General features: G+C 44.7%; 1 protein-coding gene across 1 annotated transcript; it reads right to left on the bottom strand.

Annotated features, from left to right (window-relative positions):
- Positions 1–32198: 32198 nt before the first annotated feature.
- On the bottom strand, positions 32199–113632 carry LOC115205717 (protocadherin Fat 2). The gene is made up of 28 exons (XM_029771983.1): positions 113389–113632; positions 101872–105192; positions 101117–101428; positions 94848–94906; positions 93500–93610; positions 92987–93196; positions 92472–92679; positions 85209–85348; positions 84847–85122; positions 84411–84621; positions 83843–84029; positions 80205–83688; positions 79641–80025; positions 79044–79240; positions 78690–78843; positions 75639–75872; positions 66047–66436; positions 59188–59399; positions 58612–58749; positions 58272–58415; positions 51608–51805; positions 50394–51222; positions 49557–49714; positions 45616–46129; positions 42734–42887; positions 37571–37670; positions 36737–37184; positions 32199–36128 (listed from the first exon to the last, which is right to left on the bottom strand). The coding sequence occupies exons 2-28, from the start codon at positions 105173–105175 to the stop codon at positions 35608–35610; spliced, it is 13278 nt and encodes a 4425-aa protein (XP_029627843.1). The 5' UTR covers positions 105176–105192; positions 113389–113632; the 3' UTR covers positions 32199–35607.
- Between the last annotated feature and the right edge of the window lie 30547 nt (positions 113633–144179).

Below are 144179 nucleotides of genomic sequence, written 5' to 3'. Positions count from 1 at the left end.
AAATACAAAAGTTACATACATTTTAATATTCCACTTTTCGTCATAACCACCATTGTGGCTGACGGAAACCATTGTTCCAAAGTCCCTTTATTGCATGTTTAATGTTCTGAGGCCAGTTCTCCATTGTTAGGACAAAGGAATTTCTCTGTATTATGGGCATGAGGTGTCATAAAACCCCCACATCTTCAGACCCCTAGATCTCTCCTCCTCTGTTGGGGGTTTGGGAGATAATCTGTAGGGTGGTGGTCTCCTGTACCCTGACCTGATCAGGACAGTCATGACAGTCCCCCTCTGGTAGGTTCAACTTGGAATGATTCTGCATGTTGCAACCCACCATAAGAATGACCATCGGATGTCCTGGTCTGTGGATCATCAGAGCAGCCCCCCCCCCTTTAGTGGTTCCCCCTGGTAGGCTTTCCGCAAGCTGTGGATCACCACCAGAATGGATCAAGGAGGTCTGGCAGTGGCTCTGTGTTCCGGCCCGTCGTCCGGTTATCCCGGTTAGTGGACCTAGGCAGTAACTTGGCAGACGTTAATAACGCACAACACTCAGGCAATACATCATTACCTTTCCTCCCCAAAGGAGCGGTGTCTTGGCTCTAAGGCTTCCTAAGTGTCAAAGGTAATGAAACGAAAAATTGGAATAAAAACATAAAAGTATACAAAATATGTCTACCACACCTTAATCATCTAATATGGACTATGTTCTATATATGTCCAAGGCCTTGGCTAAATAGCTCTATCATGGCATTGTCTCTAATGTCATGTCTAGGTTGATCCTACTTGCAGGTGGGTAGTTAAGGCACTTGGAAAAACTTGGCCCCTGAAGGCCAAGCTTACATTAGGGACATTACTGGGCTGACCTAGCGAGTTCGGGAGAGGAGGCCGGGACTGGGCCCTGTAAGAGGGTTTCCGGATCCATTGCCACCTTTCCAAAAATCGGGATCGCTTCCGTCCCACGGGTGATCCTAGTATAAGACCTCATTAGGTCTTCCATTGCACGTGTACGCCTGTGTACGTAGTAGGTGCACACGCCAAGGGAAATGAGACCAAGGATCATGGTAACAGTCAGGATACTGTCCGGCACCGTCCAAGAGCGGGCGACAGACCAATCTTTTGGTCTGTAGTCAGTCGGGTCGACTAACAGTGCCTCATCCAGTACGCTAAGATCGACAGTCATGGGTCCCTCGTACTGGATTTGGTATTGAATGGCTTGTGGTAACTCAAGGGAACGTTTAGCAAAAGCGTCCGGCATTTCAATCTCTGTGTCTATCCGGTCGTCGGGAAGGTGGTATAGAGCGAGGTCGTCTACGTGAATAATCGCCCCCTCTGGTACCGTAACAAAAACAGTCTGGTTGGGGAGGTTTAATTGGGTGATGGAGTCATGGCGTTCGTAAGTCATAGTGGCGGACGCGAACGGTGTGTTGAACAACCATCGGTTCCCTACCACCTCCACTTGTGTGGTGGTGGCCCCATCCCTGGCTGTTAGTTTGGCTCTACAGCGTTCTTCGCTGGTGATAGCTTTAATACCACAAAGACGCTCAGTGTTATCCCTGACAAATGGTTTGCTAGGACAAAGGTAGTGGACATCTTTGGTTAGAGTACACATTAGCAGGTTAGGGGTGAGATAGAAATCTGGGTTGTTTTCCTGGTAAGCTACAACTGGGGGCGTGGCAATCTTTACGTGGGTACTGTCGCGCCAAAATCCTACATTGAGAACCGTTTTCAATCTATAGATATTCTCCAGTTCAACAACCGGCAGCGTCAGTAGAAAACCCACTTCATTACGATCAACATCAACGTGTATTGGGATGGCCGACCCCAGACTATAGGCCAAATGTGATTGTAACGGCCTTAGTGTGGTTGAAGTAGCTGAGGTCAATATGTCGTGCACCATTGAGAGGGGCACTAGATATGAGGGGATTCTATTCATGGCCAAGTGGTCCATAGAAGAGCTAACTTCACGGAGAAAATCCTCCAGTAACAATCGAACCAATTGGACATGGGCATAGTCATGGTTCATGACCTCTGCTAGCTTTCCTACAGACAGGATAGTTTTGTTCAGGAGAGTAGCGTGTGTGTTAACCACCAGAATAGTGTCCTGGAGAGACTTTCCCACATGTTGCAACCTAAGGGCCTGTGCCTTCATCTGCTGCTGGATAAGTGGCATCTCTTCAGTAATCTCCCTAACATTCCTCTTGACTGTGGCTAGACTGACTGCGTTGACGGCAGTGGTACCTAGGGCAAATAGTGACCCTACGGCTGCCCCTATCGATAGTAGCGCCCCGACGAATCGTTTTTCTCGCCTGGGCTCAGCTAGTTCTGACTGGGTTACTGTGAACTTTTGGAGTTGGGCCAACATATGGGCAGTGTCTAGCTGGGCGTGCTTAATTGCCTGGCTGGTCCAGTCAGCCCCGGCCCAACTCAAATGCGCCGCAGGTGGAATGTGTTGGCGGTACACATTCTCTGCATCTAGGCGGACATATACCCTCTGCGTGTGTACTCTGCAGTTAGTTATGAGGAGTCCTGGATCGTCGCGGAGAACGATTCCCGTAGGGGGTCCGTTCGTGATTACGTCTGCTGGGTTGGTTTTGACCAGGGCGCAGAGTGTCAGGATCATCCAAAGGAACTCCATCCTACAGAAACGCATAATCAGAGATTGTTGGATTATTTCAGTTATTTGTATTCGTAAACAAAAATTGTTTTGACAACTATTTTTCTGTTTTTCTTATTTTTAATCAGTACAGCGCAGGACGATATCACTAGTGACAACAGATGTATATCTGGTAGCTGGGAAGAGAATAAAAGATATTAGGTGCAACGTACTGGTCTCCTGGAAGGGATCAGCTGAGGGTACTTAAGAATTTTCTTAGTACCTCTGGTTTTTTTGCTAGGGTTTTTATCTATTCGGTGCTGGCTAGCACCCCTTCTATTCCCATGGGGGGAGTGTACAACTTGATTTGGTTCCGGTGGACCCACTTTAATGTGGCGGTTTGTCGACCTTTGCTGATTTTGATCTGGTAAGCTACAGGTGATAGCTTCACCACAATCTCGTGTGGCCCCGTCCAGTGGGGCAGGAACTTTGTTGCGACGCCCGCGGGTTTGGTGTATATGTAGTACCACACCTTATCTCCGACCTCGAACATCTGGTGTGAGGCTTTTTTGTCGTAATAGGTCTTGTCACCTTCTGCACTTCTTTCCAATTGTCCTTGAGCGTACGCAAAGGTAGTCTGGAGATGGTTCCGCAAGTCGGTCACGTATTGGTGAGCCGTGTAGGCGGTGGCTGCGGCGACATCTCCCGGTTGGTACAGGAGATGCAGTGGAAGGGTCATTTGCCAGCCCGTCATCATCTCAAAGGGTGTCATTCCCGTAGACCTGTTGCGTGTGGCTCTGATTGCCATCAGTACCAATGGGAGTTTGAGGTCCCAATCTTTGTGGTTGGCTGCCACATATTTCCTCAAGATTCTGACAATTGATTGGTTGCTCCTTTCTACCCCCCCCCCCGAGCTCCTAGGGTGGTACGCGATGTGGAGTTTAGCTTTGACTCCCAGGAGCTTCCACAGTTCGGTCATTACAGCTGCCGAAAAGTGGGTTCCTCTGTCGCTGTCCACGGTTTCTCCTGGCAGGCCGAAACGACTGAAAACGTGGTTTAGCAAAAGAACGGCAGTGGTTTCCGCTGTGTCATTGGTCGCCGGCAGGCACTCCACCCACTTTGTGAATGCGCAAGTCACTGTGAGGAGGTACTTGTTGCCTCTGGCAGACCTGGCAACTGGGCCGACCCAGTCGATCTGGATCGAGCTCCAGGGGTAAGACACACCCTTGCGTTGCAGGGGTGCTCTGTGAAGTGGCTTGGTGGGTTGAAACTGGCAGCAAACTAGACACCCCCTCACGTATCGTGCCACGTCTTGTTCCATGTGAGGCCAGTGGGCCACCTGTCGCAATGTTTCACATGTAGCCTTGACCCCCCTATGGCCTCCACATGGCTCGTCGTGGGCATGAGCTATCATTATCCCCCTCTGTGTTTTAGGAACCACCCACCTTCGAGCGGTGTCGGTTTCTGAAACATACACCAATAGGTCATCTACAAGTGTGAGGTGCTGTTTAGTTGCGTACAGCGAACGCAAGTCGTGTGAACCTGCCAAAGCCAGTTCGGACACTGGATGGTTGACAGGATCCGACAGGAATGCCATCAAAGTGGCGAGGGACTCATCTTGGTGTTGCATTGCTACCAGGTCGCCATTCATGAATGAATGCGTTAGCAACACATTATGTTTGTGCGACGACGTTTTCCGTGGTGCTACATGGCTACGCGTTATCGCAGACACCATAGCTTCCTCAGTGTGTTTTTCGTCTCGAGCAGCAAACACCCAAGGGGTGCCGTGAATTGCACCAGATTTCGCCATGCTGTCAGCATGGTCGTTGCCAAGTTTGTCACGACCAGGTGATTTGGAGTGTCCCTTGACTTTCTTCCAATACACCTGTATGTCGTGTTTGGTGATGAGGTCATCACAAGCTAGAATGAGCTCTTTGTTTTTCACCTCTTTACCACTTGAAGTAGTCATGTGCTTTTGTTTCCAAAACGGCAAGTGGCATAAGAAGGTGAGTCTTGCGTAGTTTGAGTCGGTGCAGATCGCCAGTTCTGCCAATTCGTGTTTCACCGCTGTTTGCAGGGTGATCAGCACGCCAGCCACTTCTGCAAACTGGCTGGTCTTGTTGCCAAGCTGAAATTGAAGTGGTTTGCACGGAATGTCGTTGTGCCATACCAATCCCACCCCAGCTTGCAAGTGGTCTAGATGGCGGTAAGAACAGCCATCTACAAATGCCATCGGCATGTCGAGACACACGTTCTCTTCGAAATAGTGATGGTTCGAAGGCAATGGCGGAGCGATGTCACGCGGGGGTGGTCCGGAGTCGGTTTCATCGTCACCACAGTGTTGACACACCGCCAAAGCACTGCCCAAAGGCAGGTTCTTTGCTTTTGCGTAGTTGATTACTACATCATGGCTCTGCAGCGTCATGAGCCAAGCCGCTATCCTGCTGTTGTGTACAGCACCCTCACGGATTCGTTGGCTTTTCAGAAAAGTCACAGGCTGGTGACATGTTTCTATGATCACCTTTTGTCCGCCGACATAACTGGTGAAGTGTTTGATCACCCAGACTGTCGACAGCAGCGCTTTTTCGCAGTCTGAGTATTTGTGTTCGGCGGGGTTGAGTGTTTTGCTCGCGTAAGCAACCACACGTTTGTCTTGGTCGTATTTTTGGTACAACCCAGCGCTAAGGCAGTGCTCTGAGAAACCGACTTCCAAAAAGAATGTCTTGTCTTTGTTGGGGTATACCAGGCAGGGTGCCTCGCAAAGCATGTTTTTCAAGGAAGCCACCGCTTCGTTGTGAGTGACATCCCAAACGAATGGGGTGTCTTTCTGAAGAAGGTGAGTCAACGGTTTTGACAAGTCGGCGTAGTTTTCGATGAATTGACGGGAGTAATTACATACTCCCAAGAAGCTGCGCACCTCGTGAAGGTTTGTAGGTGTTTTGATGTTGCGGACTGCTTGGATTCGGTTAGACTGTGGCAGGATGCCCTCGGCACCCACCAGAAGCCCAACGTAGTTTACCTTGGTCCTGCACCATTGCCCTTTCATGATGGCCAACTTAGCCCCTGCAGTCCCGAGTTGGGTGAGAACGTGGTCCATTTCATTGAGGTGATGTGACCAAGTCTCACTTCTCATGAGAACGTCGTCCACGTAAATTATCGTCCCCCTAGAGGCTGCGTCTGGCATCGCCTTGTGCAGGAAGATGTTGAACTCTGAGGGGGAGTTCGCATACCCGAATGGGCAACGATTGAACGTGAAGAGCTTGTTCGAGAAAGAGAAAGCCAACTTGTGTTGGTCACGCGGGTCGACTGTCATGGTCCAGAAACCATTTGCCACGTCGACTGTGGAGAAGTACTTGGCGTTTGCCACCTTTGGCAACTCTTGGTCGAGCTGTGTCATTGGCCAACGAGACAACGGAACCAGTTTGTTGAGTTGTCTGTAGTCAATGGTAAGACGCCATTTACCCGTTGGTTTCAGAACGGGCCACACGGGAGCGCTGTACGTACTGTTACATTCCCTGATTATCCGTTTAGCTAATAAGGAATCGATAATCTCTTGTACTGCTGCGTATGCTGCGAGCGGGATTTTGTATTGTCTAACGAACGTAGGAGTTGCTCCGGGTGGCGTAGGAATATGCACCACATGGATACCCGTAACCCCGCAATCCAGCGAGTCTGTCGACCAGATCTCACTGTGTTTGTTAAACAATTCTCTCAACTGATGGCGTTCAGTGTCATTGACAAGTGCATCAGCCTCCGACAGTAGTTGTATTACCTGTGCATGGAAACCAGGATATGGTTCGGCGACATTGTACAGGTCTTCATCGGGTGGTGACGGCATGTCACCTTTGGAAGAGTCATCGGTTGTTTTCTCACAAGAGTGTACTTCGCATGCAGGAGGAGACGCAATATCATCCTCCGTGACGATGGAGTATATTAACAGGTTGCTGTCAGGATCGGCATCCAGCCGGAATGCCGATGTGTCGTCCAGTGGCAATACGGGAGTTAGTGCTATTGCTTTTGACTGACAAGTAAACAGCGTACCTCCCTCGCCATCTAGGTCTAGGGAGGACGGAAGAGGCCCAATCACAGGAACAACTAGTTCAAAATCATGGAAGGCGTAATCGATCAATGTTCCTAGCTGAGTGTGCCGAGGAATGGAAATATCCGCTTGAGTCAGATTTTGTACCAGGAGGTAAGTGGATCTAGCGGTTAGTTCCAACAGTGGGTTACCATTGATAGTTAGCCCCAAGTCGAATAGTTTTGGAGAGGGTTGGAAGAACGCAGTGGTGCCTTCCATCCGGTATCCGGGCGCCAGGTTCAGTCTTACAGAAACCTCTGTGGTTCTTGCCGGTATCAACATGGCGGACTCAGTTATCGTCTTGCAAGCTTCAGGAATAGTCTGCCCGGAAGCCATTCGCACCGGGTCGAAAGACAAGGCATGTTGGTTTGGCTGCGCCAAAGACCAAAGAACTTGGTGTATGGTATCAAGTTTAACACCCAATCTTACCAAAATGTCCGCTCCCACATAGACTGTATGTGGGAGGTCCGCGACAACCAGTAGGTAGTGGGATAATTCCTTGGTTCCAATGCGGATCGATAGCGCACACACCCCTATTGCGGTGAGTGTTGTCTGGGGAGTCGTTCCCAGTGGAAATCTAAACGTTTTCGGCACAAGGGGATGGCAGTTAGCCGTTTTCGAAATTTCGTTGAACATTTCCAAACTGATTGCGGATTTTTCTGACCAGGTGGCCAGCCTGGTATCCTCAGCCCTAGTGCCGTTTAGGCACACGCCCCCTATCAGAGGAGGGCGGTAAGTGTCGGCTGGTGAATCACCCAAGCCGCACAAGAAAACCACATGTTCGGTTAAGTTCCGAGTCGAACTCACATTGTCCTTTGCCACAAATGGCGGGCTCATGGCCAAGTTCACCGGGTTTGCGTCAGATGCTGACGTCGGACCCACGTCATTGCACAATGTATGGCAGGTAGCCTTGGAAGAATGCGGCGAAGTCAACGGAGTTGGCATAGGTATCTGTGACCAGATTTGATTGGTTTTCCAATCCATTAGTGGTACCAAACGGTCAATTAAATCACTCCCAATCAGCATTCGTTCGATTTCGATGCTAGTCACATACACGGGGTGTATCAGTGACACGCTTTCGAAGTTGAGTTTAAGTAGGAGACGTTTGGTTAGGGGCGAGGTAGCTTGAGTGAAACCTCGAAGATTCGTATCGCAAATTGCCGTTTTCAACCAACGTTTTGTTGGGTCCACTGCCCTTTTTAGTTCATCCAGCAAGGTTTCGGATATGAGGGAAATTGTTGAACCCGAATCTATCAGAGCGTGACAGGTCACACAGTCCTCCAGGACTGTTCTAAGGTATGGCCTGTTCGAGTTGGTTTTTCTCGTCATATCCCCAACAAAATCGAGTGGGTTGGGAGAACGGAGCGGTTTGTAATCTGCGTCGATTTCCAAGACAGATAAGTCACCTACGTGACCCAGTGGGTCCTCTATCGGAATGGTAGAGGAATCATCTGTTGCAAAGCTGCTTATCTCGTGCATCTCCACCTCCGTGTCCAAGTCTGTAGACAAAACCTGCGGGCTTGTGTCTAGAACGGGCGGTACCTGGACAGGGATTCGAGTGGGGGCGGGGGTAATGGAAATGTTTGCGTCCTCTTGAATTGCATGAATTTCGGCGGACTCGGTTTCCAACGATTTTACGCCTAGTCATGAGGATTTATCCTTGTCCTCTTTCTCAAATTTCTTACGATGCAGTACATTTTTTATCAGAGCTTCTATATCATTTCGGTTAGTGTTTAAATCATTGTTGAACACTTTGTTGCCCTTGTTACGCTTGTTACCCTTGTGTCCTGACCCTTTGTGAGAGTTAGGCGGAGGGGCATGTCGGCTAGGTTGATCTCTACGGGACCTGTTAGATTGGGGACGTTCATCGTAGCTATTGTTACGGCGGTGGTTGTCGGGGTGGTGGTTACTTGGTAGCCACCCCCTTTGATCGTCCTCTTTTACAGCATATGTCCCTGATGCAGCCCCTTCTAATTCGAGTGATGGTTCCCGCCTAAGCTCGAAAGTCGAGGTGTCCGGGCTCTTAGCCCGGCTTGCTTTTGATGCTTCAAAAGCGGTGCTTGCCAGCTCTCGGAGCGTCGAGATTGGCAACCCGACGTGGGCAGTAGGGCCCAAGTAGTTAATGAAGTTGGGAGACATGTTTGACAGAAAAAGTTGTTTGAACGGTAATAGGTCTTCCATTCCTGTTTCAGTGAGCATGCCAAAGTAAGCTGAACGAAGCCGGTGATAGTAGGCTTGTGGGTGTTCATTTCGAGCTTGTCTGATATTGTTAGCCAACGAACTATCGTGTTTGTGAGTCGCAGAACCACTGAATTCTATTTTCAAAACCGTGGCAAGTTTAGCATAGTCGTTTTACACGTGTTGCTCTTGTAGACGGATGAACCTTGTCACGTGTCTGTTGGACGTTCGCTTCAAAAGATAGAGCCTGTCTGCATTCGTAGCGTTTGGGTAGCCATCCAAGGCGTCCTCTATGTCTGCTAAGAATGTCTCAGTGTCGTTTGGCTTTCCCGGAACGGGGTCGAAGAGGCGGAAGTTTTTGACGATTTTGTCAAGGCGATCCCCGCCAAGTGCGCGGGGAGCATCTGCACTCTCCCGTGGAGAATTGTCGGCCGAGAGGCCAAGAGGAAAAGTCAAGCTGTGGTTGTGTTGGCGAGGAGGCCCCAATTCACTGTGGGCCGAATGGCCAAGAGAAAGAGGCTGAAATCTCCTGTCGTCTACATTCCCTCGTTCTCTTAGCTCCGGATGTGAGCTAGGTTGCTTGGTTTGGTTGTCCCGCGATAGCGCGTGACTGTTCTGGAGTTCCTCCAGATGATACCTAAGGGTGGTGTTATGCTGCATCGCAGAGTCCACCTGGGAGTTGAGGGTGTTTATTTTCGACACGTAGGTGTCGCCCTTTTTTCGCTCGGCCTCATACTTATCTGTCATGGTTTGCAGGGAGAGGTCGCGAGTGTGGAGTGAGAGATCCAGTGATGCGATGTCCTCCTTTTGTTTAGAGGTCACATTTTCCAACTTTCTCACCTGGTCTTTCTCATCCTTCATTAAATCAGCGACTTCAATGAGTTCTGCTGTTTTGTCCTCCAACTTGGTCATTGTGTTCATTAACTGATCGTCTTTGGTCTGCAGCTTTTGGAATAGAGCATTATTGCTTTGAGTGGTTTCATTCACAACCGTTTGTAGGGCATCAATTTGCTCGCCCCGTTTTCTAACTAGCTCTTCCGATTCATCTAGTTTCGCGTGGACTTCATCGTATTTAGTTTTGGCTAAACCGAGTTGTTCTTTTAGAATACGGACTTGGTCAAGAGATTGTTCGCGTTCTTTGTTATAAGTGTTAGACAGATCTTCCAATTTATCTGTTCTCACACACAGTTCCTCAGCTAGCAGTAGCTTATCTTTTTCGGCTTTCGATGCCAGCTCCCTGGTTCTCTCCACCTGTACCTTGAACTCCCCAGCTTCCTGCTCGTGCCTCTGCTGGGCACTGAGGTACTGGTGCACTGTCCATCTCTGCTGGTGGGCATAGTTGAGGGCTAAACTGGAGAGAACCTTCACAAGGCCTCCGCCTGATGGTCTATTTTGAAGAGCGTCTGTCGCAATGTCTGCATTTTTCTCGCTTATGGCATTGAAATCTAACATTTTCAGCCCCTCGGCATAGTTAGGATTTGCATCGTTGCTGAGGTCCGCGATCAATCTTTCCGTGGGTGAAGGTCCACTGATTAGAGGGGAAATGGGTGGAAACCCATCTGATGGATTGCTCATTATTATGATTGTCAGTTATTTCAATTTACGTAATGTTTGGGGTTTTTAGTTGGAGGCTGCAAACACGATTTAACTCAGTTTGTAAACGTCAATGAATCATCAAGACTGGGTCAGTAATGTGAGTTGGTTATTACTGAACTTGCCAAAACAGGTTTAATTGATTAAATCGATTTTAATGATAAATCTAACCTGTATCGGCTATTTGGGAATTTTAATTTTAATTCACATGAAAGAGTTGCTATCTCTAAGTTAACGTTGAAAAGTTTAACTATGTCTCATTGGTTAGTACACATTAGTTTGCGTATTATTCCAATAACCAACCTGGACGGTAGTGTAGCAATTTAATGTGTATTAAATTGAACGAGACAATGATATCCAATCAGTTGAGACTGGTTAGATATCGTACAGCATAACCTGAATTATTTAAAAATAATTACTGGTGATTCTTCACCACCGGAGGTCACTGTTAACACAAGCTAAAATCGACAGGGTACCAGTGAAAATAGAATTTTACAATACTGTTAAAAAGTCTACCTAAACACCATTAAGCTGGTAAAACAGCTTTAATCTATTAATCAATTTGAATGATTATTCAACCCCGTATAGCTAAAGGAATTAGCTTTAATTAACCTGAAGTAATTGCTATATCTAAGTTAACATTGAAAAGTTTAACTATGTCTCATTGGTTAGAACACATTAGTTTGCGTATTATTCCAATAACCAACCTGGACGGTAGTGTAGCAATTTAATGTATATTAAATTGAACGAGACAATGATATCCAATCAGTTGAGACCGGTTAGATATCGTACAGCATAACCTGAATTATTTAAAAATAATTACTGGTGATTCTTCACCACCGGAGGTCACTGTTAACACAAGCTAAAATCGACAGGGTACCAGTGAAAATAGAATTTTACAATACTGTTAAAAAGTCTACCTAAACACCATTAAGCTGGTAAAACAGCTTTAATCTATTAATCAATTTGAATGATTAGTCAACCCCGTATAGCTAAAGGAATTAGCTTTAATTAACCTGAAGTAATTGCTATATCTAAGTTAACATTGAAAAGTTTAACTATGTCTCATTGGTTAGAACACATTAGTTTGCGTATTATTCCAATAACCAACCTGGACGGTAGTGTAGCAATTTAATGTATATTAAATTGAACGAGACAATGATATCCAATCAGTTGAGACCGGTTAGATATCGTACAGCATAACCTGAATTATTTAAAAAATAATTACTGGTGATTCTTCACCACCGGAGGTCACTGTTAACACAAGCTAAAATCGACAGGTTATCAGTGAAAATAGAATTTTACAAAACTGTTAAAAAGTCTACCTAAACACCATTAAGCTGGTAAAACAGCTTTAATCTATTAATCAATTTGAATGATTAGTCAACCCCGTATAGGCTAAAGGAATTAGCTTTAATTAACCTGAAATAGTTGCTATATCTAAGTTAACGTGGAACAGTTTAACCATGTCTCATTGGTTATGGCACATTCGTGTGTGTATTATTCCCATAACCAACCTGGAGAGGTAGTGTATCAATTTAATGTATGTATAAAATTGAACAAGACAATGATATCTAATCAGTTAAGACTGGTTTGATATCCTACAGCGTAACCTGACTTATTTCACGAAAAATGACTGGCGATTCTTCGCCAGAGGTTACGGATAGCCCAAGCTGAGAACACACAGGATTCCCGTCTAACGCGGGAATTCACTATGAACAAAGAGGAAAACAAAAATGGCTGCTCCCCTTTGTTAGCTTAGCATCTGGCGCAATGCTTAGCTTTCCTTGCGCGGGGTTTCCCCCTCGCCGCACAAGGGATGTTCCCTCCAACAAGGGAACGGGTTTACTTGGTGACGTCTCACGTTCAACCCTTAACCTCTCCCCGTTACCCAATGCGAGAGGTAGAGAGATAATAACTTCGCTTCGGTCAAACGAATATATCTACTCTAATTTCCGTAATGGCTGGCTCATATGTCCTCTGCTCTAGGAATTACTTATGACCGAGTCAGATCACTCCTGAAAGCGATCGACAGAAATAACACTACGTTAGGCCCAACTAGTATTATTTCTCAGAATGCCTGCATCGGCTGGTACATATGCCCTAGCTCGTAGCATTCAGTAGACCCCCTTCACACTGGCTTTGGTCAGATATACAACAGGGGTCGTTCTCTCCCGACCAGTATCTGGGTCAAATGGAACGACACACACACACTTCTCTCCCGCACTAGTCCTGCCTATAGCTATTAATGGAATGTATATATATTGCTACACAATTGATATGGAATAACACAACAGTGCGGCCTAGTCCTATCTTAGATTCCTCACAGGGGGCGCCATATGTCGTGACGTTGTATTAGTTAATGTGACGACTGTTGCTCATCGAATGATTAACGGTTTATAATTACGTGATTAAATGAATTAAGCAATGAATCAAGCAATTATCAACTCATTAACCTGGGGCACCATGGGAACATTGTTTTGATTGAGTTTCTATTTCCCAAATTAACTCAAAGGATATCAGAATATCGATTACAACAGTCGCTAAATTAATCAATTTCCTCTACAGTCTCATAATCTGAAAGTCGTATAATCCGGGAATCTGCACGGACCCGGGCTTTACCACTGAATTTACCACACCAATCTTAGTTGATTATTTATTTACTAGCAAGCTAAAATGATGATAAAAATGCACATACACAAAACACAGTCTAGCTATCGATTAGGACTTAGTATAACGGGCCAACACACTATGGCGCTTGTTACCCAAAATGGGGATTTTAAAGAGAGAGAAATAAAGGAAGTACACGAGAGAAATATACATTTGGGTTCATTTGTCAGCCATGCTTATTTAAAATTAGCCTTGCCCCGAACTGCCGCTCTTATGGGTCAGAATATAATGATGTAATTACGTGTTGTAGTTCTCAGGTGGGAAGCTCCGCGTGGGTCGTTTAGGCTTCTAAATGACGCACTTCTTCTCCGGCGCAACTCTCTGGTTGTCCTCACGATGTCAGTGTCCTTCTTGGCTAAGTGGTCTGATCCTCACCCTTGATCGGAAAGGGGTCTTCTGAGGACAGACAGCTCTGTAGCTCAGAGCTCACAGCTTCGGCTCGAATGGTGTCGATACCACGATTCAATGGAGAGTGGAGGCTGGGTGGTTCGGCTTGAATTCACCCGCTTAGACACAGCTACTCGTCCGTAGCTCGTGTAGAAAAATATTTCTTTGTCTTCAACCTTGTGTTTCGTTTTGGGGTTCGTCGACTTTGTTAGACCTTGGCTGCAGCTTGGGGTCAATAGTCTACTATGTTAATTCTTCACTCTCCTGTCTTATACCCTCGGGTCAGAAGTGGGTGTAACAGCCTTTAGGGCGATTCTCTGGGCGGACCAAGTACAGGGGGCAAGGCTTAGATTTGGCTAAAAATCCGATTTTAGACACTAACTTCACATTTCATCTTTATCAAAACATTCTGTTTGATTTGGATATTTTCCAAACAGCGTACAATGTATAAACATCAGGCATATACTGGGAAAACTCTTAAAGGTACAATGTTTTCATAATAACGTCATCTCTTAACCTTTAAAAACAAATACAAAAGTTACATACATTTTAATATTTCACTTTTCGTCATAACCACCATTGTGGCTGACGGAAACCATTGTTCCAAAGTCCCTTTATTGCATGTTTAATGTTCTGAGGCCAGTTCTCCATTGTTAGGACAAAGGAATTTCTCTGTATTATGGGCATGAGGTGTCATAAAACCCCCACATCTTCAGACCCCTAGATCTCTCCTCCTCTGTTGGGGGTTTGGGAGATAATCTGTAGGGTGGTGGTCTCCTGTACCCTGACCTGATCAGGACAGTCATGACAGTGGTGATTGACTCCGCTGTCCTGGCGTTGTGAGGGAGCTTGTTCCACCATTGGGTTGCCAGAGCAGCGAACAGTTGTGTTCTGGATGAGTTGTAGGGGTTTAGTGCCTGGATTAGGACCTGCGCCGCTTCCTGTGTGAGGCAGGGTCGTACTCTGCGAATGTTGTAGAGCATGAACCTACAGGATCGGGTCACCGCATTGATGTTAGTGGAGAACGACAGGGTGTTGTCCAGGGTCACGCCAAGGTTCTTAGCACTCTGGGAGGAGGACACAATGGAGTTGTCAACCGTGATGGCTTGATCATGGAACGGGCAGTCCTTGCCCGGGAGGAAGAGCAGCTCCGTCTTGCCGAGGTTCAGCTTGAGGTGGTGATCCGTCATCCACACTGATATGTCTGCCAGACATGCAGAGATGCGATTCGCCACCTGGTTATCAGAAGGGGGAAAGGAGAAGATTAATTGTGTGTCATCTGCATAGCAATGATAGGAGAGACCATGTGAGGATATGACAGAGCCAAGTGACTTGGTGTATAGCGAGAATAGGAGAGGGCCTAGAACAGAGCCCTGGGGGACACCAGTGGTGAGAGCATGTGGTGCGGAGACAGATTCTCACCATTTCACCTGGTAGGAGCGACCTGTCAGGTAGGACGCAATCCAAGTGTGGGCCGCGCCGGAGATGCCCAACTCGGAGAGAGTGGAGAGGAGGATCTGATGGTTCACAGTATCAAAGGCAGCAGATAGGTCTAGAAGGATGAGAGCAGAGGAGAGCGAGTTAGCTTTAGCAGTGCGGAGAGCCTCCGTGACACAGAGAAGAGCAGAATCAGTTGAATGACCAGTCTTGAAACCTGACTGATTTGGATCAAGAAGGTCATTCTGAGAGAGATAGCAGGAGAGCTGGCCAAGGACAGCACGTTCAAGAGTTTGAGAGAAAAGAAAGAAGGGATACTGGTCTGTAGTTGTTGACATCGGAGGGATCGAGTGTAGGTTTTTTCAGAAGGGGTGCAACTCTCGCTCTCTTGAAGACGGAAGGGACGTAGCCAGCGGTCAAGGATGAGTTGATGAGCGAGGTGAGGTAAGGGAGAAGGTCTCCGGAAATGGTCTGGAGAAGAGAGGAGGGGATAGGGTCAAGCGGGCAGGTTGTTGGGCGGCCGGCCGTCACAAGACGCGAGATTTCATCTGGAGAGAGAGGGGAGAAAGAGGTCAAAGCACAGGGTAGGGCAGTGTGAGCAGGACCAGCGGTGCCGTTTGACTTAGCAAACGGGGATCAGATGTCGTCGACCTTCTTTTCAAAATGGTTGACGAAGTCATCGCAGAGAGGGAGGAGGGGGGGAGGGGGAGGAGGATTCAGGAGGGAGGAGAAGGTGGCAAAGAGCTTCCTAGGGTTAGAGGCAGATGCTTGGAATTTAGAGTGGTAGAAAGTGGCTTTAGCAGCAGAGACAGAAGAGGAAAATGTAGAGAGGAGGGAGTGAAAGGATGCCAGGTCCGCAGGGAGGCGAGTTTTCCTCCATTTCCGCTCAGCTGCCCAGAGCCCTGTTCTGTGAGCTCGCAATGAGTCGTCGAGCCACGGAGCAGGAGGGGAGGACCGAGCCGGCCTGGAGGATAGGGGACAGAGAGTCAAAGGATGCAGAAAGGGAGGAGAGGAGGGTTGAGGAGGCAGAATCAGGAGATAGGTTGGAGAAGGTTTGAGCAGAGGGAAGAGATGATAGGATGAAAGAGGAGAGAGTAGCGGGAGAGAGAGAGCGAAGGTTGGGACGGCGCAATACCATCCGAGTACACACAGACTTGGAGGGGAGTTGCAATGAGATTAGTGGAAGAACAGCATCTAGTAAAGATGAGGTCAAGCGTATTGCCTGCCTTGTGAGTAGGGGGGGAAGGTGAGAGGGTGAGGTCAAAAGAGGAGAGGAGTGGAAAGAAGGAGGCAGAGAGGAATGAGTCAAAGGTAGACGTGGGGAGGTTAAAGTCACCCAGAACTGTGAGAGGTGAGCCATCCTCAGGAAAGGAACTTATCAAGGCGTCAAGCTCATTGATGAACTCTCCAAGGGAACCTGGAGGGCGATAAATGATAATGATGTTAAGCTTGAAAGGGCTGGTAAGTGTGACAGCATGGAATTCAAAGGAGGCGATAGACAGATGGGTCAGGGGAGAAAGAGAGAATGTCCACTTGGGAGAGATGAGGATCCCAGTGCCACCACCCCGCTGACCAGAAGCTCTCGGGGTGTGCGAGAACACGTGGGCAGACGAGGAGAGAGCAGTAGGAGTAGCAGTGTTATCTGTGGTAATCCATGTTTCCGTCAGCGCCAAGAAGTCGAGGGACTGGAGGGTAGCATAGGCTGAGATGAACTCTGCCTTGTTGGCCGCAGACCGGCAGTTCCAGAGACTGCCGGAGACCTGGAACTCTACGTGGGTCGTGCGCGCTGGGACCACCAGGTTAGAGTGGCAGCGGCCACGCGGTGTGAAGCGTTTGTATGGCCTGTGCAGAGTGGAGAGAACAGGGATAGACAGACACATAGTTGACAGGCTACAGAAGAGGCTACGCTAATGCAAAGGAGATTGGAATGACAAGTGGACTACACGTCTCGAATGTTCAGAAAGTTAAGCTTACGTTGCAAAAATCTTATTGACTAAAATGATTAAAATGATACAGTACTGCTGGCTGGTGAAGTAGGCTAGCTAGCAGTGGTTGCGTTGTTGACTTTGTTTGAAAGTGTAGCTGGCTAGGTAACCTCGATAGTTTCAGTACTACACCTTATCATGATACAAAGGCAACTATGTAGCTAGCTAACATAACACTAATCAAGACGTTCCTTTGTAATGTATTTAGTTTCTACAATGTTGCTCGTCGGTAATAGTTGGCTAGGTTTGGAAATGGCGTCGCGGGGGACGAAAATAGCTGGCCAGCTAACCTCGATAATTACTCTAAACTACACAATTATCAAACTATGACAAACTATGACAAAGACAACTTATTGACTAAAATGACTAAAATGATACAGTACTGCTGGCTGGTAAAGTAGGCTAGCTAGCAGTGGCTGCGTTGTTGACTTTGTTTGAAAGTGTAGCTGGCTAGGTAACCTCGATAGTTTCAGTGCTACACCTTATCATGATACAAAGGCAACTATGTAGCTAGCTAACACTAGCTTACCTGGCTAGCTAACCTCGATAATTACTCTAAACTACACAATTATCTTAGATACAAAGACAGCAAAGACAACTATGTAGCTAGCTAACACTAATCAAATCGTTCCGTTGTAATGTATTAGTTTCTACAGTGCTGCTCGTCGGTAGAAGTTGGCTAGCTAGCAGTGTTGACTAAGTAGGAGAACGGTGGTGCGGCGCGGCGGATGAAAATAGCTGGCTAGCTAACATCGATAATTACTCTAAACTACACAATTATCTTAGATACAAAGACAGCAAAGACAACTATGTAGCTAGCTAACACTACACTAATCAAATCGTTCCGTTGTAATGTATTAGTTTCTATAGTGCTGCTAGTCGGTAGAAGTTGGCTAGCTAGCTAGCAGTTGTTGACTAAGTAGGAGAACGGTGGCGCGGCGCGGCGGACGAAAATAGCTGGCTAGCTAACCTCGATAATTACTCTAAACTACACAATTATCTTTGATACAAAGACAGCTAAGTAGCTAGCTAAAAAATTGCTCAGATCAAACAAATCAAACCGTTGTAATGTAATGAGATGTAATATTACCTGCGGAGCGGAGTGCAGCACGACTACTCGCTCCAAACCCGGAAGCAGCAAAGCCCCTGAAGGAGAACGAACAACATTACTCTAATTGTCATCATACTGAGACATTCATTCCATCATTAGTATTATCAGGAGTCAACATATCAACAATCATGGCGACAGTAACATTCCATCATTAATATTATCAGGAGTCAACATATCAACAATCATGGTGACAGTAACATTCCATCATTAGTATTATCAGGAGTCAACATATCAACAATCATGGTGACAGTAACATTCCATCATTAATATTATCAGGAGTCAACATATCAACAATCATGGTGACAGTAACATTCCATCATTAGTATTATCAGGAGTCAACATATCAACAATCATGGTGACAGTAACATTCCATCATTAGTATTATCAGGAGTCAACATATCAACAATCATGGTGACAGTAACATTCCATCATTAGTATTATCAGGAGTCAACATATCAACAATCATGGTGACAGTAACATTCCATCATTAATATTATCAGGAGTCAACATGTAAACAATCATGGTGACAGTAACATTCCATCATTAGTATTATCAGGAGTCAACATGTCAACAATCATGGCGACAGTAACATCTGTTACTCCTTAAAACTCTGTTTCTGCTTCCACAATGATCTTCAACTTGCCAGTTGTTCTTTCCACAAACACAGTCCGGTTGATAACCTTTCCAATGAAGGCTATAATGTAAATCTGATTAACTATTAAAGTGTCCATTGAAACGACACATTTGTGAGAGCAACATTTCTGAACAGGGCTTGTATTCTGTGTCTGGACCAGCATAAGCAACATTTCCTAAAATAGGTCCACTTATTCCAGGACTGACCCTGTTATCTCCATTGTTCTGCCTAATAGTTCCACCAATCTGCCTCGCAGCCGCTCAATAAGAGACATTATGAGTGATGTTATATCTTTCTATCTATCCTCTCTAGCCTCTTTCTGCACCTGGCATCCACCTAGTGCTGCCCCCCCCCCCCCCCACAATTAAAACATTTAACTTGACATTGTTCCCACGTTTGTACAGATGAACGTGGTACCTTCAGGCATTTGGAAATTGCTCCCAAGGATGAACCAGACGTATGGAGGTCTACAATTCTTTTTCTGAGGTCTTGGCTGATTTCTTTTGATTTTCCCATGATGTCAAGCAAAGAGGCACTGAGTTTGAAGGTAGGCCTTGAAATACATCTACAGGTACACCTCCAATTGACTCAGATGATGTCAATTAGCCTAACAGAAGCTTCTAAAGCCATGCCATCATTTTCTGGAATTTTCTAAGCTGTTTAAAGGCACAGTCAACTTAGTGTATGTAAACTTCTGACCCACTGGAATTGTGATACAGTGAATTATAAGTGAAATATTCTGTCTGTAAACAATTGTTGGACAAATTACATGTGTCATGCACAAATTTCTTGCTAACAAACTATAGTTTTGGCAAGTCTAACCGACTTGCCAAAACTATAGTTTGTTAGCAAGAAATTTGTGGAGTGGTTGAAAAACAAGTTTTAATGACTCCAACATAAGTGTATGTAAACTTCCGACTTCAACTGTAGAACGATGGATTCTGTTTCGCTATCTTGTCTGAAGTCGAATCTCGCACGTCCCGAACGACTCGCTATTTCCCAGTACACACCTCCACCGCTATATCTCCATGTGTGTGTCAGGAAGACTCTTCCACACCCCATGAAGTCAGTCTCGTCCAAAACTGAGTTTTGTGAGACTCGTGGTCATGACTGCATCACAACTTAAGTTAATGTTGGGTTTGTTTCAATCCTGTCCACATACCCACAGCTGACAGCACACAAGTAATCATCAGTTCAGAGTGCAGCAGCACGTGACCCGATTGGAATCCCTTTGGTAAATTTGTGTTGACTTTGGATACCCCTATGGGGCTAGTTAGGGACCATCTGTAAATTGCACTATGTACATGGGACAATATGTTAAAATTCCAATATCTACAAATTTCAGTGACTTAATCACCTCAAACCAACTATAAATTGTTGAAATTGATATACAAATATTGAACACATTTAATAAGAAAACTAAAAGGCATAAAACATGAAAATATTACATAGTGTCATTTATTGACGGCCCTAACTAGCTCCGGAGATTATCCAAAGTCAAACCAGTTTTGCCAAGGTCACACACCAGCGGTGAAATCATTTTGCTAACTTCCCACCCGTGAACACATACACAAGACACCCTTATCAAAACACACCCAGAAACCAACTCACCTTTGAATTCAGTAATGGTCGCTAGCATTTCTTCATGAACAAAAATCTAAAATGAGGCCAAATCAGGAAGTGCAGTTGACCTTTAATAATTAATGATCTGCTTAACATGGACAAATTTTGGGCGGAGTAAACCCTCTCACTTCGCCTCTTCTTCTATGGCTCTACTCTAAGCATGTGAAAGGTTAAATACTTAGCTTGAGGAACCACCACCTGCCTGGAAATGAAGATACTTTATACAGGTCATCCAAAATAAAATGATCATTCAACAGTCTTTAGATGTTATTATTGTCTTTCTGAGATGTTCTTATTGTAGTCATATGGTCTCTGGACATTATCATTGTCTTTCTGCGATGTTGTTATTGTAGTCATATGGTCTCTGGACATTATCATTGTCTTTCTGGGATGTTCTTATTGTAGTCATATGGTCTCTGGACATTATCATTGTCTTTCTGCGATGTTGTTATTGTAGTCATATGGTCTCTGGACATTATCATTGTCTTTCTGGGATGTTGTTATTGTATTCATATGTATGGTTGTGTGTCTATGTACTGTTCTCATAATAAAATAAAACAGTATCAATGGGGGAAACATTTTAATAAAGACAATTTAAAACAACTCATGAACATAATTCCTGTAGCCATAGCATCATCATATGCCATGTTTATGTAGCCTAATGCTTGGAGAGAAAATCAGACTCAACCACTAGGTATCCTAGGAGAAGATAAGTAGAACCTTGTCTCAACCACTAGGTATCCTAGGAGAAGATAAGTAGAACCGTGTCTCAACCACTAGGTATCCTAGGAGAAGATAAGTAGAACCTTGTCTCAACCACTAGGTATCCTAGGAGAAGATAAGTAGAACCGTGTCTCAACAACTAGGTATCCTAGGAGAAGATAAGTAGAACCTTGTCTCAACCACTAGGTATCCTAGGAGAAGATAAGTAGAACCGTGTCTCAACCACTAGGTATCCTAGGAGAAGATAAGTAAGACCTTGTCTCAACCACTAGGTATCCTAGGAGAAGATAAGTAGAACCTTGTCTCAATCACTAGGTATCCTAGGAGAAGATAAGTAGCACCTTGTCTCAACCACTAGGTATCCTAGGAGAAGATAAGTAAGACCTTGTCTCAACCACTAGGTATCTTAGGAGAAGATAAGTTCCACCTTTTCTCAACCACAAGGTATATTAGGAGAAGATAAGTAAGACCTTGTCTCAACCACAAGGTATGTTAGGAGAAGATAAGTAAGACCTTGTCTCAACCACTAGGTATCCTAGGAGAAGATAAGTAGAACCGTGTCTCAACCACTAGGTATCCTAGGAGAAGATAAGTAAGACCTTGTCTCAACCACTAGGTATCCTAGGAGAAGATAAGTAGAACCTTGTCTCAACCACTAGGTATCCTAGGAGAAGATAAGTAGCACCTTGTCTCAACAACTAGGTATCTTAGGAGAGAAGATAAGTAGAACCTTGTCTCAACCACTAGGTATCTTAGGAGAAGATAAGTTCCACCTTGTCTCAACCGCTAGGTATCCTAGGAGAAGATAAGTAGAACCTTGTCTCAACAACTAGGTATCTTAGGAGAGAAGATAAGTAGAACCTTGTCTCAACCACTAGGTATCTTAGGAGAAGATAAGTAAGAACTTGTCTCAACCACTAGGTATCTTAGGAGAAGATAAGTTCCACCTTGTCTCAACCACAAGGTATATTAGGAGAAGATAAGTAAGACCTTGTCTCAACAACTAGGTATCCTAGGAGAAGATAAGTAAGAACTTGTCTCAACCACTAGGTATCTTAGGAGAAGATAAGTTCCACCTTGTCTCAACCACAAGGTATATTAGGAGAAGATAAGTAAGACCTTGTCTCAACCACTAGGTATCTTAGGAGAAGATAAGTTCCACCTTGTCTCACCCACAAGGTATCTTAGAAGAAGATAAGTAGAACCTTGTCTCAACCGCTAGGTATCTTAGGAGAAGATAAGTTCCACCTTGTCTCAACCACAAGGTATATTAGGAGAAGATCAGGTAAGTAGCACCTTGTCCATACACTGAGTTTCACTCCAAATGTCAGAGGTAAGAAGCATATCATAGGAGTCTGGTACAGGGCAGAAACAGGTCATCTAGTTCTGTCTGAGAATATCCACCTGAGAATTATGTCCTCTTTTCTAACTCTCACTGTAATCACTATGGAAAGACTGGACAGTAGGATACCTCTCACTGTAATCACTATGGACAGACTGGACAGTAGGATACCTCTCACTGTAATCACTATGGACAGACTGGACAGTAGGATACCTCTCACTGTAATCACTATGGACAGACTGGACAGTAGGATACCTCTCACTGTAATCACTATTTACAGACTGGACAGTAGGATACCTCTCACTGTAATCACTATTTACAGACTGGACAGTAGGATACCTCTCACTGTAATCACTATGGACAGACTAGACAGTAGAGATACCTCTCACTGTAATCACTATGGACAGACTGGACAGTAGGATACCTCTCACTGTAATCACTATGGACTATGGACAGACTGGACAGTAGGATACCTCTCACTGTAATCACTATGGACAGACTGGACAGTAGGATACCTCTCACTGTAATCACTATGGACAGACTGGACAGTAGGATACCTCTCACTGTAATCACTATGGACAGACTAGACAGCAGAGATACCACTGTAATCACTATGGACAGACTGGACAGTAGGACACCTCTCACTGTAATCACTATGGACAGACTGGACAGTAGGATACCTCTCACTGTAATCACTATGGACAGACTAGACAGCAGAGATACCTCTCACTGTAATCACTATGGACAGACTGGACAGTAGGATACCTCTCACTGTAATCACTATGGACAGACTGGACAGTAGGATACCTCTCACTGTAATCACTATGGACAGACTGGACAGTAGGATACCTCTCACTGTAATCACTATGGACAGACTGGACAGTAGGATATCTCTCACTGTAATCACTATGGACAGACTGGACAGTAGGATACCTCTCACTGTAATCACTATGGACAGACTGGACAGTAGGATATCTCTCACTGTAATCACTATTTACAGACTGGACAGTAGGATACCTCTCACTGTAATCACTATGGACAGACTGGACAGTAGGATACCTCTCACTGTAATCACTATGGACAGACTGGACAGTAGGATACCTCTCACTGTAATCACTATGGACAGACTGGACAGTAGAGATACCTCTCACTGTAATCACTATGGACAGACTGGACAGTAGGATACCTCTCACTGTAATCACTATGGACTATGGAAAGACTAGACAGTAGGATACCTCTCACTGTAATCACTATGGACAGACTAGACAGTAGAATACCTCTCACTGTAACGCCCTGGCCATAGAGAGGGGTTTTTTGTTCTTTATTTTGGTTAGGCCAGGGTGTTACATTGGGTGGGCGTTCTATGTTCCTTTTTCTATGTTTTGTATTTCTTTGTTTTGGGCCGTGTGTGTGGCTCCCAATCAGGCACAGCTGAAGCTCGTTGCTGCTGATTGGGAGTCACACATAAGGAGCATGTTTTTCCTTTGGGTTTGTGGGTAATTGTTTCTGTCAGTGTTTTGTACCAGACAGGACTGTTTGCTGTCGGTTTGCGCTTTTCTTGTTTTGTATAGTGTTCACGTTGTTTATATTAAAGTCTAATAATGAACACTAACTCCGCTGCACCTTGGTCCACTTCTTCAGACGACAGCCGTTACAGAATTACCCACCACCAAGGGACCAAGCAGCGGAAGAGGGAGGTCCGGTCAATGGAGGAGACGCCGGCCAGCAGACGGGGTCGCTGGCGTCGGTCGAGGAAGCCCGGAAGACACCCCCAAGAAAATTTTGGGGGGGGGCTAATGGGGTGGTCCGGAAGGGCAGAGGAGGAGCCCAGACCACTGCTCTCGTGGGGGATGACGGCAGAGGAGGAGATACAGATGATGAGGCAGTTGATTGAGGACCTGCAGAGGGATGATCTGGAGGAGCCTTGGTATGCGGAGTTGCGCGCTGTGTCGCCAGTGCGCCCGCACAGCCCGGTGCGTCCGGTGGACATGCCCAGCACATGCCGTGCTAGGATGGGCATCCAGCCAGGACGAGTGGCTAAACCGGCTCCACGCTTCAGGTCACCAGTGCGTGTCCACAGTCCTGCCCGGCCCGTCCCTGCTCTCCGCACCAAGCCATGGTATGCGGAGTTGCGCGCTGTGTCGCCAGTGCGCCCGCACAGCTCGGTGCGTCCGGTGGACATGCCCAGCACATGCCGTGCTAGGATGGGCATCCAGCCAGGACGAGTGGCTAAACCGGCTCCACGCTTCAGGTCACCAGTACGTGTTCACAGTCCTGTCTGGCCCGTCCCTGCTCCCCGCACCAGGTTAGTGGTGCGTGTCCCCAGTCCGGCCCGGCCCGTCCCTGCTCCCCGCACCAGGTTAGTGGTGCGTGTCCCCAGTCCGGCCCGGCCCGTCCCTGCTCCCCGCACCAGGTTAGTGGTGCGTGTCCCCAGTCCTGTCCGGCCCATTCCTGCTCCCCGCACCAGGTTAGTGGTGCGTGTCCCCAGTCAACAGTCGTCGGAGCTGCCCGTCAGTCAACAGTCGTCGGAGCCGCCCGTCAGTCAACAGTCGTCGGAGCCGCCCGTCAGTCAACAGTCGTCGGAGCCGCCCGTCAGTCAACAGTCGTCGGAGCCGCCCGTCAGTCAACAGTCGTCGGAGCCGCCCGCCAGTCAACAGTCGTCGGAGCCGCCCGCCAGTCAACAGTCGTCAGAGCTGCCCGCCAGTCAACCATCACCAGAGCTGCCCGCCAGTCAACAGTCGTCAGAGCTGCCCGCCAGTCAACAGTCGTCAGAGCTGCCCGCCAGTCAACAGTCGTCAGAGCTGCCCGCCAGTCAACAGTCGTCAGAGCTGCCCGCCAGTCAACAGTCGCCAGAGAGGTCAGACTGCGCTGAACTGCCGGAGTGGCCAGACTGCGCTGAACTGCCGGAGTGGCCAGACTGCGCTGAACTGCCGGAGTGGCCAGACTGCGCTGAACTGCCGGAGTGGCCAGACTGCGCTGAACTGCCGGAGTGGCCAGACTGCGCTGAACTGCCGGAGTGGTCAGACTGCGCTGAACTGCCGGAGTGGCCAGACTGCGCTGAACTGCCGGAGTGGCCAGACTGCGCTGAACTGCCGGAGTGGCCAGACTGCGCTGAACTGCCGGAGTGGCCAGACTGCGCTGAACTGCCGGAGTGGCCAGACTGCGCTGAACTGCCGGAGTGGCCAGACTGCGCTGAACTGCCGGAGTGGCCAGACTGCGCTGAACTGCCGGAGTGGCCAGACTGCGCTGAACTGCCTGAGTGGCCAGACTGCGCTGAACTGCCTGAGTGGCCAGACTGCGCTGACCTGCCGGAGTGGCCAGACTGCGCTGACCTGCCGGAGTGGCCAGACTGCGCTGACCTGCCGGAGTGGCCAGACTGCCCTGACCTGCCGGAGTGGCCAGACTGCCCTGACCTGCCGGAGTGGCCAGACTGCCCTGACCTGCCGGAGTGGCCAGACTGCCCTGACCTGCCGGAGTGGCCAGACTGCCCTGACCTGCCGGAGTGGCCAGACTGCCCTGACCTGCCGGAGTGGCCAGACTGCCCCGAACTGCCAGAGTGGCCAGGGACGCCCGCCAGCCCGGTGAGTCCTGTGCCTACGCCTAGGGCCAGGCCTCTGTCATGTCTCCCCAGCCTGGTGAATCCTGGGTCAGTGCCGTCAGAGCAGCCAGGGTCGCCCGCCAGCCAGGCGCAACCATCGCCGCCCGCCAGCCGGGCGCAGCCAGGGTCGCCCGCCAGCCGGGCGCAACAAGGGTCACCCGCCAGCCGGGCGCAACCATCGCCGCCCGCCAGCCGGGCGCAGTCAGCGTCGCCCACCAGACCTTCGGCACGGCCAGGTGCGCCACCTAAGAGGGCGACGTCAAGGGTGGAGCAGAGGCCACGTCCCGCACCTGAGCCGCCGCCGTAAGAAGGCCCACCCGGACCCTCCCCTTCAGAGTCAGGTTTTGCGGCCGGAGTCCGCACCTTTGGGGGGGGGTACTGTAACGCCCTGGCCATAGAGAGGGGTTTTTTGTTCTTTATTTTGGTTAGGCCAGGGTGTTACATTGGGTGGGCGTTCTATGTTCCTTTTTCTATGTTTTGTATTTCTTTGTTTTGGGCCGTGTGTGTGGCTCCCAATCAGGCACAGCTGAAGCTCGTTGCTGCTGATTGGGAGTCACACATAAGGAGCATGTTTTTCCTTTGGGTTTGTGGGTAATTGTTTCTGTCAGTGTTTTGTACCAGACAGGACTGTTTGCTGTCGGTTTGCGCTTTTCTTGTTTTGTATAGTGTTCACGTTGTTTATATTAAAGTCTAATAATGAACACTAACTCCGCTGCACCTTGGTCCACTTCTTCAGACGACAGCCGTTACACTCACTGTAATCACTGTGGACTATGGACAGACTAGACAGTAGAATACCTCTCACTGTAATCACTGTGGACTATGGAAAGACTGGACAGTAGGATACCTCTCACTGTAATCACTGTGGACTATGGACAGACTAGACAGTAGAATACCTCTCACTGTAATCACTGTGGACTATGGACAGACTAGACAGTAGGATACCTCTCACTGTAATCACTATGGACAGACTAGACAGTAGGATACCTCTCACTGTAATCACTATGGACAGACTGGACAGTAGAGATACCTCTCACTGTAATCACTGTGGACTATGGAAAGACTGGACAGTAGGATACCTCTCACTGTAATCACTGTGGACTATGGACAGACTAGACAGTAGAATACCTCTCACTGTAATCACTGTGGACTATGGACAGACTGGACAGTAGGATACCTCTCACTGTAATCACTATGGACAGACTGGACAGTAGGATACCTCTCACTGTAATCACTATGGACAGACTAGACAGTAGGATACCTCTCACTGTAATCACTATGGACAGACTAGACAGTAGGATACCTCTCACTGTAATCACTATGGACAGACTGGACAGTAGGATACCTCTCACTGTAATCACTATGGACTATGGAAAGACTGGACAGTAGAATACCTCTCACTGTAATCACTATTTACAGACTAGACAGTAGGATACCTCTCACTGTAATCACTATGGACAGACTAGACAGTAGGATACCTCTCACTGTAATCACTATGGACAGACTGGACAGTAGAGATACCTCTCACTGTAATCACTGTGGACTATGGAAAGACTGGACAGTAGGATACCTCTCACTGTAATCACTATGGACTATGGAAAGACTAGACAGTAGAATACCTCTCACTGTAATGGCTAAAAAGGCAAAAATGCTCAAGTTGTCCGTGATAAGATTCAAACACAAATGTAATTTTTTTGGTTTAAATGTAACCTTTATTTAACTAGGCAAGTCAGTTAAGAACAAATTCTTTGGCTTGCTAGACGTTTGCATTATATACGCCCACCTGGTCCAAACACCCTTCTTTCATTTTTGCATACTAATTTGAGTGTCCCGGATATATATATATACTGCTCAAAAAAATAAAGGGAACACTTAAACAACACAATGTAACTCCAAGTCAATCACACTTCTGTGAAATCAAACTGTCCACTTAGGAAGCAACACTGATTGACAATACATTTCACATGCTGTTGCGCAAATGGAATAGACAACAGGTGGAAATTATAGGCAATTAGCAAGACAACCCCAATAAAGGAGTGGTTCTGCAGGTGGTAACCACAGACCACTTCTCAGTTCCTATGCTTCCTGGCTAATGTTTTGGTCACTTTTGAATGCTGGCGGTGCTTTCACTCTAGTGGTAGCATGAGACGGAGTCTACAACCCACACAAGTGGCTCAGGTAGTGCAGCTCATCCAGGATGGCACTCAATGCGAGCTGTGGCAAGAAGGTTTGCTGTGTCTGTCAGCGTAGTGTCCAGAGCATGGAGGCGCTACCAGGAGACAGGCCCGTACATCAGGAGACGTGGAGGAGGCCGTAGGAGGGCAACAACCCAGCAGCAGGACCGCTACCTCTGCCTTTGTGCAAGGAGGAGCAGGAGGAGCACTGCCAGAGCCCTGCAAAATGACCTCCAGCAGGCCACAAATGTGCATGTGTCTGCTCAAACGGTCAGAAACAGACTCCATGAGGGTGGTATGAGGGCCCGATGTCCACAGGTGGGGGTTGTGCTTACAGCCCAACACCGTGCAGGACGTTTGGCATTTGCCAGAGAACACCAAAATTGGCAAATTCGCCACTGGCGCCCTGTGCTCTTCACAGATGAAAGCAGGTTCACACAGAGCACATGTGACAGACGTGACAGTCTGGAGACGCCGTGGAGAATGTTCTGCTGCCTGCAACATCCTCCAGCATGACCGGTTTGGCGGTGGGTCAGTCATGGTGTGGGGTGGCATTTCTTTGGGGGGCCGCACAGCCCTCCATGTGCTCGCCAGAGGTAGCCTGACTGCCATTAGGTACCGAGATGAGATCCTCAGACCCCTTGTGAGACCATATGCTGGTGCGGTTGGCCCTGGGTTCCTCCTAATGCAAGACAATGCTAGACCTCATGTGGCTGGAGTGTGTCAGCAGTTCCTGCAAGAGGAAGGCATTGATGCTATGGACTGGCGCGCCCGTTCCCCAGACCTGAATCCAATTGAGCACATCTGGGACATCATGTCTCGCTCCATCCACCAACGCCACGTTGCACCACAGACTGTCCAGGAGTTGGCGGATGCTTTAGTCCAGGTCTGGGAGGAGATCCCTCAGGAGACCATCCGCCACCTCATCAGGAGCATGCCCAGGCATTGTAGGGAGGTCATACAGGCACGTGGAGGCCACACACACTACTGAGCCTCGTTTTGACTTGTTTTAAGGACATTACATCAAAGTTGGATCAGCCTGTAGTGTGGTTTTCCACTTTAGTTTTGAGTGTGAAATCCAGACCTCCATGGGTTGATAAATTGGATTTCGATTGATTATTTTTGTGTGATTTTGTTGTCAGCACATTCAACTATGTAAAGAAAAAAGTATTTAATAAGATTATTTCATTCATTCAGATCTAGGATGTGTTATTTTAGTGTTCCCTTTATTTTTTTGAGCAGTGTATATACTATGTTACGTCTAGTTCTTGAGACCAGGCTGGTATGCTTTGTTTGATTCTGTAATGCATAATGAGCATGCCAACTGGGTAACAGCTTCAATAGTTAACCACAATGTCCTGATGTCGCTCTCTACAATTACCTACTACTCTCATTTTAACACGCAAACACCTCTTCCTGTCTGAATGGTGTCATGTTTTTAGAGAGTGTAGTGGCTGAATAGTGTCATGTTTTTAGAGCGAGGCTAGTATTTGAATGGTTTCATGTTTTTAGAGCGAGGCTAGTATTTGAATGGTTTCATGTTTTTAGAGGCTAGTATTTCAATGGTGTCATGTTATTAGAGAGGCTAGTATTTCAATGGTTTCATGTTTTTAGAGAGGCTAGTATTTCAATGGTTTAATGTTTTTAGAGCGAGGCTAGTATTTCAATGGTTCATGTTTTTAGAGAGGCTAGTATTTCAATGGTGTCATGTTTTTAGAGAGGATAGTATTTCAATGGTTTAATGTTTTTAGAGGCTAGTATTTCAATGGTTTCATGTTTTTAGAGAGGCTAGTATTTCAATGGTTTCATGTTTTTAGAGAGGCTAGTATTTCAATGGTTTCATGTTTTTAGAGAGGCTAGTATTTCAATGGTGTCATGTTTTTAGAGCGAGGCTAGTATTTCAATGATTTCATGTTTTTAGACAGGCTAGTATTTCAATGGTTTCATGTTTTTAGAGCGAGGCTAGTATTTCAATGGTTTCATGTTTTTAGAGCGAGGCTAGTATTTCAATGGTTTCATGTTTTTAGAGCGAGGCTAGTATTTCAATGGTTTCATGTTTTTAGAGAGGCTAGTATTTAAATGGTTTCATGTTTTTAGAGAGGCTAGTATTTCAATGGTTTCATGTTTTTAGAGAGGCTAGTATTTCAATGGTTTCATGTTTTTAGAGAGGCTAGTATTTCAATGGTGTCATGTTTTTAGAGCGAGGCTAGTATTTTAATGGTTTCATGTTTTTAGAGAGGCTAGTATTTCAATGGTGTCATGTTTTTAGAGAGAGGGTAGTGTCTGAGAGCCTGATGGAGACTGACAGGCCTGGGGAGTGATTGACAGCTGGGTGGATGTGATGACTTACTACACAGCAGGTCTAAAGACAGGGTTGTCAGTGAGGGGATGTTGCTGACTAACAACACCCTCCACCCCAACCAGGGGGGTGTGTGTGTGTGTGTGTGTGTGTGTGTGTGTGTGTGTGTGTGTGTGTGTGTGTGTGTGTGTGTGTGTGTGTGTGTGTGTGTGTGTGTGTGTGTGTGTGTGTGTGTGTGTGTGTGTGTGTGTGCGTGCGTGCGTGCATGTTGGGAGTGATATAATTATGATTACTATAATTGCATTGCTGTGAATGTAGCAATATCATTTTGGTAATTAGGGGAAAGTTCAGGCCCATGTCAAAGTCATTTTTATGTAGTTCAATTACCCACCAAAATGAGTGTGATGTGTTCCAAAACATACCCTATTCCCTTTATAGACCACTACTGTTGACCAGGGCCCATAGGGTAGTGCACTACTGTAGACCAGGGTACAGAACATTGAGCCTCTGAGATTTCTCAACCCTCAGTCACCCATCTAAATCCGTGGTCACCAACCTAGTTGATCACCAAACATTTCTGTAGAAAAGCCAACTATAAAGGCTTGCGCTCCTTTTTTGAAATTCAGAAGCCCTGTGTACCGGGTAGTCAAAGTGTTCCCGTGTCGAACCATTTCATTTGTCTTTAAAGACAAACTCGGCCTACCAGTCCACCTACCAGACGGAGAGAAGACAAACTCGGCCTACCAGTCAGATGGAGAGATCTGTGACTAAATCGAGTGTGCCTACTGTGTTGGCCAATGGGATAGCTCAAATCACCGTGACTACAGTTTCCACAACCCCGACCACAGCAACATTTCATACTAGCCTACAGTATGTGAGATTCATAACTTTTAAAACCTTAACCAGAGAGATAGAGAGAGACTGTCAAAGAATACAGCGAAGAGCTGCTGTTTTGATGAGTGAGTTCATGTCTAAGTTTTTATTAAGCACTGTCAACAAGGTTTTTATTCAACACTATTACAAAACATAAAACCTGCTTTTCCCTACTTCCCCTGGTGCTGCAATGAATGTGTAGCCAAGTGTATCGATAGCTCTGCTTTTTTGTTGTTATTAGCAGCTCGTCGTGTCTATCAATATAGGGGAATATTTAACTTTCTCTGGTCATAAGATCAGCATGATTGTGTGCATGAGGCAGATGCGGTGCGACTCGAGTTTCACCATCAGATGGAATACGATGTCCCCTCTTTCCACTCAGTCTCACCGGAGGAAAGGAAGGAGAGAGCAGTCAGGGACTGTGAGAGGCGGACCCTCTGCTGTTCTCTCCCTCCCTTTGCTGAGACTAATGCTGTGTTCAAACAACTGGGAACTCGGGAAATAGGAAATCTCCGACTTCAGTGCATTCAAGACTACTGGGAACTCAGAAAAAAAATGACATTGAAATTAGAGAGACAAATGACCGTGACACAGTGTGTCCGAGTAGGCGTAATGTGGGAAAAAACATCTGGTCTTCACAAAGGGAAATTGTTTTGTAAAATTATACATGTTTTGAAGGAGAAGGGAGTTTTATTCTACCAATATGATAATGCATTGTTGAACATTATGTTGGTGGTAAGGGAAGTTATTTTGACATCATAAAATTGTGTCTCCTTGTGGTCACCGCTGGCGTTGCATGTATATGTGGGGGGTTAGAACCTTGTGACAATGTTATAGACGTCAATTCAAAAGCATCAGTGCATTACACATACAAGTATTACAATAATTACTGACAAAGTATCATTGTTACTATAAGATCATATTTTATTCATGGTGTCTTTACAGTGTTGAAAACAAAATGGGAATACAACATGACTTAAAATCTCTCACAGAGAAACAACTTAAATAACATGGGGTTCATAATACCTCACATTGATACCAAAATAATACACATAAAAATACATTCATATGAAGTCATTGGACTAGCACATACATACACAGCACATATAAACACATTGGGATATCATGATAACCCCTCGGTTTGCACAATTCTGGTAATTTTGTCAAAAAATTCTCTGGTTTTCCGGAAATCCTGGTTGAATGATTCTCAGATTTCCTGCTTATTCCCTCCTGGTTGCAGGAAACTTCCAACCTGGTTCTGGAACCCTCACAACAGACTGGCAAGGAACTGTGACCAACCACAGTCTCCATACCAATGAGCTGCCATTCTGTACATACAAACTGAAAATGCTAGATTTTTTTTTCAAAACCCATGCGCACTAACCACTACAACAAAGCGATGGATATCCTTTCCACACAAAAATACTTAATTGGTCACCAATTACACAACACAAGCACACAAATCAGGCCTAATGCATGCTTCCAATGTTGCACTCAGGCTTTTGAGGACACACATTACTGAGTGATAATGCTATCCCAGGTTTTTTCTGTTTTCTTATAGAAATGTGTTAACAAATTGTTACAGCAATGTTGGTTTTGTACCTGGGTGTAGAAGCACAGTATTTGTTGTTTTATGGGTAACCAACAGTCATGTTGCGTTACAGTATCAACCTTTTTCACCGCCAACTTGTTAATTCTGTTGGTCTAAAATGATTGAGCAGTAGAATATGTTAAACCTTTAAATGTACTATGACTGAGCAGTAGAATATGTTAAACCTTTAGATGTACTATATGTAAAAACAATTAATGTGGAATAATGCATTCTGTACTGCACACAGGCCCAAACAACAGACTTGTATCATAACAGGCCTGCATATTCTGTACATATATAATAGCTGCATAGACATTCTGTACTGTTGGGCTATATACAGTCAGATTAGATACAGTACCACATTTATGTGTTAGGCTATATACAGTCAGATTAGATACAGTACCACATTTATGTGTTGGGCTATATACAGTCAGATTAGATACAGTTCCACATTTATGTGTTAGGCTATATACAGTCAGATTAGATACAGTACCACATTTATGTGTTGGGCTATATACAGTCAGATTAGATACCACATTTATGTGTTGGGCTATATACAGTCAGATTAGATACCACATTTATGTGTTAGGCTATATACAGTCAGATTAGATACAGTTCCACATTTATGTGTTAGGCTATATACAGTCAGATTAGATACAGTTCCACATTTATGTGTTGGGCTATATACAGTCAGATTAGATACAGTACCACATTTATGTGTTGGGTTATAGACAGTCAGATTAGATACCACATTCTGTACTGTTGGGCTATAGACAGTCAGATTAGATACAACATTCTGTACTGTTGGGCTATAGACAGTCAGATTAGATACCACATTTATGTGTTGGGCTATATACAGTCAGACTAGATACCATATTTATGTGTTAGGCTATATACAGTCAGATTAGATACCACATTTATGTGTTGGGCTATATACAGTCAGATTAGATACCACATTTATGTGTTGGGTTATAGACAGTCAGATTAGATACCACATTTATGTGTTGGGCTATATACAGTCAGATTAGATACCATATTTATGTGTTAGGCTATATACAGTCAGATTAGATACCACATTTATGTGTTGGGCTATATACAGTCAGATTAGATACCACATTTATGTGTTGGGTTATAGACAGTCAGATTAGATACCACATTCTGTACTGTTGGGCTATAGACAGTCAGATTAGATACCACATTTATGTGTTGGGCTATAGACAGTCAGATTAGATACCACATTTATGTGTTGGGCTATATACAGTCAGATTAGATACCACATTTATGTGTTTGGCTATATACAGTCAGATTAGATACAACATTCTGTACTGTTGGGCTATAGACAGTCAGATTAGATACCACATTTATGTGTTGAGCTATATACAGTCAGATTAGATACAACATTCTGTACTGTTGGGCTATAGACAGTCAGATTAGATACCACATTTATGTGTTGGGCTATAGACAGTCAGATTAGATACAACATTCTGTACTGTTGGGATATAGACAGTCAGATTAGATACAACATTCTGTACTGTTGGGCTATAGACAGTCAGATTAGATTCCACATTTATGTGTTGGGCTATAGACAGTCAGATTAGATACAACATTCTGTACTGTTGGGCTATAGACAGTCAGATTAGATACAACATTCTGTACTGTTGGGCTATAGACAGTCAGATTAGATACCACATTTATGTGTTGGGCTATAGACAGTCAGATTAGATACAACATGTATGTGTTCGTACTCAAAATACTGTTTACAACCAAATACCACCAACCGTTACAATTCTGAGAAATGTTTTTTGAGATCAGTCAGAATACTTCCACACTATGCACTATTTACACAATTGGCAATATCAGCGATTAAAGTTATATTGAATAGACAACCTGTTTTACAACAAACACGTGTAATATTTGTGAATATTTATTATCTACTTATTCATAAAATGTTTGGATTTCTTCTTACTGTTAGGATCCAGTCCCCTTCCTTATTTTTTCACATATGACCTCCGTCCCAAACGTCACCCTATTCCCTTCGTAGTGCACTACTTTGGTCCAGGGTCCATAGGTATAGGGGGCTATTTGAGACGCACACCATATCACTGAATGGTGAGGTCACAAATAGGAACTGTATTACTCTATGTGACATCTTTATGGTTATTATGGTTGTTATTATTGTATTAAATGGAGCAATTTTCTGCATGAAATGTAGGCACATTCATTCTTATAGGATTTGTTTTATTTTTATGTAAACCCACTCTTTTTATACGGTCAGTGTTGATTGACCTTGTTGTCTAGGCATATTCATTCTTATTGGAATTGGTTTCACCCAAAGCCAGTCTCTCTCCCCCTCGGATGGAGAGTGGTCTAGATGAGTGAGTTCGACATTGCTGCAGCATTTAGTACAGCATATCTTTGTGTTGCGTGGCCTTGTTGCCATAGTTTCAGATAAACATGCTGTAATACTGTTCAACCTTGCGAAACAAAAGGTGAGTGACTCTTTCATTTACTCTACTGAATGTCAAGCCCACTTAGATGCCGATCAATCACATTTTATGGAGACATTCTAAGAATTGACTGTATAGAATATAATAAATTCACCTCGTAGAATGTTCAAGAATCAACTATTTCGTAGAAATGTTGCAGTCTCTCCTTGAAAGAGAACTCTGATAGGGAACACTGTATCTTTAACTCGAGAATAGAACACTCTAAAACATTCTAGAACATGACCTCCTCACAGCTTCCATAGTCGCTCTCCACCATGTCAGACCCGTTGTAGCAGCGAGAGTTCCGTCCTGCATGCCTAGCCTGCTGGGGTGGAGGGGGAGGAGGAGGAGAGTTACACTCAGCGTAGGACGGCATGGCAACACTGAGGCGCATGCTGAGGCGCCGGTAGCCTGGCGACACATTGTCCATGCTGTGTGCATGTTGCGTTGGATAGTAACTGATGGCAGTGTACTCGTTGGGGCACTGAGAGCTGGGTAAGGGAAGACCGTCAGGCCCCAGGAAGTCATCCAGGTTCTGGTTACTGTAACAGGGGGGTAAGGGAGCACGGCGGTCAGAGCGCTCCAGGGGAAACGGGAATCCGCCGAAGCGAGAGTTTCTACGTGAGTCTATTGATGCGGTCACAGAGCCGTAGGTGTCCTCCACAATGTCGAACTGGGGAAACTCTTGGACCTGGGGATACTCTTGGACCGAGGGGGTTGGTCGACCGTAGTAGTCAGGATCGGCAGGGTAGACTGAACGGCAGGGAAAAGAGAGAGATACACTCATTATCATTCACCATAGTCCTTCAGTATAATCGCCTTTCAGAAGATCTTCATACCAATTTTCAAAGTGTCCTTGTCGGTTATAAAACTCCTTAAACTCATTATAGGTAAGGTATTATAACCTCTGAGTGATGAAAAACCTATTAAAATTCAACACCTTGACACTTATCCTCTGCAGGAATTGCCTGCCTGATCAAACTATTGCTCAACGCCACATGTTCTGTATGTATCACAACTGATAATGGATTACATTCATGTATGGATGAGTAACCTCCATTGTTTTGATCTAAAGGACAAAGTGAGAAGGAGTATAATATGAATAATGCTTTGTTATATTCTCCACATCTCCAGATCATTCACCTTCAGACACTTGTCCTTTTGGGTGTCTCATTGACCATCTCAATGAAATGCTGTCACTTATTGTTGGATAAAGTGAAGACTGGCCCGGCAGGTTGAGTAAGCTACTACTACAGTTATTACCACAGTTATCAATAAAGTAAAAACTCAGACAGTTAGCTTAAAGTATTCCCTCCAATTTCCCCTCAGGGAGATTATTAAAGTTTATTCAATTAACTCACCTTCATAGTCCTTATCCCAGTGACGTTTCCTGATGGACTCATTGTCAGAGATGGATGAAGGTGTAGGAGGGAGGTTGGGGGCCACACTACACACCACAGGCCCCTGTGGCTTCTGCTTCCCGGCCCTTAGGCTTACCTGGGACCCCAGCCCCAGGTCCATCTGGCTGCAAGGCCTCAGAGATCTGAAGGGACTGTGTATGTTATCTAGGTCGTTACCAGAGCCCATCAGCATGTTCATCTCTATTGGGCTGACTTTTGGAGTGTCGGCCATCATGGATTTGGCCAGACTGGGTTGGAAGTAACCGTTGGAGTCCTGAACACAGACAGGCTTCTTCTTCTGTTGGACATAACGTTTGCGGACGCAGACGAAGACACCGACCAGGAAGAAAACCCCCATCAAGCTGGCACAGATCTCCACTATCTCGATGTAGCCCAGCCCGGCGTACACCTGTATTGAGGATGAGACAGGACACCTTTTGGTTAGCTTTATTCAGGGCCGTCTAAGGCTGAGATTTGGTTGGGACCCCCCACCCTAACTCTCAACAGAAAGTTTGAGACCCTGACTGAGTTCACAAAAACTAAAATAAAACTATGGGTTATGGGCCCCATAGCGGAGCCAGTCCTGGCTTTACTAAAATTCTCCAGGGGTGAAGTTTCCTGTATGTACAGGTCTAGGATCAGCTTCCCCTCCCCCAGTCATAACCTTTACCATTAGTGGGGAAAAGGCTAAACTGACCCAATATCAGCATCTAGGGCAATTTTACCCTATTCCTACTAAAACCAGATATGTTACACAGAGTATTATGTGTACTTTAGTTTAGCATGTTACAATACCTGGGGCAGAGGGTCGCAGTGGATGGAGCCCCCGGAGAAGGTACAATTGTACCCGCCTAGACAAGGGTTGGGGGAGCATCCGTCGATTAGGCTCTGACACCTAAAGAAGTGGAAGCAGAAGAATACTTTGTTGTCCATAAACTTGCAGAGAACGGAAATTAGGGGTTTTGCTTTCAGTACAATCCACTCAAGGAAGGAAGGAGGACAAACAACAGAATTAGGCTTAATCAGTTTGGGGAGATTTAAATGTACAAAATGCCATATGCTGTTCTCCAGCCCCTGAGCCAATCAATCTAGGAGCATGGCATGTGTAATATTTTCTGTGACTAACCAAAAATATTCAGAATAACTGTACCATATGGCAGGTGAGGAGGTCTTAAAGAATCAGAACAACTGTACCATCTGGATCATTGCTACTCTAACTTCCGCGACGCATACAAAGACATCCCTCGCCCTCCTTTCTGCAAATCTGACCAAGACTCCATTTTGTTGCTCTCAGCCTATAGACAGAAACTAAAGCAGGAAACGCCCATGCTCAGGTCTGTTCAACGCTGGTCCGACCAATCTGATTCAACGCTTCAAGATTGCTTTGATCAGGTGGACTGGGATATGTTCCGGATAGCCTCAGACAACAACATTGATGTATACGCTGATTCGGTGAGCGAGTTTATTAGCAAGCACATTGGTGATGTTGTACCCACAGTGACTATTAAAACCTTCCCCAACCAGAAACCGCGGAATGATGGCAGCATTCGCGCAAAACTGAAAGCGCGAACCACTGCTTTTAATCACAGCAAGGCGACCGGAAACATGACTGAATACAAACAGTGTAGCTATTCCCTCCACAAGGCAATCAAACAAGCTGAGCGTCAGTATAGAGACAAACAAAGTAGAGTCGCAATTCAACGGCCCAGACACGAGAGGTATGTGGACACCGACGTCTTGCACTCAGACACACTAAACAACTTATTTGCTCGCTTTGAGGACAATACAGTGCCACTGACACGGCCCGCTACCATAATCTGCGGGCTCTCCTTCACCGCAGCCAACGTGAGTAAAACATTTAAACGTGTTAACCCTCGCAAGGCTGACGGCCCAGACGGCCTCTTTAGCCGCATCCTCAGAGCATGCGCAGACCAGCTGGCTGGTGTGTTTACGGACATATTTAATCAATCCCTATCCCAGTCTGCTGTTCCCACATGCTTTAAGAGGGCCACCATTGTTCCTGTTCCCAAGAAAGGTAACTGAGCTAAACGACTATCGCCCGTAGCACTCACTTCCGTCATCATGAAGTGCTTTGAGAGATTAGTCAATGATCATATCAATTCCACCCTACCTGACACCCTAGACCCACTGCAATTTGCTTACTGCCCCAATTTGTCGACAGATGACGCAATCGCAATCACACTGCACACTGCCCTAACCCATCTGGACCCATCTGGACCCTGGGTCTCGACCCCGCCCTGTGCAACTGGGTCCTGGTCCAGGTGGTGAGGGTAGGGAACAACATCTCCACCCCGCTGATCGTCAACACTGGGGCCCCACAAGGGTGCGTTCTCAGCCCTCTCCTGTACTCCCTGTTCACCCATGACTGAGTGGCCATGCACGCCTCCAACTCAATCATCAAGTTTGCAGCTGACACTACAGTGGTAGGCTTGATTACCAACAACAACAAGACGTCCTACAGGGAGGAGGTGAGGGCCGTCAGAGTGTGTTGTCAGTAAAATAACCTCACTCTCAATGTCAACAAATCAAAGGACATGATCTGGACAGATGCTGGCACTAAGACCGCACTCAGTCAGCTGTATAAGGAAAAAAGCAAACAGGAAACCACTCACCCAGAGGCGGCGATCCTAGTGGCCGAAGACATTAATGCAGGGAAACTTAAATCTGTTCTACCTAATTTCTATCAACATGTTAAATGTGCAACCAGAGGGGGAAAAATTCTAGATCACCTGTACTCCACACACAGAGACGCGCACAAAGATCTCCCATCGCCCTCCATTTGGTAAATCCGACCACAACTCTATCCTCCTGACTCCTGCTTACAAGCAAAAATTGAAGCAGGAAGCACCAGTGACTCAGTCTATAAAAAAGTGGTCAGATGAAGCAGATGCTAAACTGCAGGACTGTTTTGCTATCATAGACTGGAACAGGTTCCGGGATTCTTCCGATGGCATTGAGGAGTGCACCACATCAGTCACTGTACGTACATACCCCAACCAGAAGCCATGGATTACAGGCAACATTCGCACAGAGCTAAAGGGTAGAGCTGCCGCTTTCAAGGTGCAGGACTCTAACCCGGAAGCTTATAAGAAATCCTGCTATACCCTGCGATGAACCATCAAACAGGCAAAGCATCAATACAGGACTAAGACTGAAACATACTACACCGGCTCCGACGCTCGTCTTATGTGGCAGGGCTTGCAAACTATTACAGACTACAACGGGAAGCACAGCTGCGAGCTGCCCAGTGACACGAGCCTACCAGACGAGCTAAATCACTTCTATGCTCGCTTCGAGGCAAGCAACACTGAGGCATGCATGAGAGCATAAGCTATTCCAGATGACTGTGTGATCACAGCCGACATGAGTAAGACCTTTAAACAGGTCAACATACACAAGGCTGCGGGGCCAGACGGATTACCAGGACATGTGCTCCGGGCATGTGCTGACCAATGGGCAGGTGTCTTCACTGACATTTTCAACATGTCCCTGATTGAGTCTGTAATACCAACATGTTTCAAGCAGACCACCATAGTCCCTGTGCCCAAGAACACGAAGGCAACCTGCCTAAATGACTACAGACCCGTAGCCATGAAGTGCTTTGAAAGGCTGGTAATGGCTCACAACAACACCATTATCCCAGAAACCCTAGACCCACTCCAATTTGCATACCGCCCAAACAGATCCACAGATGATGCAATCTCTATTGTACTCCACACTGCCCTTTCCCACCTGGACAAAAGGAACACCTATGTGAGAATGCTATTCATTGACCACAGCTCAGCATTCAACACCATAGTACCCTCAAAGTAACTGAAAGGTTGCAAGATCGAATCCCGAGCTGACAAGGTAAAAATCTGTCGTTCTTCCCCTGAACAAGGCAGTTAACCCACTGTTCCTAGAACGTCATTGAAAATAAGAATTTGTTCTTAACTGACTTGCCTAGTTAAATAAAGGTAAAAAAAAAAAAAAAAACCTCATCATTAAGCTAAGGATCCTGGGACTAAACACCTCCCTCTGCAACTGGATCCTGTACTTCCTGATGTGTCGCCCCCAGGTGGTGAGAGTAGGTAGCAACACATCTGCTACGCTGATACTCAACACTGGAGCCCCCCAGGGGTGCGTGCTCAGTCCCCTCCTGTACTCCCTGTTTACCCACGACTGCGTGGCCAGGCACGACTCCAACACCATCACTACGTTTTCAGACGACACAATAGTGGTAGGCCTGATCACCGACAACAACGAGACAGCCTATAGGGAGGAGGTCAGAGACCTGGCCGGGTGGTGCCTGAATAACAACCTATCCCTCAACGTAACCAAGACTCAGGAGATGATTGTGGACTACAGGAAAAGGAGGTCCGAGCACGCCCCCATTCTTATCGACGGGGCTGTAGATGAGCAGGTTGAGAGCTTCAAGTTCCTTGGTGTCCACATCACCAACAACCTAGAATGGTCCAAATACACCAAGACAGTCGTGAAGAGGGCACGACAAAGCCTATTCCCCTCAAAAAACTAAAAAGATTGGCATGGGTCCTGACATCCTCAAAAGGTTCTACAGCTGCAACATTGAGAGTATCCTGACTGGTTCTGACTGGTTGCATCACTGCCTGGTACGGCAATTGCTAGGCAATACAGAGGGTAGTGCGTACGGCCCAGTACATCACTGGGGCTAAGCTGCCTGCCATCCAGGACCTCTTCACCAGGCGGTATCAGAGGAAGGCCCTAAAAATTGTCAAAGACCCCAGCCACCCCAGTCATAGACTGTTCTCTCTACTACCGCATGGCAAGCGGTATCAGAATGCCAAGTCTAGTACATAAAAAAGGCTTCTCAACAGTTTTTACCCCCAAGCCATAAGATTCCTGAACAGGTAATCAAATGGCTACCCGGACTTCAGGAAACAGCAGAGGGAGCATCCCCCTACCCACATCGACGAGACAGTAGTGGAGAAGGTGGAATGTTTTAAGTTCCTCGGCGTACACATCACGGACAAACTGAAATGGTCCACCCACACAGACAGTGTGGTGAAGAAGGCACAACAGCGCCTCTTCAACCTCAGGAGGCTGAAGAATTTTCCTTGTCACCGAAAACACTCACAAACTTTTACAGATGCACAATCGAGAGCGTCCTGTCGGGCTGTATCAAAGCCTGGTATGGCAACTGCTCCGCCCACAACCGTAAGGCTCTCCAGAGGGTGGTGAGGTCTGCACAATGCATCACCGGGGGAAAACTACCTGCCCTCCAGGACACCTTCACCACCCGATGTCACAGGAAGGCCAAGAAGATCATCAAGGACACAACCACTCGAGCCACTGCCTGTTCACCCTGCTATCATCCAGAAGGCAAGGTCAGTACAGGTGCATCAAAGCTGGGACTGAGAGACTGAAAAACAGCTTCTATCTCAAGGCCATCAGACTGTAAAACAGCCATCACTAACATTGAGTGGCTGCTGCCAACATACTGACTCATATCTCTAGCCACTTTAATAATAAAAAATTGGATGTAATAAATGTACCACTAGTCACTTTAAACAATGCCACTTTATATAATGTTTACATAATCTACATTACTCATCTCATATGTATATACTGTATTTTATACCATCTACTGCATCTTGCCTATGCCGTTCGGCCATCGCTCATCCATATATTTATATGTACATATTCTTATTCATTCCTTTTCACTTGTGTGTATAAGTAAGTTGTTGTGAAATTGCTAGATTACTTGTTAGATATTACTGCACGGTCGGAACAAGAAGCACAAGCATTTCGCTACACTCGCATTAACATCTGCTAACCATGTGTATGTGACCAATAAAATTTGATTTGATTTGGCAGGTGAGGAGGTTTTAAAAATGAGAGAAACGTGGGGGGGGGGGACTGACAGCATTACAGAGGCCGCAGGGATGAGAGGGATAGCTATGTGGGAGATAGACATACCTGATTCCAGCCATATTCAGTTGACAGTTACAGATGTAACCTTGACTCTTTGGCACGCACACCCCACCGTGGGCGCAGGGCTGGGAGATACAGGGGTTGTTGTCCAGCTCACAGCGGGGGCCATAGAAGTGAACTGGACAGCTGCAGCGGAACCCTGGAGGGTAAACAAACATATAAACAGGAAGAGAGATCAGCCTTCCGAAGATGGTCAAAGTTCTAGAACACCTTTAAAGTTCTCTTACTCTCTTAGTAACAGCAGAGAGATTCTAATAAAGGACAGGGTAGGAACTATTTTAAAAAGTGGAATATAGGTTAGACAGTTCGGTTACATCTAGTTGTCGTGAGGTCTGGTTATTCAGTTTGCACCCCACTACTCTAGTTTCAACTTCCCTGTAGAACAATTCGAATAATACTTTATAGACAATAGGACAGTGTTAAAACACGGTCGTTTGTTCAACATTGTATTTTCATATTGGTGACTGAATTTACATCTGTTGTTGTTGAAGGGATGATAGATAATGTACCTTAAGTATACTGTAGGTACATCTCAGAACAAATATCAATTAACTACGTCTCAAAATCTGTAGGCTTTGTTGCTACATGTTAGTCCCAATACACAGCATTTTATTCACATGTTACGTGTTGTTCCCAATACACAGCATATTATTCACATGGACTGTACAGTCGTGGCCAAAAGTTTTGAGAATGACACAAATATTAATTTTCACAAAGTCTGCTGCCTCAGTTTGTATGATGGCAATTTGATATACTCCAAAATGTTATGAAGAGTGATCAGATGAATTGCAAATAATTGCAAAGTCCTTCTTTGCCATGCAAATGAACTGAATCCCCCCAAAAAATGTCCACTGCATTTCAGCCCTGCCACAAAAGGACCAGCTGACATCATGTCAGTGATTCTCGTTAACACAGGTGTGAGTGTTGACGAGGACAAGGCTGGAGATCACTCTGTCATGCTGATTGAGTTCGAATAACAGACTGGAAGCTTCAAAAGGAGGATGGTGCTTAGAATCATTGTTCTTCCTCTGTCAACCATGGTTACCTGCAAGGAAACACGTGCCGTCATCATTGCTTTGCACAAAAAGGGCTTAACAGGCAAGGATATTGCTGCCAGTAAGATTGCACCTAAATCAACCATTTATCGGATCATCAAGAACTTCAAGGTGACGGTTCAATTGTTGTGAAGAAGGCTTCAGGGCACCCAAGAAAGTCTAGCAAGCGCCAGGACTGTCTCCTAAAGTTGATTCAGCTGCGGGATCGGGGCACCACCAGTACAGAGCTTGCTCAGGAATGGCAGCAGGCAGGTGTGAGTGCATCTGCATGCACAGTGAGGCGAGGACTTTTGGAGGATGGCCCGGTGTCAAGAAGGGCAGCAAAGAAGCCACTTCTCTCCAGGAAAAACATCAGGGACAGACTGATATTCTGCAAAAGGTACAGGGATTGGACTGCTGAGGACTGGGCTAAAGTCATTTTCTCTGATGAATCCCCTTTCCGATTGTTTGGGGTATCCGGAAAAAAGATTGTCCGGAGAAGACAAGGTGAGAGCTACCATCAGTCCTGTGTCATGCCAACAGTAAAGCATCCTGACACCATTCATGTGTGGAGTTGCTTCTCAGCTAAGGGAGTGGACACACTCACAATTTTGCCTAAGAACACAGGCATGAATAAAGAATGGTACCAACACGTCCTCCGAGAGCAACTTCACCTAACCATCCAGGAACAGTTTGGTGATGAACAATGCCTTTTCCAGCATGATGGAGCACCTTGCCATAAGGCAAAAGTGATAACTAAGTGGCTCAGGGAACAAAACATCGATATTTTGGGTCCATGGCCAGGAAACTCCCCAAACCTTAATCCCATTGAGAACTTGTGGTCAATCCTCAAGAGGCAGGTGGACAAACAAAACCCCACAAAATCTGACAAACTCCAAGCATTGATTATGCAAGAATGGGCTGACATCAGTCAGGATGTGGCCCAGAAGTTAATTGACAGCATGCCAGGGTGGATTGCAGAGGTCTTGAAAAAGAAGGGTCAACACTGCAAATATTGACTCTGCATCAACTTCATGTAATTGTCAATAAAAGCCTTTGACACTTATGAAATGCTTGTAATTATACTTCAGTATTCCATAGTAACTTCTGACAAAAATATCTAAAGACACTGAAGCAGCAAACTTTGTGGAAATTAATATTTGTGTCATTCTCAAAACGTTTGGCCATGACTGTACATGTTGTTCCCAATACACAGCATATTATTCACAGCCTGTTGTTTGCCTTCATATCCACCTCACCAAGCGGAGAGAATGGTTTTACAGAGCCACAAAATGTCACAATGACAAATATCACAATGCCAAATATCACAATGCCAAATATCACAATGCCAAAATATCACAATGACAAATATCACAATGACAAATATCACAATGACATTGCAAAACATTTGAGAACATTTTCTCTAGAAATGTTTCTTATCTTTTGGTTACAGACGGTGGGTGTTTAGCATGTTTAGCATTGCAATGTAATGGGCAGAATGGGCAACACAGGGCCTCCAAACTTCCTTAGAGAGAATCCTTTGCATTTCCTGTTCCATTTAGCTAGGAGGTGCATTAAGTGTATGATACAGTGGTAAAAACGCACAGATGCAAGGATGGAACATAGTCCTCTCTCTCACCCTATGCTATATGATTACATGCCTTTACCACGTGATGACTATGACTTCATTACCGCACAAATCATGAGTTGCTAACACGGTTAACTTAACCCTGACCTTGAATGTTGTGGGTAGAGGCTTAATGTTATTTGTGTTGTTTGTAGAGCTTGACACTATTGGGGAGTGATATAATATGCCAAGGTTAAGAAACTGACCTCCATTTGATTCCTGCTCACAGGTTCCTCCATTCAGACAGGGGTTACTGTCACAGCTGTTCATCCTGACCTGGTTGACACAGCACTGGTAGACCCCAAACACCCTCCTCCTCCCAGGCCCATTCCACTCCTTATTCTCTTCTGTCCTGATGGGCTCCCCATTCAGCTCCATACCCTCCAGGCAGCCCACCAAGCCTTGTGCTCGGGTCTGGGCTAAGGCCTGGGTCTCTGTAGAGGTGGTGGTGGTGGTGGGGGTGGTGGTGGGAGAAGAACCAGGGCCAGGGTGGCCAGCGAGGATCAGAGCCCCATGGGGCTGCATCAGATGGCAGGGTTTAGAGAGGACGACCTGGGCTGAGTGAATGTGGTCCAGGGTGAGTCTGAGGATGGTGCCATTGACCTCCAGAAGGACGTGGTGCCACCGCCCGTCTGACACCACTGGGGCTGCGTGGACACGCAGGGAACCGGGGAGCGTGTTGCCACAGAGGTACATGAACCTCAACTCTCCACCCATCAGCTGTAGAAGATAATAGAACATTGTTCATATACACACTGGTACAATTAGCCATCAGCTGTGGAAGATAATAGAACGCTGTTCATATACACGCTGGTACAACTATCCATCATCTGTAGCAGATAATATAACAGTGTTCATTCTTCGTAAACTTTTATTCCTCAGAGTCCCCACCAGTGTGAAGTAGAGACAGTGGACGAGAACACAACACATCAATATAGTTTTGATACATTTGGCAGATCATTAGTTTAAACTGGAAATAATAGAGGTCCAAGACTCGATCCCTGTGGAACACCACATTTGATTTTAGGGGTTGCATTTTTTTATTGACGTGTGGTTTAAAAAGACTTCTTAAGGCTAGGGGGCAGTATTCAGAAGTTCGGATGACTGACGTGCCAAAGTAAACTGCCTGTTACTCAGGGCCAGAAGCTAGGATATGCATATAATTGATATAATTGGATAGAAAACACTCAGAAGTTTCTAAAATTGTTACAATAATGTCTGTGAGTTTAACAGAACTGATATGGCAGGCAAAAACCCGAGGAGAATCCATCCCAAAAATGTTTTTTGAGGTCACAGTCCATTCAAATGCTTGTCTATGGGATACTCAAAGAAATATGTGGCTAGTACCACAGATTGTCCCGGGAGTGTGACTGTTTGAATCCCTGCTGTTTGTTGATGTTTCCATCTGCCCTGCGACCTGCCCTGTCTGGAACTGCGAGGGGTAACAGCATTGCCTACATTGCTACCATAACAAAGACCAAAGCTGGTGGGAGTACTGTTGAGGACAGTGGTGGCTCTATCACAGGTGAAAGATCTTTAAATCAAACAAAAAAGTTCTACAAGCAGTTGTTACAACAACAAGAATATAGCTTCAAGTGTTTTGTCCAAACACTGGTGGATTCAATTAATAAAAGAATGGACCTGACCAGAGAGGTCCAGAACCTGAAGAACAGTTTGCAGTTTTCCCAGGGTCAGCTCGATGACTTTAATCAGGAGAACAGCAAGATGACAACAAAAGTCCTTGAGAGAGGACATCATTTCTGTATGTGAATCCGTGATAACCATGACGGAGAAATCTGATTATCTCATGGGACAATCAAGGGGGAACACAACATTGTTGTGGACAGAATCACATGAGACCTGGATTGAGTCTGAGGACAAAGTGGGGGAAATGATCTCGGAAAAACTGAAGATGGGACTGGAAAACCCACCACCGGCCCAGGTGACAGGCCCCAGACCGATAGTGGTCAAGTTCCTGAGGTTCAAGTACAAGGTAACTGTTCCGGAAAGACCAAAGAATTTTAGAATTAGTCAAAGAGGACAATCCTGAAGCTGTGCGCCAGAAGAGGAAATCAATTATCCCAGCCATGAAAGCTGCCAGAGCACATGGGGACATTGATTTCATCCACTATGACAGGCTCATTGTCCACCCTCCCTCTCAAAGCCCTGGAGGGATGAGAGAGCCAAGCCTAGCTTCAACACTGTAGCACACACCAACTGATTGATGGACTGCTGAATAATGGGTTTTTTCTTGCTTTGTTTGTTCTTTTCCATATTACTGTAACTACTGCAGCAGAGTCTTCTGAGGGTTTTGTGGACATGTTGAACTAGCACAGTGCTAGGCTGCTGAGCTGCTAGGTCGTTGGGCTGCTAGCATGGAGCTAACATGGGAATGAAAGGATCCCCTTCCCTCTGTTGTTTTGGAGAGAGAAGCTATGGACTGCCCGACGTACAGCTCGGCCTGCCTGACGTACAGAATGTACCAGATGGACCTGATGTGAAACTCCAGTTAGGGAAAAATCTAATTCAGTGTGTATATCGACTGCATGCCAAATGGAACACTATTCCCTATTTAGTGCACTACTTTTTACCAGAGCCCTAATGGGGTAGTGTACTAATTTTTACCAGAGCCCTATGGGGTAGTGCACTACTAGCTCTCCGCGGGAGATGTTTATGATCAGAGGGTGTCCTCCACAGCCACTGTGACTAGTAGCATTAAATACTATCTTCTTTACAGTGTCTTTCTAGCATGCTTCTCCTTGATAATAATAGATCTAAGCTGTCACTATTGTTAAAGGCTACAGTGGTTTTATTTGACAAGTCACCTTTTCTTCTTTCTCCACAGGCTTGTCACAGGCGCTTTTGTTCAAATGGGAAAAATCTATTCCAATTCAAAGGTAATTTACTTAAAGGATGTGGAATACATGAAAAAGATTTAGCCGGTGATCAGTGAGTAGGTCCTAAACTTTATTTCCATTTCAGAAGTTTCTGAAGGATGTATGTGCCTGCTGCTCCCATTTTCCTTTTGGTCAGAATATTGATGAGATTTGGGAATTGATAAGAATTTGTTCAAGGTGCTGCGAAGCCTAACTCTGAAGGGAAACACATGAATCGTGTTGTATCTTCTGATGAAGCCGGTGTGAAGTAAAGGGGAGGAAAGAAACTGAAAAGAAATTCTTGAATAACCATGTTTAGCAATTCCTTTTGAAGCAATTTCCTTACAATTAAAAGGCCCCATGTTCCAGGAATGTAAAACCCAGAAATAGGCCTGAGCATAGAAAAAGTGAATGCTACTGTTGATGTTTCAAGATGGAACAAATGTAATATTCTATCTATACGTATTCAATGCCACACAAATGAAGAGAAATCCATTGGGAGATGTGTTGCATGCGTGTCAAGGAGTTTCATCTGAGCACTGAGGATTTTTATTTATCCCTCTCATCAAAATATACAATCATTTAATATTCCCTTTAAACTTTGTGGTTAACCTACATCAGCACAAAACTGACTCTAGCTCAACATTCCAAACCCCAACAAGAATTATTCTATGTACCAGATCTGTTTTTTTTAATGTTTTGCCAACACTTAAATTTAAATTACAGAAGTGTCTGTAGGATGTGCTGGTCCTTTTTTTGAAGTTTAAACTCAGAGTATTGAGTTTGTTAATGCAGTAAACAGATCTGGGACCATGCTATGAAATAACTGATGGAAACAGGGACATGAAGATAGACACAGTCCTCACCACAACATGGTTGGATCAGTTAAAATTCCCATTGATCAACTGACACAGACAAAGCCAGCAGAGGGAATAATATGATAAGAGACCAGTATGAATTAAGCCTGGAATCCACTCTGAAATGTTATGTTCAGGATAAACTCAGCCCTCTGATAGCAATCAGGCATTTTTAGATTAGGGCATATGTAAACTACTACAGACTGCCAAGGAAAAGGAATATGTTGCTTTTATGATCTCTGATAACAATGCAGTGTATTATCATTGTATGTATGATACTGTGACGCAATGATGTAAAACGGGCAAAAATCAAATGGAACTGATTGGATGAGATACGAGAGACTACAAAAATCAAATAACAATGTGTGTTTTCTCATCTCTGATAATACTGAATGCATGTGAGCTTTACAATACCTTCAAGCTCCCCCAATTGATTGCATTGGTATTCATGACAATGCCTTGTTGCTGGAAGGTCTTGATGCGCAGAGAGAGACGGAAGTTCTGATTTTCCTCCTCCTCAGTCAGATACAGGTATTTCAGATAGCCCTTCCCGTCAAAACTCACAGCAGACTCTGAAGTTGAAAAACAGTGTAAATGTTAAATATGATTTGTAGAACACGTCTAATTAACATGTAGGCCTAATATTCAAAACACTTATTTTGGATGACGATCCGGCTGTCAAATTAGGAATAGTCACACAAATTTGTTCTCATAATCAAATCTGCTTGATTGAAACAGACAAAATCCCCCAAATTCCCATCATGTATTATATTTCAGCCTCAGATCTTCCATGTCGCTTACCTAGAGACATTTGGTTTGTTGAGGCTTTGGGTTTAGCTAAAATAGTCTAACTAAAGAGGCAATAACCTCAATGGAATACCTCCACTAAATATGTCTGCCAGGCAGACAACAGTAACTAAGAAGATCCACTACAACGAGATAATCACTAGTACTACGCTGGAGGCCCCTAGCTGCCACCTGCACCCAGCTAATCCCCATAGGAATGTGAAGTGAGTTAGATCATGAAGGGGGTGACTTCAGGCTCCTACTGTGATCATAGAGAGGTAGGAGACTATATGACTGATAGGGTTCAAACCCAGGGTCTACTGTGTGCTGAAAGTACATGTTAGCCCACTAAACCAAAGCCTAGGCATTGACTTGTAGAGCTAATGCAACTGTTCACGTCTCAGGCACATCTCACACAAGTTACACCTACCATTGCAGGGCCAGACATGCTCCCAGTACACCTACCGTTGCAGGGGCAGACACTCTCCCAGGTGTGTTGTGGGGTGATGAAGCCGGTCCTGGCTGTGGCGTAGTGGCTCAGCCTCTCCCCTCTCATCTGGACTGAGTTCCTGCATCCTCTAGGAGGGCATTCTGTCCCTAGACACCCATTGTGATGCACCCTGAGAACACTCAGTCCCAACGAGTCTTCTATGTCAGCGATGATCCCTGCCAGCCGGGTGGTTGGTAACGGTTCTACAGTTACACCATGCGGCCTCCATAGCAGCAGAACCTCCAGGACCAGGGAGTTGGGTTGCTGCTGTAGGCTCACCAGGTGGAGGTCTTGCCTGGCTATACCCAGGGCCGTGCTGAGGCCCCTCTGGAGGCCTCTCCAGTGGTCACCCAGGAACTCCTCCGGGGAAAGCCCAGCCAACTGCAGAGTGAGCCCAGCGTCTAGGGCCTGCTGGGTGGGTTTCCACACATGAACCTTCACCCCAGCCCACACGCTGAACTTCCCATCGGAGACGCTGACATTGAGGGAGTAGAGACCAGGTTTCAAGTCTTCGTCGGCCCAGATCTTCCCATCCACCAGGTCCACAGAGAACCTGGAGAGGCCCTGGGTCAGCCCTGGGTCTCCCCCATCAGGGGACTCCGAGACCAGCTTGTAGTTTAGGATGTCGTGCAGGTCCTGGTCGGAGGCATGGAGCTTGCCTACGACTCGGTTGGAGAAGGTGTCTCCTGTGGTGGTGATGAAGACTTCCAGGGGCATCACAGAAGGAGGATACTTGCTCTGCTCAGTGACGTTGATCTTCACCACGCAGATGGAGGAGAGAGGAGGGTGTCCGCTGTCTGTCACCTGAGGTAAGGACATGAATAAAAACATACATTATCAAATGTTTGTATCTGCTAGTACTGTGTAGGTATAAAATTCGACTCCATTTTAACATCCCAAATAACCAGTGGGCATGTATAGACGTCAGATAAACAGATTACAACCAGGTAAATATGTTTTGCTTGCAACGTTTCGGCATCACTGCGTCTTCCTCACCCGTAAGAAGGAACAGTGATGACAAAACGTTGGTGTTTATTTTTTTTTTACCCAATAAATTACTGGGATGTTATCCATATGGAGTGTGCAACTATAGTTCAAAGTTTATTCACCGTTAGTCAGCACCTCTACACTAAATAACGGTCTCTGGGTGGTGCACCAGCTTGTGCTTTTTTACAGGAAAAATCCTTACCTGTATTTTCAGTAGGTGCTGTGGCTTGATCTTCTTCTTCAGAGGGGCAGAGATGGACAACAAACCTCCCTGGTCTACGTGGAAGCGGTGGTCCTCGTTCCCAGACACGATGTGGAATGTGAAGGGAGGTCCATTCTGAGGGGTGTCTCTGTCTGTGACCACCAGTTGGAGGATGCTGCTACCGATGGCCTCGCCCTCCTGACAAGGAACATACGGTACCATCGTCAGTTAAGTAGTCATGGAAACTAGGTCAAGCCTTCCATAGCACCTTGTTCCACAAGGGTCTAAAACAAGACAGCCTAATGATTTTACTACAAAAACGTACTGATCGCGATCTTATCTCGAAGAGGGGAAAAATGTCAAAAGTTTCCAGTGATTGCCCGGAAGTTTCCACCTGTCCCAAATGCTACAGTACTTGGCTGAGGTGCTGGAAAGCAGACAAGCTCGTACCACAGTGTGTACTGTGCAATGTGTTCATGAAGACAGTTCATAAAGAGCTAAGACATATGTTTAATTTGTTATTGTTAAGTGCTATGGACTTATTGTTACAAAGACACTGTGTTATTCTGTTTGTCGGGACGGCGGCCCGTTCAGAGGAGCGACACAGATGTGGGCTCCTACTATTTAAATTGAGTTGATTAGATTAGAATCTGAATGTGTTGTTCCTGCCTATTGTTTTTACTGGCAAAGTGCCACTTTGAATTTGGTTAAAAGGACAGTGAATTTGCTCATATTTTCAGAACTTGTTAGCAAGCGCCTGTGTGTATCAGACGACGTGTAACCACAATGTCTTATTTAGTGGATAGTAATTTACTCTGAGTAGTCTGTAATGTATCCTGTATTTCATGTACACTAATTGTTTGAGTGTTAATTCCTTCATAACTAATAAATCCTATTAGTTGAATTGAGTAAATGTATTCCTTGTTTTACAGAGTAATTCTTTGATTGCCCATTGTGCTCATAATTTAGTAGGTATATTGGTAGTTGTTATTTAAACTGTACACACAGCATATGCTTGGGTTCCAACTTGAAATCTCTGATCTGCTGGTCTCAATAAATGTAATGCTAGTACATTGGGTTGCCAGGGTTAGCTATTTGTATCTCAAATCAAATCAAATTGTATTTGTCACATGTGCCGAATACAACAGGTGTAGACGTTACCATGAAATGATTAGTTACGAGCGCTTTAACCAACAACACAGAGTTAAAAAAGTAAGAAAAACAAGTCTCTTAATAATTGCATAACCGTACAAGATAGACACATGCTCAATATAGCCACACTGCTAAGTGGTGATGGAAGGAAGGCCTTGAATAGAGCCTATAGAACCACAGGGCCTGTTGCGTTTAGTCACATAATAACGGAGTCAGATTGATGAAAATAGTTGATTATATACAACATAATTTCTACATAATGGTGAATTTTCACCAAATACAGGTTCAAATACTATTTGAAATCTTAAATAGGTTGAACTTTGCTCTAGTCTGCCTGGAGTGCCAGATGGGTGGGGTTTCCAGTTTAATCCATTAAACCAGGTAAACTCAATCAAGCCCAGATGAAGTATTTTACATGATTTTGAACCCTGGTCTGAAAGAGGATGGACACACAGAGTGGAGGTAAATGGTGTGTAAAGTCAGCCTCCGTAGACACAGAGTGGAGGTAAATGGTGTGTAAAGTCAGCCTCCGTAGACACACAGAGTGGAGGTAAATGGTGTGTAAAGTCAGCCTCCGTAGACACACAGAGTGGAGGTAAATGGTGTGTAAAGTCAGCCTCCGTAGACACACAGAGTGGAGGTAAATGGTGTGTAAAGTCAGCCTCCGTAGACACACAGAGTGGAGGTAAATGGTGTGTAGTCAGCCTCCGTAGACACACAGAGTGGAGGTAAATGGTGTGTAAAGTCAGCCTCCGTAGACACACAGAGTGGAGGAAAATGGTGTGTTAAGTCAGCCTCCGTAAACACACAGAGTGGAGGTAAATGGTGTGTAAAGTCAGCCTCCGTAGACACATTTACATTTACATTTAAGTCATTTAGCAGACGCTCTTATCCAGAGCGACTTACAAATTGGTGCATTCACCTTATGATATCCAGTGGAACAACCACTTTACAATAGTGCATCTAAATCTTTTAGGGGGGGGGTTAGAAGGATTACTTTATCCTATCCTAGGTATTCCTTAAAGAGGTGGGGTTTCAGGTGTCTCCGGAAGGTGGTGATTGACTCCGCTGTCCTGGCGTCGTGAGGGAGCTTGTTCCACCATTGGGTTGCCAGAGCAGCGAACAGTTTTGACGGGGCTGAGCGGGAACTGTGCTTCCTCAGAGGTAGGGGGGCGAGCAGGCCAGAGGTGGATGAACGCAGTGCCCTTGTTTGGGCGTAGGGCCTGATCAGAACCTGAAGGTACGGAGGTGCCGTTCCCCTCACAGCTCCGTAGGCAAGCACCATGGTCTTGTAGCGGATGTGAGCTTCAACTGGAAGCCAGTGGAGAGAGCGGAGGAGCGGGGTGATGTGAGAGAACTTGGGAAGGTTGAACACCAGACGGGCTGCGGCGTTCTGGATGAGTTGTAGGGGTTTAATGGCACAGGCAGGGAGCCCAGCCATCAGCGAGTTGCAGTAATCCAGACGGGAGATGACAAGTGCCTGGATTAGGACCTGCGCCGCTTCCTGTGTGAGGCAGGGTCGTACTCTGCGAATGTTGTAGAGCATGAACCTACAGGATCGGGTCACCGCCTTGATGTTAGTGGAGAACGACAGGGTGTTGTCCAGGGTCACGCCAAGGTTCGTAGCACTCTGGGAGGAGGACACAATAGAGTTGTCAACCGTGATAGCGAGATCATGGAACGGGCAGTCCTTCCCCGGGAGGAAGAGCAGCTCCGTCTTGCCGAGGTTTAGCTTGAGGTGGTGATCCGTCATCCACACTGATATGTCTGCCAGACATGCAGAGATGCGATTCGCCACCTGGTTATCAGAAGGGGGAAAGGAGAAGATTAATTGTGTGTCGTCTGCATAGCAATGATAGGAGAGACCATGTGAGGATATGACAGAGCCAAGTGACTTGGTGAAAAGCGAGAATAGGAGAGGGCCTAGAACAGAGCCCTGGGGGACACCAGTGGTGAGAGCACGTGGTGCGGAGACAGATTCTTGCCACGCCACCTGGTAGGAGCGACCTGTCAGGTAGGACGCAATCCAAGCGTGGGCCGCGCCGGAGATGCCCAACTCGGAGAGGGTGGAGAGGAGGATCTGATGGTTCACAGTATCAAAGGCAGCAGATAGGTCTAGAAGGATGAGAGCAGAGGAGAGAGAGTTAGCTTTAGCAGTGCGGAGAGCCTTCGTGACACAGAGAAGAGCAGTCTCAGTTGAATGACCAGTCTTGAAACCTGACTGATTTGGATCAAGAAGGTCATTCTGAGAGAGATAGCAGGAGAGCTGGCCAAGGACGGCACGTTCAAGAGTTTTGGAGAGAAAAGAAAGAAGGGATACTGGTCTGTAGTTGTTGACATCGGAGGGATCGAGTGTAGGTTTTTTCAGAAGGGGTGCAACTCTCGCTCTCTTGACGACGGAAGGGACGTAGCCAGCGGTCAAGGATGAGTTGATGAGCGAGGTGAGGTAAGGGAGAAGGACTCCGGAAATGGTCTGGAGAAGAGAGGAGGGGATAGGGTCAAGCGGGCAGGTTGTTGGGCGGCCGGCCGTCACAAGACGCGAGATTTCATCTGGAGAGAGAGGGGAGAAAGAGGTCAAAGCACAGGGTATGGCAGTGTGAGCAGGACCAGCGGTGTCGTTTGACTTAGCTAACGAGGATCGGATGTCGTCAACCTTCTTTTCAAAATGGTTGACGAAGTCATCCGCAGAGAGGGAGGAGGGGGGGGGAGGAGGATTCAGGAGGGAGGAGAAGGTGCCAAAGAGCTTCCTAGGGTTAGAGGCAGATGCTTGGAATTTAGAGTGGTAGAAAGTGGCTTTAGCAGCAGAGACAGAAGAGGAAAATGTAGAGAGGAGGGAGTGAAAGGATGCCAGGTCCGCAGGGAGGCGAGTTTTCCTCCATTTCCGCTCGGCTGCCCGGAGCCCTGTTCTGTGAGCTCGCAATGAGTCGTCGAGCCACGGAGCAGGAGGGGAGGACCGAGCCGGCCTGGAGGATAGGGGACATAGAGAGTCAAAGGATGCAGAAAGGGAGGAGAGGAGGGTTGAGGAGGCAGAATCAGGAGATAGGTTGGAGAAGGTTTGAGCAGAGGGAAGAGATGATAGGATGAAAGAGGAGAGAGTAGCGGGAGAGAGAGAGCGAAGGTTGGGACGGCGCAATACCATCCGAGTACACACAGACTTGGAGGGGAGTTGCAATGAGATTAGTGGAAGAACAGCATCTAGTAAAGATGAGGTCAAGCGTATTGCCTGCCTTGTGAGTAGGGGGGGAAGGTGAGAGGGTGAGGTCAAAAGAGGAGAGGAGTGGAAAGAAGGAGGCAGAGAGGAATGAGTCAAAGGTAGACGTGGGGAGGTTAAAGTCACCCAGAACTGTGAGAGGTGAGCCATCCTCAGGAAAGGAACTTATCAAGGCGTCAAGCTCATTGATGAACTCTCCAAGGGAACCTGGAGGGCGATAAATGATAAGGATGTTAAGCTTGAAAGGGCTGGTAACTGTGACAGCATGGAATTCAAAGGAGGCGATAGACAGATGGGTCAGGGGAGAAAGAGAGAATGTCCACTTGGGAGAGATGAGGATCCCAGTGCCACCACCCCGCTGACCAGAAGCTCTCGGGGTGTGCGAGAACACGTGGGCAGACGAGGAGAGAGCAGTAGGAGTAGCAGTGTTATCTGTGGTAAATCATGTTCCCGTCAGCGCCAAGAAGTCGAGGGACTGGAGGGTAGCATAGGCTGAGATGAACTCTGCCATGTTGGCCGCAGACCGGCAGTTCCAGAGGCTGCCGGAGACCTGGAACCCACATGGGTCGTGCGCGCTGGGACCACCAGGTTAGAGTGGCAGCGGCCACGCGGTGTGAAGTGTTTGTATGGCCTGTGCAGAGTGGAGAGAACAGGGATAGACAGACAGAGTGGAGGTAAATGGTGTGTAAAGTCAGCCTCCGTAGACACACAGAGTGGAGGTAAATGGTGTGTAAAGTCAGCCTCCGTAGACACACAGAGTGGAGGTAAATGGTGTGTAAAGTCAGCCTCCGTAAACACACAGAGTGGAGGTAAATGGTGTGTAAAATCAGCCTCCGTAGACACACAGAGTGGAGGTAAATGGTGTGTAAAATCAGCCTCCGTAGACACACAGAGTGTAGGTAAATGGTGTGTAAAGTCAGCCTCCGTTGACACACAGAGTGGAGGTAAATGGTGTGTAAAGTCAGCCTCCGTAGACACACAGAGTGGAGGTAAATGGTGTGTAAAGTCAGCTTCCGTAGACACACAGAGTGGAGGTAAATGGTGTGTAAAGTCAGCCTCCGTAGACACACAGAGTGGAGGTAAATGGTGTGTAAAGTCAGCTTCCGTAGACACACAGAGTGGAGGTAAATGGTGTGTAAAGTCAGCTTCCGTAGACACACAGAGTGGAGGAAAATGGTGTGTAAAGTCAGCCTCCGTAGACACACAGAGTGGAGGTAAATGGTGTGTAAAGTCAGCTTCCGTAGACACACAGAGTGGAGGAAAATGGTGTGTAAAGTCAGCCAGAGAGGAAAAGCATGGAGTTGATTTCATTCTGTAGCTGAATTAAACACGTGAGAGTCTACAATGTAAAGTCACACACCCTCAGTTTGAGGTGCCTGGAAAACAGACACAGCAACGGGTGTGGACAGAGAGGAGAATGGAATCCCACCGAGAGGCAACAACGACATACAAGCAATTTACCCTGCTACGTTACTAATATCCTAAGAAAGTGTATGTAACGTGGTGGAAGTCATTGAGTAGCTGTAGGACAGCAGGTCTAATTTACAAATGAATGATCAATGCTGTCTCTGCACTTTCCACACCGGATGCTAACTGATAGCCTAGCCCATTGTGTATTCCTGGTCAGTGAAACTCTCTGTCATTTCAACGGTTGTGAAAGCCTATGTGACTAATGTAGCCCTCTCACGTTTTCTCTTTCAATTAACAAGACCATCTAATCCTCAAAAGTCTTGTGAATGTACTATTGTATTTGCCTGTGTTGAGTACAGAAGTTCATTTATATTGACCTGTGGAGACTCAACCTCAATAAGTGTGTTGTGTCCCGTTATAACCTCCCTCTATAGTGTATCTGTTAACTACCTCATTATCTAGTAAAAAAATGTCAATCATTATTTGTAGTATTGAGTTCATTGGGTTCTTGAGGTCTCAGAGCTTGACGACGTTTCAGAATGACAACGTAGAAATTGACTGTTGATTAAGACTGTGGATATAGGATTAACGGTTAATGATGACTACTGATGGAGTACATTCAAGGGCCTCCCTTTGTCCAACCCTTAATGGTGCCCCTAGCACAACCAAATTAATCAAATAAATAAAGCAGATCAATTCATTCCTTCAGTAATTATTCAATAGATGGCACACGCTTGATTGGTTCTTCAGCTCTCAACCATTCCACTCCTGCCTGCCTGGTGGGTGGAAGCAGCCGAGGGTGGCCAGCTGTTAGGATGCTGATCGTGTAGAGGGAGAGAGAGGGAAACTGTGTGTGTGTGTGTGTAAGGGGAAGTGGCCTGTGTTGGGTACCTGAAGGACCAGGTTGTGTTTAATCTGGGAGAAGACAGGTGGGTTGTCGTTGACATCGGACACGGTCAAGGTCACTTGGACCGCGGTAGACAGAGGAGGGTCTCCCTCATCAGCTGCTTGGACCGTCAGAGCGTAGTGAGTGATCTGGGACAGGGAGAGAGACCAGTTAGATACAGGATATCAGGTTCTCCTACTTCCTTGACTTCTCTCTCTTAGCTCCTAGGAGAGCAAAGGGCTTCAACAGTGCATCTCCAGGGAACCCTGTTCTGAGTAGTTTTTTTTCAACTTTATTCCAGGTGATTCCTTCCCCATATAAAAGCCCAAACTAAACCCCCCTCACCTCCTCTCTGTCCAGCGTGGCCCTGACTATGATCTCTCCACTGCGAGGGTCGATGCTGAACTGCCCCTGAGGGTCTCCACTGGAGATGGAATAGTGGATGAGGTTGTTCAATGGCCCATCCAGGTCGTTGGCTGTCACCTTGGAGTGGGGAAAATGAGGGGAAAGAGGAAGGACAGAGGAGAGATAAGGGGGAGAGAAGAGGGGGTTGAGAGGAGAGAGGGTTGGGAGGAGAGGGGTTTGAGAGGAGAGAGTTTGAGAGGAGAGGTGGTTGGGAGGAGAGGGGGTTGGGAGAAGAGGGGGTTGGGAGGAGAGGAGGATGAGAGGAGAGGAAACAGTAAGCCTCATTGAACTGAGATGCTTGGCTCTTATTGACACCAAATTAAATGACAGTCTGACTATTATCTCAACCAAACTGCCATGTTCTATAAGTACTTAGATGTGTTGCTGTCCAAATGCCAAATTCAAATTCAGAACAACTTTATTAGTCCCCTCAGAGAAATTACTTGAGCACATTGAATTGTGTATTACAATCACTGGTTTCTAAAGTGACAGTTGACAATTGAGAGTGAAAACTACCTGCATCACCACATCACCAGGCGACAGGTCCTCTGAGACGTCAGCTCTGTAGTCTCGCTGTCCGAACATGGGCGTGTTGTCATTGACATCTGTGATGTTGATAATCACCATGGTGATGTCGCTCAGAGTTGACTTGCCTCTCGTTCCCACCAATGACAGGTAGTATTCACGACACAGCTCAAAGTCTAAAGAGCCATTCACAGCCAGAACACCTGAAAAACACACACCACAAACTGTATTAAATTAACTGAGCTGTGTTAACCTGGTCTTGTACACACTAGCACAGCACTGGGTTGACAGCTGTGTTAACTTGGTCTTGTACACACTAGCACAGTCCTGGGTTGACAGCTGTGTTAACTTGGTCTTGTACACACTAGCACAGCACTGGGTTGACAGCTGTGTTAACTTGGTCTTGTACACACTAGCACAGCACTGGGTTGACAGCTGTGTTAACTTGGTCTTGTACACACTAGCACAGTCCTGGGTTGACAGCTGTGGTAACTTGGTCTTGTACACACTAGCACAGTCCTGGGTTGACAGCTGTGTTAACTTGGTCTTGTACACACTAGCACAGTCCTGGGTTGACAGCTGTGTTTAACTTGGTCTTGTACACACTAGCACAGTCCTGGGTTGACAGCTGTGTTAACTTGGTCTTGTACACACTAGCACAGTCCTGGGTTGACAGCTGTGTTAACTTGGTCTTGTACACACTAGCACCGTCCTGGGTTGACAGCTGTGTTAACTTGGTCTTGTACACACTAGCACAGTCCTGGGTTGACAGCTGTGTTAACTTGGTCTTGTACACACTAGCACAGTCCTGGGTTGACAGCTGTGTTAACTTGGTCTTGTACACACTAGCACAGTCCTGGATTGACAGCTGTGTTAACTTGGTCTTGTACACACTAGCACCGTCCTGGGTTGACAGCTGTGTTAACTTGGTCTTGTACACACTAGCACAGCACTGGGTTGACAGCTGTGTTAACTTGGTCTTGTACACACTAGCACAGTCCTGGGTTGACAGCTGTGTTAACTTGGTCTTGTACACACTAGCACAGTCCTGGGTTGACAGCTGTGTTAACTTGGTCTTGTACACACTAGCACAGTCCTGGGTTGACAGCTGTGTTAACTTGGTCTTGTACACACTAGCACAGTCCTGGGTTGACATGTGGGTTTTGAGTATATGTTCTAAGCCTTCAAAGAAATAGGACAAATTACAGCGATTTCCAAAGATTACCACAGTAACAATATATTAAATGCACCTTGTGGTGCTCTTTTATTACAAACTAAAACGCTGACATGTTTTCACCTAGTGGGTTTTTTGACAGCGCTATCTGATCGTCTTTGTTCTGTTGACAAAAAAACATAGATCTGGTCATTGGGTCTTGAAGTCACACATGTGTTGGGTTCTACCTGTTAATAGTGCCAGGATGTAGAGAAATGGGCCTTCTAAAATATACGTCTGTTCCAGCCCAAGGTAACTACAGCACCAGGATGTAGAGAAATGGGCCTTCTAAAATATACGTCTGTTCCAGCCCAAGGTAACTACAGCACCAGGATGTAGAGAAATGGGCCTTCTAAAATATACGTCTGTTCCAGCCCAAGGTAACTACAGCACCAGGATGTAGAGAAATGGGCCTTCTAAAATATACCTCTGTTCCAGCCCAAGGTAACTACAGCACCAGGATGTAGAGAAATGGGCCTTCTAAAATATACCTCTGTTCCAGCCCAAGGTAACTACAGCACCAGGATGTAGAGAAATGGGCCTTCTAAAATATACGTCTGTTCCAGCCCAAGGTAACTACAGCACCAGGATGTAGAGAAATGGGCCTTCTAAAATATACCTCTGTTCCAGCCCAAGGTAACTACAGCACCAGGATGTAGAGAAATGGGCCTTCTAAAATATACCTCTGTTCCAGCTCAAGGTAACTACAGCACCAGGATGTAGAGAAATGGGCCTTCTAAAATATACATCTGTTCCAGCCCAAGGTAACTACAGCACCAGGATGTAGAGAAATGGGCCTTCTAAAATATACATCTGTTCCAGCCCAAGGTAACTACAGCACCAGGATGTAGAGAAATGGGCCTTCTAAAATATACCTCTGTTCCAGCCCAAGGTAACTACAGCACCAGGATGTAGAGAAATGGGCCTTCTAAAATATACCTCTGTTCCAGCCCAAGGTAACTACAGCACCAGGATGTAGAGAAATGGGCCTTCTAAAATATACGTCTGTTCCAGCCCAAGGTAACTACAGCACCAGGATGTAGAGAAATGGGCCTTCTAAAATATACCTCTGTTCCAGCCCAAGGTAACTACAGCACCAGGATGTAGAGAAATGGGCCTTCTAAAATATACGTCTGTTCCAGCCCAAGGTAACTACAGCACCAGGATGTAGAGAAATGGGCCTTCTAAAATATACGTCTGTTCCAGCCCAAGGTAACTACAGCACCAGGATGTAGAGAAATGGGCCTTCTAAAATATACCTCTGTTCCAGCCCAAGGTAACTACAGCACCAGGATGTAGAGAAATGGGCCTTCTAAAATATACCTCTGTTCCAGCCCAAGGTAACTACAGCACCAGGATGTAGAGAAATGGACATGTCTTGAGCAGATTGGAGTTGTCCTTTCTATCTTGTTCTAAGGACAGCTCCACCTCAAGGTCAGAACTAATTGTTATTGGTTAAGTTTAGGAAAAGGATGTCCATAGCAGGAAGGTGTTTGCCATAATAGTGGGTATGGATCGTGATTTTTGAAATATTTGATATTTGGCTTGTCTCACTTTATCTGAAAATCCCTTACTGTAGTTATGGTTACAAAAGCCACAAAGTGCTGCGGTACAGTATATTGGATGTACGTACCACGGTCCATCTATTAGTGTTCTGTACCATGGTGGAAACCTGTCACTGCTCTCGTATTCAGCCGATAGGCTGATGTGAAAATTACTGATATGAAACAGACTTGAAAACAAACATCAGGGAATGTTCTGCCATGTGGGTGTTAATTGTTCTCTTTCTCCCTCTCTCTCTCTCACTTCCGTCTCTCTCTCTCTCTCTCTCACTTCCGTCTCTCTCTCTCTCTCACTTCCGTCTCTCTCTCTCTCTCTCACTTCCGTCTCTCTCTCTCTCTCTCTCTCTCACTTCCGTCTCTCTCTCTCTCTCTCTCTCTCTCTCTCTCTCTCTCTCTCTCTCTCTCTCTCTCTCTCTCTCTCTCTCTCTCTCTCTCTCTCTCTCTCTCTCTCTCCCTCTCTCCCTCTCTCTCTCCCGTCTCTCTCTCTCTCACTTCCGTCTCTCTCTCTCTCCCAGAGTTCCTGGGTTCTTGGGCCGTCTGCCGTCTGCCAGTCTGGTTTACACACTTCATAAACACAAGACAAGATAACAACAGACATAACTGTTGTTATATTCTCTCTCTCTCTCTCTCTGTCTCTATCTCTGTCTCTATCTCTCCGCATGTAAATTTGGCAGAGAGAGAGAGTTCCTGGGTTCTTGGGCCGTCTGCCAGTCTGGTTTACACACTTCATAAACACAAGACAAGATGACAATATAACAACAGACATAACTGCCACCTGCATTCCTCTTACAACCAAACCAGGTTTCAACATGTGCAATTATATCACACAGGTACACTTCTCTATTTGCTGAGCTAGTTAAAGACTTCTAGAGCTGACCCTTGTTCAACAAAGTAGCTAGGATATTGTCCTTCATCTGTGATCAGTCAATAAGGCTGGTAAAGCCCTGTATTTGTTCAGACAGACAGACAGACAGACAGACAGACAGACAGACAGACAGACAGACAGACAGACAGACAGACAGACAGACAGACAGACAGACAGACAGACAGACAGACAGACAGACAGACAGACAGACAGACAGAGACACAGAGACACAGAGACACAGAGACACAGAGACACAGAGACACAGAGACACAGAGAGACAGAGAGACAGTGCACTGTTGCCTACATCTGAATTGTAAGAAAGCAAGAGCAAGGGGGTTGGGGTAGGTACCGGACCCCTCACTGCTATGTGTCTTCTTCTTTATTTTTTTGTATCATTTTTAAAACAATACAAAACATCCACAGACAAACGGCAACATACAGACGCTCACCAAAATCCACAACAGACCCACCTGCTCACACATCTGTCTCTCTCTCTCTCTCTATTTTTCTCTCTCTCATACTCCCTCCTACACACATCTCCAGCGCCCGCATCACTCTCCGTCACATGGCCTCAACCTGCACCATTTTGTTTCTCTCCGTCGCCCACGCACTTTCAACATTTAGATAATAAAGCGTTTGACTTTTCGTAAAGCATTTTCCATTTCCATTGTGTTAACATGGAGGATTGGTTATTTTCCACTTTTTAAGGGTATGTTTTTTCAAAATGATTGACGAATCGTCCAACCCATCGGGTATCTCTCTGCACCCTCATATGCAATGTTTTGAAATATGCACACAGACTGATTAAATGTACATTGACATTGTAATTGTAATGCTTATGACAGGCAGCTATTTGTCAACGCCAACTCAAATGACTCCCTTAGTTCTTATTCAGGCTCTTTTGAGTGGGATTTTACATGTACATCTGCCAGGTGTTTGTCTAGAAGGGATACAGATTTTGTCAAAATTGACTTTTCGTAGCATGTTTAGGAGAATTAACGTAGCAGGTTAGGAAGATTAGGTTAAGGTTAGGAAAAGGGTTAGGTTTAGCTAACATAATTTATTTATTTTTTAACTTTTGACGTCAATTTGACCAAAGCTGTATCCCATCTAGACATGACCATCTGCCATGGTTTGGATCAATTTGAATTGAAGTCAGTAAATTCAGGAAGCGATTTGAATTTAAAATCCCAAAACAGCTTCTCCTTTTCAGTTTATTGAGAAGTAATTGAAAATAGATGCCCTTTTTCATTAATTGAATTGGAATTTCAGTTTACTTCCTGAATTGTCTGACTTCAACCTTATACTCTGCTCATGTTGGAACTGAGATAGCAAAAAAGCAGCTATTTTTCAAACTGAAGAAAACAACCTAATGTACTGTGTCATACTGCAGGGCTCTGCTCTGAAGTAAGACAACAAAGAGAATCACAAATTCAAACTCATTCAAACCTCTAAACTTTCTCTTTCATGTGACTAGCTAAAACCAAAGTAAAAAAAGAAAAGAAGATTAAGCTTCCAAGTCTGTCTCCATTGATAAAACATATAATACATAACACTAAGCTTCCAAGTCTGTCTCCATTGATAAAACATATAATACATAACACTAAGCTTCCAAGTCTGTCTCCATTGATAAAACATATAATACATAACACTAAGCTTCCAAGTCTGTCTCCATTGATTAAACATATAATACATAACACTAAGCTTCCAAGTCTGTCTTTATTGATAAAACATATAATACATAACACTAAGCTTCCAAGTCTGTCTCCATTGATAAAACATATAATACATAACACTAAGCTTCCAAGTCTGTCTCCATTGATTAAACATATAATACATAACACTAAGCTTCCAAGTCTGTCTTTATTGATAAAACATATAATACATAACACTAAGCTTCCAAGTCTGTCTCCATTGATAAAACATATAATACATAACACTAAGCTTCCAAGTCTGTCTTTATTGATAAAACATATAATACATAACACTAAGCTTCCAAGTCTGTCTCCATTGATAAAACATATAATACATAACACTAAGCTTCCAAGTCTGTCTCCATTGATAAAACATATAATACATAACACTAAGCTTCCAAGTCTGTCTTTATTGATAAAACATATAATACATAACACTAAGCTTCCAAGTCTGTCTTTATTGATAAAACATATAATACATAACACTAAGCTTCCAAGTCTGTCTCCATTGATTAAACATATAATACATAACACTAAGCTTCCAAGTCTGTCTCCATTGATAAAACATATAATACATAACACTAAGCTTCCAAGTCTGTCTCCATTGATTAAACATATAATACATAACACTAAGCTTCCAAGTCTGTCTCCATTGATTAAACATATAATACATAACTAAAAAAGCTACTTCTTTAGTTTGACACATGTAGCAATGATAACAAAATGATTGCTCTTGGGATGGAACTATACACAAGTTGATTAAGTTGCTGACAAGCCCGGAGATTGGTTTGGCTCAGTCCAACCAACCTCTATGAGACTCCTGCCTTGCTACAGGTAGATCAAACCAGGGAGGATTTGTAATGAAGGGACACCAAGAGAAGTCAGGGAGAAAATAGTAGGTAAAGTATATAGGTGCATGTCAGTGCTGGACCAAGCAATATAACACGGTACTGACTACGTTATACTCCTCCAGAGTGGCTGATTGCTGTACAGTGTATATCAGCAGGACCTTTTCAAAATCTATAAAAAGTGCACCGGCAGTGACTATGTACTTTCAATCACTTCTCTGCCTCGCTGTGCAATACTGCTCCGATATTTGACTTCTGAGTGTCAATAGAAAGCAGACTTATCTCTGCCAAAACATTCAAGAAATGGTACTTTATTGCAGTCAGCAGCACAACCAGGTGAATAGGTATTTGCTATACCCTTTAGTGTTTCATCAACCTCATAAGTGGGCTTCTCTGCCTGCTCCCAGTTCTTTCTTGCTGATGTTGGTGTACGTTTTAGGGTTCAAAACAACGGTGTGGTGGGATGATTGCTCTTGGGATGGATCTATACACAACCCGGCTACTGAATGGTTTGACAGCTAATACAGAGATTGGTTGGCGCTTTATAAATATATTCATTTGCACAAATAAACTCAAATAAACTTTATGAAACCTTACGGAATGTCATGGAATCTAACAGAACCTTACTGACCCATGGAACTCAAGCAAGTAATGGAACAGAACCTTACCAGTTGCCGGGTGCAGGTAGAACCTTCCCCCCTCGTTGCCGGAGACGATGGAGTAGACGATGGGTTCCGTCTCGGTCCCGTCTCTAGTGAGGGCAGAGACGCTGATGACCTCTGATCCTACCAGAGTGGATTCTGGGATCTGGGCGGAGTACTCCTGGCTCAGGAACACCGGCTGGTAGTCGCTCAGGTCGACAACGTGCACCGTAACCGTGGCAACGGAGTACAGTTGTCGGGGAAGCCCCCGGTCTGTGGCTTTGACCTTGAGTTCAAAGGTCGACCGTGTGTTTTCAGCCAGCGACCTCTCCAGGCGCAGGATACCGGAGAACTCTTCCAATGAGAAGTGGCCGCTGTTGTCCTCAAGTAGAGAATACTTCACCTCAGAGTTTATACCTGCAGAAGGAGAGGAGAGAATAGGAGTCAGTCTGGTTGTCCTGAGCAGAGACTATTTCATATAGACACAGGACACTATCTAGCTACTATTATCTCTATGGCACTTCACCTCAGAGATCATATCTGCCGGAGGAGAATAGGAATTAACAGTCTGGTTGGTTTGGCACGACGAATTTGGGTTTCTTCCAAAGTATGCTAGGAGTTAATGGCCTAATCAAAGCTGTATCAAAACAATATGCATGGTGCAATTATGAAGAACAATAAAATAATAAACATCCATAATAAACGTCCATAATAAACAGCCATAATAAACATCCATAATAAACATCTATAATAACACAGCCATAATAAAAATCCATAATAAACATCCATAATAAACAGCCATAATAAACATCCATAATAAACATCTATAATAACACAGCCAAACATCACAATAAACAGCCATAATAAACAGCCATAATAAACAGCCATAATAAACAGCCAAACAGCCATAATAAACAGCCATAATAAACATCCATAATAAACATCCATAATAAACGTCCATAATAAACAGCCATAATAAACAGCCATAATAACACAGCCATAATAAACATCTATAATAAACATCCATAATAAACATCCATAATAAACATCCATAATAAACAGCCATAATAAACATCCATAATAAACATCTATAATAACACAGCCAAACAGCCATAATAAACAGCCATAATAAACATCCATAATAAACATCTATAATAAACATCCATAATAAACAGCCATAATAAACATCTATAATAACACAGCCAAACATCCATAATAAACAGCCATAATAAACATCCATAATAAACATCCATAATAAACAGCCATAATAAACAGCCAAACATCCATAATAAACAGCCATAATAAACATCCATAATAAACAGCCATAATAAACAGCCATAATAAACAGCCATAATAAACAGCCATAATAAACGTCCATAATAAACAGCATTAATAAACATCCATAATAAACATCCATAATAAACAGCAAAACAGCCATAATAAACAACCATAATAAACATGCATAATAAACATCCATAATAACAGCCATAATAAACATCCATAATAAACAGCCATAATAAACAGCCATAATAAACATCCATAATAAACAGCCATAATAAACAGCCATAATAAATATCCATAATAAACAGCCATAATAAACATCCATAATAAACCACCATAATAAACATCCATAATAAACATCCATAATAAACATCCATAATAACATCCATAATAAACATCCATAATAAACCACCATAATAAACAGCCATAATAAACAGCCATAATAAACAGCCACAATAAACAGCCATAATAAACATCCATAATAAACAGCCATAATAAACAGCCAAACAGCCATAATAAACATCACAATAAACATCACAATAAACAGGCAAACATCCATAATAAACAGCCATAATAAACATCCATAATAAACAGCCATAATAAACAGCCATAATAAACCACCATAATAAACATCCATAATAAACAGCCATAATAAACAGCCATAATAAACAGCCATAATAAACATCCATAATAAACATCCATAATAAACATCTATAATAAACAGCCAAACAGCCATAATAAACATCCATAATAAACATCACAATAAACATCACAATAAACATCACAATAAACAGGCAAACATCCATAATAAACAGCCATAATAAACATCCACAATAAACAGCCATAATAAACAGCCATAATAAACCACCATTATAAACAGCCATAATAAACATCCATAATAAACATCCATAATAAACAGCCATAATAAACCACCATAATAAACATCCATAATAAACGTCCATAATAAACCACCATAATAAACAGCCATAATAAACATCCATAATGAACATCCATAATAAACAGCCATAATAAACATCCATAATAAACAGCCATAATAAACAGCCATAATAAATATCCATAATAAACCACCATAATAAACATCCATAATAAACATCCATAATAAACAGCCATAATAAACAGCCATAATAAACAGCCATAATAAATATCCATAATAAACAGCCATAATAAATATCCATAATAAACATCCATAATAAACAGCCATAATAAACAGCCATAATAAATATCCATAATAAACCACCATAATAAACATCCAAAATAAACATCCATAATAAACAGCCATAATAAACAGCCATAATAAACAGCCATAATAAATATCCATAATAAACAGCCATAATAAATATCCATAATAAACATCCATAATTAACAGCCATAATAAACAGCCATAATAAACCACCATAATAAACATCCATAATAAACATCCATAATAAACATCCAAACAGCCATAATAAACATCCATAATAAACATCCATAATAAACAGCCATAATAAACAGCCATAATAAACATCCATAATAACATCCATAATAAACAGCCATAATAAACATCCATAATAAACAGCCAAACAGCCATAATAAACATCCATAATAAACATTCATAATAAACAGCCATAATAAACAGCCAAACAGCCATAATAAACATCCATAATAAACATCCATAATAACATCCATAATAAACAGCCATAACAAACATCCATAATAAACAGCCATAATAAACAGCCATAATAAACATCCATAATAAACATCTATAATAACACAGCCATAATAAACAGCCATAATAAACAGGGTAATACATGATTAGGTATGTGTTTCTACACACCTACAGGAGTGGCCCTGTTTCTCAGGATAATACATGATTAGGTATGTGTTTGAAGGTTAACAATGAGGTAAGGCATGGGGGAAGTTTATGCAAGAGGGCTTTATAGACAAAATGAGAGCAATGTATCGATCTAGGAGACTTCAAAGAGGGCCAGCCTACCTTCTGATACAGAATGCATGCATGTGTCCTGAACCTGCTGCCCGTAATAAAACATAGTGCACTATGATAAACTGCATCCAATGATTTCACTGCATTGGCAGCTGTATTCATATAGATGGTGTCGCCATATTCTAAAGCAATCAGGAATGTTGACTGAATGATTTGTTTTCTGCTATTCAACAAAAGACTGGACCTGTTCTTATAGAATAAGTCTATTTGAATTCTTAATTTCTTAACCAACTCATCAACATGATTTTTGAAAAATAGTTTTTCGTCAATTCAGATGCCCAGATATTTATAAGCGGGGACACGAACAATGCATAAAATAGTGATGCGTTTGTTGACTCATAACCCGCAGTCCCGGTGGTTATATCCACAGGGCAGGCAGATTGAAGGTCATGAAATATTTTGTGGATGAAGGGCGGGTGGGTGGTGGTCAGGAAGTATATAGGAGAAATGTCTCTATGTTATGACCTGGGGGATAGGGAAATAGTCTCTGTTATGACCTGGGGGATAAGAGAATAGTCTATGTTATGACCTGGGGAATAGGGGAATAGTCTATGTTATGACCTGGGGGATAAGAGAATAGTCTATGTTATGACCTGGGGAATAGGGGAATAGTCTCTGTTATGACCTGGGGAATAGGGGAATAGTCTCTGTTATGACCTGGGGGATAGGGGAATAGTCTATGTTATGACCTGGGGAATAGGGGAATAGTCTATGTTATGACCTGGGGGATAAGAGAATAGTCTATGTTATGACCTGGGGGATAAGAGAATAGTCTATGTTATGACCTGGGGAATAGGGGAATAGTCTCTGTTATGACCTGGGGGATAGGGGAATAGTCTCTGTTATGACCTGGGGAATAGGGGAATAGTCTATGTTATGACCTGGGGGATAAGAGAATAGTCTATGTTATGACCTGGGGGATAGGGGAATAGTCTCTGTTATGACCTGGGGAATAGGGGAAAAGTCTATGTTATGACCTGGGGGATAAGTGAATAGTCTATGTTATGACCTGGGGAATAGGGGAATAGTCTCTGTTATGACCTGGGGAATAGGGGAATAGTCTCTGTTATGACCTGGGGGATAAGAGAATAGTCTATGTTATGACCTGGGGGATAGGGGAATAGTCTCTGTTATGACCTGGGGGATAGGAGAATAGTCTATGTTATGACCTGGGGGATAGGGGAATAGTCTCTGTTATGAGCTGGGGAATAGGGAAATAGTCTCTGTTATGACCTGGGGAATAGGGGAATAGTCTATGTTATGACCTGGGGGATAAGAGAATAGTCTCTGTTATGACCTGGGGGATAGAGGAATAGTCTATGTTATGACCTGGGGGATAAGAGAATAGTCTATGTTATGACCTGGGGAATAGGGGAATAGTCTCTGTTATGACCTGGGGGATAGGAGAATAGTCTATGTTATGACCTGGGGGATAGGGGAATAGTCTCTGTTATGACCTGGGGAATAGGGGAATAGTCTCTGTTATGACCTGGGGGATAGGATAATAGTCTATGTTATGACCTGGGGGATAAGAGAATAGTCTATGTTATGACCTGGGGAATAGGGGAATAGTCTCTGTTATGACCTGGGGAATAGGGGAATAGTCTATGTTATGACCTGGGGAATAGGAGAATAGTCTCTGTTATGACCTGGGGAATAGGGGAATAGTCTATGTTATGACCTGGGGAATAGGGGAATAGTCTATGTTATGACCTGGGGGATAAGAGAATAGTCTATGTAATGACCTGGGGAATAGGGGAATAGTCTCTGTTATGACCTGGGGAATAGGGGAATAGTCTCTGTTATGACGTGGGGAATAGGAGAATAGTCTCTGTTATGACCTGGGGAATAGGGGAATAGTCTCTGTTATGACCTGGGGGATAAGAGAATAGTCTATGTTATGACCTGGGGGATAAGAGAATAGTCTATGTTATGACCTGGGGGGATAAGAGAATAGTCTATGTTATGACCTGGGGAATAGGGGAATAGTCTCTGTTATGACCTGGGGGATAGGAGAATAGTCTATGTTATGACCTGGGGGATAGGAGAATAGTCTATGTTATGACCTGGGGAATAGGGGAATAGTCTATGTTATGACCTGGGGAATAGGGGAATAGTCTATGTTATGACCTGGGGGATAGGAGAATAGTCTCTGTTATGACCTGGGGGATAAGAGAATAGTCTATGTTATGACCTGGGGGATAAGAGAATAGTCTATGTTATGACCTGGGGGATAGGAGAATAGTCTCTGTTATGACCTGGGGGATAAGATAATAGTCTATGTTATGACCTGGGGGATAAGATAATAGTCTATGTTATGACCTGGGGGATAAGAGAATAGTCTTTGTTATGACCTGGGGGATAAGAGAATAGTCTATGTTATGACCTGAGGAATAGGGGAATGGTCTCTGTTATGACCTGGGGGATAGGAGAATAGTCTATGTTATGACCTGGGGGATAGGAGAATAGTCTATGTTATGACCTGGGGGATAAGAGAATAGTCTATGTTATGACCTGGGGAATAGGGGAATAGTCTATGTTATGACCTGGGGGATAGGAGAATAGTCTATGTTATGACCTGGGGGATAAGAGAATAGTCTATGTTATGACCTGGGGGATAAGGAATAGTCTCTGTTATGACCTGGGGAATAGGAGAATAGTCTATGTTATGACCTGGGGAATAGGGGAATAGTCTCTGTTATGACCTGGGGAATAGGGGAATAGTCTCTGTTATGACCTGGGGGATAAGAGAATAGTCTATGTTATGACCTGGGGAATAGGGGAATAGTCTCTGTTATGACCTGGGGAATAGGGGAATAGTCTATGTTATGACCTGGGTGATAGGAGAATAGTCTCTGTTATGACCTGGGGGATAGGGGAATAGTCTCTGTTATGACCTGGGGAATAGGGGATTAGTCTCTGTTATGACCTGGGGGATAGGAGAATAGTCTATGTTATGACCTGGGGGATAGGAGAATAGTCTATGTTATGACCTGGGGGATAGAGGAATAGTCTCTGTTATGACCTGGGGGATAGAGGAATAGTCTCTGTTATGACCTGGGTGATAGGAGAATAGTCTATGTTATGACCTGGGGGATAGGGGAATAGTCTATGTTATGACCTGGGGGATAGGGGAATAGTCTCTGTTATGACCTGGGGGATAGGGGAATAGTCTATGTTATGACCATTCGCAGAGTACGACCCTGCCTCACACAGGAAGCGGCGCAGGTCCTAATCCAGGCACTTGTCATCTCCCGTCTGAATTACTGCAACTCGCTGTTGGCTGGGCTCCCTGCCTGTGCCATTAAACCACTACAACTCATCCAGAACGCCGCAGCCCGTCTGGTGTTCAACCTTCCCAAGTTCTCTCACGTCACCCCGCTCCTCCGCTCTCTCCACTGGCTTCCAGTTGAAGCTCGCATCCGCTACAAGACCATGGTGCTTGCCTACGGAGCTGTGAGGGGAACGGCACCTCCGTACTTTCAGGCTCAGATCAAGCCCTACACCCAAACAAGGGCACTGCGTTCATCCACCTCTGGCCTGCTCGCCTCCCTACCTCTGCGGAAGCACAGTTCCCGCTCAGCCCAGTCAAAACTGTTCGATGCACTGGTACCCCAATGGTGGAACAAGCTCCCTCACGACGCCAGGACAGCGGAGTCAATCACCACCTTCCGGAGACACCTGAAACCCCACCTCTTTAAGGAATACCTAGGATAGGATAAAGTAATCCTTCTAACTCCCCCCCCCTTAAAAGATTCAGAAGCACTATTGTAAAGTGGTTTTTCCACTGGATATCATAAGGTGAATGCACCAATTTGTAAGTCGCTCTGGATAAGAGTGTCTGCTAAATGACTTAAATGTAAATGTAAATGACCTGGGGGATAGGAAAATAGTCTCTGTTATGACCTGGGGGATAGGAGAATAGTCTCTGTTATGACCTGGGGGATAGGAGAATAGTCTCTGTTATGACCTGGGGAATAGGGGAATAGTCTCTGTTATGACCTGGGGGATAGGAGAATAGTCTCTTATGACCTGGGGAATAGGGGAATAGTCTCTGTTATGACCTGGGGAATAGGGGAATAGTCTCTGTTATGACCTGGGGAATAGGGGAATAGTCTATGTTATGACCTGGGGGATAAGGGAAAAGTCTATGTTATGACCTGGGGGATAAGAGAATAGTTTATGTTATGACCTGGGGAATAGGGGAATAGTCTATGTTATGACCTGGGGGATAGAGGAATAGTCTCTGTTATGACCTGGGTGATAGGAGAATAGTCTATGTTATGACCTGGGGGATAAGGGAATAGTCTATGTTATGACCTGGGGGATAGGGGAATAGTCTCTGTTATGACCTGGGGGATAGGGGAATAGTCTATGTTATGACCTGGGGATAGAGGAATAGTCTCTGTTATGACCTGGTGGGATAGAGGATTAGTCTATGTTATGACCTGGGGGATAGGGGAATAGTCTCTGTTATGACCTAGGGGATAGAGGAATAGTCTCTATGTTATGACCTGGGGATAGAGGAATAGTCTCTGTTATGACCTGGGGGATAGAGGAATAGTCTATGTTATGACCTGGGGGATAGGGGAATAGTCTATGTTATGACCTGGGGAATAGGGGAATAGTCTATGTTATGACCTGGGGAATAGGGGAATAGTCTCTGTTATGACCTGGGGAATAGGGGAATAGTCTCTTTTATGACCTGGGGAATAGGGGAATAGTCTATGTTATGACCTGGGGAATAGGGGAATAGTCTATGTTATGACCTGGGGGATAGGGGAATAGTCTCTGTTATGACCTGGGGAATAGGGGAATAGTCTATGTTATGACCTGGGGAATAGGGGAATAGTCTCTGTTATGACCTGGGGAAAAGGGGAATAGTCTCTGTTATGACCTGGGGAATAGGGGAATAGTCTCTGTTATGACCTGGGGAATAGGGGAATAGTCTCTGTTATGACCTGGGGAATAGGAGAATAGTCTCTGTTATGACCTGGGGAATAGGGGAATAGTCTCTGTTATGACCTGGGGAATAGGAGAATAGTCTATGTTATGACCTGGGGGATAGGAGAATAGTCTCTATGTTATGACCTGTGGAATAGGGGAATAGTCTCTGTTATGACCTGGGGAATAGGGGAATAGTCTATGTTATGACCTGGGGGATAAGGGAATAGTCTCTGTTATGACCTGGGGAATAGGGGAATAGTCTATGTTATGACCTGGGGGATAAGGGAATAGTCTCTGTTATGACCTGGGGAATAGGAGAATAGTCTATGTTATGACCTGGGGGATAGAGGAATAGTCTATGTTTTGACCTGGGGGATAGAGGAATAGTCTCTGTTATGACCTGGGGGATAGGAGAATAGTCTATATTATGACCTGGGGGATAGGAGAATAGTCTATGTTATGACCTGGGGAATAGGGGAATAGTCTATGTTATGACCTGGGGGATAGGAGAATAGTCTATGTTATGACCTGGGGATAGGAGAATAGTCTCTATGTTATGACCTGTGGAATAGGGGAATAGTCTATGTTATGACCTGGGGGATAGAGGAATAGTCTCTGTTATGACCTGGGGGATAGGAGAATAGTCTATGTTATGACCTGGGGGATAGGAGAATAGTCTATGTTATGACCTGGGGGATAGAGGAATAGTCACTATGTTATGACCTGGGGAATAGGAGAGTAGTCTCTGTTATGACCTGGGGGATAGGGGAATAGTCTCTGTTATGACCTGGGGGATAGGATAATAGTCTCCATGTTCTGACCTGGGGAATAGTCTCTGTTATGACCTGGGGGATAGGGGAATAGTCTCTGTTATGACCTGGGGGATAGGGGAATAGTCTATGTTATGACCTGGGGGATAAGAGAATAGTCTCTGTTATGACCTGGGGGATAGGGGAATAGTCTATGTTATGACCTGGGGGATAAGAGAATAGTCTATGTTATGACCTGGGGGATAGGATAATAGTCTATGTTATGACCTGGGGAGTAGGAGAATAGTCTCTGTTATGACCTGCGGGATAGGAGAATAGTCTCTATGTTATGACCTGGGGAGTAGGAGAATAGTCTATGTTATGACCTTGGTAAGTATATTGGTGTAGAGCCTCTGCTACATAAAGGGGAGATTTAGATTTGACCATAGAAATAGAATTACTAGTTCAGACAAAGCCCCTCAAACCATACCTCAGAACGTCAATGTCCATTCTAGTCATTCTAATTCTATACATTTTGGCCCATAGAAATAGAATAACTAGATCAACAAATCCCCTTTCAGACTATCCCTCAGAATGGGAATGTCTACTCTATTCATTCTATCTCAATAATATGACTTACCAGTGTCAGGGTCTTTGGCGTAGATGACAGCGATGGGTGTCCTGACGGTGGTGTTGTCGAACACAGTGACTTCATAGTGGTTGTTGGAGAACTTGGGAGGATTGTCATTCATATCCTGGATCATGAGTAAGATGTCTGCCTGGCAGGAGCGACCTCCACCGTCCGTGACTTTAACTACCAGATCATACTCCCTCACCTTCTCCCGGTCCAACTGGGCCAGAGTGAACAATTCCCCTGTCACAAATAAAAATAACTAATAATTAGATCAACATATAGATGGACTTAACTTCTTACTTCTATCTCCTAGTGGAGCAGAGGACATACAGTGCATGTAGATGGATAGATATAGTCTATGTATAGATGAAAACTGTCTGACTGACTGACTGAAAAACACACTGAGATGTATATCAAAATGGTGGGAAAAACAATGAGATGTATATTAAAATGGTGGGAAAAACACTGAGATGTATATTAAAATGGTGGGGAAAACAATGAGATGTATATTAAAATGGTGGGAAAAACACTGAGATGTATATTAAAATGGTGGGGAAAAACAATGAGATGTATATTAAAATGGTGGGAAAAACACTGAGATGTATATTAAAACGGTGGGGAAAAACACTGAGATGTATATTAAAACGGTGGGGAAAAACACTGAGATGTATATTAAAACGGTGGGGAAAAACACTGAGATGTATATTAAACTGGTGGGAAAAAACAATGAGATGTATATTATAATGGTGGGGAAAAACACTGAGATGTATATTAAACTGGTGGGAAAAAACAATGAGATGTGTATTATAATGGTGGGAAAAAACACTGAGATGTATATTAAACTGGTGGGAAAAAACACTGAGATGTATATTAAAATGGTGGGAAAAAACACTGAGATGTATATTAAAATGGTGGGGAAAAACAATGAGATGTATATTAAAATTGTGGGAAAAACAATGAGATGTATATTAAAATTGTGGGAAAAACAATGAGATGTATATTAAAATTGTGGGAAAAACACTGAGATGTATATTAAAATGGTGGGGGGAAAAACCGTACCAGTCAAAGTTTTGTCACACCTACTCATTTTTTGCTATTTTCTACATTGTACAATAATAGTGAAGACATCAAAACTATGAAATAACACATATGGAATCATGTAGTAACCAAAAAAGTGTTAAACAAATCAAAATATATTTTAGATTTTAGATTCTTCAAAGTAACCACCCTTTGCCTTGAAGACAGCTTTGCACACTCTTGGTATTCTCTAAACCAGCTTCATGAGGAATGCTTTTACAACAGTCTTGAAGGAGTTCCCACATATGCTGAGCACTTGTTGGTTTCTTTCACTCTGCGGTCCAACTCATCCCAAACCATCTCAATTGGGTTGAGGTTGGGTGATTGTGGAGGCCAGGTCATCTGATAAAGCACTCCATCACTCCTTCTTGGTAAAATAGCCCTTACACAGCCTGGAGGTGTGTTGGGTAATTGTCCTGTTAAAAAACAAATTATAGTCCCACTAAGCGCAAACCAGATGGGATGGCGTATTGCTGCAGAATGCTGTGGTAGCCATGCTGGTTAAGTGTGCCTTGAATTCTAAATAAATCACAGTGTCACCAGCAAAGCACCCCCACACCATCACACCTCCTCCTCCATGCTTCATGGTGGGAACCACACATGTGGAGAACATCCGTTCACCTATTCTGCGTCTCAGAAAGACACGGCGGTTGAAACCAAAAATCTCAAATTTGGACTCATCAGACCAAACGACAGATTTCCACCGGTCTAATGCTCATTGCTTGTGTTTCTTGGCCCAAGCAAGTCTCTTCTTCTTATTGTTGTCCTTTAGTGGTGGTTTCTTTGCAGCAATTCGACCATGAAGGCCTGATTCACACAGTCTCCTCTGAACAGTTGATGATGAGATGTGTCTGTTACTTGAACTCTGTGAAGCATTTATTTTGGCTGCCATCTGAGATGCAGTTAACTCTAATGAACTTATCATCTGCAGCAGAGGTAACTCTGGGTCTTCCTTTCCTGTGGTGGTCCTCATGAGAGCCAATTTCATCATAGGGCTTGATGGTTTTTGCGACTGCTTTCAAAGTCCTTGAATTTCTATCTTCTGTATACCACCCCTACCTTGTCACAACACAGATAATTGGCACAAATGCATTTAGAAGGAAAGAAATTCCACAAATAAACGTTTAACAAGGCACACCTGTTAATTGAAATGTATTCCAGGTGACTAGCTCATGAAGTTGGTTGAGAAAATGACAAGATTGTGTAAAGCTGTCATCAAGTCAAAGGCTGTCTACATTGAACAATCTCAAACATAAAATATATTTAGATTTGTTTAACACTTTTTTGGTTACTACATGATTCCATATGTGTTATTTCATAGTTTTGATGTCTTCACTATTATTCTACAATGTAGAAAATAGCTAAAAATTAAGAAAAACCCTGCAATGAGTAGGTGTGCCCAAACTTTTGACTGGTACTGTATATCAAAATGGTGGGGAAAAACACTTAAATGTACTGTACAATATTTCAAAATTATGGGAAAAAAGGGCCAAACAGTAGGCCTATGCATTCTTTAAAAATAGCATCACAGTTTACAAAATATTTACTGAAATCTATCAAAAAGGAAACCATGAGAAGTACAAATAAATCACTAAATATTTACATTTCTGGTAGTCATTCATTGAGCTACTAGCGCCAAACCATTACCTTGGGTTGAAGGCCATGTCAAAGCTTCTCCTAGCATATATGTATTGTGATAGGACAAATTATTGAGATTATGAGCTCTGATTGGCTTACAATAATGAAGCTAGGCTAGCGCTATGACAAACAGGAAGTATGTTTGATGAGAAGCCAAAGCACCAAACATGGAAAAAAACACCAACCATTTATGGTGGTCTGACAGTGCACCATCTTGTCTTCTTGAAGACCTCGGTTTATGTATTTTGTAAGAATGGAGATGCTATCTTTCAAACCAAACAAATAATGGATTTCACTTAGGACCTCTATTTGTTTAGACCCCAAATAAAAGTAGTCTCTAACCTGTCTTTTGATCAAGATGGAACTTGTCTGCGTTGGGGCCGTGGAGGGTGTAGGACACTTGTCCGTTGGTGCCGATGTCTGGATCCGATGCTGAAACCTTCAGTATGAACATGCTTGACGGGGAATTCTCCATGACAACCTCTGTGTACAGCAACTGGACAGAAACATTGATAGTTAGCTACGTCTTAGGTCAAATTGCAGTTGTTGATATTTTATTCATGCTTAGGTAGGCTACTGCTCATGAATGTGTTACGTATGTATGAACTGTTATAAAGTCCTTATGTAGGTACAACATGTTACCGCTATCTACAGGAATCTAAGTATATACTGTAGTGTCATGGCGAACTGACATACCTGCTCACACAGAGGACTGTTATCGTTGATGTCTAGAACATGGATCTCTACAGTGGCAGGGGCTTCGAATCTCCCGTCAGTAACTCTTATTTTCAGGGAGTAGTTATCTTTAGCTTCACGGTCAAGAGACTCTTTGAGGACCAGCCCCCATTCCTCTCCCTCTTGCACAATGGAGAACTGGCCTAATGGATCTCCGTCTAAGGAAAAACATTTGAATGTAATACATGAATGTCAATGCTACCCGGAGGCCTATATGGGTTTGATCATCACCACCACATTTCTTCCTGTCAATGTAGTCACTTTTACACTTAGAATGAACCCTTATAGAAGATATATTGCTCTGTTATAATGATCCATTATATAATATATATTGTTCTGTTATAATAAGCTGTTATTATAGTAGATATATTGCTATCTTATAATAAGCCATGATTATAGTAGATATAATGCTCTGGAGAAATAATGTGCCCATCTGTTTCTTATTAAAATGTTGTCCATAATGCTGATAGACCTGAAAGAACTACCATTCAACTACTTCAAAAAAGTGTATGTGATCAATCATTCAATCAACCAAATTAATCAATCAACAAGACTCACCTGTGACGTAACACGTGATCTGCCTGTTCTCTTTAGTCACATCCATATCAATGGTCGTCAGGCTCATGATGACCTCCCCAGGCCTAGTGTTCTCCATGACAGACCCATGGTACACGTCCTCCTTGAACCGAGGAGGGTTGTCGTTCTCGTCAGTCACCGTCACCTCCACCAGAACTGAGGAAGAGAGCTTCACCTCCCCCCCGTGGTCAGTAGCCACCACTGTGAAGCTGTAGTGCTGTATCGTCTCACAGTCCGTCTCTCTCAGAGTAGTTATCCAACCGCTCTCACTATCAATGGAGAAGACATCGGTGATGTCATCAGGTTCGGCTTCCAAGGTGTAGGTCACCTGTCCATTAGTGTCCTGGTCAGGGTCGTTGGCAGTCACCTGGATGGATGGATGAATGAATGAATGGATGAATTCATTAATTAAAACTAAACTGTTGTTGCCCTAAAAGAGAATTTGATATGCACATCACGAACACAGAAATCGTAAAGAATTGCATACAACATTCAAGTACAAAAATATAAGATACATTTAAAAAATATATCTGAAAAAAAACACACCTGGATGACGGTGGTTCCTGGTGGCATGTTCTCAGCCAGGAAGGCCTTGTAAGGGTTGGCCTCGAACACCGGCACGTTGTCATTCACATCTTGGACCTGGATGCTGACCGACACCAGTGAGGCTACATCAGTCCCGTTGTGGTTGCCTTGAGCAATAACATCTATCTGATACCACTTGGTCTTCTCGTGGTCGATGCTCTTCTGGACGAGTAGAGTACCGCTCTCTTTATCCAGAGCAAACACTCTGTCTCTGTTACTCTCCACTGTGTTGCCATTGACCAGGCTGTAGATGACTGGCATGTCGGAGTCGGCCTTGATCGTCCCGATCTCTGTTCCCATGGAGATGTCCTCGGCTGCGGAGAAGGTGTACAGCGGCTCGGAGAACTTCGGAAGAGGGACCTCAGGTGGGACTACTTTCACCTGCACCGGAACCGTGGAATTGTAGAACGGTAATCCGCCATCCCGAGCCTTGACTTTGAAGTTGAATATCTTGTTCTCTTGACCTATCAGGCTCTCTTTGACGCTGACAATGCCAGTGAAGGGGTTGATCTCAATGATGTCCTCAGTCACTTCCTCTGCTTCGTCCACAGTGTAGGTGACGTCAGCATTTTTGCCGTCGTCTGCGTCGTACGCCATTATCTGAATCACGGGAGAGCCTTTGTTTACAGTAGACTGAATTGACACCTGATACTCTGAAGCTTTGAACTGAGGGGCATTATCATTCTCATCTGTCAGGATAATCTTCACAGTGCAGAATGCTACTTTCCCTCCGCCATCTTTAGCCATCACCTTGATGGCGATCACTCTTTGGGATGGGTTCTCTCGATCTAAAGGTTGAGATGTTATGATCTGTCCATTCTTGTCTATGGAGAATTTCTCATCTGCCAGTTTGTTGATGATGGTGTAGTCCACGCTGCCATAAGGTCCATCGTCAGGGTCTATAGCGGCCAGGCGAATCACACGTGTTCCAGCCTCAGCATTCTCAGCTAGTTCCGCCTCGTAGATGTTTTTGTTGAAATAGGGACTGTGTTTATTAGTGTTCATCATATCAATGTTCACAGGGGCTGTGTTCTGGAAAACTCCATCTGACACAGCCACGGTGAGGTTGTAGAATGGGTCCACATTTCTCTTGCAGACGTTAGAAAAGGAGATAATCCCGGAGGATTCATTGATGGCGAAGTATCGTTCCTCATTACCTGAGAGGATCTTATACTGTAGATTGTTCAAGTCTCTGGTGTCGGGGTCCGAAGCTTGGATTTTTATGACGATGTGGCCACATTTGGCCATTTCATCCAGTGTTGCCTGATAGTGGGTCTTGGAGAAGTTTGGAGGGTTATCGTTGACATCAGTTACGTTAACAATGACATAGGCTTCACTGCTCAACAGGTTTGTGCCATTATCTATGGCTTTGATCTTTAACTGGAAGTGTTTTGTCTTCTCATAGTCCAACACCTGTGTCGTAATAATTAGACCACTCTGGGGATCTATCTCAAAGAAGTCTGTTTCATTTTCCCCCGTCCCCAAAATATGGAAGGTTATGTCTTTATTTCTGCCTGAGTCTCTATCTGTGGCTAATATCTGTAATACAGACGTACCTATGGGTAATCCTTCGGGTATATCCACTGTGTCAGTCAGCTTGGAGAAGACTGGAGCGTTATCGTTAACATCTTCAACCTCTATTTCGACAGCGGCCTCTGAAAAGGAGCCTGTCACAGAGTCAGTGGCTCGGACCGTCAATAGATGCATTGTCTGGCTCTCATAGTCCAATGAATCAGTGACAGTCAACACTCCTGTTTTAAAATCTATGTGAAAGTTTGTCGAGGCATTCTCCTCTTCCAGATTGTAAATAAGCCGGTATCCCTCAGGGTTTCTTGCTTGTACATGCAATATGGTGGTGAAGGGAGATATGTTTTCAGGGACTTTTAGAGGATATAGCAAAGTCTGAAAAATGGGATTAGTGCGATTTCTCACCGTGATACTCAGTTCTGCTGAAGTGGTCAAACTTGGCGAGCCCTCGTCTGTGGCCAGGACAGTCAAGGTATATTTATTAGTAGCATCAAAGTCTATAGGCCGCTGAAGGGACACGTCACCAACATAAGGGTCTATCCTAAAGAGATCAAAATCCTCCTGCAACAAGTACATAATAGAGCCATTTTCTCCAAGATCACTGTCGGACGCCATCACTTGAAAGATTACATCTCCTAGGTCCGTGTCTTCAGAGATCATCATGGAGTGAGGCAGGTTCAAGAACCTTGGTGGATTGTCATTGATGTCAACTATGTAAACATTGACGTGGGTTATTGCCCTGCGAGGGGGACTCCTCATGTCTCTCACCTCCACCACTATGTCATAGACATCCTGCTCCTCTCTGTCGAAGGGGACGCTGGTGGTCTCAAGCACCCCTGATGTTGGGGCTATAGAAAACCGTCCCATTGGGTTCAATACAGAGTAAATTAGAGGCTCGTTCAAGTAGCTACCTGAAGCTCTCAAAACAACTAACATTTTGACCGCCATCGAGTTCTCCACAATGGTGCCTGCATACAATCCCTGCTCAAATTGAAGATGGCCGCTTGCTGTTATGTTAGTGACGTTTATCTTAACTGTAGCAAGGTCTTTGTACAGGCCGTCAGAGGCTTTGACCAGCAGCTGGTAAAATGATTTAAACTCTGAAACATTGTTTACAGAGATAGCACCAGTAAAAGGATGAATGAGAAAAGCGTTGTGAAGGTTGCCCTCTGTGATGCTGTACGAGACAACTGAATCTGCATCTTGTGCCGTGACCCGTACAACCTCCATCTCTCTGACAGGAGGGAAGATGATGGACGACTCGTACACCGGCCTAGAGAATTTGGGGGAACAGTCATTGAAATCCAGGACACGGATGGTGACTCTCGCTGGCTCTGCTGCGTACAGCGACGGTTCCCCTGAGTCCCGTACCTGAATGCTGAAGTGAAACTCAGGTGTTTCTTCAAAGTCCACCTCAGATATCACAGAGAGTGTACCCATGCTGGGATCTATCTTGAAGACTTTCATCGCTTCTGGTTCCAGGATTTGGAAGACTAGGAGAGAGTTAGAGTCCCTGTCAGCATCAGAGGCTCGTATCACTAGAGGTGTGTTGCTCTCCCCCATCACCATGCTGTTTATGTGAGCAGACTCACTAATCTGGCCATGGAATTTCTCCTGGAGGAACACCGGAGGGTTATCATTCTCATCTATCACATAGACGTAAACAACCGTATCTGACGAGGCTCCTGCCGAGGTGCTGGCACGCACTTTGAGTCTGTAAGAGAAACACTTCTCGAAGTTGAGGCTTGTTTGGACAGAGAGAACTCCGGAGTTTGCATTGATGTGGAAGGTTCCATTAGGGTCTCCATCTTTGATGCTGTAGTGGACTGCGGATGGGCTGGCTGCAGAGACAGCGATCACAGGAGTTCCCAGAGGACTGGCTTCACTGACTTCTGAGAAGAACTCATCAGAGGGGAACCTGGGAGAGAGAAGAGAGAACGTTTTTTATTAACAATTAGGAAAGCAGTATATAATATCAACAGTACCTGAAGTTGAATTATTTGATGCAATTTACAAATTAAAGCATTTAAGAATTATCAAACAACATAATACTAGTTTATATATATATTAACCTGGGAGGGGTTCTGTCTGAGAGCAGGACGGTGATGGAGACAGAACAGAGATCGCTGTGCTGGGGAAAACCCTGGTCTGTGGCCTTCACTGTTAGATGAAACTGCTCCTGGGGTAGGCTGTCCAGTGATTTGGTGATAGTGATACTCCCCAGCTCGCCATCAATGTCAAAGGTGTTGTTGACATTCCCTGGAAAGATGAATCAAAGACCAAATTAAAATTAGCAAATTATTTTACAAACAAATATTTTTTTGTGTATAGAATGTTTGAAATTGTCAACACATTTGCCTATATGTGAACAATGCCTTGTTCAGGGGCAGAAGGACAGATTTTTACCTTGTCAACTCGGGGATTTGATCTTGCAACTCTTTCGGTTACTAGCTCAACGCTCTAACCACTAGGCTACCTGCCACCCCCAGAATGTGAGTGAAAACATTCTCAAATATATAATATACTTATCCTGTAGCACTCTTATAAAGAATGCTAAAAATAGGTAATCATATTTGAAGATTTTTTCACAATTTAAATCCATCATAATCTACCCCTCATAATCTCTGATCTGTGTTGTACCTGAGTGAAGGGAGTAGATAATTTGAGCGTTGCTCCCCATGTCCTTATCCAGAGCCTTGACACGCAGCACCTCTGTCCCAGCCGCAGCCAAATTGGGGATAGTGCCCTCATAGCCGGCTGCCATGAAGGCAGGAGAGTGGTCGTTGCAGTCCTCCACATAAACCACTGCCTTCACAAAGTTTCTTTTCACTGGGATCTCCTGATCTCGAACCTATGCATTTAAAGGAGATGGTGAGAGCAAGACAGTGTAGGGACATTAACTTAAACAAAATGAAATTCCTAGAAAACCAGCAAAAATGATTGCTATAATCAGACAGAGATTATTTTGCTTTGTGAAACTGTTAGATGATAGATACGCTGTACTTTAGATCGTCATGTTTTCAAATGGTAAGGGAGATGAAAAGGAGACATGACTAAAAAACATCAACAACATTACCATCACAATGAGTGTGTGCACAGAAAGCTTCTCACGGTCCAGCTGCTCAGTCATGACCAGAACACCACTCTTATGGTCCAGATGGAAGTTCTTCAGGCTGTCTGGATCGACGCTGCTGTGGAGCGAGTAGATGAGTTTGCTGTTGCTGTCTCGGTCCTGAGCAGAGATGTGGAGGATGTCCTTCCATGGAGAGGTGTCTTCCGGTACTCTGACCTCGTAGATGGACTTCATGAACATGGGTCGATGCTCGTTCATGTCCAGCACACGAATATATGCCTAGGAGACATACAGACAGGAAGAGAAACTTAATCTAAAATGTTACGATAACTACTAATTTACTTTGTATTTCATATGTGTATCACCTGTGTGGTTGCGAACTGATGCCCGTCTGTAACCTGTACAGTCAGATTATAGTTGGACTTCCTCCCTGCATCCAGAGGCCTGGCGATCACAATGCTGCCTGTGTTTCTCTCAATGTCAAAGTCCTGTTCCTCATCGCCCCCTGGGGTAGAACAACACAATAGATAGGAGATTGTAGAAATAAATCAACATCATTCAATCACCCCATACAAGGACAGTTTCAAGTGTGACCGTTTGAAAATTGACAGTTGAAAGGCCTCAATAGAAGCCTGCCCAGAGTCCCTCAGGTTGTTTGGCTTCGTAAGTGTTTGTCACTGAGACTGGCCCCAATGGCCTTATGGGAGGAGTGAGTGAGAGCCCATACGGCAATTGTGACACACAGGTGTGTCATCCAGAACCATAATGACTTGGCCGTGGTTGGAGGATCATTCTTTCAACAGATGGAATTGTGGGCAGCTGTTTGGAGCGTCCACTGGAAATGGAGTTTGCCCAGTCAGGACAGGTGGAAAGACAAGAACACCAACAAAACATCCCAAAGCTACTGAGAGAGGTAATACTACTTAATTCTCTCCTTCGAATGTTGGCATGAGTGCGTGTGAATACAGAATATGAGCCCTCACTAAATATGGGCACAAACACACGTACTGTATTGCACCCTCAACAGTTTAGAAGTATTATCCCTGTGCATACTATGCCTCATTTACTGAGTGTAAAAAAATAACTATGTGCCAGTATGGGGCCAACGAACCACCGTCATCCTCCCATGCTCAGCCATGTATGTATTAATGACAGAAAACAAGGTTGCAGCAAAGGGTTGCCCCCCCCCCATGTCCAAGTGTCGCAGAATAAGTGTAACACAATTGTTTAAGGGGAAACATTTGGCAGCGACACACTTTGAACAGACGCCGTGAACAGTAGGGGTAAAGCTCATGCTTGTTCAGCCAGATGGTGTTTATTAAGAAATAGATGCACCTTTTCAAGGCTCACATGACTCCATTTTAAACACGCTTTCACTTTTAATATCACCGGTGGGACTACATGAAAATGCAACACTTTAAACATGTCACAAAATGTGAGCATTATTGAAGAATTAATAAAATGTTTAGATTTCTAGTTGGTGCTTTTGCAACATGTGAAGAAAAAAAACGCTAGTTGATGTTTATTGTCATGAGTCTTCCCACTGGACACAGATGTCAATTCAACGTCTATTCCACGTTGGTTCAACGTAATTTCCTTGAAATGATGTGGAAACAATGTTGATTCAACCAGTGTGTGCCCAGTTGGTTGTTCTGAAGGCAGAACTGAGCGATTTCCGCTTAGACAGGCCAGCTGCAACATCAAAATTGGCTACATTGTAAAAATTCATGATTTAAAAAAAAAAGGCTTTTATGTCTTAATTTAAGGTTAAGGTTAGCAGTGTGGTTAAGGTTAGGTTTGATGACTGCAAAGCTGCCTTTAGAACAAGATTCATGATGAAAAACGCTAATATGCGGGAGAACAAACATCCAACGTATTCCATGCCCAGTGTCACGATCGTTTTAAAGAACGGACCAAGGCGCAGCGTTATATGGGTTCCACATGTTTATTGAATTAAACGCACAAAAAAACAATAACGAACGAAACGTGAAGCAAATGAAGTGCTCACAGGCAACTACACATAAGCAAGATCTCACAAAACACAGTGGGGAAATGGCTGCCTAAATATGATCCCCAATCAGAGACAACGAAAAACAGCTGCCTCTGATTGTGGACCATACCAGGCCAACATAGAAATAAACAACCTAGATTACCCACCCTTGTCACACCCCGACCTAACCAAAATAGAGAATAAAAAGGCTCTATGGTCAGGGCGTGACAGTACCCCCCCCCCCCCAAAGGTGCGGACTCCGGCCGCAAAACCTGACTCTATAGGGGAGGGTCCGGGTAGGCATCTAGCGTCGGTGGCGGCTCCGGTGCAGGTCGTAACCCCTGCCCAGACCCCGGATCCGACCATGGCGCCAGGCTGAACGCCGTGCCTGGACTGGGCACCGGCACAAAGGAGGGCTCCGGCCATGGAGCAGGACTGGACACCTTGCCTGGAAGCTCCGGACCATTGACCCTCGCTGGAGGTTCTGGACCGTTGACCGTCGCAGGTGGTTCCGAACCGGGGACCATCGCCGGAAGCTTCGGACTGGGGACCGTCGCTGGAAGCTCTGGACCGGGGACCGTCGCCGGAAGCTCTGGACTGTGAATGCACACTGGAGGCCAAGTGCGTGGAGCCGGTGCAGGGGGCACCGGACTGGTGACACACACTTCAGGACGAGTGCGTGGAGCAGGCACAGGACGTACCGGACTGAGAAGGCGCACTGGAGGCCTGATGCGTGGGACCGGCACAGGTTGCACCGGACTGGTGACACGCTCTTCAGGGCGAGTGCGAGGAGCTGGCACAGGATGTACTGGGCTGTGGAGGCGCACTGGAGACCTGGTGCATAGAGCCGGCACAGGTGGCACCGGACTGGTGACACGCACCTCAGGGCGAGTGCGGGGAGCTGGCACAGGACGCACCAGACTGGGGAGATGCACTTCAGGGTGAGTGCGAGGAGCCGGCACAGGACGTACCGGACTGGGAAGGCGCACTGGAGGCCTAGTGCGTGGAGGTGGCACAGGTGGTATCGGACCGGTGACACACACTTCAGGGCGAGTGCGAGGAGCAGGCACAGGACGTACCGGACTGGGAACACGCACTTCACAGAGAGTGACGAGAAGGAGACACAGGACGTACCGGACTGGGGAGGCGCACTGGAGGCCAGATACGTGGAGCCGGCCCAGGTTTCACCGGACTGATGACACGTTCCTCCAAACGCCTGCGTTGCCGCATACTCCTAGCCAACTCCATTCTCCGGTATCCCTCCTCGCACTGTTCCATCGAATCCCAGGCGGGCTCTGGTACTCTCCTTGGGTTGACCGACCACCTCTCTATCTCCTCCCAGGTGGTCTCTGGCTCTTCCCTCTGCTCAGCCGCCAGCTCCATGTGCCCAGCTCAGCCGCCAGCTCTGTGGTCGTGGTCTGACGACACGCTCCTGCAGAGTTTGCCATTCGGGCTCTGGCACTCTCCTCGGCTTGACCGGCCACCCTTTGTGGCCCCCCCCAAAACAAATCTTAGGGTTGTCCTTGGGCTTTCTTTGGCCGCAAACCCCAGCGTCGTCGTCCTCCTCCCTTATCTCCCTGCATCTGCTTCCAAGGAATTATTTAGTGTCCCTCCATGATCTCCTCCCAAGCCCAGGATACCTTCTCCTCCTGGGCACGCTGCTTGGTCCTGGTTTGGTGGGATATTCTGTCACGATTGTGTGGAGAGACAGACCAAGGCGCAGCGTGATTAAAGTTCCACATCTTTATTTAGTGTGAACTTCCAAACAAAACAAGTAAACAACCAACGAACCGTGACATCAGAGGTGCTACATGCACTTAACTCAAAACAATATCCCACAAGAACACAGGTGGGAAAAAAGGCTACCTAAATATGATCCTCAATTAGAGGCAACGATTACCAGCTGCCTCTAATTGGGAACTCTACCAAGCACACCAACATAGAAATAATGAACCTAGAACACCCCTAGTCACGCTCTGACCTACTATACCATAGAGAACCAAGGTCTCTCTATGGTCAGGGAGTGACAGCCTGATTAAAAATATTGAAAGAGACAAAGAAGAAATAGATTGTTTAAATATATTTTGGTTGACCAGATGGAGGGTTAAAAAGCAGCTGTCACAGTCGAAGAACAAGTCAAATGAAAAGCTGAAGATCTCAACACATTAGAACTGCATTGACTGCCACATTCAGCCATCAAGCGCTTTTCGAGGCACCATCTAAATTGCCATGTTTGAATTCATGAATGTCCCACCGCAAAGGCTTGCTTTCATTGGAATATTTTCAAACATATCTATGCAGCAGGAATTGTTATTCCAGGCTGTATCACATCCGGCCGTGATTGGGAGTCCCATAGGGCGGCGCACAATTGTCCCAGCGTCGTCCTGGTTTGGCTGGGGTTGGCCGTCATTGTAAATAAGAATTTGTTCTTAACTGACTTGTCTAGTTAAATAAAGGTTAAATAAAGGTTAAATAAAGGTTCTATAAAATAATTTCAATGTAAGTGTAACTATCATACTTGATGTTTGGAATCAATCGTTATTTTGTCCATGTTAATCCAAGTTAATTTAATTGTCAAAGAGCTAGATGAATACTTTAGCAAAGGGTCAGCAACGTGTTCTGCCACGTGGCCACGTGAGGCAGATCATCCATCCAGTTAGGCTCTACCTATCCTGTTGTGTCCTGGCCCATCTGAGGAAATATGTCTGTTCTCCTCCTGCTGGGGTGTAGGACACACACACACACATATTGGGCAACTGCCTCTAGCTGAGGTGTTATCTGCCACACCGAGACCAGGCCTGCTCTACTCTGTTCAACAGCAGGCTGACATGAACTCAACCTATTACCATTATAGTTTACATGGGGCACAGAAAACACACAGCGCACAGCAAAACACACAGCGCACAGCAAAACACACAGAGTGTAACGGGCGTCATATAGAGGAGACCAAGGCGCAGCGTGTTGAGTGCTCATCGTTATATTTGAATGAAAACCAACACTAGACAAAATAAACAAAATGACAGCCAACAGTTCTGTCAGGTTATACAAACTAAACAGAAAGCAACTACCCACGAAAACCAAGTGGGAAAAGGCTGCCTACGTATGGCTTCCAATCAGAGACAACGATAGACAGCTGCCTCTGATTGGAAACCATACCCGGCCAAAACATAGAAACACAAACATAGAATGCCCATCAGCTATCACACCCTGACCTAACTTAACAGAGAAAAAACAGCTCTCTTTGGTCAGGGCGTGACACAGAGCACAGCAAAACACACAAGGCACAGCAAAACACACAGAGCACAGCAAAACACAGAGTACACAGCCAAACACACAGAGCACAGCAAAACACACAGAGCACAGCAAAACACACAGAGCACAGCAAAACACACAGAGCACAGCAAAGCACACAGTGCACAGCAAAACACACAGAGCACAGCAAAACACACAGTGCACAGCAAAACACACAGTGCACAGCAAAACACACCTCCCATGCCACATTCTCCCCAATAATAATCTCCTTTCCTTTGCAATCCATTTGCAATCTTTTGACGGGTCACGTTTTGTCTTGCCGTTAAGTACATGTTGACAGATCATCTTAATTTGGACTCATCCCATTTGGTCAGTTTAATAAAACAGCAAACTTTACGAATAACTTTACTCTAAGCCTTTATTGTGTCAACTAATATAACTATTGCTATAACAACATCAAATTACACAAATCTGATCATATTTTAGTTTCTAGAAAATACGCTGTAATTCAACACACAAAAAAACACTACTTTTGCATGGTCCATATCATCAACACACAACACACAATACACAGCGCACAACACACAACACACTGCACACAACACACTGCACACAACACACTGCACACTGCACACAACACACTGCACGCTGCACACAACACACAACACACAACACACAACACACTGCACACAACACACTGTACACAACACACAATACACTGCACAACACACTGCACACAACACACTGCACACTGCACACAACACACAACACACTGCACACAACCCACAGCACACTGCACACAACACACAACACACTTCACACAACACATGGCACACTGCACACTGCACACAACACACAACACACAACACACTGTACACAACACACAGCACACAACACACAACACACTGCACACAACACACTGCACACAACACACTGCACACAACACACTGCACACTGCACACAACACACTGCACGCTGCACACAACACACAACACACAACACACAACACACAACACACTGCACACAACACACTGTACACAACACACAATACACTGCACAACACACTGCACACAACACACTGCACACTGCACACAACACACAACACACTGCACACAACCCACAGCACACTGCACACAACACACAACACACTTCACACAACACATGGCACACTGCACACTGCACACAACACACAACACACAACACACTGTACACAACACACAGCACACAACACACAACAGACTGCACACTGCACACAACACACTGCACACAACACACTGCACACAACACACTGCACACAACACACTGCACACTGCACACAACACACAACACACTGCACACAACACACTGCACACAACACACAACACACTGCACACAACACACTACACACAACACACAATACACTGCACACTGTACACAACACACTGCACACAACACACTGCCCACAACACACAACACACTGCACACAACACACAACACACTGCACACAACACACAGCACACAACACACAGCACACAACACACAGCACACAACACACAGCACACAACACACAACACACTGCACACAACACACAACACACTGCACACAACACACTGCACACAACATACTGCACACAACATACTGCACACAACCCACAACACACTGCACACAACACACAACACACAACACACTGTATAAAACACACAACACACTGCACACAACACACAGCACACTGCACACAACACACAACACAATGCACACAACACACTGCACACAACATACTGCACACAACACACAACACACTGCACACAACACACAACACACTGCACACAACACACAACACACTGCACACAATACACAATACACTGCACACAACACACAACACACAGCACACAGCACACAACACACTACACACTGCACACAACACACTGCACACAACACACTGCACACAACACACAACACACTGCACACTGCACACTGCACACAACACACATACACAACACACTGCACACAACACACAACACACTGCACACAACACACTACACACAACACACAACACACAACACACTGCACACAGCACACTGCACACTGCACACTGCACACAACACACATACACAACACACTGCACACAACACACTGCACACAACACACAATAGACAACACACAACACACTGCACACAACACACAACACACTGCACACTGCACACTGCACACAACACACAACACACTGCACACAACACACAACACACAACACACAACACACTGCACACAACACACAACATACTGCACACAACATACAACACACAACATACTGCACACTGCACACAACACACAACACACTGCACACTGCACACAACACACAACACACTGCACATCTCCACATGTCAGAGTTATCGATGTTAGTCCTCACCTGTGATGTCGTACCACCGTAGCCTCTGTGTCTCCGTGAGGATAATCCCCACCATGTGAGTGACAGGATCCGTCTCCATGACAGCGAAGGTGAAGTGTGGCTCGTCAAACGTCAGTGGATCGGAAGTGGGAGTCGGCTTGGGGATCCACTCTACGTCGAGGCGGACTGTCGACGATCTCACCGGGCTCCCATGGTCCTTTGCTTTGATCTGACAGAGGGAAGGGTTGGGATGGAGAGGACAATGCTAATGTTATTGCGCTGGGGTGTGGATCTTTGTGTTACTCATCACAATATACGAGAACATGACAGGGTTGGGGTTCATCACAATGGTATTCACATGCAAGTTTACACACTCCCTGCATGTGAATCAGAGCCATGAAAGAAGATGTGATTGTATTTGTTTAGGGATAGCAGGTGTGCTTAATTAAAGAGTGCTCCACCACTTCGTGTGAATGTGAAAAGCAGAAGAATCAGTGGGACATGGTAATTATGGTGTTCTAATCTTGTCCACCTACCGTGAGGATGCTGTAGTTGCCTGCTGTAAAGTCCCCCCGTGCCGTCACCATCCCAGTGTCTGGATGGATCTCAAACCTCTCGTTCTGGTTGTCCTGGAGACTGAAGGTGACCTCAGCATTAGGCCCTTCATCGTCATCCTGGGCAACCATCCGACACACCTCCACCTGTGGCCTCACCCCCTGACCCCTGTGTTGCTCAGGTAGTTTGACCTGGAAACAATCAATGATTCAATCAGTCACATTTATTTACAAAAGCCCTTTTTTTACATCAGCAGTTGTCATTAGCAGTTGTCATTTGCACTATTTGTTACCAGATCCCTACATGGTCCTTGTCAGAAGTAGTGCACAATGGAATTTTACCAATCAGATCAGCTCTTAAAAAGATATGATGTGAAAAGATCTGATGTGATTGGTCAAAATATCAATGAGTTGAAAAAAATATCAGAATTGTTCTGCCCTATGTAGACTGTGTTTATAAATGTAGGAAACCCCAAAGAGCCAACAAAAGCAGACCTGGAAGAGCTTGTGGTTGAACTGGGGCCTGTTGTCGTTCTCATCCAGCACCTGGATGATCACTGTAGAGGTGGAGCGGAGAGGAGGGGCTCCGTTGTCCGACACTATCACCTGAGAGGAGAAGAGGGGAGAGAGGGTTTAGTCTAACAGTAGCATGTGGAGGAAGAGGGTTTAGTCTAACAGTAGGATATGGAGGAAGAGGGTTTAGTCTAACAATAGGATATGGAGGAAGAGGGGTTAGTCTAACAGTAGGATGTGGAGGAAGAGGGTTTGGTCTAACAGTAGGATATGGAGGAAGAGGGTTTAGTCTAACAGTAGGATATGGAGGAAGAGGGTTTAGTCTAACAATAGGATATGGAGGAAGAGGGGTTAGTTAGTCTAGCAGTAGGATATGGAGGAAGAGGGGTTAGTTAGTCTAACAGTAGGATATGGAGGAAGAGGGTTTAGTCTAACAATAGGATATGGAGGAAGAGGGTTTGGTCTAACAGTAGGATATGGAGGAAGAGGGTTTGGTCTAACAGTAGGATATGGAGGAAGAGGGTTTGGTCTAACAGTAGGATATGGAGGAAGAGGGTTTGGTCTAACAGTAGGATATGGAGGAAGAGGGGTTAGTTAGTCTAACAGTAGGATATGGAGGAAGAGGGTTTGGTCTAACAGTAGGATATGGAGGAAGAGGGTTTAGTCTAACAATAGGATATGGAGGAAGAGGGTTTGGTCTAACAGTAGGATATGGAGGAAGAGGGTTTAGTCTAACAGTAGGATATGGAGGAAGAGGGGTTAGTTAGTCTAACAGTAGGATATGGAGGAAGAGGGTTTAGTCTAACAGTAGGATATGGAGGAAGAGGGGTTAGTTAGTCTAACAGTAGGATATGGAGGAAGAGGGGTTAGTTAGTCTAACAGTAGGATATGGAGGAAGAGGGGTTAGTTAGTCTAACAGTAGGATATGGAGGAAGAGGGGTTAGTTAGTCTAACAGCAGGATATGGAAGAAGAGGGTTTAGTCTAACAGTAGGATATGGAGGAAGAGGGGTTAGTTAGTCTAACAGTAGGATATGGAGGAAGAGGGGTTAGTTAGTCTAACAGCAGGATATGGAAGAAGAGGGTTTAGCCTAACAGTAGGATGTGGAGGAAGAGAGTTTAGTCTGTGGAGGATTGATTGAGATTTAAATTACATTTAAAAAGTTGTATGTATCATAAATCACATATATTTTGTGAGCAATGTTCTTTATCAAGACTACACACGTTATGGATAATTGACAGTCTAGTTTAAGCTCTCATGGTTAGGCCTTTTAACAATCTCATAAAAAAATGCACATGTTGTTTAATCACAAGCAGGTGTCTCAGTCTCACCTCGACACTGTGCTCAGACTTCAGTTCCCGGTCCAGAGAGGTCAGAGTGCTGATGACGCCTAAGAAAACATAGAGGGGAAGTGGGCAGAGAGAGGGGGGGAGAGATGGAGGAGATGGGAGGGAAGGAGGAAGAAGGAGCATTGTCATCAAAATGGAATCTTTCCCACATGGACAGCAGTAGCAGGGTAGTTCGACGAAATGAGTGTCTTTTGAGTTTCTGATATTTTAAGTAGAAATTGTGCACCAATATTTAATTGTATTTTTATTTATTTATTTTATTTTACCCTTATTTTACCGGGTAAGTTGAATACACATTCTCATTTACAACAACGGCCTTGGGAATAGTTACAGGGGAGGGGGGGGGGGAATGAGCAAATTGGAAGCTGGGGGTGCTTAGGTGGCTATGATGGCATGAGGGCCAGATTGGGAATTTAGTCAGGACACTGGGGTTAACACCCATACTCTTACGATAAGTGCCATAGGATATTTAGTGACCACAGAGAGTCAGGACACGCGTTTAATCTCCCATCCGAAAGACACTGCCTTACAAAGGGCAATGTCCCCAATCCCTGCTCTTGGGCATTGGGATATTTTATTTTACACCAGAGGAAAGAGTGCCTCCTACTGGCCAACACAACTTCCAGCAGCATCAAAACGTTTCTCAGCATTGAAGCTCCCCAAAAACACAGTGGCTGCCATCATTTTAAAATGGAAGAAGTTTGGAACCACTTGACCTGGCTGCCCGGCCAACATGAGCAATTGAAGGAGAAGGGCTTTGGTCAAGGAGGTGAACAACAACCTAATGGTCACTCTGACAGAGCTCCAGAGTTCCTCTGTGGAGATGGGAGAACCTTCCAGAAGGACAACCATCTCTGCAGCACTCCACCAATCAGGCCTTTATGGTAGAGACGCTAGACGCAAGCCACTCCTCAGTTTAAGGCACATGATAGTCCAATTGGACTTTGCCAAAAGGCACATAAAGGACTCTCAGACCATGAGCAACAAGATTTTTTGGTCTGATGAAACCAAGATTGAACTCTTTAGTCTGAATGCCAAGCGTCATGTCTGGAGGAAACCAGGCATTGCTCATCACCTGGCCAATACCATCCCTACCGTGAAGCATGGTGGTGGCTATTTTTTTCAGCGGCGGAGACTGGAAGACTAGTCAGGATAGAGGGAAAGATTAAAGGAGCAAACCTGATGAAAACCTGCTCCAGAGCGCTCAGGACCTCATACTGGGGCGAACGTTCACCTTCCAACAGGACAATGACCCTAAGCACACAGCCAAGACAACGCAGGAGTGGCTTCGGGACAGGTCTCTGAATGTACATGAGTGGCCCAGCCAGAGTCCGGACTTGAACCCAATCTAACATCTCTGGAAAGACCTGGAAATAGCTGTGTAGCGACGCTCCCCATCCAACCTGACAGAGCTTGAGATGATCTGCATAAAAAAATGGGAGAAACTCCCCAAATACAAGTGTGTCAAGCTTGTAGCGTCATACCCAAGAAGACTCGAGGCTGTAATCTATGCTAAAGGTTCTTCAACAAAGTCCTGAGTAAAGGGTCTGAAAACTTATGTAAATACTTATATATTTTTTTTTTTACATATTTGCTAAAATGCCAAAACCTTGCTTTGTCATTATGGAGTATTGTGTGTAGATTTATGGGGGGGGGACGATTTAATCCATTTTAGAATAAGCCTGTAACTTAACAAAATGTGGAGAAAATGCACTGTATGTCTCTGAGTGTAGTTTGAAGGAAGTTATTAAATAGCACTAGCGTTAGCATTGGCTTGCGAAACTACCTTAATTTCCTTCATATTGGTCACAGAGAAATAAAAATGGTATCCATGAGTTCATCTAAATAGATCTGACTCTGAAAAGATCCCAACGTATCCCCTTGATATGAGGAATTTGATATGATTTATACTTTTACTTTTTATACTTATGTATAATCTATCAATTACATTTACTTTTGATTCTTAAGTATATTTAAAACCAAATACTTTTAGACTTTTACTCAAGTATTATTTTACTGGATGACTTTCACTTTTACTTGAGTCGTTTTCTATTGAAGTATCTTTACTTTTATTCAAGTATGACAAATGGGTACTTTTTCCACCACTGCCTTTAATAGGCACTTACTATAGTCATTTTGTTATAAACCTCTTGAGATAGGAAAACATGTTTTTTATTAAGTTGAACATGTGTTCTTTGTGACAGAATTGTAAAATTAGCTGAAATCAAATTTTTATTTATTTTTTTAACCAAGTTACGCTTCTCAAAAAACACCGAATTAGCGGAATGACCTAGCACACCTGTCACTGTCTGAGCCCCAGGCAGCTGGTTCACTCTTCTTCCTATCCACAAGTCTGTTTTTCTAACAGTGTTTATTTGGCTTTATAGTGTTCACGGAAAAAACCTCTGAGAACTTTCCAGAGCCTGTTATTTTCATAAAATAGTCAGCCTTTTAGGCCTGTGGACACTTTACTATTATAATGTGTGTAGCAAGAGCCAATACAATCAAGCAGGTTAACATCTTTCATTGTGAATGATGTTCTGGAGTCAGCTCTGCAGAGTGGTCACTAGCTGGCACAGCCACAAAGTCATGAAATCAGATTTTAAACCTAACCCTAAACTTAACCCTAACCTTAACCACACTGCTAACCCTAATGTCCAACCCTAACCTTAAATTAAGACCAAAAAGATCATTTCGTTTTCACAAATTTTACAACACAGCCAATTTTGACATTGCAGCTAGCCTAAGGAGAAATCGCTCAGTTCTCCCCCCAGGACAAATCTTTTGACAATAAACCTCAACCTGCTACAATCTGACTAGGTATCCCACTTTCCCTCTCCCCTTTCCCAATCTATCCACTGATAAGCTATCCAACTGTATTGTCATTTGGTAAAGATTTCCCATTCTGCTTCTGTTCCATTAGTAGGCTAATTATCCTGCCATTCTGCTTCTGTCCCTTAAATAAGCTAATTCTCCTGCCATTCTGCTTCTGTCCCTTAAATAAGCTAATTATCCTGCCATTCTGCTTCTGTCCCTTAAATAAGCTAATTCTCCTGCCATTCTGCTTCTGTCACTTAAATAAGCTAATTCTCCTGCCATTCTGCTTCTGTCCCTTAAATAAGCTAATTCTCCTGCCATGCTGCTTCTGTCCCTTAAATAAGCTAATTCTCCTGCCATTCTGCTTCTGTCCCTTAAATAAGCTAATTCTCCTGCCATGCTGCTTCTGTCCCTTAAATAAGCTAATTCTCCTGCCATTCTGCTTCTGTCACTTAAATAAGCTAATTCTCCTGCCATTCTGCTTCTGTCCCTTAAATAAGCTAATTCTCCTGCCATGCTGCTTCTGTCCCTTAAATAAGCTAATTCTCCTGCCATTCTGCTTCTGTCCCTTAAATAAGCTAATTCTCCTGCCATTCTGCTTCTGTCCCTTAAATAAGCTAATTCTCCTGCCATTCTGCTTCTGTCCCTTAAATAAGCTAATTCTCCTGCCATTCTGCTTCTGTTCTTTTCGCAGGCTAATTCCTCTGTTCCTTTAGTAGGCTAATTCTCCTGCCAAATTAAAGCGACTATGAGATCAGAAAACCTGACAAAACAGGTTACACGACTGGTTTGGACTTTTTTAGTCGTTTGTGTTAAAATCTGGGTGAGGCTGTCTGGATTACAGCCTGAGTTGATATCAGAGTTCAGTTCAGTTCACCATCCGATTGCCCCAAGTGACACCCCAGGGACTGATTACCGTGTGTGTGTGTGTGTGTGTGTGTGTGTGTGTGTGTGTGTGTGTGTGTGTGTGTGTGTGTGTGTGTGTGTGTGTGTGTGTGTGTGTGTGTGTGTGTGTGTGTGTGTGTGTGTGTGTGTGTGTGTTGCATTTAGCTTTTACGGAATTCAAAACACATCCTGCTGGGTCTTTACGGGAGACGCGTTAGAAAGTTGCTTTTATCATTAGCTGAGACTTGTCGGTTCGCATCCTGTTTCAGTGTTTTTGTGATGGAGTTGCCCTTCTCTGCTTGGTCTCCTTGTAAAGAGGTCTCTTGACCTCATAGGGTTTTGCTGGGATAGCAGGTAGCCTCAAGGTTAGCGCGTTGGGCCAGTTACCGAAAGGTTGCTGGTTTGAATCCTGGAGCCCACAAAAAATATTTCTCTGTGCAGTTATTCCCAATTTCTCCTGGGGTGCTGGACAATGGTGACTCCACCCCTGGGGGAGTTGGGATATGCAAGAAACGCATTCTGTTGCACACTTCTATAACTGAATAACAGGACAAATATAAGCATCCCCAAAATTATTATTTATTTTATAGTTTGGGCTTTTCTGTATCTTCCAGCTGGTAATACTGCTTGTATTCAAAGGTATTATTGGTTCTTAACTGACTACCTGCTGGGACATCACTACAGATACTGTACTGTGTGTACTTTGCTGCTACTCTCCTGAACTGAGATCTTAGTCAGACTTCTCTGAGTCATGTGTATCCTGTTCAGACATGAGGAGCACAGCTCATATCCTCTCACAACGAGCATAAATCTACCATGCTGTTGAGTGATAGAAGTTGAGGTTTCACCTTATTGATAGTGTTTTATTCCACCTATACTCTTCACTTTGTAGAAGAACAAGGCTTGTGTTGTAGTAATGAGTTTAAAGGCCTGATTTTCCTGTGTTTTATATACACTGAATGTACAAAACATTAGGAACACCTTTGTAAAATTGAACACCTTTTTACCCTCAGAACTAGCATCAATTTGTCAGGGCACGGACTCTACAAGGGGTCGAAAGCGTTCCACAGGGATTCTGGCCCATGTTGACTCCAGTTGGCTGGATGTCCTTTTGATACACATGGGAAACTGTTGAGCGTGAAAAACCCATCAACGTTAGACACTCAAACCGGCACGCCTAGCACCTACTACCATACCCTGTTCAAGGGCACTTAAATATGTTGTCTTGTCCATTCACCCTCTGAATAGCACACATTAACAATCCATGTCCCAGTTGTCTCAAGGCTTAAAAATCCTTCTTTAACCTGTCTCCTCCCCTTCATCTACACTGATTGAAGTGGATTTAACAAGTGACATCAATAAGGGATCATAGCTTTCACCTGGATTTACCTGGTCTAATATTTTCTATACTCAGTAGAAATGAGAATACTGTCATTTTAGTGTAAGAGCTGTTTGAAAAGACCACCTGAAATTTCAGCCTGTTTTGGTGGGACAGAGTTTTGACACCACCAGGCCGTAATTGAGTTAATAGACCAATAAAATAGAGAGTTGCGACCTTTGCTGCAAATAACAGCTAGTTTTCAGTTTTCCCCTTCTCACTCAGACCACTCCAGGCAGTCTCAGTGAAACTAACCCGTGTCTTGATTACACTGGGGGTTTCTATAAAACATCTAATATATTGTACATCTTCCAAGGCATTAATGGAGCACCTTTTCAGCTTTAATCCTTTGGTGTTAGACTGGGGTAGGGAGCCACACCACACACACACACGCACACACACGCGCACACGCACACACACACACACACACACACACACACGCACACACACACACACACGCACACACACGCGCACACGCACACACGCGCACACGCACGCACACACACACACACACACACACACACACACACACACACACACACACACACACACACACACACACACACACACACACACACACACACACACACACACACACACACACACACACAGAGCCCAGCAGAGATGACAAGTCGAGGACGGACGGATGTGTAGAAGCTTGTGACGTAGAGTTAATCTGGTTGCAATTTGTCCTGTCTTCAAAGGCCCATGCTATGTTGTTGTGTGACAGGCACTCAGCTGCATGACGAAACTGTCATAGATTTGGGGTTTAACTTTCTGTTTGGGAAGTTGTTCTTTTACTGCCCTCCCAGCCCAGACATGACTGCATCATTTGTTGTGTTTTTGTGTACATTTATAGGTAGAAAATAAGTGTAGTTTAATCTTGGCCGGTTTTCACCACAGGTTATGACACACTCTGAGTGATGGCTGTGCACAGTGCTGCTGAGACATGTTATAATCTACCATTTTCTACTCAACTTGAGAAATTACAACGTTTTACAGCTAGTTAAACTTTATATTGAGATGTATATTTGACGTAGAGTTGTCAAATTTAATATGGACACAATATAGCAGCCTACCTTTCCTCAAAAGTGTTAAGACTAATAATACAGAACTAAAAACACCTTCAAATCACATCGCTCCATGATTCCTTGTGAAATGTGTCAATTACCTGTCTTGGGTTCTATGGTGAAATACGTCCGCGGTGACTCCAACAACTGGAAGGTAAGTTTCCCCTCAGAGGAGCTGTCCACGTCAGTAGCAGTGACCTGAAGCACTGACTTGTCTTTAGGCATGTTTTCTAGGACGGAGCCGAAGTAGACCGGCTGGGACAGCTGGGGAGGGTTATCGTTGATGTCCAGGACTTCCACAAATATGTCTGTCCAGGTCACTAGAGGGATGGTGCCAAGGTCTTTGGCATAGACCGATAGCCAGTAGTGTGGGACGGCCTCGCGGTCTAACGTCTCAGCAGTGCGGATTACTCCTGCAAAACAGAAGGAGAAATCGTTTATAATGTCATCCATCTGTATTTGCATTTTTTTTGCTGACAGGTGTGGGGATGAACAACTTTGTTAAATCATCTAGGTTTATCCAAAAATAGTTATTTGGTTAAAACTGGATGATACACTGTCAGATTATAAGTATGAGTAATATTCTGAAAAAGAGGCCTGGTGCGTCAGTGCAGGTTCAGCACTATAATGACAGAGCATTTTTCCAACAGGAGTCAAGCATACTAATGAAACGTGATACTTTGTGAGGTCACAGGCTATCAGCTGTAAAGTATCCATTATGTAGGAACATAGACGGGTCCCAAGAAGCCTCAGGTTATTTTTTACATTGCTCATTACTATTATTACACACACACACACACACACACACACACACACACACACACACACACACACACACACACACACACATATTTACCTGTTTCCTCATCGATCATGAAAACTCCCAGGCCAGATCCATCGTGGATGTGGTACCTGACGACTCCATCTCTCCCCAGGTCCCTGTCTGCTGCTGTCAGCATCAACACTGAGGTTCCCACAGGAGCGTCCTCCATCACTGAGGCCTCATAGACAAACATGGAGAAGACCGGCTTATTCAGGTTCTCATTCACATCCAGGACCTCCACCTCGATGAAACAGGAGGAGGAGAGTGACCGAGGAAGGCCATGGTCAACCGCTCGAACCGTCAGGTTGTAAGACTGTCTCCTCTCAAAGTCCAGTTCCTTCTCAAGGGTTAGAGATCCCGTTGACGCATCCAGAAAAAAGGCCCCATTCTCACTGTTCTTCAGGTTGTAGCTGATCTGTCCAGCGCTGCCCAGGTCTAAGTCGTAGCTCTCGACCCACAGTAGCACCGTCCCCAAGGGAACATCCTCGGGGACTTTGATGTTGTAGATCTTGGGGACGAACTTGGGAGGATTGTCGTTGATGTCCTCCAACACGACCACCAGATTGGTCATAGAGAAGAGCTGTGGGTCTGTTTTAGACTGATCTCTAGCCTCTATCTTCAGGTTATGTGTGGGAAGGGCCTCTCTGTCTAAACGATCAGACACCTTCACTTCGCCGGTGAGTTCATTGATCTTGAAAAGATCAGTTAAAGTTAGCATCGAATATAATATGTTTCCATTGTCCTCAGAGTCTAAATCTGTTGCGTGCACTTGGAATATCCTCGTGTCAACCTCCGTGTTCTCTGGAATGTGCACGACATACCTGGATTGGTCAAATACTGGTCGGTTGTCGTTAACATCCAATAGATTCACAGCGAGAAATTTCCATGCTGAGGTTTGTGGGCTTCCTAAGTCATAGACAGTTACGTTCAAAATGTAAAACTCTTTGGTTTCTCGGTCTAAAGGACACACAAGCTGAAGCTCCCCAGAGAAAATACCAATGGAGAAACACCCGTCTTCATTTCCACTTGAGATAGCGTACACAAGCTTGCTGTTGAATCCAGTGTCGTTATCCGTAGCCTTGAAGTAAAGGATAGTTGAATTCAAAGGGAAGTCCTCTCTGATGTCAATAGTACTCGGGATGCCAGAGTTGAACTTAGGAGAGTGGCGGTTGATGATATGAACGTCCGAGAAGGATTCCTCATCCTGGAAATTCAACCCTGGCTTTATGGATTCAATCAGTTTGTCTGTAAGCTGTTTGAAAATCCCAGTCTCCTGACAACTGACGGTGGCTTCAGTGCCCTGGTTAACGACAGTAACAGTAACAACAGAGGGATCAGAGGTATGTTTACCATCTGTTGCTGTGATTCTGAGTCTGAACGAAGGTAATTCAGTCTCTATCGAAGCTGTGGGTATCTGTTTGATCAGTTTAATGACTCCTGATACAGCGTCGATGTCAAACAGTTTTTGGTCATTCCCTGACTCGATCACATATCTGAGCTGTTGTAGTTCATCCAGGTCAACAGCAGACAGCTCTGCGATTGGCTCTCTCACTGCTAAATCTACAGGTATGGTGGCGTTGCATCCCACCTGCTCAAACAGAGGGGTGTTGTCGTTGACGTTGCTCATGGTGATCGTCACGGCGCACTCAGAAACATGACTGAAGGGACTGCCGCTGTCCGAAGCCCACACTCTGAGATGATACCACCTCTTCATCAACTCGTAGTCCAGATCCTCAGATGTAGAGATCACTCCACTGATTGGGTCTATTGTGAATGGGGAAGGAGCTGAGTTGGCTATGGCATAGGTCACAAAACCATTTCGGTCCCTGTCATCGTCTATTGCAGAGACTGATAGAACGCTGCTGCCTATAGGTACGTTCTCTGGTAGTGTGGCTTGGTATGAAGGTTTGGTGAATATTGGGGCGTTGTCGTTTTCGTCAGTTATCTCAACGACGATATGGGTCTCGGCTTCGCCGTGATTCGCTATCACGTCGAATTCAAAACGAGACTTTTTCTCAAAGTCAAAGGACTCTGAGGTAACAATTATTCCTGTTTTGGGGTTAATCTTAAATTTGGGGCTATCAGAGTTACTTTTAATGTGGTATCTAACATTCAAATATGCCGGACTCACACTAACTCTGACCACATGTGTTTTTGGTGGTGAAAACTCACTTAGTGTGAGAATGTATGTGTCTTCCAGAAAGCTAAACAGGCTTTGTTTATAGGGAGGGATATGGATTTCTGAAACTGGAGAAACTAGAGGTGGACTGCTCTTGTCTTTAGCTTGAAGGGAGAGGTTTAATCCAGATGGGCTCTGAGACCAGTTCATTCTCTTGGTGGAGACCACTTGGAAACCATTGCCTTGCAGGCTGGATGGAATAATCTCAAAATACCTCTGTGGATCCCCACCAACAATACTAACGGACTCAACTGGCTTTACACCCGACTCTACATGGACATCAATAGTTATCTTCTCATCTTCGTCCTTTTGAGCTAGGACAACCGGGAGAGGTTTGATGATGGGGGCGGTTGAAGAGACCTTTTCTATGGTAACTTTAACCCTGGCCACGTTGCCAAACTTCTGAACCCCAGATATCTTCTTGGTCCTGTCCTCGGCTAATACAGTGAGATCGTATGTTTCTGCTCGGCTGTGGTTCAGCCTCTTGACGAGGCTGATGGCGCCTGAGAAAGGATCAACGGCGAACGGATGGGCTCTACTCATGAAGGAGTAATAGAACTCAGCGTTACAGCCAATATCCGCGTCCGTCGCACTGACCCTGACCACGCTGGACTTCAACGGTGCGTCTTCCCTGATGACTACGTTGTACGAGGCTGGGTAGAAGAGCGGTTTCAGATCATTGGTATCAAGCACCTGAACCAATACCTTGGTCCTGGCCTGGAAGTCGTAAGTGATTTCAGTGGCTTCAATGGTGAGAGTATAACTGTCTCTTACTTCCCTGTTTAGTGACGCAGAATTACTGCTTCGCGTTTTGATTCGCAGGATGCAGAAATCCCCTACTCTGACCTCCTCCGCTTTGAATAGGCCGTCGTCGTCTCCAGAGACGAGTTTGAACTTGATGTCCCAGAAAGGATCGGTCACTACGATACCCATCTTGATGGGACTCTCCACAGCAGTCCTGGGGGCTGAGTTCTCATTAATGGTGGCATTGTAGAGATGATAAGTGAACCTCATGGGAGAGCTGTCCTTTCCAAGCACCTTTCCCAAACTCCATTTTGTTGGTATTTTGTGATACTCGTTACTTGCTACTAGGTTTAGTAAGACTGCTACCACGAAGAGTAGTGTACTTGTGTCTGTTGTAACCATCTTCACTGTCATCACCAGGATCCTCAGCTCTGAGAGAGAGAGAGAGAGAGAGAATTAGATTTGAGTTCATATGGCGGGAAAAAATATACATCTTAATTTTATAATTCAATACTCTACGAAAATCACATACAAAATACATCTCTTTGACCAGATTGTGAACATATCAGTCATTTCCCTAGTGCCTGCTCCTGTCTGAGCAGTACAATGTGAGAGTAATGATCCAATGACACAGCACCACAGTGGAAGCCTGCTGTGAGGAATTTGTCTCCTGTTCTAACATGCCTTGACCAAAGCAAAGCAATACATTGTTTGATGACAAGAAACAGCCTCAGAGCAGCATTAGACAGGTGGTGCCTTTCCCCCCATGTCATTATTCCTTCCCCTTGAGTGCAACAACTGATAATCAAATCATTATTATAAAGCCTTTGTCAACGTGTGTTAATAAAACAGGATTTGTTACGTGATGACAGATGTAAAACAGGACCTTTATCCAAACGTAAATAGTGTGTCTGTTTGTCTGTGTTCTGAGCGGTCTTCTGTTCAGCGTAGGCTGTTCTGACATGAACCTTTTACTCCTAAATGTAAACACATTTAAAGCTCAACAATTCATAAGACTCATTGTGAAATATACAGTACGAACCCTTTCTCTAGTGGATTACAATAATTTATATATTTGCCAATAAAAATGAAAACTACAAATATTAAAATCATTAAGATTATATCAACAACTCAAAATAAATCAAATATATAATTGGCCTTTAGGTGAAATGGTCTAGTTTTTAGTGCTGCACTTGGCAACAATAAAGACTCCAGTATTCCTGCATGGTGATTTGACCTTCTCTCAGCACTTTAAATGCCTATAGCTGTTGCTTATCAGCTCCGTGACTGCTACTTTTCACTTCTCTTACATCTGAAGTTTACCGGAGATATCAGAGAGATCTGGAGTGAGAGGAACGCTTTTTAAGCCGCTCCTTGAAAACGTACATAAAATACCTGTCAATCTGTTACTGTGGCGATGAACAAAATGACTGTTTACATAACTAACCTTTCACTTTGTCATCACTAGTAGAAAGTGATCGATCGTTTTGGTCCGTAGAATCATTACTAGCTTAGACAAACATGCTCATACAGGAACACATGGCTTTACAGATTATTATAAATGATGATTTGACTAATCAAATGTGAGAAAATGAGTGATTCCCCAGCCATCTCTCGTAACAACTGCTAAATGGGGGGGGGGGGGGTGACAGCCAGAGTCAGGTACAGTTGAAGTCGGAAGTTTACATAGACCTTAGCCAAATACATTTAAAACTCAGTTTTTCACAATCCCTAACATTTAAACCTTCCGCTTTTATTTCTTTCATCACATTCCCAGTGGGTCGGAAGTTTACATACACTCAATTAGTATTTGGTAGCATTGCCTTTAAATTGCTTAACTTGGGTCAAACGTTTCAGGTAGCCTTCCACAAGCTTCCCACAATAAGTTGGGTGAATTTTGGCCCATTCCTCCTGACAGAGCTGGTGTAACTGAGTCAGGTTTGTAGGCCTCCTTGCTCTCACACACTTTTTCAGTTCTGCCAACAAATGTTCTATGGGTTTGAGGTCAAGCTTTGTGATGGCCACTCCAATACCTTGACTTTGTTGTCCTTAAGCCATTTTGCCACAACTTTGGAAGTATGCTTGGGGTCATTGTCCATTTGGAAGACCCATTTGCGACCAAGCTTTAACTTCCTGACTGATGTCTTGAGATGTTGCTTCAATACATGCACATAATTTTCCCTTCTCATGATGCCATCTATTTTGTGAAGTGCACCAGTCCCTCCTGCAGCAAAGCACCCCCACATCATGATGCTGCCACCCCCGTGCTTCACGGTTGGGATGGTGTTCTTCGGCTTGCTGCCATCCCCCTTTTTCCTCCAAACACAACGATAGTCATTATGGCCAAACAGTTCTATTTTTGTTTCATCAGACCAGAGGACATTTCTCCCAAAAATACAATCTTTGTCCCCATGTGCAGTTGTAAACCGTAGTCTTGCTTTTTTATGGCAGTTTTGGAGCAGTGGCTTCTCTTCTTCCTTGCTGAGCGGCCTTTCAGGTTATGTCCATATAGGACTCGTTTTACTGTAAATATAGGTACTTTTGTACCTGTTTCCTTCAGCATCTTCACAAGGTCCTTTGCTGTTGTTCTGGGATTGATTTGCACTTTTCGCACCAAAGTACGTTCATCTCTAGGAGACAAAACGCGTCTCCTTTCTGAGCGGTATGACAGCTGCGTGGTCCCATGGTTTTTATACTTGCGTACTATTGTTTGTACAGATGAACGTGATACCTTCAGGCATTTGGAAATTGCTCCCAAGGATAAACCAGACTTGTGGAGGTCTGATTTATTTAGATTTTCCCATGATGTCAAGCAAAGAGGCACTGAGTTTGAAGGTAGGCCTTGAAATACATCCACAGGTACACCTCCAATTGACTCAAATGATGTCAATTAGCCTATCAGAAGCTTCCAAAGCCATGACATAATTTTCTGGAATTTTCGAAGCTGTTTAAAGGCACAGTCAACTTAGTGTATGTAAACTTCTGACCCACTGGAATTGTGATACAGTGAATTATAAGTGAAATAATCTGTCTGTAAACAAATGTTGGAAAAATGACTTGTGTCATGCGCAAAGTAGATGTCCTAACCGACTTGCCAAAACTATAGTTTGTTAACAAGACATTTGTGGAGTGGTTGAAAAACGCGATTTAATGACTCCAAACTAAGTGTATGTAAACTTCCCACTTTAACTGTAGGTGTGTTTATCTTAACTAGGCCGTGTTGGTGACCTCATAATATAATATGTAATTTAGCAGACACTCTTATCCAAAGCGACAGTCATGCATGCATGCATGGGGCTCCCGAGTGGCGCAGTGGTCTAGGGTATCGTACCTTGTGCAATCTATTGTGCAGTCCCTGGTTCAAATCCAGGCTGGTGATTTGGAGTCCCATAGGGCAGTGCACAAACAGCCCAGTGTTGGCTGCAGTAGGCTGTCATTGGAAATAAGAATTTGTTCTTCACTGACTTTCATGGTGAAATAATAATAATATCTAATTCAATTTAACCTGGTGGTGATCCTGGGAATTGAACCCACTACACTGGTGTTACAAGTGCTATGCTCTACCAACTGAGCTACAAAGGACCACAGTAATGATATTGTCTGGGTTTAAACAGGTCCTGTCATCTCTTTCAATTCGATGCCATATCAATTTACAGTCTTCAGATCATTCTAAACGAACCTTATCCTTTACATGAACATGGGTTGAGTCCCAAATTACACCCTATTCCCTATATACAGTGCACTCTGGTCAAAAGTAGTGCACTATGTAGGGAATTGGTGCCATTTGGGACGCAGGCTGTGGACATGGCACTAAACCATTTAATTTCCAGATGTAGGGGTTCAAATGAAATGTTTGTCTTGCTGGCAGTGCTGCTGGTGGGTAAGATCTGAGGTCTGTCTGCTGTTAGCTGTGGGATGTTCTCCTGTTCATGATCCTGTGTGTTCCTGCCTGTCTTCCTCCTCCAAATTCAAACCCCCGCAGTCACGACCTGTAGGTACACGCTCAGCCATGCTGCGCAGAACAGATCAAATTTCAACATCACCTCCATGGTATTGTACCTGTAAAGGTATTTATTTGGGGCAAAGTTTGCAGTGTTTCTGAGTGATGATTTTTAACAGCTCATTGATCTCTCTCTCTTTCTCTGTCTCTCATCCCCCCTATCTCTCTCTCTCTCTCTCTCTCTCTGTCTGTCTCTGTCTCTCATCCCTCCCCGCTCTCTCCATCTCTCTCTCTGTCTCTCATCCCCCTCTCTCTCTTTGTATCTGTCTCTCACCTCTCCTCCCCTCTCTCTCTCTCTGTGTCTCTGTCTCTCATCCCCCTCTCTCTCTCTCTGTCTTACTATTTATTTCTGTGAAATGTTATATTGCCTTAGGGCTCTATTCAATCCATATTGTGGAAGTTCAGCGCTAAAGGCAATTTTTTAAGGGAAATATTCATGTGTTGGCGGAGACTGCATTCATGGTAAACGTTGCGTTTGGTGGTTCAATCGGAAATTACCTTTGAATTTCTATCGTGCAATCTGTAACGCTTGTGATCCAGATTGAATAGAACTCTACATTGACTGTGCAAGGCACGATTTGGGAGATCTATTCAATCTTTTCACACTAAAAATACTGGTGTAATAAGGACTTATTATCATTCATCTACCAATCCTTGAAGGTTCCTTATTCTCCATCTATATAGTAGAGTTGACGTGAATCTCTCTCCACAATCATCATCATCATCAGGCCTTCTACAATCATCTTCATCAGGCCTTCTTCTATTATAATTTAACTAGGCAAGTCAGTTAAGAACAAATTCTTATTTACAATGACAGCCTCCCTTGTTCAGGGACAGAATGACAGATTTTTACCTTGTCAGCTCAGGGATTTGATCTTGCAACTCTTTCGGTTACTAGTCCAATGCTCTAACCACTAAGCTACCTGCCACCCTTCTACAATCGTCATCATCATCATTATCATCAGGCCTTCTATTATAAAGGGCTCCAGGCTTTTAACAGATCAAGATGTGTGGTTAGAATCTAGCTATGCAGGAAATAAATGAATACCTACATGTACTTTTCTTTGGAAATTCCACTGTGCATTTATGTATGTACCTCTTTTGAATCTTTGTACTGTGTCTGCCAGGCAACCAGGTTACTTTGGAAATACCTTGTGGCGGTTATGAATTCCTTATACTACTAAATCTTTTCTCAAGTAAAAACTTAATGTGAAGTGTTGTTGATTATGGTTATTCTAGAACACAATAAGCACATCTCACAGCATAGTGTATTTCATGATTCAGTACATTGGCTCAACTTGATCAAATGGGGAAGTGGCCAAATGTTCAATCCCAACCTATTTGTTGAGTTACAAAGTATTTCAGCAGCAGTAGACCTACGATGGCAAGTTATTCCATAGACCACTGCCCTGAGCCATGATAACACCCTGTCTGGACCAGTGAATTACCCCTACACCCAGTAACTCTGGACATCAGCCGTTAGATAACTCTCCCCACACCCAGTAACTCTGGACATCAGCCATTAGTTACCTCTACCACCCAGTAACTCTGGACATCAGCCTTTAGTTACCTCTACCACCCAGTAACTCTGGACATCAGCCGTTAGTTACCTCTAAAACCCAGTAACTCTGGACATCAGCCGTTAATTACCTCTACCACCCAGTAACTCTGGACATCAGCCGTTAGTTACCTCTACCACCCAGTAACTCTGGACATCAGCCTTTAGTTACCTCTACCACCCAGTAACTCTGGACATCAGCCGTTAATTACCTCTACCACCCAGTAACTCTGGACATCAGCCGTTAGTTACCTCTACCACCCAGTAACTCTGGACATCAGCCGTTAGTTAACTCGACCACCCAGTAACTCAGGACATCAGCCGTTAGTTACCTCTACCACCCAGTAACTCTGGACATCAGCCGTTAGTTACCTCTACCACCCAGTAACTCTGGACATCAGCCACCCAGTAACTCTGGACATCAGCCGTTAGTTACCTCTACCACCCAGTAACTCTGGACATCAGCCGTTAGTTACCTCTACCACCCAGTAACTATGGACATCAGCCGTTAATTACCTCTACCACCCAGTAACTCTGGACATCAGCCGTTAGTTACCTCTACCACCCAGTAACTCTGGACATCAGCCGTTAGTTACCTCTACCATCCAGTAACTCAGGACATCAGCCGTCAGTTACCTCTACCACCCAGTAACTCAGGACATCAGCCGTCAGTTACCTCTACCACCCAGTAACTCAGGACATCAGCCGTCAGTTACCTCTACCACCCAGTAACTCTGGACATCAGCCGTCAGTTACCTCTACCACCCAGTAAATCTGGACATCAGCCGTCAGTTACCTTTACCACCCAGTAACTCTGGACATCAGCCGTTAGTTAACTCTACCACCCAGTAACTCAGGACATCAGCCGTTAATTACCTCTACCACCCAGTAACTCAGGACATCAGCCGTCAGTTACCTCTACCACCCAGTAACTCAGGACATCAGCCGTCAGTTACCTCTACCACCCAGTAACTCTGGACATCAGCCGTCAGTTACCTCTACTACCCAGTAACTCTGGACATCAGCCGTCAGTTACCTCTACCACCCAGTAACTCTGGACATCAGCCGTTAGTTACCTCTACCACCCAGTAACTCTGGACATCAGCCGTTAATTACCTCTACCACCCAGTAACTCTGGACATCAGCCACCCAGTAACTCTGGACATCAGCCGTTAGTTACCTCTACCATCCAGTAACTCTGGACATCAGCCGTTAGTTACCTCTACCACCCAGTAACTCTGGACATCAGCCGTCAGTTACCTCTACCACCCAGTAACTCTGGACATCAGCCGTTAGTTACCTCTACCACCCAGTAACTCTGGACATCAGCCGTTAGTTACCTCTACCATCCAGTAACTCTGGACATCAGCCGTTAGTTACCTCTACCACCCAGCAACTCTGGACATCAGCCGTTAGTTAACTCTACCATCCAGTAACTCTGGACATCAGCCGTTAGTTACCTCTACCAACCAGTAACTCTGGACATCAGCCGTTAGTTAACTCTACCATCCAGTGCCACAGGCAGACCAATTACCTAAATGACTGGGAGTGGACAGTAATGTATGGCCAGGTCAAATGTCTTCATTTTATTGAGTTGTTTTTTAACCTTTATTTAACTAGGCAAGTCAGTTAAGAACAAATTATTTTTTAGATTGACGGCCTGCTGGGGACCAGTGGGTTAACTGCCTTGTGCAGGGGCAGAACAACAGATTTTTACCTTGTCAGCTCAGAGATTCAATTTTGCAACCTTTTGGTTACTAGTCTAACACTCTAACCACTAGGCTACCTGCCACCCCAGTACATTCATTCTGATGTACTGGACAAGACTGGCTTAAGACAAGGCCATTTATAGCACACACACACACACACACACACACACACACACACACACACACACACACACACACACACACACACACACACACACACACACACACACACCTATCTATTGGTAAAGCACACTTTACAGTAACATCACAGTGCAGTCTCAGGTTATTCCAGGTTGAAGGAATGTGATGTATCAATAGGAACTCATCAACTCCTAGATGCTCATTTGTTTCAGGAATGAAGCAATATGAATGGAGGAAAAAACTTTACGGCCAATGGGAAGACAGGGAAGTCTCCGTCATGGAAACGGACGAGTAGGCTTCCAGGAGGTTATCTGATGGGCCATCCGTCTGTCATAGGTAATAAAGTTGAAAGTTCAGACCATCAGTGTCTTTTACAGATTTCATAGGTTGGTAGAGCATGGCATTTGCAACACCTGGGATTGTGGTTTTAATTCCCACGGGGGACCAGTATGACCAATTCTTTTTATTTTTTATGATGCATTCACTACTGTAAGTCGCTCTGGATAAGAGTGTCTGCTAAATGACCATTTATTTATTTTTTTTTTATGTAAAATACTGGTCAACACATCTCAGTGACAGAAGTCAAATTATCCTACTGGGGCCACATGATGCCACTCTTGGAAATATGTTTTTGTGTCAGTAAACAGGGGTCAACTAGGGTAAACAGAAGGAGGGACAACTAAGCTACAAGCTTATGAACAAAACTAGTTTATATAGAGAGTATTTGAGATTGATTTTTTTTTTAAACCAGGCATTTCCTCCACAAACAAGTTTAGCTCAATTCCATGCATATTTCACAGCAATTACTTATATCCCACGCAATGCATACATAAAAAACTACAGAAAATGACTTATATTGAATAGAAATAGTCCCAAATAGTGCACGATATGCAAAATGTTCCCACATTGCAACACACCCTAAGCCATGCCCAGACCGTTCTAGAAGCTGTGTTTAGTCAATAAAACAAACCATGATGACACTTAGCACACAGGATTAACAGTAAGTTTACAGTAAGTAACTTGGGTAACACTTTTGTGAATAAGCCTTTATCACTGATTAGACATGTTTAGAAATATATTTTTTATCTGTTATAAATTATGAAACATGTTTTAATATGCTTATCATTTGTAAGACTTTAAGAGTTGTAAAAACAAACTAAAGTTGCACATGAATTCAGCTAACATCAGTCAACACTGACATGACAGAACATAAACTTACCCAAGGTGCTCTGAGTTGACCCCTTCTGAAATGAGTCTTATTATTATTTTCGTCCTTTATGCTTTAAGGATTTTGCAGATCCAGCAAAACGAGAATGACAAGCACTGTTCTTCTTCCATAGTGTCTCTCATGGGAATCCCCCCCGAAAAAAACAGACAATATTGTGAACTCTGTCAGTGTCAGTAGCCGGCTAGCTAACTTTACTCACATCTATTCCACTCAGGAGCTTTGCAGGAGAGTGCTAAGAGACTCCTAGCTCCCTGAGGAACTCCACGGTCCCCTCCCACTTCTCACACTGTCCCCTTCTCCCTCCCTCCCTCCCCCCTCCCTCCCTCCCTCCCTCCCCCCTCCCTCACACCCACACACACACACACGGGTGCCTGTGCACAGATTGTGGGCTGGTTCTTTCATGTTAGCCTTCTGGGCTGGGGCCAGAGAAGTGCTCAGTGCTCTCAGGGCGTGTATTGAAACAATAGTTGTTGGTGTGCCTGTCCTGTTTGGATAGTCTAACTCGCAGGTTTGAGAAATTAAATCCTGGCTTGCTCTTATCAGCAAATAGCCTAAACACCATCAAGCAACATTATGGACTAAACATTTAAATGCTGTTGCTGCATGATTATTTTGCTGCGACAACACTGATCAAATTAAGATCCTAACGAATTACGTGTCATCCATAGGAGAGGTTAATCTATCAAACACTGAGTGACAGCTAATAAGACCAAAACAATAGCTCTCCGTTAGCTGTAATGCCAAAAGGTAATGCTCTATTGTGGGCTGTAGTGCTGCTGTAGTGCTGTAGTGCTGTAGTGCTGCTGTAGTGCTGTAGTGCTGTAGTGCTGTAGTGCTGTAGTGCTGCTGCTTACTACTGTAGTGCTGCTGTAGTGCTGCTGTAGTGCTGTAGTGCTGTAGTGCTGTAGTGCTGCTGTAGTGCTGTAGTGCTGTAGTGCTGCTGCTTACTACTGTAGTGCTGCTGTAGTGCTGCTGTAGTGCTGTAGTGCTGCTGTAGTGCTGTAATGCTGTAGTGCTGTAGTGCTGCTGTAGTGCTGTAGTGCTGCTGTAGTGCTGTAGTGCTGCTGTAGTGCTGTAATGCTGTAATGCTGTAGTGCTGCTATAGTGCTGTAATGCTGTAGTGCTGCTGTAATGCTGTAATGCTGTAGTGCTGTAGTGCTGTATTGCTGTAGTGCTGTAGTGCTGTAGTGCTGCTGTAATGCTGTAATGCTGTAGTGCTGTAGTGCTGTATTGCTGTAGTGCTGTAGTGCTGTAGTGCTGCTGTAATGCTGTATTGCTGTAGTGCTGCTGTAGTGCTGTAGTGCTGCTGTAGTGCTGCTGTAGTGCTGTAGTGCTGTAGTGCTGCTGTAGTGCTGTAGTGCTGTAGTGCGGTAGTGCTGCTGTAGTGCTGTAGTGCTGTAGGGCTGTAGTGCTGCTGGAGTGCTGTAGTGCTGCTGTAGTGCTGTAGTGCTGCTGTAGTGCTGTAGTGCTGTGGTGCTACTGTAGTGCTGTAGTGCTGCTGTAGTGCTGTAGTACTGTAGTGCTGCTGTAGTGCTGTAGTGCTGTAGTGCTGTAGTGCTGCTGCTTACTACTGTAGTGCTGCTGTAGTGCTGCTGTAATGCTGTAGTGCTGCTGTAGTGCTGTAATGCTGTAGTGCTGTAGTGCTGTAGTGCTGCTGTAGTGCTGTAATGCTGTAGTGCTGTAGTGCTGCTGTAGTGCTGTAGTGATGTAGTGCTGTAGTGCTGCTGTAGTGCTGTAATGCTGTAATGCTGTAATGCTGTAGTGCTGCTATAGTGCTGTAATGCTGTAGTGCTGTATTGCTGTAGTGCTGCTGTAGTGCTGTAGTGCTGTAATGCTGTAGTGCTGCTATAGTGCTGTAATGCTGTAGTGCTGCTGTAATGCTGTAACACTGTAGTGCTGTAGTGCTGTATTGCTGTAGTGCTGTAGTGCTGAAGTGCTGTAGTGCTGCTGTAATGCTGTATTGCTGTATGCTGTAGTGCTGCTGTAGTGCTGTAGTGCTGCTGTAGTGCTGCTGTAGTGCTGTAGTACTGTAGTGCTGTAGTTCTGCTGTAGTGTTGTAGTGCTGTAGTGCTGTAGTTCTGCTGTAGTGTTGTAGTGCTGTATTGCTGTAGCGCTGTAGTACTGTAGTGCTGTTGTACTGTAGTGCTGTAGTGCTGTAGTGCTGTAGTGCTGCTGTAGTACTGTAGTGCGGTAGTGCTGCTGTAGTGCTGTAGTGCTGTAGGGCTGTAGTGCTGCTGGAGTGCTGTAGTGCTGTTGGAGTGCTGTAGTGCTGCTGTAGCGCTGTAGTGCTGCTGTAGTGCTGTGGTGCTGCTGTAGTGCTGTAGTGCTGCTGTAGTGCTGTAGTACTGTAGTGCTGCTGTAGTGCTGTGGTGCTGTAGTGCTGTAGTGCTGCTGTAGTGCTGTAGTCCTGCTGTAGTGCTGTAGTGCTGTAGTGCTGCTGTAGTGCTGTGGTGCTGTAGTGCTGTAGTGCTGCTGTAGTGCTATAGTGCTGTAGTGCTGCTGTAGTGCTGTGGTGCTGTAGTGCTGCTCTAGTGCTGCTGTAGTGCTGTAGTGATGTAGTGCTGTAGTGCTGCTCTAGTGCTGCTGTATTGCTGCAGTGCTGTAGTGCTGTAGTGCTGTATTACTGCTGCTTACACCCTGAGGTCAAAATACTTTGTCTTATTGTTGTGTAAACAGTGGCTCACCGCACATGCTCAATACAACTCTCAACAAATTATCCGAGGGTGTCAAATGAGGTGAACACACCAGAGCAAAAGGAGATATTTGATTCTCTCAGGGAGGGGAGCGCATCAAAAGATTAGAAAGACGTTAGGGTCTGTCCTCAGTCTTCACCATGGGTTTAGTGGTACTGTGAGGTGTCAACACGGTTCAGGATACAGTGAGAAACAGAAGCTGTCGATATACGCTGTACCTCTCCTTCTAACCCAGGTGCAGGAACAGTGGTGCAGACTGAAGATGAAAAGAGAACTCTTGGTAGTAAGACAATTGAAGTGTGCTTTCAAAAGTCAATACTTTATTGCTAGAACACCTCAGGACACAAACACCAGAGTGAGAAAGTCAGAACAGAACTTGGTCCCTTGTCAGTTCCTCCAGGCATTGTGATTCACGTAAGCAGGCCACGAGGACAGTGCCAGGACCTGATATTTCCAGGGGCACAGTGAACACATGGACGTCAGGGGGAAGAGAGGGAGTCTGTTGGGAATGGCCTACAAAGACAACAGAAGGTAGGCACTGGGCCAGCAGCAGCAGGGGCACCTGTCAGAAGAAGAATACCTTTAGGATGAGGATTAAGAGTAGCACACAGACACAGTCCTAATGCTGGTGAAGAAACAACCTGGCATTGCATAGATATCAGTTTCGGAATGTTTTTTAATTTGAGTAGCATTTAATTGTTTATTCAGGATTTAGTTTAGCAGTCAACCAAAGCAATAGAAGCTGGACCGGTCTTTAAAATCATGATTCATGAACTGTCGGGCTACACTGGAGAATCTGCAGGGTGGAATTTTCTCAAGCCTGCAGAAATTGTTATATATATAATAAAAAATTTAAAAAGACATATTTCAATTCAAATGAAACCAAACACAGATACTTAACACAGTTGTATTGAAGTATATACAGACAGTATGGTAATTATTGAAACATTTTCCCAAAGGTTCTTCTATCTGTCTCTTAAAAGAATAAAATAGGTAGGAAACAAGTCAATATAATCCCATAAAGATGTTATCAGGTCACATACCTGACATGTTGGGACCATTCCTCTCTAACCTCTAGACAGACAGCCAGGTAATGGGCAGTGAAGCTGTGAAAGGCATTTTGTCAACAGTCAGATAGTAGAGTATTGACCATACTCTTAAACACGTGAATGATGGATGGATGAAGGTCTCTCTGTTGAACCCGTCAGTCCTACAACATAAATACTACTTTAACTTTTGTTTAGTGTGTCTGTCAGTACGTTCACTTATTTGCCCCCTTCCTTACCCCATTCCTTACCCCCATTCCTTACCCCCATTCCTTACTTCATTCCTTACCCCCATTCCTTACCCCCTTCCTTACCCCCATTCCTTACCCCCATTCCTTTCCCCCATTCCTTACCCCCATTCCTTACCCCCATTCCTTTCCCCCTTCCTTACCCCATTCCTTTCCCCCTTCCTTAACCCCTTCCTTACCCCATTCCTTTCCCCCTTCCTTACCCCATTCCTTACCCCATTCCTTACCCCCATTCCTTTCCCCCTTCCTTAACCCCTTCCTTACCCCATTCCTTTCCCCCTTCATTACCCCATTCCTTTCCCCCTTCCTTACCCCATTCCTTTCCCCCTTCCTTACCCCATTCCTTACCCACAGAGTAAATAGAACTGTGGGTCATATAGGACAGGGGCTGGGGGACAGAGTGATGTAGCTAGAAAATTCAGAGAGAGGAGAAGATATAAAGTTGAAATGGAACTGATTCCAAATGCTAAATTCTATATTCTAAATTCCACATTGTAGATTCTAAATTCTAAATTCCAGTATAAAAAACTGCACTGTTTACGAATTTGTTAATTTGGATTTGTGTGACTCCGACATCAATGAATGCTGTAATAAGCCTGTGGTTTGAAACATGAACTAACATTACAGTAACTACAGACCGGAAAAACGTACTGAAGTGTAACCTGCCCGCTCGCCCCTACTAACAGATAAGGATCCCTCCTGCAGAGATAGAAGATAGATGACAGTTGATCTTTCTCAAGTATGTTGGGCTGTCAGAGTGGCCCAGGACTCTCTCACACACACACACACACACACACACACACACACACACACACACACACACACACACACACACACACACACACACACACACACACACACACACACACACACACACACACACTTCTGGGCCGCTCTCTGGGCTTTCAGGAGTCTTCACCAAGTAAACACCAGCATCCAACCGCCACCTGACCATCAGATACACACACACACACACACACACACACACACACACACACACACACACACACACACACACACACACACACACACACACACACACACACACACACTGTCTCTGTCTGTGTCTGTGTGGAGTATTTACTTGGTGGTGGCAGTCAGTCAGATACCAATGCATTTAGGAGGACTGTTAGAGGTGATAGCTTGTTAGGGTGGCTGAACACAGTTTCAGATTACACCATTATTACAGATGTAGGGTCTTAATTTGATCACTCTGTTGTTGCAGGACATTTCACCCTACACAGCAGGAAAAAGGTTTAAACAGGCTTCTAAAGTTTGTAATTTCCACTTAAAAATGTCAGACTTGCCCTAACAAAACATTTATCAATCCCTACAAACATTAATTTTGATCCACATAATAATTCAAATTTTCTTTTGCTGCAGGAATTTCCTGCTGTGAGAAACTGGTGAAATTACAGACAGAAGTTGGCAGATTGGCTATACCGGCTGTACCGACTTTACTGGCTGAACCGACTTCAGACGAGTGGAGCAAAACGGAGAACACTATCGTGTTCGTGAGAGTCTCACCTTTCCATAGAGGGGTCACAATAGTTTGTAGGCCGCTACAGATGATTTTGTGAGAAGACCGATTTTCAGGACGTCTCATGGTCTGACAAACACCGCTATAGCTCTGTCACCTTTCACCGCACATGCGGAAGTGCAACACTTGTGAATTGAGACGCATCCAATGCCAAGATATCTCTTGCTTAAACTGACGGATTTATATGGGGGTTTAAGTATTTTTTTCACTGGGGCGCTGACATCAACTCTAGTGAGTTTTAAGACAGATAGTCTTGGCAGCTTGATCTCGCGAGCTTACATCTAGTACATGTATTTCAATCAAAAGAGATCAATCAAAAGAGATCAAGCTTAAGAGATCAAACTGGCTCATAAGGCTATGGATATACAGTGCCTTCGGAAAGTATTGAGACCCCTTGACTTTTCCCACATGTTGTTAGGTTACAGCCTTATTCTAAAATTGATTAAATAGTTTTTTACCCCTCATCAATCTACACACAATACCCCATAATGACAAAGCAAGAACAGGTTAAGACATTTTAGCAAATGTATTAAAATAATAACTGAAATATCACATTTATATAAGTATTCAGACCCTTTACTCAGGACTTTGTTGAAGAACCTTTGGCAGCAATTACAGCCTTGAGTCTTCTTGGGTATGACGCTACAAGCTTTGCACACCTGTATTTGGGGAGTCTCCCATTCTTCACTGCAGAACCTCTCAAACTCTGCCAGGTTGAATGGGAAGCGTCGCTGCACAGCTATGTTCAGGTCTTTCCAGAGATATTCGATTGGGTTCAAGTCCGGGCTGTGGCTGGTTCAGTAGACGAAAAATAGATTTGGCTCATTAATCTATATGGTCCAAATCAGGATGATCCATACTTCTTTGAAAATATTTATAGCAATTTATTGAACTTACAGGCAACAAATTATCAAATCATTATGGTAGGAGACTATAACACAGTGTTAAGTACCTCAATGGACCGTAAAGGTAATCATTCTACAAACTATCATCACCGTGCCCTTAAGGAAATCACAAATATTATGGACACGTTAGAAGTAGGGGATATTTGGAGACTAAAAACCCTGACCTAGTGAGATATACATGGAGGAGACTTAATCAAGCTAGTCGTCTTGACTACTTGCTTTTATTTTCTCTCTCGCATCAAAGGTTTAAAAAGTTTTAATAGGAGACAGAATGCGATCGGATCGCATCATCTAATTGGCCTTCACATAACTCTTATAGAATTTCCACGTGGACGGGGATATTGGAAATTGAATCAAAGTTTACTGGAGGACAAGTTATTTTTAACTAAAACAAAATAATACTGAATTTTTCCAGTATAATATAGGCTCAGCAAATCCCCTTATTGTTTGGGATACCTTTAAAAGTACCTTCAGAGGTCATTCAATTCAATATTCATCAATAATAAAAAAAGGAGTTTCTGGCTAAAGAGACAAGACTAACAAGGGAAATCCATGAACTAATACTACAGGTAGATAGCAATAAAAACGATACTACAGAGATACAAAATAAGTTAAAGGAAAAGCAAAAAGAACTTGAGGAATCTATCTAATGTCATCTATTATAAAAGATGAAGCAAACTGGATGGAATATGAAGAAAAGTGCACCATATTCTTCCTGAATCTCCAACACAGGAACGCTAACAAAAATAATTTGCAGAAACTCGTTACTGACGATGGAGTCATCAATGATTCTCCGAATGATATTTTAAAAGAGGAAGCTAAACATTTTAAGCAGACATTCTCTTTTCCATCTCATCCTCTCCCACTGAATGAAGATTACGGAATTCCTTCCAAATAATATAAAAAAATGAAAATGAACACATTTTCGGAATAACTTTTTGAGGCTATTAAATCCTTTCAGTCTAGAAATACCCCAGGGGTTGATGGCATACAGGTAGAGGTATATTAATAGTTTTTTTATATACTTAAAGCTCCATTGTCAGATTGTTTTAACTACTCCTATAGAAATGGTAGTCTGTCAGGTACTCAGCAAGAAGGTCTGATTTCTCTATTATTAAAACAAGACCCAGATAGAAAATATAAAGATCCAGTCTATCTAAAAAACTGGAGGCCCCTTACACTTTAATGTTGTGATGCAAAAATACTAGCGAAATGCATAGCACTCAGAATTAAAAAGATTTTACCAGGTATTGTTCATCCTGATCAGACAGGGTTTTTACATGGACGATACATTGGAGATAATATACGACAACTACTAGAAATAATAGAACATCATGAAACAGATAAGAAGCCAGGCCTGGTATTTATAGCGGATATTGAAAAGGCCTTTGATAAAGTAAGACTGGAATTTCTTTATAAATGTCTGGATTTTTTTCAATTTCAGTGATTCCCTTATAAAATGAGAATCAACCCCAGGTGTAAAATAGTAAATAGCAGCTACTTCTCAGAGAGTTTTGAATTGTCAAGAGGAGTTAAACAAGGGTGTCCGCTGTCACCATATCTAGCTTTTAAAAATCAGATCCAATAACAACATTAGAGGATTAGAAATCCAAGGCTTAAAAACAAAGGTGTCCATGTATGCCGATGACTCAAGTTTTGCATTAAGTCCGCAAGCTAGATCCCTGCAATGTCTCATTGAAGATCTAGATAACTTTTCTGTACTCTGGACTAAAACCTAATTATGATAAGTGTATAATATTACGTATTGGCTCTTAAAAAATACTACTTTTATATTACCTTGCAGTTTACCTATAAAATGGGCTGACGGTGAAGTAGACATAGTTGGTATTCATATCACAAAATATATAAATAAGCTCTCAACAATGGATTTCAATAGAAAACTTGTAAAAATAGACAAGATCCTGCAACCACGAAGAAGTAAATACCTGTCCATTTATGGAAAAATTGCCCTGATTAACTCCTTAGTCATATCTCAGTTTACTCACTTACTTATGGTGCTGCCTACTCCTGATGATTTGTTTTTCAAATCATATGAGCAAAATATATTTTGCTTTATCTGGGACACTAAACCAGACAAAATAAAGCGTGCCTATCTATATAATGAATATGAATTGGGTGGGTTAAGATTATTAAATATAAAAGCACGAAACCTCTCTCTAAAAGCTTCACTTACACAACAGTTTTACTTGAACCCTAAATGGTTCTCAAGTCGATTACTAAGGAAAGCTCATCCATTGTTTAAAAATTGCCTTTTTGCCTTTGTGCAGATTGCCATGTCTCATTTTCAATTAATTGAAAATTATACTTTTTCAAAGCATCTCTCTTTTTCAAATAATCCTTGCAGAGCTGGCTACAATTGCAATTTCATCCCCCTGAAATGTTAGGACAAATATTATGGCTGAACCCAAATGTGCTGGTTGATAAAATATGTTTGAAAATTGTATTTTATTTTTAAATTATATCGTAAATTGGAATGGTAGATTTATGTCTTTAATGGAGTTATAGAATTGTACGGGAAGGTCTGCTCAATCCAAGAGTACAACCAATTGATTACAGCATTACCCCAAAAATGGAGGAGGCAGGTGGCAGTGGGAGGAGGAAGAGAACTGGTCTGTCTGCCCAATATAAAGGATCAAAACTGGCAGAGGAATAAAAATAACATAAATAGGAAAGTATACCATTTTCATTTGAGGACCAGGACGTTGACAACTGTGCCATATGGATTGCAAAATAGTTGGGAAGAGATTCTTGATGTACCGATTCCACAGTACAGTATGAGTTGATATATAAAACCACCCAAGATTCAAGACTTCATGCTTTTCAGCTAAAATGATTATATAGAATTCTTGCCACCAACAAAATGTTGAATATTTGGGGCATAAATCATCGAAGCTCTGCAGATTTTGTTGTGAGGATACAGAATCAATAGACCATTTATTTTTGTATTGCCCTCAGGTAGTCTGTTTCTGGTCTCAGGTTCAGGAATGGCTGAGAATGCATAACATTGATTCTAAAATGGACACTAGAAATAGTACTGTTAGTAGATCTGGAGAGACCGGGTCAGTCAATTACTAATATACTAATACTCATAGTAAAAGTATTTATCTTCAACTCGCAATCTGTGGATTCTATTCGATTAGATAGATTGAAATAGTACTTTAAACATCACAGCATAGTTGAAAGAGATGTGTTGCATAAAAATCCGAAGAGGTGGCCAGCAGAGATAGGTGGGATGGGCTGAGGGAAGCTGAGAGTTGGGATGTGGAATTGGAAACAAGTGGGAGTGGAGTTGCTGGGCGTGGGATAGAATGATAGTCAAAGATAAAAGTATAAAAAATAAAACATAATTAAAAGCAAGTTTAAATGATAGTGAGGGGCAATGTTTTTACAGCTAATGCCGGTTTGCCTGAGGCTGATGCCTTGCAGGTGTTTGTACACATGAATATTCACACACTCTCATTCAAATGCACACATACACGGACACACACACGCATGTAAATAGTGCCAGACATGCACTCAAACATATACAGTTGGCCTTGCTGTTATGATTTTAGTTGTCCTTGATGCCCTTTGTTTTTTACATTGTTGTTTGCTGTTTTCCTTTGTCATTTTCTTTTTTCTCTTTAGTTCATTTACTTGGTTGTTGGTGCATTGGGGGGGTTTATGGGGGTGGGGAATGGAATTATTTTTATTTTGTATTATTTTTATATTTTTTTCTTGGGGGGCTGTTTGAGGGGTCTCGGATGGTTGAGGGACAGCTCTTAGGGAACTGTGGGGGGATCTTGGAGAGTTCGGATCCCCGTTTTTGGCTTTGTGGGAGATCTGTCGACGTGCCCTTGAGCAGGGCATTGACCCTGGATGCTTCTGTGTGTCACTCTGAATGGGAGTCTGTTGGATGACTGGTGTGGTGTAGTTGTTGAGCGGCCTCACTGCAAGTATATTGTTTGTTTTGGATATTCAATAAAATACAATTTTAAAATATATTTTTTTAAAGAATGATGGAGACCACTGTGTTCTTGGGGACCTTTAATTCTGCAGATGTGTTTTGGTACCCTTCCCCAAATCTGTGCCTCGACACAATCCTGTCTTGGAGCTCTACGGACAATTCCTTCGACCTCATGGCTTGGTTTTTGCTCTGACATGCGCTGTCAACTGTGGGACCTTATATAGACAGGAGTGTTAATTTCTAAATCATGTAAAAATCAATTGAATTTACCACAGGTGACTCCAATCAAGTTGTAGAAACATCTCAAGGATGATCAATGAAAACAGAATCCACCTGAGCTCAAAAACTGTTTTTGCTTTGTCATAATGGGGTGTTGTGTGTAGATTGATGAGGATTTGTATTTATGTTATCCATTTTAGAATTAAGCTGTAATTTTGCAAAATGTGGAAAAAGTCAAGGGATCTGAAAACTTTCCGAAGGCACTGTACATGCATTGGCTTAAATCTTTCTAGAAAGGTGGAACGATTTATCTATTTCTTGCTTGAATGCATCTTGATGCATGTCAATTAGACTGTGACAGACCTGGAGGGGATTTTATTTTCAGACTGTTACTGATCATCTGAGAGAAACTGTAAGTGTTTAAACTAAAGTTAATCCTCCTCCCATTCAACCAGTCCCAACCTGTTAACTTGTCTTCCCAGACATGCTTTTAGCTCTTGGTATTTTGTATTTTGTAAGCATTATGTTGGCATAGCCTGCCCCAGGACAACCTCAGACTATAAGCTCAATAACGTGTATGAGGAAATGCATGTGATGCACATCCATTAAATCTCATCACAGTGATATTCTGTGTGTATTGTTATTGTGTTGCTAGCTATTAACGTATGGAGGATGTGTATATTGTTATTGTAATGCTATATATTAAAGTATGGATAATGTGTGTATTGTTATTGTGTTGTTAGGTAATACTGCACTCTGCACCTGAAAAAACATCTGCAAATGTGTGTACGTGACCAACAAACTTTGATTTAGATTTTGAGTGATTCTGCCCATAGAAAAACAATGAGTCAATGCCAAGAAAGACAGAAACACATTAAATCTTAACAGAGCTCATTCTCTACCTCTGTGCTTTCTGAAAGGGAATAATGAGCTTCAGAGAAAACCGGCAGAGAGACAGGATGCTGCATTTGTGACTCTCTCTCTTCAAACCCAGAGAAACCCATCGTATCTCACAGGCAAGCAGGAATTAGACAGGCAGTCAGGCAGGCAAGCAGGCTTCCGTTCCCCCTGCGGTGGGACAGATCCTGGGGACGCGGGGAACACTGTGCGTCAGCAGCACTCATTACCACACAGCACACCGACATAGACTGGGGCTGGGATAGGTGTATAGAGATAGAATCTCTAGAATGGACATGCCAATTCAAGTCAACGTTCCGGCGGCCATATGTTCTAGTAATTCTATTTCTATGGTTATTTCTACCACCACCATAACGTCATAATCTAAGTCACCTATTCCCACCTGTTCCTTGGCCTAGCCAGCTGATACGTGGTCAGAGTGTGGCGTGGGGGAGGGGAGGTGGTGAAGGAGGCTGGGTAAAGGAATAAGGGCACCGAATGAGGGGTAGGGCCAGCTGGAGCAGGGTAGGAGGGAGTGAAGGGGGAGTGGACAGGGTTGGACCGTGGCCTCAGCCCAGCCCAGCACGACCAGGAAACAATCCCAGCAGACCCACTGGGCATGACATGTATCCTCTCTCAGAGAAGGCTGTAGACACTATGGCATGACGTAACAATGTACATACTGCCAAAGCTTACATTGAAGATTTACAATATCAACATAATTAATAATAATAATAATAAACAATATTGTCAAAGGGACAACAGTAACAACAATAATCAAGGGTAAAAATAACCATATGCAGGTTGGTTGGTCCCTCATATTATGACAGCCAGCAATGTAGTGCGGTGCCAACCTACAGCTCTCTGCGTCCTCCCCCAACAGGACAGGTAGTCTGTTCTCATCAGAGAGGTCTTTTAAACCTTCAATAAGGGGTTCAAATTTGGGGAAATTACATTCTCTAATTGTTTAAAAAAAAAATACATTTCGTCAAGAAATGCAGCTCTGTCTCAGGTTCTGCTGTGGTGCAGTGGTTGCACAGCCTTTTCTCTACAGGGAGCCAGGTTTTCTTGTGTCTACCCTTCTCAATGGCAAGGCTGTGCTCTCTGAGCCTGTACTTTGTCAAGGTTTTTCTAAAGTTTGGATCAGTAACCATGGTCAAATAGTTAGCCACGGTGTACTGTTAAATTAGGGCCAGATAGCACTGCATTTTGCTTTGTGCTTGTATTTCCCAATAAGCAATGTAGTTTTAGTTTGACTGTGTTGTAATTTGTTTTATTCTGATTGATTGGATGTTCTGGTCCTGGGGCTTCATTGTGTTAGTAGAACAGGTTTGTGAACTCAGCCCCAGGACCAGCTGGATGAGGGGACTCTTTTCTTTGCTCAGCTCTTGGCATTGCAGGGCTTGGTAATGATATGAGAGGGGGTCACTGTATTTTAGATGTTTCCAAAACTGAATTGCTATTTTTTGTATTTTTATTATTAATGGACATTGCCCTAATTCTGCCCTGCATGGACTGTTTGTGGTTGTCCTCTGGACATGTAGGACAATCTTATAGAACTCTGCATGCAGGGTTTCAATGGGGTGTTTGTCCCGTTGCGTAAAATCTTGTTTTGCAAGTGGACCCCACACCTCACTGCCATAAAATGCAATTGGTTCATGGACACATTCAATTAGTTTTAGCCACATTTGAATAGGTATTTAGCCCTCCGTGCTTCCTCTCTCAGTTCATTCACAGCCTCATTAAGGTATCCAGTTGAGCTTATTTTTGAAACATAAGTAATTGTAGTGTATGTAGTGCAGGTCTGGCAGTACTGCTCTAGCAGGATCAGGCTCTGCTGTAGGTTACAGAAGGCACAGGTCATCTGCAAAGAGCAGACATTTTCTCTCTCTCTCTCTCTGGTCTTCACTCTGAGCATTCTGTTGGTTGTCTTGAGAACTTATGATGTGGCTCAAACAATAAGACGGTGAACTGCACAACACTGAGAAGTATTCTACAGTAGACATCCTCCTGTCTACTGAGGCCCCCAGGGGCCATGAACTACACACACAATAAACAATAAGACAGTGAACTGCAGAACACTGAGCGGTATTCTACGGTATTCTACAGTAGACATCCTCCTGTCTACTGAGGCCCCCAGGGGCTATGAACTACACACACAATAAACAATAAGACGGTGAACTGCAGAACACTGAGAAGTATTCTACTGTATTCTACAGTAGACATCCTCCTGTCTACTGAGGCCCCCAGGGGCCATGAACTACACACACAATAAACAATAAGACGGTGAAATGCAGAACACTGAGCAGTATTCTACGGTATTCTACAGTAGACATCCTCCTGTCTACTGAGGCCCCCAGGGGCCATGAACTACACACACAATAAACAATAAGACGGTGAACTGCAGAACACTGAGCAGTGTTCTAACGAGCAAATAAACCTCTCCAAAAACAACAGATGATACACGTGGAGGACAATTATTCTGAGTTCTAACTTGAATGCAGATGAGAGGTGGGTGGTGCAGTAACACTGGTAATATAGAGAAGAGTCTGGCTGGCTGAGAGGTGGGTGGTGGTGTAACACTGGTAATATAGAGAAGAGTCTGTCTGGCTGAGAGGTGGGTGGTGTAACACTGGTAACATAGAGAAGAGTCTGTCTGGCTGAGAGGTGGGTGGTGTAACACTGGTAATATAGAGAAGAGTCTGTCTGGCTGAGAGGTGGGTGGTGTAACACTGGTAATATAGAGAAGAGTCTGTCTGGCTGAGAGGTGGGTGGTGTAGCACTGGTAATATAGAGAAGAGTCTGTCTGGCTGAGAGGTGGGTGGTGGTGCAGTAACACTGGTAATATAGAGAAGAGTCTGTCTGGCTGAGAGGTGGGTGGTGTAGCACTGGTAATATAGAGAAGAGTCTGTCTGGCTGAGAGGTGGTGGTGTAACACTGGTAATATAGAGAAGAGTCTGTCTGGCTGAGAGGTGGGTGGTGGTGTAACACTGGTAATATAGAGAAGAGTCTGTCTGGCTGAGAGGTGGGTGGTGTAACACTGGTAATATAGAGAAGAGTCTGTCTGGCTGAGAGGTGGGTGGTGTAGCACTGGTAATATAGAGAAGAGTCTGTCTAGCTGAGAGGTGGGTGGTGTAACACTGGTAATATAGAGAAGAGTCTGTCTGGCTGAGAGGTGGGTGGTGTAGCACTGGTAATATAGAGAAGAGTCTGTCTGGCTGAGAGGTGGGTGGTGGTGTAACACTGGTAATATAGAGAAGAGTCTGTCTGGCTGAGAGGTGGGTGGTGTAACACTGGTAATATAGAGAAGAGTTTGTCTGGCTGAGAGGTGGGTGGTGTAGCACTGGTAATATAGAGAAGAGTCTGTCTGGCTGAGAGGTGGTGGTGTAACACTGGTAATATAGAGAAGAGTCTGTCTGGCTGAGAGGTGGGTGGTGTAACACCGGTAATATTGAGAAGAGTCTGTCTGGCTGAGAGGTGGGTGGTGTAACACTGGTAACATAGAGAAAAGTCTGTCTGGCTGAGAGGTGGGTGGTGCAGTAACACTGGTAATATAGACAAGAGTCTGTCTGGCTGAGAGGTGGTGGTGTAACACTGGTAATATAGAGAAGAGTCTGTCTGGCTGAGAGGTAGTGCTGTAACACTGGTAATATAGAGAAAAGTCTGTCTGGCTGAGAGGTGGGTGGTGTAACTGGTAACATAGAGAAGAGTCTGTCTGGCTGAGAGGTTGGTGGTGTAACTGGTAATATAGAGAAGAGTCTGTCTGGCTGAGAGGTGGGTGGTGTAACACTGGTAATATAGAGAAGAGTCTGTCTGGCTGATAGGTGGGTGGTGTAACACAGGTATTATAGAGAAGGGTCTGTCTGGCTGAGAGGTTGGTGGTGTAACTGGTAATATAGAGAAGAGTCTGTCAGGCTGAGAGGTGGGTGGTGTAACACTGGTAATATAGAGAAGAGTCTGTCTGGCTGAGGGGTGGGTGGTGTAACTGGTAACATAGAGAAGAGTCTGTCTGGCTGAGAGGTGGGTGGTGTAACTGGTAATATAGAGAAGAGTCTGTCTGGCTGAGAGGTGGTGGTGTAACTGGTAATATAGAGAAGAGTCTGTCTAGCTGAGAGGTGGGTGGTGGTGTAACACTGCTAATATAGAGAAGAGTCTGGCTGGCTGAGAGGTGATGGTGTAACTGGTCATATAGAGAAGAGTCTGTCTGGCTGAGAGGTGGTGGTGTAACACTGGTAATATAGAGAAGAGTCTGTCTGGCTGAGAGGTGGGTGGTGTAACACTGGTAATATAGAGAAGGGTCTGTCTGGCTGAGAGGTGGTGGTGTAACACTGGTAATATTGAGAAGAGTCTGTCTGGCTGAGAGGTGGGTGGTGCAGTAACACTGGTAATATAGACAAGAGTCTGTCTGGCTGAGAGGTGGGTGGTGCAGTAACACTGGTAATATAGAGAAGAGTCTGGCTGGCTGAGAGGTGGGTGGTGTAACACTGGTAATCTACAAAAGAGTCTGTCTGGCTGAGAGGTGGGTGGTGTAACTGGTAACATAGAGAAGAGTCCGTCTGGCTGAGAGGTGGGTAGTGTGACTGGTAATATAGAGAAGAGTCTGTCTGGCTGAGAGGTGGTGGTTTAACACTGGTAATATAGAGAAGAGTCTGTCTGGCTGAGAGGTGGGTGGTGTAACACTGGTAATATAGAGAAGAGTCTGTCTGGCTGAGAGGTGGGTGGTGTAACACTGGTAACATAGAGAAAAGTCTGTCTGGCTGAGAGGTGGGTGGTGCAGTAACACTGGTAATATAGACAAGAGTCTGTCTGGCTGAGAGGTGGTGGTGTAACACTGGTAATATAGAGAAGAGTCTGTCTGGCTGAGAGGTAGTGCTGTAACACTGGTAATATAGAGAAAAGTCTGTCTGGCTGTGAGGTGGGTGGTTTAACTGGTAACATAGAGAAGAGTCTGTCTGGCTGAGAGGTTGGTGGTGTAACTGGTAATATACAGAAGAGTCTGTCTGGCTGAGAGGTGGGTGGTGTAACACTGGTAATATAGAGAAGAGTCTGTCTGGCTGATAGGTGGGTGGTGTAACGCAGGTATTATAGAGAAGGGTCTGTCTGGCTGAGAGGTTGGTGGTGTAACTGGTAATATAGAGAAGAGTCTGTCGGGCTGAGAGGTGGGTGGTGTAACACTGGTAATATAGAGAAGAGTCTGTCTGGCTGAGGGGTGGTGGTGTAACTGGTAATATAGAGAAGAGTCTGTCTGGCTGAGAGGTGGGTGATGTAACTCTGGTAATATAGAGAAGAGTCTGTCTGGCTGAGAGGTGGGTGGTGTAACTGGTAACATAGAGAAGAGTCTGTCTGGCTGAGAGGTGGGTGGTGTAACTGGTAATATAGAGAAGAGTCTGTCTGGCTGAGAGGTGGTGGTGTAACTGGTAATATAGAGAAGAGTCTGTCTAGCTGAGAGGTGGGTGGTGGTGTAACACTGCTAATATAGAGAAGAGTCTGGCTGGCTGAGAGGTGATGGTGTAACTGGTCATATAGAGAAGAGTCTGTCTGGCTGAGAGGTGGTGGTGTAACACTGGTAATATAGAGAAGAGTCTGTCTGGCTGAGAGGTGGGTGGTGTAACACTGGTAATATAGAGAAGAGTCTGTCTGGCTGAGAGGTGGTGGTGTAACACTGGTAATATTGAGAAGAGTCTGTCTGGCTGAGAGGTGGGTGGTGCAGTAACACTGGTAATATAGACAAGAGTCTGTCTGGCTGAGAGGTGGGTGGTGCAGTAACACTGGTAATATAGAGAAGAGTCTGGCTGGCTGAGAGGTGGGTGGTGTAACACTGGTAATATACAGAAGAGTCTGTCTGGCTGAGAGGTGGGTGGTGTAACTGGTAACATAGAGAAGAGTCTGTCTGGCTGAGAGGTGGGTAGTGTAACTGGTAATATAGAGAAGAGTCTGTCTGGCTGAGAGGTGGGTCGTGTAACACTGGTAATATAGAGAAGAGTCTGTCTGGCTGAGAGGTGGGTGGTGTAACACTGGTAATATTGAGAAGAGTATGTCTGGCTGAGAGGTGGGTGGTGTAACACTGGTAACATAGAGAAAAGTCCGTCTGGCTGAGAGGTGGGTGGTGCAGTAACACTGGTAATATAGAGAAGAGTCTGTCTGGCTGAGAGGTGGTGGTGTAACACTGGTAATATAGAGAAGAGTCTGTCTGGCTGAGAGGTAGTGCTGTAACACTGGTAATATAGAGAAAAGTCTGTCTGGCTGAGAGGTGGGTGGTGTAACTGGTAACATAGAGAAGTGTCTGTCTGGCTGAGAGGTTGGTGGTGTAACTGGTAATATAGAGAAGAGTCTGTCTGGCTGAGAGGTGGGTGGTGTAACACTGGTAATATAGAGAAGAGTCTGTCTGGCTGATAGGTGGGTGGTGTAACACGGGTATTATAGAGAAGGGTCTGTCTGGCTGAGAGGTGGGTGGTGTAACTGGTAATATAGAGAAGAGTCTGTCGGGCTGAGAGGTGGGTGGTGTAACACTGGTAATATAGAGAAGAGTCTGTCTGGCTGAGGGGTGGTGGTGTAACTGGTAATATAGAGAAGAGTCTGTCTGGCTGAGAGGTGGGTGATGTAACTCTGGTAATATAGAGAAGAGTCTGTCTGGCTGAGAGGTGGGTGGTGTAACTGGTAACATAGAGAAGAGTCTGTCTGGCTGAGAGGTGGGTGGTGTAACTGGTAATATAGAGAAGAGTCTGTCTGGCTGAGAGGTGGTGGTGTAACTGGTAATATAGAGAAAAGTCTGTCTAGCTGAGAGGTGGGTGGTGGTGTAACACTGCTAATATAGAGAAGAGTCTGGCTGGCTGAGAGGTGATGGTGTAACTGGTCATATAGAGAAGAGTATGTCTGGCTGAGAGGTGGTGGTGTAACACTGGTAATATAGAGAAGAGTCTGTCTGGCTGAGAGGTGGGTGGTGTAACACTGGTAATATAGAGAAGAGTCTGTCTGGCTGAGAGGTGGTGGTGTAACACTGGTAATATTGAGAAGAGTCTGTCTGGCTGAGAGGTGGGTGGTGCAGTAACACTGGTAATATAGACAAGAGTCTGTCTGGCTGAGAGGTGGGTGGTGCAGTAACACTGGTAATATAGAGAAGAGTCTGGCTGGCTGAGAGGTGGGTGGTGTAACACTGGTAATATACAGAAGAGTCTGTCTGGCTGAGAGGTGGGTGGTGTAACTGGTAACATAGAGAAGAGTCTGTCTGGCTGAGAGGTGGGTAGTGTAACTGGTAATATAGAGAAGAGTCTGTCTGGCTGAGAGGTGGGTGGTGTAACACTGGTAATATAGAGAAGAGTCTGTCTGGCTGATAGGTGGGTGTTGTAACACTGGTATTATAGAGAAGAGTCTGTCGGGCTGAGAGGTAGGTGGTGTAACACTGGTAATATAGAGAAGGGTCTGTCTGGCTGAGAGGTGGATGGTGTAACACTGGTAATATAGAGAAGAGTCTGTCTGGCTGAGGGGTGGTGATGTAACTCTGGTAATATAGAGAAGAGTCTGTCTGGCTGAGAGGTGGGTGGTGTAACTGGTAACATAGAGAAGAGTCTGTCTGGCTGAGAGGTGGGTGGTGTAACTGGTAATATAGAGAAGAGTCTGTCTGGCTGAGAGGTGGTGGTGTAACTGGTAATATAGAGAAGCGTCTGTCTAGCTGAGAGGTGGGTGGTGGTGTAACACTGGTAATATAGAGAAGATTCTGTCTGGCTGAGAGGTGGTGGTGTAACACTGGTAATATAGAGAGGAGTCTGTCTGGCTGAGAGGTGGTGCTGTAACACTTGTTATATAGAGAAGAGTCTGTCTGGCTGAGAGGTGGTGATGTAACACTGGTAATATAGAGAAGAGTCTGTCTGGCTGAGAGGTGGTGGTGTAACACTGGTAATATAGAGAAGAGTCTGTCTGGCTGAGAGGTGGTGCTGTAACACTGGTAATATAGAGAAGAGTCTGTCTGGCTGAGAGGTGGTGGTGTAACACTGGTAATATAGAGAAGAGTCTGTCTGGCTGAGAGGTGGGTGGTGTAACACTGGTAATATAGAGAAGAGTCTGTCTGGCTGAGAGGTGGTGGTGTAACTGGTAATATAGAGAAGAGTCTGTCTGGCTGAGAGGTGGGTGGTGTAACACTGGTAATATAGAGAAAAGTCTGGCTGGCTGAGAGGTGGTGGTGTAACACTGGTAATATAGAGAAGAGTCTGTCTGGCTGAGAGGTGGTGGTGTAACACTGGTAATATAGAGAAGAGTCTCTCTGACTGAGAGGTGGTGGTGTAACTCTGGTAATATAGAGAAGAGTCTGTCTGGTTGAGAGGTGGTGGTGTAACACTGGTAATATAGAGAAGAGTCTGTCTGGCTGAGAGGTGGGTGGTGCAGTAACACTGGTAACATAGAGAGGAGTCTGTCTGGCTGAGAGGTGGTGGTGTAACACTGGTAATATAGAGAAGAGTCTGGCTGGCTGAGAGGTGATGGTGTAACAGGTCATATAGAGAAGAGTCTGTCTGGCTGAGAGGTGGGTGGTGTAACACTGGTAATATAGAGAGGAGTCTGTCTGGCTGAGAGGTGGTGGTGTAACACTGGTATTATAGAGAAGAGTCTGTCTGGCTGAGAGGTGGGTGGTGTAACACTGGTAATATAGAGAAGAGTCTGTCTGGCTGAGAGGTGGTGGTGTAACACTGGTAATATAGAGAAGTGTCTGTCTGGCTGAGAGGTGGTGCTGTAACACTGGTAATATAGAGAAGAGTTTGTCTGGCTGAGAGGTGGGTGGTGTAACTGTTAACATAGAGAAGAGTCTGTCTGGCTGAGAGGTGAGTGGTGTAACTGGTAATATAGAAAAGAGTCTGTCTGGCTGAGAGGTTGGTGGTGTAACACTGGTAATATAGAGAAGAGTCTGTCTGGCTGAGAGGTGGGTGGTGTAACACTGGTATTATAGAGAATAGTCTGTCTGGCTGAGAGGTGGGTGGTGCTGTAACACTGGTAATATAGAGAAGAGTCTGTCTGGCTGAGAGGTGAGTGGTGTAACACTGGTTTTATAGAGAAGAGTCTGTCTGGCTGAGAGGTGGGTGGTGTAACACTGGTAATATAGAGAAGGGTCTGTCTGGCTGAGAGGTGGGTGGTGTAACACTGGTAATATAGAGAAGAGTCTGTCTGGCTGAGGGGTGGTGGTGTAACTCTGGTAATATAGAGAAGAGTCTGTCTGGCTGAGAGATGGGTGGTGTAACTGGTAACATAGAGAAGAGTCTGTCTGGCTGAGAGGTGGGTGGTGTAACTGGTAATATAGAGAAGAGTCTGTCTGGCTGAGAGGTGGTGGTGTAACTGGTAATATAGAGAAGAGTCTGTCTGGCTGAGAGGTGGGTGGTGGTGTAACACTGGTAATATAGAGAAGAGTCTGACTGGCTGAGAGGTGGTGGTGTAACACTGGTAATATAGAGAAGAGTCTGTCTGGCTTAGAGGTGGTGCTGTAACACTGGTAATATAGAGAAGAGTCTGTCTGGCTGAGAGGTGGTGCTGTAACACTGGTAATATAGAGAAGAGTCTGTCTGGCTGAGAGGTGGTGCTGTAACACTGGTAATATAGAGAAGAGTCTGTCTGGCTTAGAGGTGGGTGGTGTAACTGGTAATATAGAGAAGAGTTTTTCTGGCTGAGAGGTGGTGGTGTAACTCTGGTAATATAGAGAAGAGTCTGTCTGGCTGAGAGGTGGTGCTGTAACACTGGTAATAAAGAGAAGAGTATGTCTGGCTGAGAGGTGGGTGATGTAACTGGTAATATAGAGAAGAGTCTGTCTGGCTGAGAGGTGGTGGTGTAACTGGTAACATAGAGAAGAGTCTTTCTGGCTGAGAGGTGGGTGGTGTAACTGGTAATATAGAGAAGAGTCTGTCTGGCTGAGAGGTGGTGGTGTAACTGGTAATATAGAGAAGAGTCTCTCTGGCTGAGAGCTGGGTGGTGGTGTAACACTGGTAATATAGAGAAGAGTCTGTCTGGCTGAGAGGTGGTGGTGTAACACTGGTAATATTGAGAAGAGTCTGTCTGGCTGAGAGGTGGTGGTGTAACTGGTAATATAGAGAAGAGTCTCTCTGGCTGAGAGCTGGGTGGTGGTGTAACACTGGTAATATAGAGAAGAGTCTGTCTGGCTGAGAGGTGGTGGTGTAACACTGTTAATATTGAGAAGAGTCTGTCTGGCTGAGAGGTGGTGGTGTAACTGGTAATATAGAGAAGATTCTCTCTGGCTGAGAGCTGGGTGGTGGTGTAACACTGGTAATATAGAGAAGAGTCTGTCTGGCTGAGAGGTGGTGGTGTAACACTGGAAATATAGAGAAGAGTCTGTCTGGCTGAGAGGTGGTGGTGTAACTCTGGTAATATAGAGAAGAGTCTGTCTGGCTGAGAGGTGGGTGGTGTAACTGGTAATATAGAGAAGAGTCTGTCTGGCTGAGAGGTGGTGGTGTAACTGGTAATATAGAGAAGAGTCTGTCTGGCTGAGAGGTGGGTGGTGGTGTAACACTGGTAATATAGAGAAGAGTCTGTCTGGCTGAGAGGTGGTGGTGTAACACTGGTAATATAGAGAAGAGTCTGTCTGGCTGAGAGGTGGTGCTATAACTGGTAATATAGAGAAGAATCTGTCTGGCTGAGAGGTGGTGGTGTAATACTGGTAATATAGAGAAGAGTCTGTCTGGCTGAGAGGTGGTGGTGTAACACTGGTAATATAGAGAAGAGTCTGTCTGGCTGAGAGGTGGTGCTGTAACACTGGTAAAATAGAGAAGAGTCTGTCTGGCTGAGAGGTGGGTGGTGTAATTGGTAATATAGAGAAGAGTCTGTCTGGCTGAGAGGTGGTGCTGTAACACTGGTAATATAGAGAAGAGTCTGCCTGGCTGAGAGGTGGGTGGTGTAACTGGTAATATAGAGAAGAGTCTGTCTGGCTGAGAGGTGGGTGGTGTAACTGGTAATATAGAGAAGAGTCTGTCTGGCTGAGAGGTGGTGGTGTAACACTGGTAATATAGAGAAGAGTCTGGCTGGCTGAGAGGTGGGTGGTGTAACTGGTAATATAGAGTAGATTCTGTCTGGCTGAGAGGTGGGTGGTATAACACTGGTAATATAGAGGAGAGTCTGTCTGGCTGAGAGGTGGGTGGTGTAACACTGGTAATATAGAGAAGAGTCTGTCTGGCTGAGAGGTGGTGGTGTAACTCTGGTAATATAGAGAAGAGTCTGTCTGGCTGAGAGGTGGGTGGTGCTGTAACACTGGTAATATAGAGAAGAGTCTGTCTGGCTGAGAGGTGGTGGTGTAACACTGGTAATATAGAGACGAGTCTGTCTGGCTGAGAGGTGGGTGGTGTAACACTGGTAACATAGAGAAGAGTCTGTCTGGCTGAGAGTTGGATGGTGCTGTAACCCTGGTAATATAGAGAAGAGTCTGTCTGGCTGAGAGGTGGTGGTGTAACACTGGTAATATAGAGAAGAGTCTGGCTGGCTGAGAGGTGATGGTGTAACAGGTCATATAGAGAAGAGTCTGTCTGGCTGAGAGGTGGGTGGTGTAACACTGGTAATATAGAGAGGAGTCTGTCTGGCTGAGAGGTGGTGGTGTAACACTGGTATTATAGAGAAGAGTCTGTCTGGCTGAGAGGTGGGTGGTGTAACACTGGTAATATAGAGAAGAGTCTGTCTGGCTGAGAGGTGGTGGTGTAACACTGGTAATATAGAGAAGTGTCTGTCTGGCTGAGAGGTGGTGCTGTAACACTGGTAATATAGAGAAGAGTTTGTCTGGCTGAGAGGTGGGTGGTGTAACTGTTAACATAGAGAAGAGTCTGTCTGGCTGAGAGGTGAGTGGTGTAACTGGTAATATAGAAAAGAGTCTGTCTGGCTGAGAGGTTGGTGGTGTAACACTGGTAATATAGAGAAGAGTCTGTCTGGCTGAGAGGTGGGTGGTGTAACACTGGTATTATAGAGAATAGTCTGTCTGGCTGAGAGGTGGGTGGTGTAACACTGGTAATATAGAGAAGAGTCTGTCTGGCTGAGAGGTGGGTGGTGTAACACTGGTTTTATAGAGAAGAGTCTGTCTGGCTGAGAGGTGGGTGGTGTAATACTGGTAATATAGAGAAGGGTCTGTCTGGCTGAGAGGTGGGTGGTGTAACACTGGTAATATAGAGAAGAGTCTTTCTGGCTGAGGGGTGGTGGTGTAACTCTGGTAATATAGAGAAGAGTCTGTCTGGCTGAGAGATGGGTGGTGTAACTGGTAACATAGAGAAGAGTCTGTCTGGCTGAGAGGTGGGTGGTGTAACTGGTAATATAGAGAAGAGTCTGTCTGGCTGAGAGGTGGTGGTGTAACTGGTAATATAGAGAAGAGTCTGTCTGGCTGAGAGGTGGGTGGTGGTGTAACACTGGTAATATAGAGAAGAGTCTGACTGGCTGAGAGGTGGTGGTGTAACACTGGTAATATAGAGAAGAGTCTGTCTGGCTTAGAGGTGGTGCTGTAACACTGGTAATATAGAGAAGAGTCTGTCTGGCTGAGAGGTGGTGCTGTAACACTGGTAATATAGAGAAGAGTCTGTCTGGCTGAGAGGTGGTGCTGTAACACTGGTAATATAGAGAAGAGTCTGTCTGGCTTAGAGGTGGGTGGTGTAACACTGGTAATATAGAGAAGAGTTTTTCTGGCTGAGAGGTGGTGGTGTAACTCTGGTAATATAGAGAAGAGTCTGTCTGGCTGAGAGGTGGTGCTGTAACACTGGTAATAAAGAGAAGAGTATGTCTGGCTGAGAGGTGGGTGGTGTAACTGGTAATATAGAGAAGAGTCTGTCTGGCTGAGAGGTGGTGGTGTAACTGGTAATATAGAGAAGAGTCTCTCTGGCTGAGAGCTGGGTGGTGGTGTAACACTGGTAATATAGAGAAGAGTCTGTCTGGCTGAGAGGTGGTGGTGTAACACTGGTAATATTGAGAAGAGTCTGTCTGGCTGAGAGGTGGTGGTGTAACTGGTAATATAGAGAAGAGTCTCTCTGGCTGAGAGCTGGGTGGTGGTGTAACACCGGTAATATAGAGAAGAGTCTGTCTGGCTGAGAGGTGGTGGTGTAACACTGGTAATATTGAGAAGAGTCTGTCTGGCTGAGAGGTGGTGGTGTAACTGGTAATATAGAGAAGAGTCTCTCTGGCTGAGAGCTGGGTGGTGGTGTAACACTGGTAATATAGAGAAGAGTCTGTCTGGCTGAGAGGTGGTGGTGTAACACTGGTAATATTGAGAAGAGTCTGTCTGGCTGAGAGGTGGTGGTGTAACTGGTAATATAGAGAAGAGTCTGTCTGGCTGAGAGGTGGTGGTGTAACTGGTAATATAGAGAAGAGTCTGTCTGGCTGAGAGGTGGGTGGTGGTGTAACACTGGTAATATAGAGAAGAGTCTGTCTGGCTGAGAGGTGGTGGTGTAACACTGGTAATATAGAGAAGAGTCTGTCTGGCTGAGAGGTGGTGCTATAACTGTTAATATAGAGAAGAATCTGTCTGGCTGAGAGGTGGTGGTGTAATACTGGTAATATAGAGAAGAGTCTGTCTGGCTGAGAGGTGGTGGTGTAACACTGGTAATATAGAGAAGAGTCTGTCTGGCTGAGAGGTGGTGCTGTAACACTGGTAAAATAGAGAAGAGTCTGTCTGGCTGAGAGGTGGGTGGTGTAATTGGTAATATAGAGAAGAGTCTGTCTGGCTGAGAGGTGGTGCTGTAACACTGGTAATATAGAGAAGAGTCTGTCTGGCTGAGAGGTGGGTGGTGTAACTGGTAATATAGAGAAGAGTCTGTCTGGCTGAGAGGTGGGTGGTGTAACTGGTAATATAGAGAAGAGTCTGTCTGGCTGAGAGGTGGTGGTGTAACACTGGTAATATAGAGAAGAGTCTCTCTGGCTGAGAGGTGGGTGGTGGTGTAACACTGGTAATATAGAGAAGAGTCTGTCTGGCTGAGAGGTGGGTGGTGGTGTAACACTGGTAATATAGAGAAGAGTCTGTCTGGCTGAGACGTGTTGCTGTAACACTTATTATATAGAGAAGGGTCTGTCTGGCTGAGAGGTGGGTGGTGTAACACTGGTAATATAGAGAAGAGTCTGTCTGGCTGAGAGGTGGGTGGTGTAACTCTGGTAATATAGAGAAGAGTCTGTCTGGCTGAGAGGTGGGTGGTGTAGCACTGATAATATAGAGAAGAGTCTGTCTGGCTGAGAGGTGGTGGTGTAACTGGTAATATAGAGAAGAGTCTGTCTGGCTGAGAGGTGGTGGTGTAACTCTGGTAATATAGAGAAGAGTCTGTCTGGCTGAGAGGTGGTGCTGTAACACTTGTTATATAGAGAAGAGTCTGTCTGGCTGAGAGGTGGTGGTGTAACACTGGTAATATAGAGAAGAGTCTGTCTGGCTGAGACGTGGTGGTGTAACACTGGTAATATAGAGAAGAGTCTGTCTGGCTGAGAGGTGGTGCTGTAACACTGGTAATATAGAAAAGAGTCTGTCTGGCTGAGAGGTGGTGGTGTAACACTGGTAATATAGAGAAGAGTCTGTCTGGCTGAGAGGTGGGTGGTGTAACACTGGTAATATAGAGAAGAGTCTGTCTGGCTGAGAGGTGGTGGTGTAACTGGTAATATAGAGAAGAGTCTGTCTGGCTGAGAGGTGGGTGGTGTAACACTGGTAATATAGAGAAAAGTCTGGCTGGCTGAGAGGTGGTGGTGTAACACTGGTAATATAGAGAAGAGTCTGTCTGGCTGAGAGGTGGTGGTGTAACACTGGTAATATAGAGAAGAGTCTGTCTGGCTGAGAGGTGGTGGTGTAACTCTGGTAATATAGAGAAGAGTCTGTCTGGTTGAGAGGTGGTGGTGTAACACTGGTAATATAGAGAAGAGTCTGTCTGGCTGAGAGGTGGGTGGTGCAGTAACACTGGTAACATAGAGAGGAGTCTGTCTGGCTGAGAGGTGGTGGTGTAACACTGGTAATATAGAGAAGAGTCTGGCTGGCTGAGAGGTGGGTGGTGTAACTGGTAATATAGAGTAGATTCTGTCTGGCTGAGAGGTGGGTGGTATAACACTGGTAATATAGAGGAGAGTCTGTCTGGCTGAGAGGTGGGTGGTGTAACACTGGTAATATAGAGAAGAGTCTGTCTGGCTGAGAGGTGGTGGTGTAACTCTGGTAATATAGAGAAGAGTCTGTCTGGCTGAGAGGTGGGTGGTGCTGTAACACTGGTAATATAGAGAAGAGTCTGTCTTGCTGAGAGGTGGTGGTGTAACACTGGTAATATAGAGACGAGTCTGTCTGGCTGAGAGGTGGGTGGTGTAACACTGGTAACATAGAGAAGAGTCTGTCTGGCTGAGAGTTGGATGGTGCTGTAACCCTGGTAATATAGAGAAGAGTCTGTCTGGCTGAGAGGTGGTGGTGTAACACTGGTAATATAGAGAAGAGTCTGGCTGGCTGAGAGGTGATGGTGTAACTGGTCATATAGAGAAGAGTCTGTCTGGCTGAGAAGTGGGTGGTGTAACACTGGTAATATAGAGAGGAGTCTGTCTGGCTGAGAGGTGGTTGTGTAACACTGGTATTATAGAGAAGAGTCTGTCTGGCTGAGAGGTGGATGGTGTAACACTGGTAATATAGAGAAGAGTCTGTCTGGCTGAGAGGTGGTGGTGTAACACTGGTAATATAGAGAAGTGTCTGTCTGGCTGAGAGGTGGTGCTGTAACACTGGTAATATAGAGAAGAGTTTGTCTGGCTGAGAGGTGGGTGGTGTAACTGTTAACATAGAGAAGAGTCTGTCTGGCTGAGAGGTGAGTGGTGTAACTGGTAATATAGAAAAGAGTCTGTCTGGCTGAGAGGTGGGTGGTGTAACACTGGTAATATAGAGAAGAGTCTGTCTGGCTGAGAGGTGGGTGGTGCAACACTGGTATTATAGAGAATAGTCTGTCTGGCTGAGAGGTGGGTGGTGTAACACTGGTAATATAGAGAAGAGTCTGTCTGGCTGAGAGGTGGGTGGTGTAACACTGGTTTTATAGAGAAGAGTCTGTCTGGCTGAGAGGTGGGTGGTGTAACACTGGTAATATAGAGAAGAGTCTGTCTGGCTTAGAGGTGGGTGGTGTAACACTGGTAATATAGAGAAGAGTTTTTCTGGCTGAGAGGTGGTGGTGTAACTCTGGTAATATAGAGAAGAGTCTGTCTGGCTGAGAGGTGGTGCTGTAACACTGGTAATAAAGAGAAGAGTATGTCTGGCTGAGAGGTGGGTGATGTAACTGGTAATATAGAGAAGAGTCTGTCTGGCTGAGAGGTGGTGGTGTAACTGGTAACATAGAGAAGAGTCTTTCTGGCTGAGAGGTGGGTGGTGTAACTGGTAATATAGAGAAGAGTCTGTCTGGCTGAGAGGTGGTGGTGTAACTGGTAATATAGAGAAGAGTCTCTCTGGCTGAGAGCTGGGTGGTGGTGTAACACCGGTAATATAGAGAAGAGTCTGTCTGGCTGAGAGGTGGTGGTGTAACACTGGTAATATTGAGAAGAGTCTGTCTGGCTGAGAGGTGGTGGTTTAACTGGTAATATAGAGAAGAGTCTCTCTGGCTGAGAGCTGGGTGGTGGTGTAACACTGGTAATATAGAGAAGAGTCTGTCTGGCTGAGAGGTGGTGGTGTAACACTGGTAATATTGAGAAGAGTCTGTCTGGCTGAGAGGTGGTGGTGTAACTGGTAATATAGAGAAGAGTCTGTCTGGCTGAGAGGTGGGTGGTGGTGTAACACTGGTAATATAGAGAAGAGTCTGACTGGCTGAGAGGTGGTGGTGTAACACTGGTAATATAGAGAAGAGTCTGTCTGGCTTAGAGGTGGTGCTGTAACACTGGTAATATAGAGAAGAGTCTGTCTGGCTGAGAGGTGGTGCTGTAACACTGGTAATATAGAGAAGAGTCTGTCTGGCTGAGAGGTGGTGCTGTAACACTGGTAATATAGAGAAGAGTCTGTCTGGCTTAGAGGTGGGTGGTGTAACACTGGTAATATAGAGAAGAGTTTTTCTGGCTGAGAGGTGGTGGTGTAACTCTGGTAATATAGAGAAGAGTCTGTCTGGCTGAGAGGTGGTGCTGTAACACTGGTAATAAAGAGAAGAGTATGTCTGGCTGAGAGGTGGGTGATGTAACTGGTAATATAGAGAAGAGTCTGTCTGGCTGAGAGGTGGTGGTGTAACTGGTAACATAGAGAAGAGTCTTTCTGGCTGAGAGGTGGGTGGTGTAACTGGTAATATAGAGAAGAGTCTGTCTGGCTGAGAGGTGGTGGTGTAACTGGTAATATAGAGAAGAGTCTCTCTGGCTGAGAGCTGGGTGGTGGTGTAACACTGGTAATATAGAGAAGAGTCTGTCTGGCTGAGAGGTGGTGGTGTAACACTGGTAATATTGAGAAGAGTCTGTCTGGCTGAGAGGTGGTGGTGTAACTGGTAATATAGAGAAGAGTCTCTCTGGCTGAGAGCTGGGTGGTGGTGTAACACCGGTAATATAGAGAAGAGTCTGTCTGGCTGAGAGGTGGTGGTGTAACACTGGTAATATTGAGAAGAGTCTGTCTATCTGAGAGGTGGTGGTGTAACTGGTAATATAGAGAAGAGTCTCTCTGGCTGAGAGCTGGGTGGTGGTGTAACACTGGTAATATAGAGAAGAGTCTGTCTGGCTGAGAGGTGGTGGTGTAACACTGGTAATATAGAGAAAGAGGGGGAGTGAAGGTAGAGAGGGGGTGAGAGAGGGGGAGAAGAAGAGAGAAAGAGGGGAGAGAGGGGGGGGGCGGGAGAGAAAGAGAGAGGAAAGAGAGAGGGGCGCGGGGGAGAAAAGAGGGAGAGACAGAGAGTGAGGAGAGAAGGGGGGAGAAGGGGCGAGGGGGAGAGAAAAGAGAAGGAGGTAAAGAGAAGAGAGAGAGAGAGGGGAGAGCTGAGAGAGAGGGGAGGAGCAAAGAGAAGAAAGAGGGGAAAGCGTGAGAAAGAGAGAGAGAGAGAGGCTAGAGGGGAGAGAGAAGGGGGAGAGGGGTGGAGAGAGAAAGGAAGAAGGAGAGGAAGGGGTGAGAGAGAGGAAGGAGAGAGAGAGAGAGGTGAGGAGAGAGAGGAACTGAGGGAGAGAGGGCGAGAGAGGGAGAAGAGAGAGAGAGGGGAGAGAAAGAGAGGGGGGAGAGAGAGAGGAGTGAGAGAGAGAGAGAGAGAGAGAGAGAGAGAGAGAGGGAGAGGGGAGAAAGAGAAGGGAGAGAGAGAGGGGGGAGAGAGAGAGGGGGTGAGAGGGGAGAAGAGAGAGAGAGGGGGGGGAGAGAAAGAGCAAGGGAGAAAGAGAGGGGGAGAGAGGAGGAGGAGAGAAGAGAGGGGTGAGAGAAAAGAGAAAGAGAGGTGAGAGAGAGGGGTGAGAGAGGGAGAGAGAGAGAGATAAAGAGGTGGAGAGAGTGCAAGAGGGGGGGAGAGAGGGGCGAGAGAGGAGAAAGAGGAGGGGGAGAGAGGGGGGGTGAGAGAGTGGGGGAGAAGGAGAGGGGGGAGAGAGACAGGGGAGAGAGAGAGGGGGTGAGAGAGAGAGGTTGGGAGAGAGAGAGAAATGGGGGAAAGAGGTGGGGGGAGAGGGGGGGGAAAGAGGGGGCAGAAAAAGAGGGGGGAGAGAGATAGAAAGAGAGAGAGTGAGAGAGAGAGATAGAAAGAGAGAGAGAGAGGGGAGAAAGAGAGAAACAAATCTGTAAAACTACCAGCTCTGTAAATGTTGATTTATTAACAGCGCTAACAGACTAGACATAGCCTCTGGCTGGAAAACCTGTTTTTTTATGCCCTAACACCTCTCTCTGTATCCATCTGGTTTCACAGCCCCTTCTCTTCACTGCACACCGGGCTAGTGGGCTAGATATGTCATATCTCAGCTGTTGTACTTTACAGTACATTTTCTAGTAAAAGTGGACAGTCTTTGAGATTACACAAAACCAGCCTGTACTGTAGTTAATCTGGTATAAATGGTAATATGAAAAGGCAGAATATATACAGTGAAAACTATGATCGGAGTTCCTTTATGTTGGAAGTCAAAACACAGGAACACCCCAAAGCCCTGACCTGTGTCTCAGAGCTAGGAGCTCCTAATGTTTACGTCCGATTCTTTCCCTTCACCTCCCCTCTCCCCTTGCCCTTTCAGTCAACATTAACATTCAGGGATATACATGGTGAAGTCAGATTAACATTCAGGGATATAGATGGTGAAGTCAGATTAACATTCAGGGATATAGATGGTGAAGTCAGATTAACATTCAGGGATATAGATGGTGAAGTCAGATTAACATTCAGGGATATAGATGGTGAAG

This window comes from Salmo trutta, chromosome 13, assembly GCF_901001165.1.
Source record: "Salmo trutta chromosome 13, fSalTru1.1, whole genome shotgun sequence".
Lineage (NCBI taxonomy): Eukaryota > Metazoa > Chordata > Actinopteri > Salmoniformes > Salmonidae > Salmo > Salmo trutta.
Note: the sequence above shows the minus strand (reverse complement) of the source record. Positions and strands in the feature narration are given on the sequence as shown.

What these genes read in the sequence shown, in the direction of transcription:
- LOC115205717 (XM_029771983.1), bottom strand. Translation starts at nt 105,175, where the DNA reads ATGACAGTGAAGATGGTTACAACAGACACAAGTACACTACTCTTCGTG. An exon ending in ACAGTCCTCTGTGTGAGCAG is followed by an intron (nt 78,844 to 79,043) that starts GTATGTCAGTTC and finishes GTTTCTGTCCAG; the next exon opens with TTGCTGTACACAGAGGTTGT. An exon ending in CCATCTTGATCAAAAGACAG is followed by an intron (nt 75,873 to 78,689) that starts GTTAGAGACTAC and finishes TATTTGTGACAG; the next exon opens with GGGAATTGTTCACTCTGGCC.